General features: G+C 42.1%; 4 protein-coding genes across 9 annotated transcripts; 1 reads left to right on the plus strand and 3 right to left on the minus strand.

Moving 5' to 3' along the window:
• Window positions 1–7406: 7406 nt before the first annotated feature.
• Window positions 7407–39150, plus strand: CPM (carboxypeptidase M; the record flags this gene model as incomplete). The annotated part of the gene is given in 12 exon segments (XM_084306099.1): window positions 7407–7424; window positions 8841–9017; window positions 9019–9063; window positions 9069–9119; window positions 9222–9376; window positions 27478–27571; window positions 33958–34130; window positions 35330–35514; window positions 35782–35952; window positions 36816–36968; window positions 37942–38090; window positions 38917–39150. Coding segments are annotated over 12 exon segments (1605 nt in total).
• A 1673-nt stretch (window positions 39151–40823) lies between these two features.
• On the minus strand, window positions 40824–57571 carry MDM2 (MDM2 proto-oncogene). Of its 6 annotated transcripts, XR_014619001.1 has the most exons (12): window positions 57462–57571; window positions 56870–56942; window positions 55071–55145; window positions 54608–54741; window positions 53608–53657; window positions 52331–52398; window positions 52099–52192; window positions 49395–49555; window positions 48919–49074; window positions 47726–47803; window positions 45515–46143; window positions 40824–42746 (listed from the first exon to the last, which is right to left on the minus strand). XR_014619001.1 is itself a non-coding variant. In XM_084298772.1 (11 exons), exons 2-11 carry the CDS (start codon window positions 56936–56938, stop codon window positions 45574–45576), a joined length of 1452 nt encoding a protein of 483 aa, XP_084154898.1. In that variant the 5' UTR covers window positions 56939–56942; window positions 57462–57571; the 3' UTR covers window positions 40824–45573. The 6 variants fall into 6 exon arrangements, 5 of the variants coding, with proteins under 5 accessions (XP_084154898.1, XP_084154895.1, XP_084154897.1 ...); XM_084298772.1 differs by having other exon boundaries at window positions 40824–46143; window positions 49395–49552; XM_084298769.1 differs by having other exon boundaries at window positions 40824–46143.
• Window positions 57572–71980: 14409 nt separating this feature from the next.
• On the minus strand, window positions 71981–77785 carry SLC35E3 (solute carrier family 35 member E3). The gene is made up of 5 exons (XM_084306369.1): window positions 77281–77785; window positions 77080–77190; window positions 75787–75945; window positions 74730–74812; window positions 71981–74259 (listed from the first exon to the last, which is right to left on the minus strand). Exons 1-5 carry the CDS (start codon window positions 77668–77670, stop codon window positions 74073–74075), a joined length of 930 nt encoding a protein of 309 aa, XP_084162495.1. The 5' UTR covers window positions 77671–77785; the 3' UTR covers window positions 71981–74072.
• Window positions 77786–78395: 610 nt separating this feature from the next.
• On the minus strand, window positions 78396–107164 carry NUP107 (nucleoporin 107). Its single transcript, XM_084306343.1, has 28 exons — window positions 107112–107164; window positions 106935–107020; window positions 105065–105154; window positions 101994–102109; window positions 99954–100080; window positions 99345–99448; window positions 98385–98512; window positions 98013–98061; window positions 96727–96798; window positions 96150–96238; window positions 95135–95213; window positions 93854–93967; window positions 91734–91824; window positions 90652–90728; window positions 90060–90119; window positions 88236–88381; window positions 88075–88123; window positions 86754–86823; window positions 86194–86312; window positions 83848–83886; window positions 83365–83515; window positions 82724–82830; window positions 81624–81726; window positions 81220–81380; window positions 80842–80967; window positions 80001–80114; window positions 79537–79704; window positions 78396–78732 (listed from the first exon to the last, which is right to left on the minus strand). The coding sequence occupies exons 1-28, from the start codon at window positions 107117–107119 to the stop codon at window positions 78625–78627; spliced, it is 2751 nt and encodes a 916-aa protein (XP_084162469.1). The 5' UTR covers window positions 107120–107164; the 3' UTR covers window positions 78396–78624.
• Window positions 107165–111916: the final 4752 nt, after the last annotated feature.

The raw sequence follows: 111916 nt of genomic DNA on the forward strand, positions 1-111916 counted from the left end.
AGGCTGCCGTTTTAAAGGGAACACCCTGAAGATGCATTGACTGATCTCTTGGCATGAAAGCAGGCAACCCTCTGGAAAATGAATATGAAACAAAATATTAAATTGCTGCTCATTAAGTGGTACTACTCATTGTTTACTCTGACCAAAATAAGGGTTCTGGGTACTGAAAACAAAATTGAGTTCATATAATATACATGTATATCATAATACAGCTATAAATTATGAAAGTAACCGTTACAGCAGCAATCTTTATTCTGTCATTCCTTAATTATTTTTTTCCCCTCTCTACTAATGTTTTTTCAATTCTATGCGTACATCAAGATAACAGGAAGACGATCACTACATAAACTGAGATCAACACAGTACACATTGTCCTCAGAGACCTCAATCCCGTATAGAGTAAGAGATACTACATAAACCTTTATGAACTCATAGAGAGAAGATAATTCAAAGGGAGAAACTAAACTACTGAATTCAAAACCACTCCCTAGTACTTCTAACTGTATTAAAAGAAGAATTATTGATGAGATTTGCAAAACAGGGTGGAGAATATAATTAGAACTCTTCCATTAGAATTAGTTAAATTCCAGTTGGTCACAGTATTTTAGCCACAGATTCTACCTCATTAAAGAAAAACAACAACAAAAACGGAATGGAGGTATATCCATTTTCATAACACTTTCCCTTGGACATTTCTTGTGGTCATTTCTGACCAGAGAAGGAAAGAAGGAAAGAAGGAAAGAAGGAAAGAAGGAAAGAAGGAAAGAAGGAAAGAAGGAAAGAAGGAAGGAAGGAAGGAAGGAAGGAAGGAAGGAAGGAAGGAAGGAAGGAAGGAAGGAAGGAAGGAAGGAAGGAAGGAAGGAAGGAAGGAAGGAAGGAAGGAAGGAAGGAAGGAAGGAAGGAAGGAAGGAAGGAAAAGATGCGTACATCTTTGAACAAGAGTGAGCAAAAATATCATCATATTTTAACCAGATAAAATGCTCTAAAGGACAGGGGAAGTTCATGAAATCCCTATTGGCCTAGCAACTTGCTACAATTTTGTTTCAGAATAGGACAGAAGGAATTAATGATGACCAAAATTCTGATCCCAAATCACTAAATGCCCATTGACCAACTTTAATTTTATGTAAAGCAGTGTAAACTCCAGAGTAAATAGTGAACAAACATTTCTAGAACAGTAAAATTCCCATCTAGGAAAGCTCCCAAGCCTATGTCCTCTCCTACAAAGTAGTACACATGTAATCTTAATCATAGGCTTAACAGTGATTGAAGTCAAGGGAACTTTTGCATGGATGTAAAGTTGTTGGAATATATGGCTGCGTGATTTACTAGTTCACATTCTCTGTTTGCAGCTGGGTATGGCTGGACAACAGAGATAAAGATTATATTTTATTTTATTTTTATTTTTGTAATTCTAGATCTAAACAAAAGTACCAGAAATGCAGAGATTAATTAGGACAACACTGGCTAGAGAGGAAGAAATAAATTTAGGTCGCTTTACAAGTAATAGTGTCCCAGACATAAACTTACACAAGGAATAATTAATTCAATATATTTTGTCTTCTTTTCTCACAGGCAGGGAAAAGAAATGATAATTTGTTTTAAGACAAAGAAATTAGCCTTTTAAGATGATCTAGTATAGGGACCACCCTACTGAAACTTCAGTAGGAGGTTTCAGAGCAGTTTTCTGAGTACATTTAGACTAGAAGGACCACATTTAGATCTCATGAAATCTCATGAAATATGTATTTAAGGAAAGTAAGTCAGAAGTCTAAGCTTATGTTAATGTAGCTTACACCATAGGATCAGAAGAAGGTACAAGTTCTGCCAGCTTAGACTCTCCTTTAGGTTTGGTCCATTAATTGCAATGAAATAAATTAAATACAAGAATTTCTTCCAGTTCCCATAAGAACTGTTCCACTCCTATAAAACATCTACCATTTACATGGCAATATTTGAATGATCAAGTCAGATTATCCACATTCATGGCAATCTTGAAGCAACTTTTACAATATATAGTGCAATGTAGAGTATTAGCCCACAGCAAGATCATTGTAAGGGACAAATAATTCTTTGAATAGTCCAATCTTTTATCAGAGTTCTTCATGGAACTAGACTTGCATAGGAGCACTCATGGTAAAGCCTCAAAAAAGTCACTGAGTATGTAATGAAAAGGGCAGATTGAGGATTCATAATCATCCATTAAAACTGCCCAGAATGAAAAATAATTAAAACTACACAAAAAACAATGGACTACAGAAGTGCTTTTGGTATGCAGTACATCCAGCTTTGCAATGTATGCAACATTCAGCCTTGCTATCTGTTGTGGAAATTTAAACAGATGTCTTGGTATGAGGGCATCTTTTAAGTTAACTTAATTTAGTGATCTCCTTACTACAGGCTTTCTGAGGAATTAATGGTGTGGGGTTTTTCTTTCTTTCTTTCTTTCTTTCTTTCTTTCTTTCTTTCTTTCTTTCTTTCTTTCTTTCTTTCTTTCCTTCTTTCTTTCTTTCTTTCTTTCTTTCTTTCTTTCTTTTCTTTCTTTCTTTCTTTCTTTCTTTCTTTCTTTCTTTCTTTCTTTCTTTCTTTCTTTCTTTCTTTCTTTCTTTCTTTCTTTCTTTCTTTCTTTTTTCTTGTGTATTTTCAGGTTTCCTGTGTGGGAGACTGCCAAAAGGTATTACTAATACAAATGAGATGAAGATGCTCTTTCTTAAGAACTTGAAAACCTCATTCCCAATGCAGAATTTTGTATTATATTTACACAGTCATATATTAATAAACTAAAAATGAAAATGCTTGACCCACAAGATTTGTTTCCTTCTGAAGCTGGGACAAAAAATTGCTCTACTCTGGGTCTTGCTCAGATACCAGTTTGATGCCTGAGAACCATGCTTAAGGCTGCTATAATGTATGGTTTTTAGAAGCATACATTCCAAGGACACGCCAAGAATGCAAGGTTGTCCCTCGTCCTGCACATCTTCCCTAAGCACGGATTTGATTCTACAGGAAACCCTGCTGAATGGTTACCCTTAGGGAAGGATAGCAAAATGATTATTCTTACATAACTTAGTTTAATTACAAAGCATTCTGAAGTGAGAAATCGCTTAAAAGTCTCTGTAAGTAATATTAGAAGAAGCTTAATCATATAAAAATTCAATGAACAAAGGGAAAATTAAAACTTGCCTGACCTTTCTTGCAGCATATCAAAGCTTTCTAAGTTGTCTAGTCATTTCATAAAACAAGAACTAGGAAAAAAAGAAATAAAGTTCTCTGGTGTTAGCAACAATTTTTATTTTCACTTTGATTTTCTGAGGAGGTTATACATGATCTCTAATAAACTGTCCTCAAAGCCAGAGGACTGAAAGATTCTTTTTTGCAGATTGTTTCTTGTTAAAGGCTGCTCTTTAGCCAGCCTCCATATCCATCTTGGGAGCAGCTTTTCTCCATGGACTTGCAAATATTTGTGACGAAAAGTTATTATTTCTAGTGCTCATTTGTGCAGACTATTGATTTTTTCAGCCACAAATAGTATTAAGAAAACCTTAGTAAGCTTTCTGTCATGAGAGTTTGCCTTGGAAGACTTTGTCTAAAGAAACTATTCAACAGTTACCACTATACAGAATAAGCAATAGTGCAAGACCAGCAAGGGTTTCTATATTTGTAATAGCAGTGTCTTTCTTTATTTTTTTTTAATTAATTGGCTCGACAAACACTAATCTAAAGTTAAAGTTGGTATTATTATGCCTGTATTGTTAGTGGGGAAGAAGATTTACAGGATTTCATGGCCAGCCTATCTCTAAGGAATGAGCCATTACCAGAACTGAGGTGAGAGTCAAGAGACAAGAGCCTCTCTCTTCTGAGCAGAGCTCACGGTTTGGAAAGAAGCTCTCTGCTGACCTGTGATGTCACGTACCTACCTACATCTTGCCAGCAATTCATTTGAAATATCTAAACTGCAGATGCATGATCGCTGCTGGCTGAGCCACAGTGGGTCTTTCCCAAGAAGCACATTCTCATCCTTCTCTGGCCATCTAGTGCTTCTGCTCCCTCAGCCAAGGCCAATGTTATATGGCCAGGTGAAAATGAGGAGACCTTTTTGGACTTTGTGTGTCTGCTGGGATACCTTCCAGACGAACCAGTTCCCTGATCCACATGCTGTCCACACGGCTGCTTGAGTGCCTGCACTGGATAATGGGAGGCAGCAGGGCTGGGTGCAGGGATGGCTCTCTCAGCGACGACTCTCTCAGGGACAGCTCAGTTTTAGGTTGGTTTAAGCTGGACATGAAACAACACCCTTATCTCTGAGAACCGGAGCTTCACAGAACCATATGGTTTAATGAACAACAATCTAACCAGTACACAACAAGTACAGATTAATCCAAGAAAAGACTTGCCAGGTGCTTTCAAATAGGTTGAGCAAGTTGCATGTTTGTTTACTGCATCACTGAACATCTATTCTTAAACTGCTGATTGGCAGTTTTTTTATATCTAGAAAGATACCTTTTCATTTCTCCCCCCAGAATAAAAATTTAGTTGAAAACACCGCAATGTGTACTTTTCACTGACAGGAGATTGCAGTGCACGTTGTTTATTTGTTTGCCTGTGTAGAGAGCCATTTTGCATAAATCAGTGCAGAGAAGTAGAGGATCTTTTTATTACACAACTAAGTTTTCCAAAAACGTCTCAATTTCTTGTTCAGGAAATGGTACCATTGTTTACTTGAAACAGATACGTTGATTAAGTGGCCTGGAGGAATTTTGTTTAAAGATACAGGCTAGCTATCATTGTGAGTAACAGTGTTGCATTGTTCATGACAACAGCAATTAGGAAGATGTTTTGATCTAAGATAATTAGCAAAAATGGCAAAATGCTATTCCAAAAATTGACAACTTTTGCAAATGTTGAAAGATGAAATTGGTCCAGCTGACGGGACAAATTTCAGATTTCTCAAAAATGTTGCTTAATACCAACAAGAAATTAACTATGAAGAATCTGTAATTTCCATGGTATTAACTGAAATGCATTTCATATGCCAATTAGGAGGCCTGACAGAGTGCTATGTCAACATCTTAAATCCCTCACATTTGGTTATCCTGTAGTCAGATTACTGGGATATTGATGACCAGAAAGACTACTCTCAGTCCCTTTTCCCATGAAATGCCCCACCGAATCCTGCCCATTGCTTTTTCCCAACAACAGTATCCATAACATTTCTACCTTCCATCCCATCTCCCCAGCCTCCACTCTTCCCACCTCCTCAAAACCTCTATGGACATTCCTTCCCTTCCTTTTTCCCACTTAGTTCCCTGAAACCCGTCATTCCCCAACCCACTGGACTTCCCACCAAACCCTCCTGGCTCTCCCTGTTGTGTCTTGTGCTCCTACTTACCCAGGGACCCATTATGCTCCATTGGCAAAATTAAATTCTGCTGTTCCAGAAATAATCTATTTTCAAATTAGATCTAATTTTGTGTGTATTACTGAAAGGGCAAGTAGAAGCCAATTTAAGAGGAGAAAGACAAAACATTTTACAATTGTATTACAATACCCAGCACACAACACCCAAGACATTTGTCTTGAGCGGGGTCACATTCCCATGCTTTCCATATCTAAATAAACAAATACTTTCACCCACCGTGGAGCAGAACTGACCTGTTCCACCATAGCACATGCCGATGTATCATCAGACAGCAGCTCAAAATCTCTGCTCTATGCAGATTTTGCTGTTTGCAAGATAGGATGAGCGAGAGGCTTGTCAAGCAGCTAGTTGTGGTTCCAGATTCTCCAGCTAATTCAGTGCTTGTCTGGACAGCTCTAAACGATACCAGCTGCTAATAGTCCCCCTCGGGATCATTTTCTAATTGCAGATTACCAGACACAGCAGGGTATCCCTTTCTTCTCCGGGGGTAATCCTTGTGCTGGGGTGGAGGGAAGGAGATTTATGAACCAAATATGCAAGCCTCAGCTGAGAACTGCTTGAATGGTAGACACAACAAATAAGCTGGTGACTGCTTGAACAACTCATTGTGCTTTTGTGCTCTTTCATGCAGGGAATCCAACTTTCACCATGCTAAGAAGCAGCCTGTTAATTCAGTACTGTGGGTGTTACACACCAGGATGGCTTCACTGCAGTTTATTCTGGTGATTGGTATCTGGGCTTACGCTAATTCAGGACTGTGAAGTTGTATCAAGTTCATGTTTCTGTGTTGTCACTTGTACTGAACTTACTTATCTGGTCCATCTCGCTTAAGGAAGACTATCTCATGTTTTTTTCCCACACCACAAATCTGATCGTCAGGTCCTTGGTGTGTTATAGAGATGCAAAGAACCTGAAGCTCCGGTCTGTAAGTCTTCGACATTATTTCAAATGAGGAAGTTTTAAAAGCAGTGGCAATCCTTGAAAAATGTAATCCTTGCTAGTGACCTCTTTTTATTTCTCACCAAAAATATTTTGCGTATTATAACGTGGGACACTATTTTTTCTTACTAATCTTTGTGAAGTGCAGAAATCCTGCAGACTGATGACGAAACGCAGAGTAAGATTTCAAAACCCAAGATCAGCTGTGTGACTTGGCTCTTCAAAGTCACAAAACCTTCCAGAAAATCTTTTTACCGTTGAGACCCATCTCAACTGTATCTCTATAAAGTATTATCAGTCTTAGACTGCTACCTAACTCTCGTGTGAAGAATTTTTCACACCTGTTGCTTGTGACAGGATTTTCTTAACCTGTCACTAGGTGGCAACACAGCTACTCGCATCGCTGCGCTGCTTCGACCTACTCCTACCTGCGGAACTCCGCTGAGATCCACAGCTGAGAATTTCACATCAAAAATGTCTTTTCTTCCTACAAAACCCGTGCTCCGGTGCTAGCTTTAATAGTCACTTGTTGAATAGATTTGAATGGACGATTCTGAATGTCACTGCGAGGGGAGCAGCTGATGCTGTTTGCAGCAATGTGGCTTTGTTTGTCTCCCTTGGCTAGAGGGGTCATTGTGCACTGGAGAGCTGAGTGTGGTACTGCAATCAGTCTCAGTCCTAACACAGACAGTCCCTGATTTTGAACCACTGATGCCAAGGGGAGGTTTGTCACAGTTTTGTACAGGATTTGGTCTTTAGTACTGACTTTTAACAACAGCTGTGTATACCAGAATATTATTTGCCCAGGTTGGATTAAACTGACTTTCTGAAAAGTGGCTCAAGAGCAACAGGTATCCTCAAGTTTTGTTCTCTCAGGTACAATGCAGGCTGAAAACAATCAATCAAACAAAAAATGGATTCAGTAACATGTAACTCATATAATGCCAAAAAAAGCTGACTTGTCTTAACTTGCAGGCAATCTTCAAAACAATCTATCATTTCAAAGTGGTTTTGAGATTCCTAAAAACTGCAATGATCTCATGTAACCATGACTCTGTTAGCTACAGTAAAGGGTGGCATAATTTCAAGAGGCGATAATGCTGTGACTACCTAGTATCAAAGGTGTTTTTCCTCATTTCACTGAGATTAATTTTTTACAGCCCCCCTGTCATTTCACAATGCTGCCAACACCCTGCTCTTCTTAGAGTCATAGTCCGCTGCTTTCATGTGATTCCGATGGGGCCGTTTCCAAGCATGTATATACCGGATTACCAGCTGAACATATTTTCTTCCCTGCTTACTCAAATGGTGTCACCAGATTGTCTTTCAAGGAGCCTATAAATATAAATATATGTATATATTTTCAAGTCTCACCAACTGAAATGTGAAGCTCATATACTTGACTTCTCCCTCCTGCTTCTCTGGAGACATTCACCCTGCAGCCCCGCAGCTTCTCTCCCACTGCATGTAGCAAATGCAAGTAACTGCGACCAACTGTTTTCTTTAAGTAAAGAAGGTAAATGACATCCATATTTAGGTCTTGCTAGAAATTTCTTTGACAACAGGTGAGAAGGTCTTGTCAAGTTATGGGAGTTAGAACACGGGGGAGCTGAAACATGGGAGAAGGGCTATGGGGCTGTTGCCTCCCCCTTAATGCCGTGCTCGAAGGAGCAGTATTCAACAGAAGTACATTGGGATATTACAGATTGTGTTAAAATATACTTTGATTATTTTTTTTCCTAAAGCTTCTGGGTTAAAAAATAAATAAATCTTCTTTTAATAACTTTTTTTATTTATTCTAGTCTTCTAACCAGAGTTCAGGACTTGTTATTTCAGATTAGCCCACACATTCATTTGCTTCAGTATCATTATTTTTTTTTTTAACATTGACCACGAGGAGAAACTTCAGAAAGCGGCAGAGGAAATCCTGTCCTTACAGACATTTGTATTCCAATATCATATTTTAAAAGAAATGTTGATGCTCTCCTGTCTTTTGCTGCTGGAGCCCAGCCTCACTTTTTTTTTTTTTTTTTTCCTCTCCTCTGAGCCTTTCTCAATCCAAAAGAAGACAACAAAAGGTGATGAAAAAGTCTTTGTGGTGAATCCCAAGAATAGGATATCCCCCAGGCAATGTGGTTAGCGCAAAACCAAGAAAAAGCGTTTAATTCTGGAGATATAATCCAGCCCTTTCAACAAGTGAATCCTATTAAAAACTCATCTTTAAAATAAAAAACGATTGTTAAACGGGGATACTGCTAGACTTGGACACCAAATCCTGTCAGGATTTGTCCATGGGCATGGCAGCCCTCGCCCCCCTGCACCACACGAGGTTTGTTTCCTCAGGGCTCCCCCACCTCATGTTCTCTCCCCTCGACCTCCAGTGAAAGAGAAGAGGAAGAAGAGGAGGAAGAAGAAGAGGAGGAGGAGGAGGAGGAAGGTGGCGGTCCCCCCCCGAGGAGCCCTCTGAGGGCCTCGCTGCCAGGCGCCGCCCGGCGCTCAGGTGCTCGCTGTCGGGGCGGGCGTGACGGGAGGGGAGGGGAGGGCAGGGAGATGGCGGGGAGGGGTCCCCATCGCTTCGCCTCCTCCCTCCGTGCCCCTGGGCGGGCCGGGGGGAGCTGAGTGGAGGAAGCCGGCGTCAGTCAGGGGCAGGGCGAGGCCGGGCGGCGGGGGATGGCGGCCCCCGCCCGGAGCCGGGGCTCCAGTCGTGGAGAGCGGCGGCACCATGCGGGCGGCCGCCGGGGTAGGAGCGGAGTGGGGTGGGGTGGGGATGGAGGGGAAGGCACCTGCTGCGGGCGGGGGGCTGCCCCCTCAGGGCTTCTCTGAGCGAGGGGTGGGGGTCTCTGGTTCCTCTGCTTCTTCCTAGGAGGTGGCGGCCGTCCTCTGCCTGCTGGCCCTGGCGGCGGCGCTGGATTTCGGGTACCACCACGCCGAGGAGCTGGAGGCGTACCTGCGGGAGGTGCACGCCGCCCACCCGGCCCTCACCCACCTGCACAGCATCGGCCGCTCGGTGGAAGGTAGGTGCGGGCGGCACCGGCTCTTTTGGGGTCGTGAAGCCCCCCGCAGGGTCCCCGCAGCTTGGTGCCGTGGCCTCGGGTGGCGGCGGGGCTGCTAAGTGCCGGGTGCCTCTGCTTCAGCCTCTCCTCAGTTTCCTCTTCCTCTTGCTTGGACGTGAGTAGCAAACCCCGGTGGCACCCACGGCTCGGGTGGGAGCTCTCCCCACACCTAACTCCTGCTCTTCGGGACCGAAACCTCGGCGGAGTGGCAATTTCAGAAGCAGGGAGGCTGCTGAGCTTGGGGTGTCGCTGCCCCGCTGCTGGGCACCCGCTCGAGGTGCGGCTATGGTGGCAGCCTGTGGTCTCCAACTTGTCCCTAACTGCGTTAAAGAAAGGATCATCCCATCCCGCTTCAGCTGTTTGGCTAAAGCTGGGCTGACTAGGTAGAAAAAGGATTTCAAATTCCATACCGGAATCCAGTTTTAGTTAAAAAAACTGGGATTTCAGTCTCAAACCCTATAAGAAAACAGCTCAAGCCTTTCTAGTCTCATATAGGTGTTTTGACTTAACTATAAACTTCCTTACAGTAATTTTATGGAGGAAAAAAAAAGCTTTTTCTCTCCCTTGAAGAGATTAGAAAGGTTAGTAACTGTTAGCATTTATTTATTACACTTTAATCTTCTTTTTTTTTTTAGTTTTAAGTGGAAAAAAAGTTATGTAGAATTCAAAAAAATGCTTTTATGTGATGTGTAAAACTAGATCACTCTTTAGAAACACCATTTGTTCCTCTAATCCTACTTCATAGGCACTACAATAAGGCCAGATGAAACTTGTTTTACTTTTTTTGTTATTTATTTATTTATTTATTTTTAAATCTATGCTCTTCTAGGTAGATAAACATGAAGAGCACTAGTAGCTTCTATCTTTTCGCACATCCTTCCTCGTGTTATTGTGTCTTCAATGTCTTCTTTAAATATGCACTCCTACTTGTCTGAGACATAACTTTTCTTTGGAAAGGGTCTGGTCGGTTTCAGTGAGGTGTCAAACTGCTGTCTTGGTGCTGTGGAGGTGGAACCTCCTCTCTGCACATCCACACTTCTTTCTAAGAAAGTCTCATTATGGGAAGACTCAAACTAGACAAGGAATCTCAAAGTTAGTTAAGTCGTGTTCCTCTTGCTTTCATCAAAGGCAGAATCCTATTGAAATATGTTATTCACCCACACAAGAGAAGGCTACTCCCTTTGTGTACGGTTCCCTCAAGTACAAACTACTAATTATCAACATCTCCATGTTCCTACCTTGAGGGGACTTAGCTAACTTTTTTTAACCATAGGGCTAGATTTTGATTTCTCTGGTGTAAATTCTGTAGAGTTCTGTGAAATATGTTAAAGGATGGAACTGAGTTAGGGTCTTATTTTCTTTGCTCATATTGAAAAAAAAAAACCCAAAAAACTCTTAACAATGGTGGCTATGTAATTTTGGTAAAAATTAAACTTCAATTTTGGCCAACATGCTGAAGTTCTAGTTCTTTTCTTAGTTAAGCTGTTGAATGTGCATATGCATGTACATAAACTAGTATGGATTTACTAGTGCATCCCACTAAGTTGTCCAACCAATTAGCTAAACCCTGATAGCAAGATTATGGAGAAGAAACAGAAAATAATATTTAAATATTATAAAGCCGAGAATGTCATGTAGTAAGTCTTCTTTTCAACCCTTGATACATCTGATATGGAGATTATAGATGATAAATACAAAATCTTATGAACTGGCGTGGTGTCTGTAAGGACACCAGACGTGACTTTGCTGTTACTGTGAATGACCATTGTTTTCATTTTATTTTTTTCTTTAGTCTAGGTTTCATTCTAATTTATTTTTTTTTAACAACCTAGCATTATATACTGTCATCTAGGTTTGGATTATGAAGAAAGTGAACTGAAAGCTTGATTTTATTTATTTCTGGCTTGTGTAGACCTGGAGCTCTGGAAGGCTATAGGGTCCACCCTAGAAGCCTCAATATGGAGGGGTAACAGGGATCTCTGTACCACCACTTCAGGAGGTGGTTGCTTGTAGTTCTTTATCAGGAATATCTAAACGTTCTTCATGACGGAAGTCTCACATGTTCCATGCAGATTATGGAATAATTGAGCTCTGGAGGCTGTCTAACTTGAGGTCCTGTTCAAAGCAGGGCTAGCTTTAGAACTAAATTACGATGCTCGGAGCATTCTCCTCTTGAATTCTGACTGTCTGCAAGCATGGAGGTCCTGTAGGATCTCTGGTACCTGATGCAGCGCTTATCTACCTTTGCTATGAGAATATATTTTCTTGCATCTGATTAGAATTTGCTTTGCTGTGCCTTTTTGATGTGCACCTCTAAGAAGGGCCTGGGTCTGTCTTCTCTAGAATCATCCTTTAGGTAGTGGGAGGGTGTAGCTGTGTGGTTCTCCTGGTTAAACAAACCAACTTTCTCCAGCCTCTCCTCAGGTCTAGTGTGCTTCAGCCTTGGAATCATCTCAGCAGCTTTCTGCTGGACTTCCACCAGTGTGGTGTTGTTCCTCTTGCACCGGGGAACCCATAGCTGGGCATGGTACTCCAGTTGTAACTTTACTAGTGCTGACTGGGGTAGAATAATTATTTCCCTTTAGCTGCTGGTTTATGTTTTTGATGATGCAGCCCAGCATAGAGGTTCCTTTTCTGCTGCAGGAGCGCACTGCTGGCTCGTGTTCATCCTACTGTCCCCATGGACACCCCTTCAACTCCTAGCTTGCAGATCTGCAACCTGCCTCGTCAGTCTGCAGCCTGTGCAAGCATGGGGTTAGTTTCTTGGGTTGATAATCACAGTGTGAGGCACTTCTGTCCCAGGAGGAGGACTTTGCATTTTCCCTTGTCAAACTTCAGGAGTCTTCTGTTGAGAAATTCCTTCAGCTTGTCGAGGCCCCTCTGAATGGCAGCCTCAGTACTGACTCCTGAGGAACAGTGCTGATAACTTGCTGTCACCTGACCCCCCAACTGACCACTGATTGATTGCTCAGTCTAACAGCCAGTTTCTGACATCCTTGTAGTCTACTGATCTAATCCATGTGTTCCTCACTTGTGTGCAAAGATACTTGGAGGGATGGTGCTGAAAGCCTTGCTAAGGTCAAGGTTAAAGAAATCTAGTACTCACATCCCTCCCACTGAGCTTTCATTTTTCATGCAAAGCTAAGCCATCAAGTACAATTTGCTGTGGATAAATGTGAGGTGAGATTTAGAAGGCAGATTTATTTGATGTACATAAACAGCGAGGTACAAAACAAAGCCAGTACCAAGAGCTTCACTGGAAACCAAGGTAGCCCAATCTGTTTTGTGATTTACATCACCACATGGAAATTCACAGCTTCTCTGTCGGATTTCTGGGAAGATTTCTAGACTAGCAATGACCTGTTCATTCTTCAGGTGCTTTGGAAGTTATCTCCCAAACTATTATAGGGAAATATGAGATAAATAATGAAATACAGGTAGAGAGGAATCTTAAAGAAGATGTAACGCATTGGCTGACTAAACTGAGAGTTAACTGTTAACAAAAAGATAACAACTAATTTGGTAGGTCTTACAAGTAGGCGGGCAGTCTGATTTCCTGATATTCCTGCAAAAGGAGCATTAGTTGCTTCAGTTGCTTCTGACGCGGTGTCTAAACACAGTGGAAAAAACTTCAGCAAAGGTATCAAAGGTAGTAAATCCTCCATACCTGGCAAGGATATCTGGCTCATGCGGGCTGAACATCAGGCGCTGTGTTCTGGGCTGCTTCCATGTATGACTAATGGTGGCTTTTTCTTTACAAGTTGGAAGGAAAAAAAGCTCCTGAAACCTGGTATTGACAGAGCTGGCTATTCACAGGCTAGTCAATAGCAGCTGACAGTTCTCATAAAGGCTGTGTGAAGAATCCACTTATTATGCAATTAAGTTCTAGAAAATACTGGTTCCTCCCTTCGCAGAGACCCGTCCATACAGCTACGAGAGGCTTGTGTCTGCCAGGAGGAACTCTGCTTCCCTCACAGGGTTACTTCAGGCCAAACAATGGAAACGTGGGATGGCTCAGGGTAATATCCCAGTTCTTTGTCTCTGATGCCTTGTTAAATAAGCTAGTAAAAGGTCTTTGGCAGGAGCTGCCGTCTCTAATCTGCGCACTGTTCAACCTCAGCACAGTATGTGTGCTGTATGATGGTAGGGGTGGCTGCAGAGCTGCGTCAGCCTGGAGGATGGGACCTGGTGTAGTCATAATTCACCTGGCCTGCCTAATACCAGCCTCATCAAAAACAGGCTGACTACAGCAAGCAGAGCTTACAATGCACATTATTAAAAAGAAGATACTTCAATGTGGGTGGGGTCTGTGGTGCTTCATTGAACACACTTTTTTTCTTTTTTTTTTTTTTTTTTTTGAAAAGAAGAGGGTGAGTAGAGGGGAGGAGTGGGAAAGCAGACCTAAGGATTCTAAAAGGTGGAACTGATGACCTCATTAAGAGAGCAAAAGACAAGCAATATAGAAACAGCTGAGTGGCTTTTGTAGTAGATGCCCGTTTTCAAAACTCTTTTCAGATATGCTCTGGATTCAGATGAAGTGATAGCATGGTGACTGCAGCTTGTTTTAGATCTGTCTTTTCTGGAGGCCAGTCTGCATTTTTAGAATTCCAGTCCCACTGGAACAGTTGTAAACATCTTCCTGAAGCTCGTTCCTCCTCACCGAGCAAAGAAAGTTGTATATGCCTGAAGTATAAAGCACCTCTGTCTCCGCACAGTGAAGCGCTGGCTTAGTAGGCTAACCTTTATTTGTTGGGTTCTGTCATTGGAGCAATGAAAAGCAAAACAAACCAAACCGACCACATTTTATTATGGTTCCACTACAAATTTTTGGAAATAGCTACTTACAACAGGGCTATTGAAAAGTTGGTAGTTTTTTTTCTTTTTTTCAGATGAGAACTACATGGTTTAACCATCCTATTCTGCTGCTTGCTGTTCAGTGGCTCTGTTTGTTGCTTTTAAATCGAAGCGTTCCAGCCATTGATCTTAAACACATCACCAGCTTTCACCAGACCACCAAAAAAAAGCTCATTTATTAGCATTCTGCTATCCCTGCTCTACAAGCAGAGGCTGAAGCATGCAGGCTGGTTTTGGTTGGGTTGCTGTGAGCGTGTGTGTGTGTTTCCTTGTGGAAACCCTTGTGGGTTTCCCTTCTCGGGCAGCAGAAGGGAGCTCCGGGTGCTCGGGGCTCCGGGCCATGAGCGGCAGTGACACAGCCCAAGGGCACACTGGAGATGAGGACCAGGTAGCGGGGTGGGAGGTGCCTGCCTGGTGCTGTAGCCAGCAGAGAACCCAGGCACCTGTCCCAGACACCATTCTGCACAGACATCAGTGGAAGTCGTGCCCGAGGTATGCCAGGAATTGATGTTAATCTGCTACCTGCTGTTACGGCGGGATCGACACCTGTAGGTATTTAGGGAAGGCTCTTCTGCGGGGGAGCGTGGCCTTCAGGGTCATTGCACTCCAGTTAAAGGATCTTAATAAAAGATCAGCTACTGTGTTTGTCTAGTCTAACTGCTGGCAGGCTGTGTATTTAGCTGACAAATGGGGAAAAATAGGAATTTCTTTTCAGGTGTTTCTTGTGATATGACATGGAAGGTGCCTGGGTTGCTCCCATCAGTAGGACAATGCACTGCAAGCTTTATTGCACTTACATCAGGAACAAATTAGATTCTGGATGCTTTTAAGTACTGGAAAACAAGTTTTACTGTCGGAGGAAACAAAACTGAAAAGTGTATCTATGAAATGTTTGTGCTTCACTGGAGGTGCTCTTACCTGGCTAGATTCTGGGGTCCTGGCACTGCGCTGCTGGAGAACGAGGCTGTACCTAGCCCAGCGTGCTCCGAGGTAAGCTTCTCACTGCTACTCACTAATAAAGGCTCGCACAAACCCAGTGTGAGTACCCATGTTTCAAAAAAGGGAAAACCCATGAAGGTGGTAAAGGCGACTGAAAATTTTCAAGACAAAGAGAAACTGTATAGAGGAAAATCGATGGGAACGTGATGCCTTTAAAGCGAATATTGAGATAACTTTTTCTGTGTACACATAGTGAGAGAGGTGTTTGTGTACGGGAGCATTACCCTCTGTTTGTTCCGTTTGAGTGACTGCTGCAGATGGCTTTCCTCCTGTCTCCGGTCCTTGATAACGTCTCCTGTTCCCTTCCCCCTTCCTTGTCTCCCACCCCACAAATTTCCCTGGTCCCGTGAATCGCAGGCTCACCATGCAGGCATGGCGTGTGTAGATAATATAAGCATTGAGATTTTCAGTGTTCATTTTTAGAAACAGGAATGAATGGGATGTTTCCCACTCCGAGGGCCCCACGTGAAGCACACTAAAGTCATTTGGCTCAAGTCCGAAGTTCCCTTCTTTTATTTATTTATTTTTAAAAAGGGCACTCTAGAACTTACTGTGTTACTTTACCCGTTCTTGCCTGCTTCTTTGCTGATCCCCTCCTTACATGCCACTTTGTCTCTTTGGTCTCTTTCTTCCTAATCATCTTTGTCCTAGTTTTTGTCAGTACTTGTGGCATGAAAATGTATGTTAACAAGATGCTAGATAGATTTACATGTTCATTTTATTATTGAAAGTGTTTGGATTCATGGATGTTAACAGCCTTGTAAACTCCGTTTGCAGGGTATTATGTGAGTCACTGTGATGGGAAGGGAAAAAAACAGAAGAGGAGGAGAAGGACTGGGTCCTTCAGGGCTTATCTGTTCGAGTTAAGTCATGACTTTAAAAATAAATCATGACTTGAAAAGCAAGAAAGTATTAGGTTGCATTTCAAAAGCTCTTTAGCTTCCAATTGAGCTTTACTGTAAATCATGTGCTTATTTTGAGCTTACCTTTACTGCATCAGCTTTCAAGTCTGTTTCTACTAGTGGAAGTTAAAAAGTCTTTAAATGTTGAAAAATAGTTTTTTTCAGTGGATTTCCTCTGAACGTGTCTTCTAATGTTTTAGTTACCAGAATTAGTTTAACTGAACATTGTGCATGTCACTCTGGAGGAGGAAAGCCACAGCACTTCAGCCTTCCGCACCAGTAGTTTGACTGCTGTAGTGTAGTTTGACACGGGTAGCTTTGTGTGCAATTTGTCTTCCAATAGCTGAGTACTACAAATTTTGGCTGATAACATGACTTCACACTGCTTTCCTGGCAGTAATGCCCTGGCAGAATGCCTACGCTTTCTACACGATTTATAAAGAGTCCATGGCTTGGTCGTTGTCAGCTGTTTGCCTTGGAAGACAGCTAAGCCATTGAAGAAGTTAATCTTTGAGGTGTAGTGACTGTAAGCATGTTCCTGTTCTCTTGCAGTAAAGGTAAAGTAACCTGCTGAAATCAAAAAGTAATAGTGAAAGTGTGTGTACATATGTGCAGGTTTTTTGCATGCATACGTGCACACAAATGAAACTCCAACACAATTCTTGCAGAAAATCTTGTGGGAAGTTTTTTTTTTCAGTGAAATTTGCCAGATCAGAGATTCCTCCTAGGAGGGGAGGGAAGATTTTCAAACAAATGTTTGAAGGAAGCCTTTCCTAGCAACATAGTCCAAACACTTCTTGTATAAAGACTTATCTTGTACTGGGATCTTTGTTGTAACTTTGAAATGGAAATGCGATCTGTTTAGAAATAGTCCCCTCGCTGTTCCTGTGAGCAGTTTACCTGAAACCAGTGCTGTGGGAAAAGCTGCATCTCTCCTGCCTCTTCTATGAAGCCAATTGCTTTCTAGGTGTCTAGAAGCAGAATATATGTCAAGATTTTCTTCGTGTCTTTAGAGCTGTGAAGGTCTTAAACACACAGCTGTTCTGCTTTTTCTCGGTAAGACTGCAGATTTCCGTGTTTGATTAGAAGCAAACAGAAGTGGCAACTGCGTATCATAAGTAGTGCTCATAAACTTCCCAATGCCAGGGACCTTGTGTAACTTAAAATCAGCAAGTGTGGCTGGTGGGTACACTCTGGTTCATATCCATCTCCACGTCCTTTAACTGGTGTTGGGAAAGTGAAGATGTAGAAAGAAACGCAACCCCCACAAGAAACAAACAAACAGAAAATAGAGCTCAATATGCTAGGAAACTTCAGGTGCACAGTAGACAAGTTACTTGTTTTCTTCCCTTGCTTTTTGGAGACTTCTGCTTTTTGGAAGGAGCGCTGTATATAAATTTGTAGCCATGCAAATAAGAAGGGTGGTCTTTATACCTAGGATCGCAATCCTTGTTTCGTTTATTACTGTACTGATAATTCAACTTGAATTTGCTCCTTGCTGATTGCAAGGAACAAATTGAAAGTCTACTTATACTTCAGGTTAGTTTTTATATGTAACTTAGTGTCAGTTTAAGCTGATCCTGAACATTCACGTCCTCAGATTGCTATGGAATATCACAAGAAGCGAATAAGATGCTCCAATAAAGAGAAAAACAGAAAACATCCATAATTGAAGAGATGGTCTTCTACCACCAGAGTGGGTCTCTCCGTTATCCTGTCACAGGTTACATTTGCTGCTCTTTGGGCCATGCTACAAGATCCCTGTTTCTCTAGGAACAGGGAAAATCAGGTGGATGCTGATGTTAGTGGTCAGTAATGGGACGTGATTGCAACTTGCAGTGCAATATTATTAATTTTTTAACAAGTTCTGGTCAGAATTCCTTAGAAGGAAAGAAAAAAAAATGCAGTTTTACCCGCAGTTGATCTCCCTGTCTGCATTTTCCTCTTATTTATAAGGAGAGCATGGTAACACGTCCTTTCTTCCTCACTCTGGGGGATGCAGCTTTTTAGTAGAAAAGTATTTCCAGCAGCTTCCCATCCTCTTCGCACAGAAGCAGAGCAGCACGCCTTGCATCCTTCCTGGGTGGCCTTTCTGCCCGTGCCTTCTGGCTGTGCACCCCTGGGGCTAGCAGTGTTGCTGATTCTCAGGGTTCCCTAATTAAAGCTTTGCTGTACGTAACCGTGGTGTGGCAGATTGTGCTCAGCTAGCTCAGGGAGTACAAACATGAGCCTAGTGAATAGATGTACAGAGGGAAGATGCGACTTCTAACCCTGAAGCATTTGTTCCTTGGGAGGTTTTATGCTTGGTCGTGCACAGAAGAGATCTAGATTTATTTTTTTTGTAAGGCTGGCTTTTCTCTTGTGAATGAAAGCTGAATGAGCACGATGGCTATTCCAGCTTTTTGAATATTTTTTATGAATTAGGTAGTTGTTGGAGCTGGCAGGTGGGGGGAAATGCATAGGACTGGGTGCAGCTCTCCTTCCCCTCCCTGCCAAGAGACTGCCCTGTCTGTAAATGGCTCCGCTTCTGACTCAGTAACTCTTACAATCTCTGCAGTGGTTGAGATGTGGCAGATGATGCTTCTGAGCAGATCGTGCTGCTGTTTGGTGTATAAGGCTTGCTTACTCATTTTTTGTTGTTATGGGAAAGGTCAGCCTGTGGTAGCTGAAGTTACTTAATTGAATGATTGTAGCTGCTGTGTTAACTTGCTGAGGTCACCGTGGATTTAGGACAGCTGAGCTGTATTTCCTGTTTGTCCCTAGCAAGTTTCCACATCCAAGGGTCGGCAGCTACCTGGGACACTTAAGCAGGGAGAACTTGTGCAGATCTGAAAAAGTAATAATTGTCTTAAAGTTAAAATAAAGCAAACTCTCCTTTCAGGAAGAAATGCAGCCCAACTGTGTTGGTTCAGAAGTCCAGTTTGGTCTCCTTTTTTTTTCTTTTTTTTTTTTCCCAAGAACAGCTAGAGAAAATAGCTAGAAAAATATCCAGGAATAGGCTAAGCACAGAACGATACTTCCTCAGTACGCACTGCTGGCAATGTGCAAATCAGGTCTCTGACAAAGCACGTTTCCTAGTTGTGGTAAGTTAAAATACAAAGCTTGCTTTGCACAGCTGCATCAGGCTGATCTCAAAATCCAAGAGGAAATGGGCACAACATGTGACTACCAAAATCCAAGAGGAAACAGAGGCCACCACCACATGTGACAACCTTTGTCTCTTCAAGAAACACCGCCTGGATTTTATGTTCTTGTAATGTTTGTTAAAACAGGTTGTGTTTCCTAAAAGACAGTCATTAATATTTCTACAGAGACACTTCGTTACCCATTTTGAGAGAGAATCTAGAAGTGGCTGGTGAAACTAGGCTAACTTACTAACTAAATCAGGAACGCAGATGATGATACGGATTGAATTATTTAAAATAAGTTAATTGAGCTTGCATTTTTTCCCCTCCAGGCAGTTTAATTAAGAAGAAAAAGCCGCTCTCTGTGTCAGATTCTAGGACCCTGCTTGCCAGCGTTGAGATGTGTATCTCTGGAGGCTTCCTGTTCTTGTGGCAAGTGTAATGCATGCGGTATGCCAAGGATGCTTGTGGGGTGTGCATAGCGAGCCTCTTGACGAGGCACCTCAGTGCGCTGTGACCCACAAAGTACACCAGTGACTTTGGAGCCATCTAGGAGCAACAGCCTGTAGTTTTCTCTTAGTTTCCTACTCCTTCTGCCTTTGAGTGGCAGGAAGAGTTTTGGCCTCCTCTGCCTTTGGTGGCAAAAGGGTAGGCCGAATAAAACCAGTTAATCTGGATAAATTGCACTTAAAAACAAGCCATCCCCTTCCTCGTGCCTGGCTTGCATTATAGGCAGTGACTTCGCTTGGGCTGATCCAGTGGTGTTACCGTGAATGGGTAATGTTTCTTTTATAAATACAATTGCTTTTCTGAAAATTACCGGGTGTGTACCAGTTTCACAGCTCTCTCAGAAAATAACGTAAGACACATTTAGAATTAGGTTAAAAAAAAATCCTGTGCTAATAGAAGCAAGAGTTGGTGAAGAAGGAAAAAGCCTGTTTGGTTTCTGGGAGTGAATATAAACCAGGTAGTGTAAATAACAGGGAATGCCCGTTCGGGCTGATTCTGTGTCTGTGGCGTTTTCCTCTCAGCGACCAGCACTGAATAAGGTTATTGTATATGAATTTAAAAATGGTGTTCCCTTCTGGGTGGTTTTTATTTGGATCTTTTTATTTCCTTTTATTTCTTGTGTTGAAAGACAAGGTGCTGTTGTAGAAACCATGCTCTGCGTTGGCGGTTCTTAATGTTTTGATGTATAAGGAGTGTGCTCAGCTTGGTTATGAGAACTGGAAGTGGTGCTGCACAAACTCACACACATGTAAGAAATAAAGGGTTGTCATCATCGTAACATACAAGTCCCATAAAAGTGCTTAGGCAGCCGTGGATGTTGCAATCAACCCAAGACTTGTAAACCTTTAGGCAGATAAGCCAGCGCGTGAACTCTGAACTGTTCTGAACCCTTCAATTCTCAAATGCTTTGGTTACAAATAAACAGCACCTGGCTTTCCAAGGGTCATTCCTCCAGTCCTGCGTATCAGGTACTGACTGCAAATCGGATTGGCTGGTATAGTCGGTGGAAATACGTGCTTATTGAATAGTGGAGAGTTATTTTTATTTATTTGAGTGAGGGGTGGCCTTAAGCCTGTAAGAAGGGATACGTGAGAAGCAAGCAGAAGGATTAAGGAGTGGGCTCAGCACAGTAACTGCATCAGTGATGGTGCATCTCTTGCTGAAATGTTCTGGTCCCTTGTATCTCAAAAATACTGCAAACTTTCTGAGGTGGAACAGCCTGTACTAGCCCTCAGAAGGCTGATAAGTGGAAATACAGAGCATGGGATAGTCCTAAGACCATGAAATAAAAATTAAGTGCTGCACAGGTAGTGCAGGTAGTTCCCTAATCTCTCTCTTACTGTTACTATCCTCAAACAGGTGTTTGCTTCCGTATTGATGGTTTTCACTCCTGCCAATAACCTATTAGGTACAGTGGTTCTTGTGATGTATGTTCTCTTTTCAAAGTTCTCCATTAAGCAGGAAGAAAATAGCAAGACATTTACACTCTCCCCGAATACGAAATGCTCTTGATTTGGGGGTTTGGTTGGCCGTGGTAGACCTGTAATCTAATTACCTTGGGCTCTTTTGGGTTTGTTTTGCTGACTTATGCACCATGCTGAATATTGTCAGATACACACGGTTAATGTATGTGACTGACCTGTTTTTTCTTAATACTTCAAAATAGCTTGAAGTCTTGCTTATATTTTAAATGCTCTAGCTCCTCTTGGGATACCAATTGTTGTTCATTACTAATGGAAATCCAGTCCAAGTCTTAGATAATCTTTTTTGTTGCAGTAGACCATGAGAGCATGGTATACTGACAGCAACGATAAACTCTCACAGAGAAATCTGTCCTATGGTTGTTCATGCATCCATCTGACTCCAGTTTCAGGTATGTAGGTTATTCAGAGTATAAACTATACATCTAGATTGTCTGTTTTCTGAGCAGACACAGCTGCCTTTTTTGGTTGATAATTCACAAAGTTTATGTCCCTGGCACTTTTATTACTTTCTGTAATCTGAAAGGTACTTTACACAACAGTCTGACTGGATTAAACTCACATATTTGTTTGTGTCTGTAAGGCTACTGCTGCAGTACTATCATATCAGTCATACTGATTAAAGGTTTTGGGTTGTATAAATAATGTGCTGGTAACTCAACTTTTCTTAGAGCGTGAGTTAAGTCATCTGTGCTGTTGGCAGTCCTCTTGCAGAAGACAAGTTCCAAAATAGCTTTAGATTTTCCAGCTTGCAGTGGTGATGGCAAATCAGAGTAACACAAGGCAAGGGTACTGCTGGCACTTGTTTAGCAAAAGGGAGCTTTCTCCTGAAGTCTCTTAGTAGCTGTGGTAGTGTTTTTGCTGGAAGATGATACATTTTCCTTCACTCGGTATGGAGAAACTAATGTTTTGCTTTCTTCATGAAGCTTACAAGCTCAATCCTGAGCAACACAGCTATTTAATGTCTTTAAATTTCTCTATTCTTGCCATTTGAGAAATACCTCAAGGGTGTGCATGTGCATGGGGGGCAGCTGTACTACTGTGTTCAACACTGGCCTTGCTGAGCCTTGCAGTAAATGCAAGTACAGATCACAAAAGCCAAAGGAAGGTTTATGTTGTCACAGTCACAGGTTACTGTGACACAAAAGTTTGAAGTGACAAATCAGTATTGATTTCTTGATCTCTCCTCCTGCAAAATAAGAAATTTTGTGTAATAGTAAGCATGGGTCGACTTGAATCCTCAGAAAAGAGGTGTCAGGTGCAGTTTGGTTTTCTTTTATCATAGAGGAATGTCACAGTATGTTCCAAAGATCCCTTAATGCCTTGCACGGTACCAATTAACCTCGATTTACCAGTGTGTAACACGAGTGTAAGGATGGAGTATCCTGAGACTTAGCCAAGCATTGCCAGATACAATTAGGGAAGTGTTTCCAATATCAATCTGTATTGTGTAAGTAGATTAAAGAGTGAGGTGTGTGGGAACGGTGGTGTATCTGCAGAAGGACTTACCAAGGAGCGCCTCTCATGCCACCCTGTCTCCCCACAGTGTTTTGTATAAGTAATTCAGGTGCTGGTTATTTGCATCGTTTCTCTTTCTTCCGTCAAACCATAATTACAGCAGTGGTTGCTTTTGCAGTGGAAGCTGTTATATCAGCTGATATGGTTATTTTACTACTGTTACTCGGTGTTCTCAGCACACAACCTAGGCTGAAGCCGTTCTGCTTATACAGGAATTGAGCATGATTGATACAAGCTCTGCCTAGGGCATAGCCGCCACCCTGTTACGTTCCCATCGATCAGAACCTTGCCTGTCTGGTCCCCCTTCTTATTTTGCACTGCTTTGATTTCATGTTTTCGGGGGACAGAAATGTATTTAAGCAGTTTGTGTGGTACATGGTGGAATGAAGCCCCGACAGGGTAAGTTGTCAGGACTGCTTGTTGTCAGAACAAATTTCTATGACCTGAGATCGGTGCTGTGCTATTCAAATAGGCATTCAGTCACACCTGGAGCCAGAGTGAACTGTTTGTGGACCTTATATTCCAACGATCATTGGGCTTTCTTCCTCTTTGCCCCATCTTGGGCTTTTCTAGGTAGGGACGACTTCAACTTGCACCAGCATCGCTGCAGTTCCTGTCCATGAGATCGCTGCAGCACGTGGCCAGCCCGGAGGAACTGCAGTCAGCATGTTGCCTTCTCTTGAGTTATTAGGACCTCCATCTGAGCTTTTAAATCAGTAGTCCTAGTCTGAAAACAGGTTCTTTTTCATAAATGGGACTGCAAAGAACAAAGTGAAGAAGACGAGCGTGTTCCAGAACGATCCAAGGGCTGTGATCCAGACTGCAGTCCCTGCAGATAAATCAGTTTCTTTCCCACTGGATCTGGAGATCAAGATCAGTTCTCCCATCTCAATTCCCAGCTTCTGTAGAGCTGTTTAGAATATCGATACCATGCCATGAATATTGCCGAGGCAAAGCTAGAGAACTTCAAAATAAGTATGTGAAAAGACTGCTCCCTCTACTAGAAGCTGTGTAATCTGGCTCTGGTCCAACACTAACTTTGAAGTCTCTTTACTTGTCCTGAGACACAGTTACAAATGCAAGTTTGTCTTGATTACTTGAAATATCCTTTGCTGATTAGCTGAGATCACTTCTGGTTTGGCAGTGAGAAACGGCTTCTTGGTGTACGTTCAGCTGATGCAAAGCACGTGGGAGGTGGCTTAGCTGTTAACTTCAGGTATGAAAACAGAGTTATCAGGGGTTGTACTGATTAAAGGAAACTTTTATCAATCTGGTGAATCTCTTCACATGCAGTAAATGACTGGTACATGGAAAGAAACCTGACATCATCCCTCACAGGTTCACTATCCAGTACTGCAGGCTGGACAGACCCAGGAGTTCATTTTAATTGTTAATGGTAGGCGTAATGCTGCTCACAAGCTGGAAGTGCCAGAAAATAATTGACGCCTCGGTTCATGAGAGCGTTTATCATTTAGATGGCCCTCACACAAACCATAAACAGCCTAAATGCTAATGCTGGAAAGGCCAATTTGGATCAGTAACTACTGCTAGCCTATACTTAGGTCTTCCTTGTGTTTCCCATGAGTGCAACTGCAGCGATAACAGCAGGAACGAGTGCTGCTGGTGCAAATTATTTGACACTGTCCAACATCCTTCTCTTCAAATGGGAGAGATGTGGATCAGAGGGATGGACCGCTCTGAGGATAAATTGGCTGCGTGGTCGCACCGAGCTGTGGTCAGAGCTGAATCTGTAGTGACAGGACAAGGGGAATGGTTTTAAACTAAAAAAGGGTAGGTTTAGATTTAATACAAGGAGGAAATTCCTCAGTCAGGGTGGTGAGGCCCTGGCACAGGCTGCCCAGAGCAGCTGTGGGTGTCCAATCCCTGGAGGTGCTCAAGGCCAGGCTGGATGGGGCTTTGGGCAACCTGGGCTGGGAGGAGGTGTCCCTGCCCATGGCAGGGGGGCTGGAACGAGGAAAGGACCTTAAAGACCACCAACCCAAACCATTCTGTCATTCTAAAGCACTGGATTTTTTTTATCTGAAGTCAGTATACAATATTATTTGCAGAAAGTCTCAAGTGTCACAGAAATAGATGATACCTTTTTAGGTGTTCTTGGGCTCTTGTTGCTGTAGAGCTGTGGCACTCAATGTAGTGCTGCTGCTGCTGTAGGGAAGTGGCTAAAGCATGGTGCTGCTCTGCGTGAGCTCGTGAGATGCTCTGAAAGGTCCGTGTGTGATGGGTGTGGGTGTTATCGCTGCTGTTGGTCGGGTGTGAGATCGCCCCGGTGATCTGCTTCCATGCACGCAAAACCAGCGGCTGATCCCCGTGTCTGGTCGTTGGAGAGAGAACACGCTGCATCTTCTGGGGGCTTGTCTGCTGTGATTAGTTAGGTATTTTATATACTATCTAATTAGATGCAGGGCTGTAATATCAACACGGTCAGCGTATCGGTTGGCTTAACGCCCTGTCCTGCTCTGAGCTATCTCGCCTTTCATGTCGCTGCTCTGTGTTTGGGTGGCAGGCGATAGAGGATTTGTGGAAGCTATAATGCTTTTAGCTGGCGCTTATTTCTCTTGCTCTGAGAGGGCTTTTGACATGTAATTCACTTAACCTGTTGGTTTCAAGGTATTTTGAAGATTTGCCTGTGTGCTTGGTACTCCCTCTGACAGCAGGCAGCCATGGAGCCGGGTGAATCTGTAGCCTTATAGAAAGCCCCGTGTCTTACAGGGTTAGCTCTATCCCCCTCCCTATAGGAGAGGGGGCTGGGGCACCATTGCATCCCCTATATGGGTCCTTTGCTACCTTTTAACTTTGAGAAGTTAGTACCAAGGAGGGATGTCTGAATTATTTTCTGATAGACTGAAGGAGAGACAGAACGGCTCAGGGGGCGCGAGGACAAAGGCTCATGAGGAGCACTCCTGAAGGGCTTCCACTGTAGGATACCTCTGGATACAGCCAGGGGGAGAACAACATGTTGGAAATTAGATTGAGACTGTTATGCATGCTGGATTATAAATAAGAGTAATGTTTTTTTGTTGGTTTTAGCACTAGGGTTTCTTTTCCTATATCCAAATGTACTGCTGCAGGAAGGCTTGTGCTCTGTTCCCACAGAGTTGCAGAAAGGCTGAGGCTGGAAGGGACCCCTGGGGTTCTGGAGGGGAGAAGGGCTAGGGTGCTGGGAGCTGGTGGTTCCTTTCCTTTTTGAAGGATGTGCTTAAAACCTAGCATCTCTGGTTTCTCCAATCTGTTCCTTGTCTAGACTTACAAAGGACAAGCTGTTTGATTTTTTTTTTTATTTTTTTTTTTTTAATGAAACAGCAACTCTGCATGCAACAAAGCTGAATAACTAGCTTCCTCACCAAAGCACTTAATGCAGGCTTATTTTAAAAGGTATGGACTGCTTGCTGACATCATCCTCTGCAATGAATGTCAGTGGTGGCATCTCAGCCTTGTGGGTAACATCTGGCTGTAAGGACATCTTCCAGAGTGACCAGGCATAACCAGGGGATGCCGAGACCACTTGCTGAATTAGTTTGCTGTCACTGCTGCCTCGGTGCTTCTTGGCCCTAATTAGGCTCTGATCCAACCCGTGAAGCGAGAACCTAGCTTGGCAACCTCAGGCTTCGGCTCACCTCTCTTGCAGTTGTTTCAGCGCATCTTGTAGCATTTCCTCTGTTCTCTTCAACATTTTTCTCCTGTTTGTCAAGGTGCTGCGGTTATTTCCCTTTCCAGCTATGAGGCTGCTTATTTCTTGGCAGCCCTCAGCCAGCAGGGTGAGAGAGCTGGGGGCAGGCAGTGTGCATACGAGGTCTGGCTGTTAGCAGCCTTTGGGCTGTGGCTGCTGTGACCCCAGAACTGGTCCAGTTTCTTTGCTGCCGTCTGCTGAAACCAGAGCTGTCCACCTGCTTTGAGAGCAGCCTAGTGGGATCTGCTGAGAGATCTGAAATGCCACAACATCGCTACCCATAATATGCCCTCCCTCGTTTTAAATTAGGATTTCCAATATATTTATTTTATTAAAAGTTCAGCTTTCTGTGCAACTGCAGTGATCTTGACTAATGCTCTTTCTGTAGCTATTAATTCTTATTTTGCTAATTCTTGGGGTATGTCTCTGATACAGCTGTGCCTGTCATCTCCCTTTTTTTTCCTGAGCAGTAATTCATTAATGTGTTGAGCTTTTCTACTTTGTCTTTAATACAAATATGTTCTTTCTCTGTTAATGGAAAATTCTGTATGTGCTTCAGAAAAAAAAATGATTTAATGCTTTTGGAGGAAGTGTCTTTTATTTTAAATATTACATAGTCGCTTGGTGACTTTGCTTGACAAAATCTTGCCTGCAGAACTGGATTTGAAAAATGTTTTCTTTAAAAAAAAAAAAAAAAAAAAAGCCCCAATTTATTTTCTATCACTGCTTAAATGTTTTTGAAATTGCAGGGTTCGCTACACGCTTTTAGTTGGAACACAGCACATTTGTTCCTATAACCAATTTAACAAGCACTTCTATAAATAAGTCTACTTTAAAACACTCTATTATAAGATTGGGCAGCAGTGAAATATAAGAACCTGTATGGTCGTCTTGATGACCAAGTCTTTTACTTTTTTGTTTCTTTAAGGTTTGTATAATTTTATACTTTGTTTAAAAATTGTCTTTTCCCCTTCCCCTCTTAAAGGTAGAGACCTGTGGGTTCTTGTTCTGGGAAGGTTTCCAACCCAACATAAGATTGGCATTCCAGAGTTCAAGTATGTTGCTAATATGCATGGGGATGAGGTAGGTTTCAACTTTTGCAATGTCATTTATACCAAATATACTTGCCAGAGGTTTAGGGTGAACTCCTCTCAGGTGTGTGCTGTTTATTATTCAAGTGTATCCTCACAGAAGAACTGACGTGTGTGTTTCTTGAGGAATTTCAAGGAAAAGTTCCCTTGTGGCAGAAGGGTTTTAAGAGACCTTCCATCAAAGTAAAGAATCCTACTCCTAAGACCTCTCAAGTAGAGAGAGATTTGTCTTCTCCACAAGAATAAACCCAGAGGCTTTAATTTTACTGGCAATGAATCAGTTGTAATGGTTTGCTTGTAAGTTGTTATTACCTAGGAATGAAATATGAGTGATAAAACGCTTCAAACCCATCCAAAGAGTGAATAATAATTCTTGTGAACTACCAAATGTGGTTTTTAAGAAGGCAATTTCTCCTAGGAACCTTAAGCTAGGAATACACAGATTCACCTAAGGTAACACTGAGTACAAAAGAAAAAGCAATTTCAGGCCTAATTTGCTGTGGAAAGAATGCCCATTTGTTAATGATAGAGGAGGTAATGGTGATTATGAGCTTTGCTGGTGCAGTACATGAACCTGAAATAGAAATATTCAAAGCTTCACACTTCCTTCTCATCTTCTCACACTTCCCTCTCATCTTCTCTTGCTTCCTATTTCCCGTATTCATTAGCTCTGCCTGCTTTTATTAGGCACGTTCAGGATAAATTTAAACTACACAGTATGTTTCTATGCAGCCTCTAAGTACAAAGGGTAAATAATTCAACAGAGAAGTGGCAAAATATATAGACGCCAGACTGTGAATTCCCCAAATTAATGAAACCAGGCAGAATAGTAAGTGTATGCTGTGTAAAGCACAACTTATCACCAGCTCTCCCTAGTACCGATACTGTCTGAGTACTTGCACGCCTCCAGGCACTTGCGACACGGTGTGCCAAGAATTTTCCCCAAGTTAGACCAGTTTCACCTTGTTTGACAGTGGCTGTGCTGCTGGGAGCCTGGCTGCTCTGGAATTTAACTCTGTGTGGGAGGGAGCTGACTCACGGCCCCACGTGGCCCACGCTCCTGGGTGCTGTGTGTGGTGTGGGGTGCCTACAGGAGCCGCGGCTGCACGTGTTGGTCCCTGCTGACTGCTGAAGAAAGCTTCAAGACTGTGGCTACAGATGACCCAAATTTGGTGAGGTTGGAGGGGAGAACACCATCTCATCCAGCGTGGCCTGGCCTTCCAATCCAGCAGTCCTGGACTGCAGAAGGGCAGGTTCCTGCTGCCGCTCCTCCTGGCAGAACATCCACGATGAAGCGCTCCTGCTGCTGTCACCACCCAGCTGGATGTGCACAAGGAGCTTTGAGCACGGGGGAACGCAGTGTTCGCATGTTTCTGGGGTTAGACAACCTGGATCACTGCCTAGGATCAAAACTTCTGCATCGACTACGACAAACGAAGCGAGATTAGGTACTGGCATTGTCACCGGTTTGTCTGAGAGGGGTTGTTCCCTGAGCTAGCGGTGCCGTAGCACTAGGTGCTGTGCTACGTGTCCCTCCAGTGAACCATGTTCTAGCCTCTTCATCAGACCAAGCACACACCTAGGGAAGATTCTGGAATTAAGGCTATTCCTTTTCAGATTAAGGCTATTCCTTTTCAGGCCCTCGTGTTCATCTATGCCTTTTATATATTTATGCATATGGATATAACACGGTTTTACTTTTTCCTATCTGACCATAAAAGCATTTCGCATGGCAGAAACTGAATTCCTCATATAGATGAGCATTGGAGAACTTAATAAATATTTATTCCCCATAATCTAAAAGACTGCTGGACCAGTCACTGGGGAAAGACTCAGCTTCCCCTTGTAATAGATTAAGCAGATAGGCTCTGCACGAACTGGATGACAAGCTTCGACTTGTGTTCTGCAGTCTCCTGTAGCCTGAGATTGTAGGATTATAGCTTCACTGAGCTATGCATGTCTTCTGTGCTCCAGTGGTGCTTCCCATGGAAGTGAGACCTTCTCCACGTGGTGAGCAGCTCTCTGGTACCACCGGAGACACTGCCCTTCTGATGTGCTGTGATCATGTATATGGCACTTTTCCTCGCTTCAGCCAGCAGGCTGCTCCTAAAACCGGAAAACGGAGAAGCCTGAATTGCATATGTGCAGGCTGCTCACACGTGCTGCTGGAAGAAAACCCAGGTTATTTGGAGGGTTGCCCAGCAGGGCAGTTCTATTAAGATAACAGGAGTACACAACACACCAGGAAGAGAGTTTTTTTTCTAATCAGAACTGGAAAGACTGTTTTCAGAGTAGATTAATTACTTTATAGCATAAAACATGACCAGCCAAGGCTAAATGATTTTGTTCTGTGACAGCCATTGGTAAATAGTGAACTTCTGCCCCAGGTCCACAGATGCATCGCTAGACTTCCCTCCTTGCTTTTGTGGCTGAACGAGGCTGGTCACCATTGCCAGCAGTTCTGCTTGTAATCCACACTCTGCCTGATAATCAGAGGTAGCGCGGTTGCTTTCAGCTCTGTGGCACTTTAACCAAAACAGCACTAACAGACTGCACGAAATGCAAAGCCCTGTGACACGGCGGTAACATTTGCACTAAAGAAGATGAGGAAGAGGAACCTGCCGCTCTAGGGCCTGCTCGTTAGCGCTGCAGTCCCGGTGTTTGAATCAGTGCTTTAGTGGAGGCAGCTCAAAGCAAATTTAAGGGTTTGGTTATTTTTTAGTCTGCTCTCTGAGGGGAGTAGTGATGTGAATTTTCCTGTTTTTATTTTAGCTCCAGCTCATTCTGATTTAGGGAGCAGCCTGCTCTTATCCCAGGCTTGTGGTCTCACTGACAGAGCTCTTCTTCTATGTCCATATTCACACATCACTCTCTGGGGGAAAAACTCATTCAATTTCTTGCTGACCAAACCCAGATCCCCAAGCACCCTTAGGCTGTACATGGAGCAGACCGGTCAGCTTTTGTCTAGCAGTGCCACTGACTGGAGTCCAGTCTGTACAACCGAGCTAGGGCATTTCATTAGACTGCTCCTAAACCACGTAGATTGTAGCAGGAGAGCTCTAAGGGAAAGCTTGTCTATAGTGTAACCTTCCTGTGCCTTTCTGATCGTTCCCTTGGGTGCCTTACAGCTAGTGTGAGAGCAATCAGAAGATCAATCCCTTTTCCAGGATGATATTACTGATGCCACCCTTATCCTAAATCCTCCCCTTTTCATAACTTCTGCTTTTTTTTTGGTGCAACAGTATTTGCCTCTCTCTCTCTCTCCCCGAAGCTGAGCGAGTGGTGATGGGCCTGAACTAGCCCACGTGAACGGCTGTGCTTATCTTGCTGGCTTATCTCAGGAGTGAGGTGAACGCAGCTGTACCCTGTTTTGCACCTCATCACAGATGCGATCAACTCCACAGAAGGGTGTCCAGAGATACGGTGACTTAGTAGGGCTTGGGTGGTTGAGGACTGGGGTAGTTTTATTTGTGATTGATACAGTTGGGGCTTTTTTTTTTAAATAAAAAAAAAAGTGTAGAGGTGTGGCAGGGCTACAAATGCGTACCCTAGAAAAGAGAACAGGGGAAGAACTGCGTGTGTATTTCCTGCATAGGGAACTATTTTCTACCTGGTTTCAATATCAGCTGGCAGGATGTAGAGAAGGTCAGAGGCACCAGAAACTTCACAGTTCCCAGCAACCCGGCCTATTTGCTGAAATATTTTGTCATGCCTGAAGAAGCTTTGAGATTCCTCTCAGCATAAGCCGGGCTGCCGCTTTGGAAGATGCTGGGTGCATGCCAGGTGGTGCTGACACAAGCAGTGGCTTTAAGGCTGCCCTTCGTAGCTGATATCCCCCAGACTTGATGGGGTGTGCTTCAGGTGCCCCTAATTCGAGGTGTTACAGCCGGCAGGATTTTGGGGCTCCCCCTGCACCTCAGGTGGTGCCTGCGCTGCCCCAGCTCTGTGCCAAAGCCGGCAAGGCCGGGCTGCTCTGACACAGGCCCTGCCTGATGATTTGGGTCTTCTTTCGACATAGTTCAGCTGCAAAAATAAACAAAACCAGGCCACGTTTAAGGAAAGAATTTTAATCTTCTAAAGAAATGGGCAGAGCCTCTCCGCCCGTCACCCCCTGGCACTAGGCCTCTACCACGTGGCAGTGAGAGCCTGCCCAACGCAGGGGCGCGGGAGGGGAGCGTCCCGGTGTGGGCACGGTGGCAGCTGACCTTAATCTTTTAATCTGTGAAAGGGCTGCGATTAAAACCAAATACTCATCGTGTTCCCTCAAAGACACGAGGTCTTCCCTCTGCTCTCCCCGTGTGTTAGGTGTAGGCGGGGTGAAGCCTGCTGGGCAGGAGGTGCCTTCTGAGGGCTTGGTCAAAACTTGAGCTTCGCTGTCTCAGAAACGAAACCCTTCCCTTAACCACCTCCAGAAATGCTTTCTCAAGAAATCTGGGGTCATCTGGACCCATCAGCAGCCCCCTGTTGCTCTACCAAAACCGAGTGGTAACACACACGCTTCTTTAAATGATGAGAGCACCAGCCCTCTGTGACAGACCTTAGCTGAGTGCTTCAGTGGGCTGAGTGCTTGGATGCAGCAAGAGCTATGCAAGGAAACCCATATAATAGGGTTCTTTTTTTCTATTGTTTTGTAGTTGTTTTTAGTGCTGCATAGGTAAATAAGTCTGGGCTTAACTCTGGAGTGCAAAGAATGTGATCTGTGAAGCACTGGTCAGCTGCTGTTTATGAACGCTATCCTTTTCCAACCACCTTTTCTTCCTTTTCCAGCTCCTCTACTCCTTTTTCCCTGCAGTTGCTCCCCCTGCCCCAGACACCGAAGAACACCAGGACAGGAGCAGATCCCCTTTCCCATTCCCTCCTGAGAGCAGCCCAGTCTTGCCTGCAGTCTCTCTCTGTGGTAGGGCTGTTCTCGTTTCTTCTGAGCCTGCTGGCTTTCTCTCTCCTGCCCAGGGCCATGATTTGGCTGACTTCTCCCTGTTCCCTTCTTCCCCCTGCTGCATCCTGCCCAAGCTGTCTATTACCTGAGCTGCCCGTACAAGACAGGTTCAGGTTCTTACATTTCACAGAGTAAGTTTAAGCCTGACGCTGGTGTGATCTGCAGCTCCTTGGGGCTGTGCTTGGCGCTGCCGCCCTCCCCTCCTCCTGCTGGGACAAGCATCAGTTGCTGCCAGCTGACGGGACGTGCTTTGCTCCCAGCCTGTGCACCCGTGTTGTACCAGCCACCTTCTGCCAGCTGAGCTCCATGTTCCTGTTTGCCTCCACGTCCAGAGCGGGATTTGCTGCTTAAATTGCACTGATGTGAAAATTTCACAAGCTGTCAGTGCAGCAAATAGTGGCGGAGGAATATTCCCTTCCCTCTGTCTGATTTCACCTGCTTTTTACCTTGCCCTGTCCCAGCCTGCAAGCAAGAGGTTGTTGATCTGTGATGCCAGTTTCACCCTGTAATGTCACTCATGTTTCTCAGTTTAGGAGTGGGGGAGAATCCTCTGCAGTTTTTCCACCTTAGTGGTGCAAGACTCATTGTAAAAGTTACTGAGGCTCTGTAGCTCTGAATTGGAGTCTGCAGTGATTTACCAAGCTGTGTTCTTGGAGAAAAAGTAGAGAGAAACCATGTGCAGAGCACATCCAGTTGCCAGTCTTGGTTTGTTTCCATCCCAGCCAGAGTTTAGCACCCCACAGTGCCCTTGATGGTGCTGTGAGAGTGCTCCTGGAAAGCCTGGTCCAGCGAGCATGCCGTGCTGGTGGTTTCTGGGGCAGGACAGGATTGTTCTCAGCTCACTGGAGCTGGAAGTTGTTGCTGTTTCGGCTAAGATCTGACCTAGCAGGCCAAAGGGAGGTGTCCTGCCAGCTCTCACGACTTACACAAATTTCCTTTCTTCCAGCCCTCGCCAGCCCTGCCAAGCACGGGCGCTTATGTGCAGAGCCTGGAGTCCCTGGGGCATCAGCCCCGAGCTGACTCTGCAGCAGTACCGAGATGGTGCAGGGCTGCGCTTCCAGCCCACGTGGCCTGCAGCAGGCAGCCCTCGCAGCTTGGGTTTTTGATAAGGCCCTGCCTTATCCACACAGGGATTAAGCAGCGTAGCTGACACAGTTGGTTTCCCATCACACAAGTAGTTCTGGTTGATCTGGGTTTGAAACTCTTGTGAAAACTTTCCAGTGACTCCTTTAATCTCGTAAATTGCTTTAAATGTAATTAGAGGGAGAGCATGAAACGAAACAGTATTGACCAGAATGTTCTTGTATGCCTTGTGTGTCTGCATAACCCAGTCAAAACAAAACCCTCTAAGCATAAAGCAGTGGGTTTGGGCTATTTTTGTTAGTTTTTTGTTGTTTTTCTTCCATAGCAGGCTTAAAATAAAATCTGTGCTTCTTTTACAGACCGTAGGGCGAGAGATCCTGCTCCATTTGATAGACTACCTGGTGACCAGCTACGGACGTGACCCAAATATTACCAAGTTACTCAATAATACCCGGATTCACATCATGCCAACGATGAATCCTGATGGATTTGAAGCTACAAAAGTGCCTCACTGTTATTACTCACGAGGAAGGTAAGGCTGATTTAGGAGGGTGGGAGTGGGTAAAGGAAATGGGTGGGGAATAATAATCGGAGATAGCCAAGGGGCTGAATCATACTTGGTGGAGAAAATAGCGTAGTGGGTGCGTGAGGGATAATTTTGGTCTGTGCTGTTCTAAGAGGCACTGTTACAGCACAGGGTTTTGGAAGAGTGAGTCAGCCTGGTGTTTATTTGTGGTGTGGTGAGAGAAAATTGGTCAGAATGATATAATGAGCTAACCTACCAGGCAGGAGACCCAAACTGAGAGTAGAAGGACAATGGCCTGTTCAGACCTCTAGGGTGCCACAAAGAAAGGTGAAATAAAAAGTCCACCCCCAGGGATCTTCTTCAACTGAAGAACTATGTAACCCTTCTTACTGAGAACAAGGTGTGTCTGAGCTCCTTGAATGGACTTCCACAAACGTGTCTCTTCTTTGGCCATGGCAACATCAGGAGCAAGTGAAGAAGTAGGTTAGGTAGAGAAAGCTTAATTCTCTGGGTGACTGGAATAGGCCCTTCTTTTTATCAGGAAAGAAAAGTATTCCTCAGCAAATAGATGGGACTCCTATGGAGGGCAGGAATTTTTATCCCCTGGCTGTCAAATAGAATTTAACTAACCGAGTTTAGACAAATTAACGCAGCTGACACTAAAATACTCTCTTGCACTCTCTGTGCTGACATCTCTGAGTGAAAAAGGAAGAAAGCGTTTGCCCAGGCTGGACCTTCACGTACAGGTGGAACAGAATCACAGAATTCACAGAATCCATCCTGTGTCTTACTTTGCTGTCTGTCCAGAGTGACAGGAATACAAGGGACATCGCCATCCAGCAGTTACCTTGAACTTCCTAGACAAGTGGAAAAAAACCACAGAAGTACAATATCCTTATCTGACTTAGATTTTTAAGTTCATGTATGTGTAGGTGTGGGTATGTCCTATATGAATATTAAATATCCTCTGTTTCCACCTGGAATACAACAGAAGAGCTGTTTTATGGTGTCCTATGGAAAGCCTGGTGCTGACAGAGCGCATACTGAAGTCCATTTGCTGAATGCTTGAGAAGATAACCTTGCAGTGGTCATCTTGCCCGTTCCCTAAAGGCACTGGTGTGCCATGGACCTCAGGCACCGTGGGGCTGGTGGTGTGGAAGTGTCTACAGGCAAATAGTAACAGCCATGCCTTCTCTCTTTCTAAGGTACAACAAGAATGGAGAGGATCTGAACAGGAATTTTCCTGATGCCTTTGAGAACAACAACGTCACCATTCAGCCAGAGACTCGAGCAGTGATGAACTGGATAAAAAATGAAACATTTGTTCTCTCAGCGAACTTGCACGGGGGTGCCCTGGTTGCCAGCTACACGTTCGATAACGGTAACTCAGGTAAGCTGGTAACAGACCTTTGTCCCCAAAGCTGATTTGTTTTAGGAATCGTAGCTGTACCAAAGCAACATCTGTAAGGTTTTCTGCAAGGGTTTTTTCAGCTTTTGAGCTGGGATGGGCAGACTTTGGTAAACATCAAAGATGAAATGAGGCATCGAAATTCACTGCCTGCTCTGGCTATTGGGCAGATTCTTATCCCGTACGTAAGATAGCGCTGCCTGTTTCACCAGGAATGAGAATTGCATGATGGCTGTCTTTGTTCTGCAGTTACTGGCTCGTCAAAAGGCTACAGCAGGTCTCCGGATGATGATGTCTTTATTCACCTGGCAAAGACCTATTCTTTCAACCACGCCAGCATGTACAAAGGGACCGGCTGTGACAGCAGGCAGACCTTTCCAGACGGCATCACCAATGGCTATTCCTGGTACCAGCTGGAGGGTAAGAATGGCAGGGCTATTATTTCAGCCGCTTCAGATACGATATTCTCACTTGCTTCTGCCACCTGTGGTGATGAAAGGGCTGTCATTTTGCCCAGAGTAGAGGGTTGATACAAGCAGCTAGCGAGCTGTGTAAGCCAACACACTCGCAGAGATTGTTGGAGCAGGACACGGACGTTTTCAGGCTCTGCTGATCAGCAGCTACACGAATGGATGAGGCAGTTGCTGCAGTTCTGACTTCTTCTGTCCTTTCTGAAGGGAAAGAGCTTTCATATATGTTTAGGTACATCAGTCTGCAATAAGGTCAAAAACCTCTCTCTCCTTTCAGAAAGGAAGCAAATGTTCTGTTCATGTATCATCCTTTTAAAAATAAACAAAAAAACTTTGCTGAATTATTTTTTTAAATTTCTGTTTACATGCAGCCAAACACAATATGGGTCCTGTGTACTCTGGTACATACCGTGTGTTGCTTTCCCAGTCTGAATTCAAAGCCTTAAAAGGCTCTTAGGACAGCTCCAAGACTAGTGAACCCCATGCCAACCCCTGGATTTATGTCTCTGTTTAGTGGGGAGCGCTTGAAAAGCCTTCTGAGTTCTTAAGGCAAAGACCCACCCTTCCTCAACCACAATAATCATCATTTCCAAAACATCGCTGTGCTTTAAAAAACAGCACCCTACAAGTATACAGGGAGTTATTAAGCTGCTTTTCCACAGGAAGCAGTGAATATAAGTGTGGCATTGAGGAATAATTTGTCTAATTTACTTTTCTTACAGGTGCCAACATTTTTAACTTCCATTTTTCTTACAGCTTGAGCTTGGTGCTTCTCTGCAGCTGAACACTGGCTTGTTTTATTTTACTTTTAAGGTGGAATGCAAGATTACAACTACGTCTGGGGACAATGTTTTGAAATCACATTGGAGCTGTCGTGCTGTAAATATCCTCCGGCAGACCAGTTGGAGAAATTCTGGACGGACAACAAAGTTGCTCTGGTTGAATACATAAAACAAGTACACCTAGGTGGGTGTGCAGCCGGGGAAGGAAGGGAGCTAAAGCTGAGACTGGGCTGGTGGGCAAAGCGGGCAGGCTGCAGCAGCCTGGGTCTGTGTGGGGAGCTACAGCATGAATTTGGGAGCTGAAGTGCTCCAGGAATGACTTCAAAGGCAAGTGCTACAAGGCTAGGGATGGGTGAGAGAAGAACTTAGAAGTGGGATTGTCAGGTGTGGGGCAGGAGCAAGGAACAGGCCCTGGGGCATCTCACCTTCCCTGGCCTCCAGGGAGCCTGCTCTCCTGAGCAGCCCTGGGGCAGTCACTTTATCTCCGAGGTCTCTAAATGTGTGTGTATGTGGGCACGGTGCCTGGCTCTTTGCTGCTTGGATTTTGTATTTTTAAGACCTAAGCGTGGTCTGGACTTCACAGCTGGAAGAGAGAAGTGCTTAGTGAATCGGTGGTGTTTTGCAGAGGGTTCAAGGGTTCGCAGGGATCTGTTGCTTATCTGGCATTACATTGCCTTGAATGTCTGATGGCTGTTTTGCTTAATGACAGCGCTGCCTTTAAGGTGGTTTGTGAGAATTCAGGGGAACTGCTCCAGAAGCAGACACTGTTATTCTGCCATTTGGAAGCGCTAGATAAGAGGCTGGGCTATTTAACAAACAAACAAACACAAAGAACACACACACACGCTACTGAAAATGTGAGCCCTTCAGCAAGACACGTACAGTAAGCAGGTATGATGCTTTCAGCAAGTGAAACTCAGAAGCAGAGATTAGAATGGTGCTTTCTAAGCTAACATGAGGGGAAGCTGCTAACAACAAAAAGGATTTTCTGTTTTGCTTCTCTTCGGTTAGCTGTAAATACTAGTGATATTATTAAATGTACTTGAAATAATTGAAATAGCTGTTGAATTTCAGAAACAAATAGTCCAACTCAGCCAGTCGAGGAGGCTCGTCACAAGCATGCACTGTGATCTTTCTCTCCTCTTCCTTTTTTACAGGAGTCAAAGGCCAGGTTACTGATAGGAATGGAAATCCTATTCCCAATGCGATTGTGGAAGCCCAAGGGAGGTCTCACGTCTGCCCGTACAGGACAAACGCACACGGAGAGTACTTCCTTCTCCTTCTGCCTGGGAAGTACGTGATCAATGTAAGTGTGCTGCCTTACTCAGTTATCATTTCTGATTACATCGAGTTCTTGAGCACAGTGAGACCGAATCCTTATAGCCGAGTAAGGTGGACTTGCTTGAGTCAAATACAGGAGCTGTAAAGACTCATGAACAGATTAAAAAATCAATGTATTAATTGTAATACCTCTTTGGACATGAGCAGCCAGCGAGGGCCTCCTGCTGGTGCTCAGCCCCCTGTCCCCGCCACCCTCATGCTGCAGCGGGCTGAAGGAGTAAGGCAGCAGGCCAAGGTTTGCTCCCTAGAGGCGAGCAACCTCGATCCGTGGCAGCACCTTACAAGAGGCAAGGAGAAACCACGCCTGAGAGAAATTCCCTTACTGTGGCAGAGAATGCCCCGTGACACCTAGCACTTAATTCTGCTGCTAGCCTTGGGCTCGTACAACCCGTAGTTCCTTGGTCCCGTTCGCACCAAGCAGACCTCACTCAGGGCTGTGCTGCTGCCCGGCACGGTGAGCTACCCACCAGGTCGCATCCTCCGGGCGGTGTGGCTCTTGGTGCTAAGCGATTTACTCAGTTCAGCCACTGCAAGGTAATGACCCAAATAAAGCAAAATGAGCTAAGGGCCTCGTGAACTGGGGGAGGGGGGAAGCATATGTTCTGTTACCCTTTCCGTCTCAGCTTTGTTTAGTCTTACTGCTGTAATGTGAAAAACTTTTCTCTTGCTGTAGCTCAGTTTATATTTAGAATGCTTTTCCTACACATTCAAAGTATAAATAAAGTGCCCAGACAATGATTGTTTCACAGCCGAACTCGGTGCTTAAAGAAATCTTTCACGCTTGTTCCTAGGCTACTGTACCTGGATTTAAGTCGATGCTGAAGACAGTGGAAATACCTGATAACACTGCTAACTTCAACGCTTTGAAGCAAGACTTCTCTTTCTCAGAAGTCTCCATCAGGACAAGACCTGCTTCATGTCCTAAAGTGCCCTTGTACCAAGAGCTTGAACGTTCTTCAGCGGCAGTAAAACCAACTCTACATCTCTTGGTTTTAATGGCCACCGTGATTCTGCTGTTCAGATAAAGTCAGGGATGATGTGACAGGGCAAAGTCTTCCTGCACAAAGGTGGCTTTTGAAACAAGAAATTGTGTATGTAAAAGAATGTATGTTTTTATGAACCCAATTCTCAGTTTTTTAATCATTTATTGTATTTTGTAAATTACTGGCTCGACAATCTGATGTTTTACTTGACTTGTAATAGCCTATCCTATTTTTCTACATGGAGTAAATATTTTACTCTAAAGAAATGCTGTACAGTCTATGGAGGTAATTGTAGAATTCTGATGCAGGTGGTTACACAGCTTTTGAAGAACTTGCCAGAGTTCAAAAAAAAAGTCTAGGCTTGTTCTGCCACTGTTTTGAACTGTTTCAGTGTTGAACTAACAGTTCATGTGCCCACACAACTGTAAGCAAGTAGCTCAATCCTAATTTCTTGTAATAAAGCCACTGCTGTAAATGAAGAATGACATTTTAACGTGTGCTCTTTCTTGTCCAGACAAATGAGACGGATTGATGCTGAAATAAGATTGGTAACACATGGGGGAAGAGAAGAAGCTGGAAATAAATAACCGGAAATAAACTGGAAATAAAGGGCCATGCTGCTGGAGCTCGATGATAGCCTGTGCCATCAGGCAAAAGGCAGTAACACAGGTCTCTGAGTAACTGTTCAAAATAGAACTATCAAAAGCAATGCAGAGACAGCCCCCTACAGCTTTACACAATTGCCTTTTTTTTTTTTTTTTTTTTAACTGGATTTGTTACAGAGTGGAACTGTAATTCACCATCTTTCAATCTAAATAACTTCAGCTATTTGTTGTTTTTTAAGCATGTTTCACAGCCCTCTTACCTCCCTCTTTGGATTATGCCTGGCCTGCATGCAGCAGAAGCTGGAAGCAGGAGCAAACCTTGCTAACAGTGCTCTATCAGGTGCAGCTTTAGCTGATTCCTTTTACCTGGTCAGTTGCAACCCATTTTCAAGGCATCTTCAGGCTGTCCAGCAAACTAGACTTTACCAAGGGAAGTCAGTACCAGCTCCTGTGTTTATTTTGAAACTTCAGCTGCTACTTGTTTTCTTAAACAGTTTTATAAGCAGCCAGAGGAGATGGTCTTTGGAAACATCTACCTTTTCCTGCACACCATAAATCAAGAATGCAGGAACAGTTGATGTTTTGACACAAGTACAGTTTTCTGACTGTACCACTGGTACTGCAGAGGTGCTCCTGTGTTTCACATCAAGACACACCAGCTCTGCCATTGGGCTCAGGCTAAGTGTGAATACACTTCTGGTACTGAAACACCAGTGCAGCTTCAGAATGGCATCTCATTACATACAGAATGTACGTCAGATAGCGTTTTGTCATTGTCTTTGTTTGTTAGATCTCATCCATTTCAATTTTCTACCTTTTTTCCCCCCTTTTAAACGCTGTGGACTGTTTACCAGTCAGAGCAGTAACCAATTATCCACCACTCCCTCCAGGGAGGCTTGGTTCCGATACCATCACCTATAGCAGGAAGAGACAGAGAGCCCTGAAGTTCAAAATATTCCAAAAGCAGGAACGTGAGAGGTGACTCCATGCTACCAGCCTCATGAGGGGAGAAGGAAGCTGCACTGCTGTTTTACGAATTAAGAGGCTGGCTGAAAATGAAGTAGGAGAACTTAAAAGAAAAAAAATCAACAAGAAAAAAAAAACACTAAGGAGCATATAAACACATCTTTATTTAAAGCTCTTAGACATCATAGTTAGTTTTCTCAGAAAAACTGAAAATCAAAACACAAATGAAGTACACATGAAAATTCTTCTCATAAAGGTAACGGCGCTGTGCAACGTGAGTGGGCAGCTGCACGGGAATGGTTACTGGACGCAGCAGGACGTGCCGTGGTTAGCCACAAGGGACACACAAGTCACCAGAAGTGTGTTCAGCAACCTACACGTGGTGGCAAAATTGCATAGTTAATGAACTTCACTGTTAAACTCTCTATCGAATAGCAATTCCAACTCCGCACAGTCAGACAACAAAGTAAGACTCTGCTTTTGGAAAAGCCATCTGTTACTTTAGATGTTACGTAATCTTCACGCTGACTGACTCAATTTAACAAAAAAAAAAAAAAAAAAAAAAAAAAAAAAAAAAAAAAAGGAAAACCTGCCCCTTGAAAGTCAGGCTGGTAACTTAAAGCAACATCTACTAAAAGGGGAGAGAACGCCTGAATGTAACCCACAACTTCTACATGTACAACAGGCCTGACAGCGATGCATTCAAATGTTCAGTGTGGCTGTGGTAAATAGAAGCACGTACACATTAGTTGAAAGCAACAATTTTCCCTTTTAAACAGGTTCAGTCTATTGTTAAAAAAAAAATACCTTAAGCCCACACTTGGGGGTTGGTTGGATTTTTTTTATTTATTTTTTTTTAAATCTTTTGCTTGCTCAAACTTTAAACTAAGTAACCCAAAAAATAAAGATACACTGCTCTCTCTCCTGTAAGAGCATGGTTTTCTGAAAATTATTCTTGCTGATGCTTTCTGCAATGAGGAACTGTTTTTTTCCCCTTGTTTCACTGGAAAAAAATGTGCCCGAAGTCTTCCCTGTGTTTTCATACCCATACAGAAATTTCACACAGTGACATTTAAACAAAATAACAGAAAATGGAACACGGTGATACAACTGTACTAGGCTGCTAGAAATAAATAGAACACCCCCTCCATTCAGTTTTGTAGTGTGTTTACCCGTTCCTGAATCAGACGCCTCGCTGAAGGGGCACCAGAGCTTCTTGTGCAATGCAGCACGGCGCGGACGTCCTCCAGACGCAACGCGGGGTGGGTGCGCTCCGCCGACAGTCCTTGCAGAGTGGGTATGCAGCACAAGCAGCAGCCCCGCGGCCGGCTTCACCCCGACAAGGCTTTTTTAAAAGATGAAGGCAACAGGCTTGTAATGTAATAAATTTTACGTGAGCTTTCTCAATTGTTTTAACACTCAACAGTCCTAGCATTTTGGGGAAGTGTCAGATGCTGAAACATAGCGGTTGTGGCACCTCTCGTGGGATCTCCACTTTGCACTTGGCCTTCTTGGGTGAAGTGATGAAGCCGAATTTTAGCCAAAAGTGATTTTCTTGTACAAATGCGAGTCCTTGAAGTATTTGCACCTAAACACCATCGACCTGAAGTGCGCAAAGAAATAGACTATGGCAATGACAGACTTTGTATACTTCCAAATTTTCCAAGCATCCGGCCATTCCTTCAGCCTCCTGACCAAAGGAGAGAGAAGTTTCCACCCAGGGTAGATGTTGACTGGGACACCTCTCGTCGCGTCGCATCGTCCATACGGTGACCCCCAGCGGTGACACCACACGGGAGCAGTATTTGGGGAGGGCGAAGCATTCCAACAGAAAGCACCACCAATGGGTTTCCACCGTGCTATTGCAGCATCAGCTTCCACCTCTAATACCTGCCGTACAGTTTCAACACACGAGTTGTATTAAGGGAAGGAGAGAAGACGACGACGTAAGTCTTCCTGTGTTGCTCTTAGCCTGAACACAGCTCGGCCGACCTTTGTTTTTAATGCTACCATGTCTTGAACTGTCTCCTCGTAACCGCGCTTCACTCAGCACGCATGTGGGTTTATCTGCACATGTACCAGAAGGCTAATTCAATAAATTAAAGCTCAAAACACTAACTACAAGCACAAGAATATTTACAAACTGCAATAAATTAAAACGCATACAATATTAAATACACCTCACCACGTAAGAATTAAGGTCAACCTTCGCACCGCTACCCAAGGACGGGCCAAAAAGAACAGGGCAGCAAGCAAAGGCTGCTCACCATCATCCCCTTCTTGGTGTCACAGCCTGCATTCAGGGCGGCTGCACAGAGGCGAGCCCCAGGATTTCAGCATTTTGGATAAAACCCCTGTTCTCAGCCCGGGTCTTGGTCCGCAGCACAAGGCAAAAGTCACAAATTTCTTGTACACAAAAAACAAAGCTCAAGAACAAACAAACTTACTGGGTGTTAAAAGTAATACTAGGCCAGAAAACAATTTTAAAACACATGGCTCTGACACAGTAGATTGGCCAAGGAAGCAGGCACCAAATGCACCTGTTTCCTTGGCATTGCATGGAGTAGAGGGCATTTCCAGGGCTACCCTGCCCTACAGAAGACGCACTGAGGATGTAAATTTTTTTAGCATACAAGGAGAAAATTGTTGTGTTGAATGCTTTCATTTTACTTTATGCCAAAGCAGAAAGCTTCAGTGGGATTGGTTCTGAAGGCAAATTCCAAAGCTGAGCGCTTGCAAACAGCAAGATCACTGCTGGGACCATACAAGCGTCTTTGAGAGCTGAAGCATCTCATTTATTTTTTTGAACATATGGAGAGCACTTAAAGGGGTGGTAAGACCAGGACGACACCATTGGTCCCAGCAGGAACTGGGCGCTCCCCACAACTGCAGTGACACAGCCCTTACAGTGACTGCAGGGAAGGATCAAACAAACAAACAAACAAAGACTCAGACATACCAGACAATGGAAGGGAGGAAGATTTTAAGCACACTCCCCAGTTTATCCGTGCTCCCCCTGAATGTACAGGTTTGTAACTCTGTGAACTGCACGCTCCGGACCCATCTGACCACCGCTCAGTTCTGACCTGCAGGTGCAACGGCACAGCCTCTGCAAGCAGTACTGCACTTCAGTTTATCAAATAACAATACAGAAAATAAATAGAAAGCAATGTCAATTAAGGCAGGTAATTATGTATTAAGAGCACTGCTACCCGAAAATGTTCACTATCTGCTGAAACGACTCTTCCACCTCAGGCTGAAAGACTGCCAAAACCCAGCTGAAAGGCTCCTGCTGACTGAAGCCTGTAACAGCTTCAGCAGCTTCCACTTCACAACTTGCAAGAACAAGACATCTGCGTGTGGACAACTCTTCCTTTGAAGAAACACAGGACGTCTTAGGGTTTTTGTTTAGTTACAATGAACTACAAAAAAAAAAAAGCTTCAGAGATATCAGTATCTTTTAGTAGCAGCTTTCAAATATTAGCTCAACTAGGTGAGCAAACAACAAGCTGCTGAGAACACGCAAGCTCTCTGGTAATGTAGCTCTCGGAAGAAATAAATACAACCCGCTGCTACAGAAAGTCTCCATCCGAAGAACAGCTCAGATGAGTAAGCTAGCAACATCTTTAGAACCCGACCATACAAAAATATGCACATTACCCCCTCTGAATGCACCACAGAACTATGTTACTGGACTTCTTAATAAGGAACTGGTAAATTCCACACAGGTTTTGGCAAAGTACAGGGAGGAGACGAGCTAAAAGCAGTAAGAACAGATCCAACTCAGACAAACATTGATTCAACCAAACACCTTGCAAGAGATTTTCAAAATGCTTATGGTACAGATAGAAACAGCCCAAGTCAGAAAGACTGCTTCAACTTAAAAACAAACGAACAAAACCAAACGAACAGTGTGAAACAGAACTACACAGCTCATTTGTTTCTGCAGATGGAGGTGGGTTTTTTATATTTTTTTTCCCCCACTGTTTTTATTCAGGCGAACAGAGCGATCAAGCTGTGTGCCACGCTACTGAAGTCAAAAACAAGTGCAGAGAAAATTCAAACATTGCCCAATGTCACCTATTTGCCTGCCTTTTAATGTAAGCTCTCCTTCATTTACCTTGCCTGTTCGCACCTCTCACGCTCAGCTAAAGAAACCAGGATGGTACAGACCGCCAGACCACGGAACATTTTAGAGGTCTGTTTCTCCGAATATTTAAGAGTTAATTGTAAGCCTAACTGGTCAATGACTTCTTCTCAGGACATATCCTAAACAAAAGACACAGTACCCTTCCCTGCTTGCAATTTTTTAGGTGTTATTTTCTATCACAACTGCCCCCATTTCCCGATATGTATACAAAAAATCTCCCTTTTGGAGAATCTCAATTTTTGGGAACGTGGGAGCCAAGGCTCTATCTTGTTATTTTATTGACTTATTCTGAGGGCTCTTATTCCGCCTGGTGTCTTCGCCAGGCAACAGGTAGTGGAATGTAGAGAATCTCCTTTCTTTGTAACAGGAGGAACCGACTTGAAACGAATTCTTCAAAACGTCTTTCCTCTGTTAATCACTGAGCTTGGATTTTAATGTGTGATCAATCCAGTAATACAAATCTTGCTAACTTCTGTGTGCGGTAAAACACTTGGGAAGGCAAACAGTACCTGGTACAAATTGGTAACTTCTATTGAGAGGGACTTACAATATCCGAGTGGACTAATGAGCATTAGGTTAAACTTAACAATTCCAGTGCATTTATTTCAATAACGATTTTTCTTACCAAAGACAAAGACACCCAAAATATCAATCTGCCAATAAGTATATAAAAATAGTTTCTTACTCTCTTAATTATGGTACCAGTTTATAAGGTTCCTTCTGCCGCTTTTCACTCAACGTGGTTTAACCAAAATAAGTCAGTACGATCATCTGGATAGGCTGCCTGCACACCGGGCACGGCTTGTTCCTCTTCTTCAGCTTCCTTGCACACGTGAAGCACGACATGAGGTGTCCCGTTTTGCCATGTACTATGCACCCATTTTTCGGTCTACTCTGGCATATGACGCAGGGCTCTATGCTGCTAACAGGCAGACTGGACTCCACGCCTTCCTCTTTGCCTGGCATTTCTCTCTTCTCGGGTTCCTTGTAGTCCTCCTGACTGCTGCAAAACATGCTGCTAGACGTAGACGGCTGAGAATAATCTTCACTTTCCTGGGACTCGGATATTTGTACTGCTTTCTCTTCATTCTCCTCCACGGCTGGTTCTTTGTCTTCAGCCATTTTCACTTTCTTACAGTCAGGTACGTCAAAACCTTCTTCAGATTCTAGGTGGAAAGAACTTTCCAATTTGCTCGTTGCCAGTTTCTCATTCTTTTCATCAGGAAGCCAGTCCTCTCGAAGGGCCCAGCATCTGTGGCAATGTCGTGGAAGCGGAGGATTCATTTCGCTGCATTCAGGACACTTCCAATAATCCTTGAGTAAATTAAAGGTTGAAACAGCTTAAGCTACTTGGAATGCTTACAACTGAAGTACACAGAGATTATAAAGAATTTATTACTGCCAAAATACCAGTGATCTTGAACTATCAGCGTGCTTATTGTTTAAAACTTCCACTGGGTGTCTGACCATTTTACTGTCCTGGATTAAAATAGCCTCATTTTTGTTAAGACTCTCTGATTTTATTCCTTCTTGCAGTAGATTTGTAAAAAGAAAATAGAAGTGGAATAATAACGGTTTATTAGTTTTAGACAAAACTGAATAAACTAAAGTCTTCACAGAGAATTTCTTTCTGATAAAATGGAAACGGTTCCCATCAGTTTCAATGATAAACTTCTGAACTAGAAACTAGTCAAGACTTTAACCTGGGGAAAGCCGAACTGCTGGTCTGCAAAACGGCCTGGTGAGGGCACTCTGACACAGCAGAATGGGAATTACAGAGCACAGAAAACAACCAGCCATTTAGGAAGAGTTGCATCACTGTGTCAGAGCTTACTCCATACACTATACTAGACACCACCTCATTAAAAACACACTTCATTTTTAAGTACCCTCCTTAGAAATAAATTATGTGGCAGGGGTGGGGTGGCAGAACAAACCCAAACACTACGTAGTTAGAATGCCTGAAACGCTTTTTGGTTCAAGTTCCAAATAGCATCAGAGACATCAGAAGTTTGAGCCTAACTTTAATTCCTAAACATTTTTTTTTCCATATTTTTCCATCCATAAGCAGCACTATGTATGTACGGCTAGCCCCGTGTTTCACACCTAGAGTCAAGTCCCTCAAGTCCTACAGACCACCAAAGGACAAACATTTCAGGTGGCTTTGTAAAACAGCTGTACTCAAGCTTCTACGATGAAAAGCAACTATAAATATTTTATTAAAAAAAAATAAACTAAAAAAATGTATAAGTATTTAACTAATTTAAAGATTTTAAACTATGAACCTTTTATTAAAACCACCAGCTTTTAGCATATTTTTAGCATGTCTTTTTTTCATGTCTTTATCTATTGCTCCAATACCCTGAATTTCTTCTCTATGCTACAGATTTGTTTATTCAGACTGGACAGTAAAACCAGATATTATGAACTATGAGAAGTCTATATAAGAAGATAAGAAGAAAATAGACTTTTTTTTTTTAAATATATGTGAACTTACTAGGTTTTCTTTTTTTTTTTTTGTTCTCTTGTTTTGTTTGTTGTTTTTTTCCCCCCATTTTGTGTAAGAAGGCAAAGCCTTTCTTAAGGCTTTTTTAAGGCTTTAAAATTTGATTTAAGCTTCAAATAGCTTCCTCCCACTAAGTGGGTGAAACTGTAAATTAGTATCATTTTTAATGGCTCAGGAAACTCACTAAAAACATTTTTTAAAATACCCGTGTTCATTAGTGGTCACATGTTCAGTAATTAAGCTACTGGCTTGGCATCCTCATTCATGTGAGAAATAAAAGGCAACTGTATTTTTTAAAAGTCACAGGTAACGACTGAATTCTTCTATATTCCTCGACCTACTGTCAGTTCGCCCAACTTATGATGTTTTGCCAGTCAAGGCTTTACTCACAGCTAGAGAAATCTCTGGATCTTCATTGAATGAATCGGCATCACTATCTTCATCCTGATAAATGGTCAGCTGATACACCTGATTTAAATTTAAAAAGAAAAAAAGTATTGATGTAACTGGTTTTGAATTCAATTAAAAATCTGTTTTCTGATAGATCATTTTTAATTAAATTAAATTAAAAGTACTGCTCTGTTTATGTTAAAAAGCTAGAAGCTAGCAAGCAACTCCATGAAATCTGATGGTTAGCTGATAGGGGGTGGCATGGGGAATGTGTTCCCACTTGGAACGTGTGGTTTGCCAAAAAGACTATACAGACAGAAGGAACTGCCTGCTAGAGTAGAGGGGTTCCTTCCCTTCTGCTCACCAGGGGTGGGGCCACACCTGAATAAAGTGTCCAGTTCTGGGCTCCTCTGCTGCTGGGGGCAGAGGCACACCCTCAATCCTTTCTTCCTCCAACCACTATCTTACCTCTCTGAAGCACTCCAACCCACTGTAAATCAGTACAGACAGTCCCACTCCTCCCCTGTCATGAATTACGATCATGTATATCCCTGTCTGATTTTGCCTTTGGTACTTACCTGATCTTTTCAGGAGCTAATTTAGCTCTTAAGTATCAGAAAACTAACAGAAACAAAAATCTGCTTCCCTCCTGACATTCCACACGGCTCGATCTCTCAAAAAAGATGGCAGTAACTATTTTAAAACTGTCTTTTTGCCTCCTATGAAAATTCTTAAGATTATATTTCAGCGTATTTCTACAAAACATCTGTATTAATGGAAGCAAATGACTTAGAAATATCACTTTGCAAAGATTTACTGGGAAAGTTTCATTATCAATGAAAACTGTTGTCAAAAGCTCAACACATGTCCAAGTAACATTTCTGTAATTACATAAGAACAGACTCAGGTACACGGAATGCCATCAATAGCTCGTGAGCAAAGTTTACCAGACAGACTTTTACCACCAGCCTGTGTGAGAGCCTGTGGAATGCCTCGGCACTGTTCTGCTGTCTGGACTGATGGCTATATATAGTGATGACCCAACTGCAAAGAACGGAACTTGTTTTTATCAATGACTGAATGCAATTTGTTATGGAGCACTCCTGAAGAATTACAGCTGCTTCTTGTTGGAATTTCAACATAATTTTCTTTAATTTTCCTTAGCCGTCACCCCCTGGTCAAAGAAAAAGTACCTCATCATCTTCATCTGTGAGCTCCTGTCCTTCTTCATTATGGCTATAATCTTCTGAATAAATAGATTCAACTTCAAACTCTACACTGAACTGGTCTGAAACAGAACTATGGTCAAACCAATCGGAGTTTTCGCTTAGTGAACTGGCATCGAGATCCTGAATGAAAAAGAAAGGAAACAGAGGGTCAACCTCGCTAGTCCATACCCATAACCATTACTGTTAAGACAGCGTCTCCTTAAAAAAAGTATCTCCTTAAGAAAGTGTTAAAGAGACAGATATCTCCTAGAATTATATTTAAAAAAAAAAAAAAAACAAAAAACTATCCAGTTTAATTAGCTATGGTAGAAATAAGAATAGCCACTGTTAGATGGAATAGCACTTATGAGACAAACTGATTACAGCTTGGTAAACTTAAAAATCTTAAATCTTAAAAAATTGGTAAATGCAAAAAAAAAAAAAAATACGTTTTGACTTACAGGAATGGAAAGAGAATCTGTTGAATCACTGCTATTGCTTCTTTCACGGCACAGCCCACTGACTACACACCATGAGAGACTTTCATCAAATGTCAACGAAATGCTGTCTGACTTGTGTCGTTTTCTTCTGTCAGCATGCGGATCATCTGAAGGATTTTCTTCTGGGCACATTCAAGAATTTTTATTACTCCAAAAATATCTATACAATGTGCAGTTTTGAATGTTCTTAACAGCAGCTTAAAATACAATATATTTATGTAGCAATTGAAGAAGAATAAAGCTATCCAGTATTATTTTATAGAAAAAGGCACCAAAAACAAATGAAAGGAAAAGACAGTCACAGTGAGAAACATTCCTGAAAACAACAATTCAGAGGCTGCCTTTCCCCACTTCTCCCACCTGCACAGCTTGTAAATGGCAGTCTCCGCATGCAGGAAATAAAGTAATTGCAAATTCTGAAGCATTTTTACCCCAATTCACACATGACACACATTAAATCCCTCCTAACTTTGAGGAATACAGTTAAGATTTTAATTGTAGGAGCTCCCCCTACAGTCGTATGACAGAAAGACACTTTCAGGGGGCTTGCTAGCCCATCCCAGAATTTGGACAGAGATCCCAAGTCAAATGTGTAAGAAGGACCTCGAGCTAGGCAAGGCACGTTCAGGTTCAAGTTTCAGATACCCCAGCAAATCCATCAATTAATAGCTGCACTATATGCGATTGTATTTACTTGTTTTGTTTCAAAAATTACAACATTATGTGAACGATTTTGACAACATGAGCAAGAAAATCTTCAAGGCTAACACACAGTGTAAAAATTGAACCATGAAAACATTGCTTTAAGCTGTGCTTGTTATGTATGCCTAGTTTGAAGGCCAAAAAGCAATGCTTTTTGAATGTATCATGCTTTGATACAACAATCTAGGGCAGCATAAGCAGTAGGGGGACAGCATTTTAGGGGTAGGTAAGTCAAAATTCACCTCCACTGCCTTTTGGTGTGTTTGATATCAAACAATTTTCTTAAAAAGGCATTGCAAAGTCGGTATGTATGTGCAGTGGAGTGAAAGTTCCCCAAGAGGACTGACAACGTGGTTCAACAGACCTCAGTAAGGGCCTGCTGCCCCCTACAGGCGCCCTCTGCGTACACCCTTCATTGCCCAGCTTTGCCGTGGCCTTGCAAAACACACGGACAATCCACCAGTCTCCAAGCCTTGAAATCTTTTTCATCGTAAAAGAAAAGAGAACAAAACACTTGTACATACTTTGAGACTTCTCTTACTTTCCCTTGGTGCTTCTTGGCTCAGCCCCTCTCTTTTCTTTTTCCGCCCTGAGAGCCCCACCACATTTGGTGCCCCCAAGGCCCAAGGGTTGCTCCTGTCCATCGTTGTCCTCATTTAGTTGCCATGGCTCCATGCTGTACTGATACTGTACCACCACAAGGTTTCTATACACTATATAAGCGGCTCCAACAGGAGCCGCTACCATCATAATTTAACAAGAATAGTGGCTTAAAAGGAAGATTTCCTATAAATTAGAAAAAAAGTGTATATAAAAACACTATATTAAAAGAACTTTTAAGGTTGTAACAGACTAATAAATGGATGCAAAGACACGAGTTAATAATCAAACCTACAATAAGTAAGCACAACACAGGACCTTACGTGCTCTGGGTCATGCCTAAATATTACAGGTTATGATGCTTAACTGCAGCTTTCCATCCCTTCACCAGTTTTTGTTACAACATTAAATGTTCTTTTAATTTAGTGCAAACTGCTCAGCAAAACAGCACAGTTTTCCGACTGGCTAATAAAAACAGTGGCCTATGATGAACATAGAAAAAAAAAAAAAAACAACTACATAAATGCTGAGGAACTTTAAAATGTTCCCAAGCAACTGAAAAAAAAATAAAGAAAAAAAAAAGTATCTATGCAATGACAGAAGGTTATCACTGCCCAGGTAAGTACAGGTGTCAAGTCACAAGGTAATAAAAGTGAGCAAAGAAACAAACTACCATAAGGAATCTGAAATAGTGTTCAAGTTGAACTGCACAGAGAACGCATCCATTGAGCAACTGAATGTTACACAGGTTTATGCTGACCAACTTATTTGCCAATTCTCAGAAGAAACAGTTCATACTTTGAAAACGTATTTGCCAGTGATTTCTTAATAACCACAATAAGGAGGAACTGGGGACAAACAAAATGCTTAAGTGGCCAGACTTTTTTTTTTACAAAGTGCTTGAAAAACATCCAAAATCATCCAGTGTTAGTATTGGACCTTTCACATCTGTATCACCAACTGAAATCCAGTGAAAACTGCTTTCAGAGTGCAAACAAAAGTAAAATGTTGCGGCTATCTACAGAGGGACTGGAAATGCCTTTGACTACATCAGTACAAGAAGTGTTCTCATCATGAAGACAGCACAACAGATTATGTCCTGCTAATGTGAAGATGTTGAACAGATCCCTGGAACAAATTATTCTACCATCTTGCTAACAGTTCCAGAAATCCGAACCGTAAAATGACACTGGAGCAGTGCAAGCAATCCCATACTTCTTCCAGATTGAACATTTTGGTTTAGATATGCAGAGGAACACAGATAGTGTTTGTTAGCATCTTTCCAAGTCAGTGAGGTAACAGAATGTATTTTTTCCTAAGTGTCCGTGACATGGAAAGCTCCGCATCGTAGATCTGCACGTACCGGATTCGCTGTGAGTTCTCCTCCTAGATGATGATGTTGGTCGGGAAGTCACGTTTGATGAAGTCTGCTTCTCTTCTAACTCTTGCATGGATTCCTGATTAACAGAAGTAATGAAAAAGCCCAAATATGAATTTGGTACAAGGCTAAAATTACTCTAACTGCATCCAAGCCATGGACACTATAGAAATGAAACTGAATTTACATCTCAGAACGTAAAAAAATTAAAGATTACCTTTAAAACATTTTCTTTCTCAAGCTGAAATCTGGCGTCAACCTCAGGTGTGTCAGCAAGTGTGCAGTCTGAAAACAAAACAAAACCACGCTTTAGAAAAGCGGAAAAAGTCAACTTCAAGCTCAAAAATATTACAGCAGAAGTAACAGAAGTCAACTGCACACAGCATTTACAAAGTTCTGAACAGAACTTACAAACCAGACGTTCTTTGACAACTGAAAACGCAACACTGCTCCCTTGCTTTGCAACTATGTGCAGCACTTCTGCTGTAATATTATGAAAGTGGGAACACAGGGAAAAGGAAGGAATCTCAATAGCCAAGTATGTCTGAATTCTATTATAAATGCCTCCAAATGAAAGTTGTGCATTAGCTGCGATTGTGCAGATATGAAATAATATACATGGAAAATATTTTTATACTTCTATAGAGTATATTTTACTAATTATCATCTCATGGGAACATTAAATTCAAGAGACATTCCATAGAAGCAAAATTGAGTGTTGTTAATCATATCTCCTGACAACCAGATGGATGCTGAATTAATCAATTATCTTCCAAGAAAAAAAAAAATAATAAGTAAGTTTAAGATTGCTAGCATAACAATAAGGGGTAATGAAGACAGCCCTCCCAAAGACACATACCTTCAGAAAGAATCAAGACCAAAGGGTATCTCAGTATGGATTCAGAAACTAACTTACAAAACAGCAACCATTATTTAACTTCTGGTTTACTCCTTACGTCAGTCAAAAATTACAGCTATATTGAGTATTTTATACTAGAGCAAAGTTAACATTTCTTTAAAAGTATGTAGACCTCTTAAAGAGGACTCAGTGTTGCCAGTGTATCTGAATGTGACCAGTTTTAAACATGTCAGATTCAGTTTTTCAAAAAACAGAAAGAGAAAGCATTTGAACTTATTTCCTTGTTGGCACAAGTTCAAGCAGGTCATTTTTGGTATTAAAGCCTTCAACAACAAAAGAAGCTTTATCTGTAAGAAACACAAGCAATTTTTCAATTGAGTCTTGTTTATGTTCAGTTTTGATTATGTTTGTTCCGTACAAGTCCCACAAAATTACCCAAATGCTGTTCAGAATCAATTTTGTTTCCAGAAGAAACACAGCATTGTGCTTTAATTCACCACTATTTGCAACCACTCCAGACGCTGTGTGAAGTCTAACAGCTAATTATCGAGAGACAGATGTGTTCTGGTCGCTACATGCAAGATGCATTAACATCCGTTGTATTTTCCCCACTCCTATCTCCCAAACTGGCTTACCTTGTTGATTGATTGCTACCAGGTTTCTGCAAATCATCGAGTACACCCTCCTTCGATGGGGATAAAGAAAAGAGATGTTGGAAGTTAGGTTGCAGAATTCATACCTATGTTGCACGTTTAGCTGGAGAGCTGTTGGTGTTAGCATTAACTTTTAGTGTGGTAACTGGAGACTGCACAAAAGCGAGACAGTTTCTATGACAAATGTGGAAAACAGTTATTCTGACTTGAAGTTTTTTTTCAGCATTGTTGTTTTGCTCCTCAAAGCAAGCAGATCCCTACTTCCTTTCTGAAGAAAGGGAAGAGATTTTACCCATCTGAATAGAGTTGAAAGAGTATTATTTTTTTCAATTCACTCAGAGTCAGAAAATTCTGGGCGTCATAATCCTTTTCACAACGAGCTCTTAACAAATCAGCATCTATTTCTACCTCTAACAATGATTCAAAATTACTCTTTCTGGAACTTCTGACAATTTGTCTTGCAAAGCAACCAAACCTACAGTATAACTGTGATTTATGTTAGGATTCAGAAAACTCTACATACAGACTCTGCAGCAGAACAATTTATTCAAAAGAAATGTTAGAATACCGAAGCTTTGTGTGGAAGTAATTTATGATTTCTGAATAGAAGAACATATTGTGACTACATACTACAGTTTTCCACTCTTAACTTGTATACCTGCATTGCCTGCAAGTCAAAAGTCTTGTCTCAACTGTTATTGCAATCCCTTTGTAGCTGTTACTCAACAGCTGAGAATTTTCCCATTTCACCTTGGGATGGTTTGAGGCTATTGTAACCCCTTCAAGTTTGTGGAACTTTTTGAGATTTCTTGGTTATAGACACAGACATTAGTTCACAGAAGAAGACTAGATCAGGTGAGAAGTAATCATAAGAAAGAGCTTACCATCTTTCAAGATATAAAGAAACAATAAAAGGCCATAGGAATTATGTTCTCCATTATTTATTTCACAATCAGACCCTCAGAAAAGAATTCAATTTTACCTGTGTTCTTTTACTGAAAAGCTTGTTACTCCAAATAAATCCCCAAGGAGATCATTTGCACAGTGCACAATGTGTTGCTCTTTTTCATCATATAATTGTTTAGACATAATATATTGTCCAAGATAGAATATTACCTGCAAAAGAAATCACATACACAGACATTAGCACACACACAGGTTTTGCTGTTTCAAGTTCAAATACAAGAGGAAACACTAAATTACCTGAGATTTATTCCTCCCACACTAATTGATTAAAACTCCCTTTGAGTTTTTTTATTATTATTATTATTCCCCCAGTACTACGTTATTCTAAGGACAGACAAAAGTCTTTGTTTAGTAAGAAACTTGCAAAAAATATCCTGTCTCATCACCTTTTGTGAACCTCACTGCTTCCCATTCATCCAGAACAGAAGAATCTCCCTGTATTTACTGTCATCTACCTTCATTGAATAAAAAGTTCTCACCTCCTTCATAGTAAAAGTGTCTTTTTCCGCACCAGCTAGCTTCAACAGCTTCAACAACAGTGGCTTTGGTTTCACCTGTGTGGAGATGAAGAAAGAAAAACAGTTTGCAGCAACTGTTCACCAAACAAAGCATTATTTATACAGATTAGCTTCCTCTGTCCGTGTTAACCTCATGTAAGAAAAGACACAACTAAGTGATAATCCGTCCACTCCCAACTTTTTGGCTTTGCAAAGTTAAGCTTAAGACCTTTATCGCTGTCAGGTCCAGAGTGCAAGAGACAAAGCAGAACTCTGGCTCCTGTGACAGTTTATGGGGCTACCTATGGCTTCACACTGGCCAGCTGGCTCTACCCTTTAGTCTTTTCTTAGCTGGGATAAGCAGACCCTGTCCTTCCCATTGTATTTCAATCGATCCTACTTCTACACTGCCCTCTGCCCTCCCGCCCACATGCTGTGCCAGCAGCTATTTCTGCAGCCAGTCTATGAACACCCAGCGGTCTGAGGCAGAGGGAGGAAATGTTCCTATCCCTCCTCTGCCTTTTTTTTTTTTTTTTTGCATTGTTCCACGAACAGCTGTGCCAGTACAATGCAGGAGATGAGAACAAGCTGCAGGGGATGTCACAACTGCAAATAAAATGCTTGTGTAACCACTGTCTGATGGTTGCGGGTACAGCATTACTTCCACCCCTAGAACAATAGCACAACCATTCTAAGAACTGACTAATACTTAGCTATAATAAGATGTTTTTATAATTTATTTCTTACAGGAAAACATGAGAAAGATACAAGGCAAGGAACAGATGCTTAAGGAAGTAGGGGAAACTTTCCTATACTCCATTTCAAATATGCGTTACAACTAACAGTACGTTTAAGTGCATTAGTAAGAGATAAGTTGCAAGAATCATACTTAAAAACAAATATAGGCAACATTTCATTGCTATTCACTCCCTTCCTAGATGCTACAGCCATTTACAGCATGAAGGATATACTGCAGTTTCATAAAGGAAGCAAACACTAACTTATCAGACTAGGAAATACAGCTCAGGATAGGAATGCCGTGCAGTTCCAGACCTCTGAATCCACAACTCGATCCGCGAGCTGAGATGACGTTAGCAAAGCCCTCCCTCCCTCCCCAGCACCTGCAGGGCTCTGCTCCTGTGCAGGTCTGACAGCACACTGGGTAGCATCCTACTGTGACTTTAAAAAAAGAAGAAGAAAAAAAAATATATATATACACAGATAAACAAAAACCCCTGTGAACACCCTGTTTTGTTATTTGGATGTGTTTTTTTTTTTTTAAGTTCTGCTATCAGTGTATGTTTTTAGGCTTTAACCTTGTACAAAAACGAAGTGAATTAGGCTGTCACCATCCAGACAGCGATGTTTAACAAACCCGTGAGCTGCTTGCACCCTCATGAAAGCACACGGCCAGGGCTGGCTGTCACCGTGCTGTGACAACGCCCGAACACGCGAGGCCACGAACGCAAACTAAGGCTCCTGCTAAAGCTTCCTGATGAAGCCCGGTACAACAGAAAGCGAAAATGCCCAATTCAAAAGAAAACAACCAACAACTGTACGGAGAGCACTGCCCTCACACTGCACGTCCCGGGCTATGCGAGGTAGAAAAGCGAGCAGCCTGAACGCCACGGGTGTGCAGGGAACAGCGCCTGGACCTGAAGCACCACCTTCAGCTCTGCTTTCACGGCTCCGAGGCGGAGGGGCGCCCACCTCCACCGCGTTTCCTGACAGAAAGCCCCAGCCCCTCCCCGCCCCTCACGCGTCCCCCCCGGGGTACCGACCAGGGCCTCCTGCTCCGAGGCGGTGACAGCGGCGCCATCCGTGAGGGCGGACATCTTGGTGTTGCACATCTGCCTGCAGCGAGGGGAGGCACAGCCCCGACACGTTTAATCGCGGCGCTGCGGCCCCGCTCCCCCTCACACCCCCTCCACCACCACACCGCCACCAAATGGCGGCCGGGCTGCGCGCCCCGCTCCGCTCCGCTCCGCTGCCCCTCTCACCTCACCGCCCTCGGCTGAGCCGTAGCGGGCCGAGCCGTGCGGTTCCGAGCCGTGCCGGGCTTTAAATAGCGCCGCCGAGCGCAGGCAAGCCGGGGCTTAGCTCCGCCGCCCGCCGCCGCCCGACATGCCTGAGCATGACCGAGGCGCGGCGGGGGGCGGGCGCCGCTGACTCACGGCGGGCGGGAGGCGGCCCCGGGACGCGGCGGCGGCGGCTCCGCAACCCCCTCGCCGCCATCCCCGCCGCCCTCCTCCCCCCCTCTTCCCCGTGGAGCTCGCCTCACCCCCTCCCCTTCTTCTCTTCTCTTCTTTTCGTTTCCGAGCCCCGAGCGGCCCCACGGCCCCCCCAGCCGCCGCCCCGGCCCCCCCCACGCACCGCCAGCCGCGCCCGCTCCGCTCACGGCCCGCGGCGGGCGGGGAACCGGCGGCGCTACGGGACCCGGCCGCGCCCGCTGCCCCGCGCCGCCATTTTGGCCGCCCTGCCCTGCCCGCGTCTACCAGCGCCCTCTAATGGCCGCGGGGCAACGGCCGCGCCGCCGCAGGAGCCCGCGGGGGACGCCTGCGGCTGAGGGGAGGAAAGAGGCAGAGCCCGGGCCTTTTTTTTGTCGTCCCTCGTAACCCCTCGCGACAGTGGCCAGGGTGACGGCCGCTCCCTGAAGCCGTGGGGTTGCGGTAAACAAAGCGTGTTGTGGCACTGAAGCACCCAGGAGACGGAGCTGCTTGCTAATAGCAAGCCCCAAAGAGTCTGAATTTCCCCCCGCAGAGCCTCACCTCCACTAAAAATCGCGGAAAGTTGCAGGCAGGTGGTGGTTATGCTCGCCAGCCTCGCCTCAGACACCACCAGCAGCTCTGCGGTGCCCACCGGTTCTGAAGCATCGCATTTTGTCTTGTTTTGTTTTGGTTTACACCAAAAGCCTTGAGACCTCTGATTTAACCTTGTGCTTTTGTAAACCCAGCTGCAGCATGTGCGTATGAGAAAAGGCCTCATTATGTCAACTTCTCTCCAGCTTAATAAAGGTGGAAACTTCCTTACAGACCACATAAATTCAGTGGCAAAAACGCGAAGTGTTGCTCACCTGGCTAATAGGCTGACACCTTTGGATACCAGTTCGATTTGCAGTGCTCACTTGTGCCTTTTGTTGTTGTTTTCACCGATATTTAGGAAAGCGGCAAAAAGCTTTACATCCAAAGAGAAATGGACAACGTGAACTATATTCTTGTCATCTCCCAACTCTGTAATTTCACATTTCTGCTAAATATAGGGTAGTTAGGAGAATGTTATTTTGACAGGTACTCATTCGTTGCTACACTTCAACTATAAAATGGTTAGTTTTCAGCCTGACTCCCTTTTCTAATTCTCAGGTTTATTCTTTGCTCATGATGACATTTCAAACTTATATTTGAATGGTGAAAAGATTTGTTAAGGAACAGGAGTGCTGCAAATAGCGTGTGAAGATAAGCTATAGCAGAGAGAGCACTGCCACAACTCAATAATGCTAATTTTCCATGACAACTAACTTGCCCAAACAAGCAGTGGATAGCTGCCTGGACTTGTCCTTTGGCCAAAGCCAGATTTCCAGCAAGAATGTCACCTTGTAAAAATTCCAGTAACAGTTTAAATTGAGATACTTGTGTGATGATGGATTTTCAAGATGAGCTTGTTATCCCTGTTGAGAGTAAAGCTCAAGGTCTACTGATGGGCAGCAGAGAAGCTGCACCAATTCCACAGAGCATGCTTACCTTCTGTTAGCACCAGAGGTTCAAGACAAACAGACATCTGCGTTAAGTGGAATGTGTTGCCATTAGCAAAGTCAGGTATCTACCAATTTCCATCCAGCACACAAATTGCAGAGATCCTTAGCTAGCTTGATCTTTAGCAGACAATTACTGCTACACAAAAATGCGAGAGGTTTGAACTTAATGGCTGTGGTCAGTAGATCTAACACTGAACAGTAACCTTATCAGTGCTCAAACTTCTGATGTCGTACTACACAAACTGTATTCCTATACAAAATGCATCTTACTGAACTGAAGTAAAACAAGTAGAGCATTCGTCTAGTTCTGAAAATATATCATGTTGTTGAACATTTTGTCTTAAAGATGGTATTATTTTACTCAGGCAGTGTGGATATAAAGGTGCGTTTTAAATTATCACTAAGTTTTCTACATTAATATAGTCCAATACTAAACTGGCTGCTATTACTTTATTTTTTCCACTTCTCAGCCAACAAGCATCTTGTGACCAATGAATTTGTGATTAGATTGTGATTCTTTAAAGAATAACTTCCCTTGCGATTTCACTAACTGCTAAGATAAAAAAAAAAAAAAAAAAAAAAAAAAAAGAACAGATTCTGTCTGGAATTTTTCTCTCTCCTCAAGGACAATCTTATCTCTTTTCTCAGCCAGACTAATCTTAAGTAAGAGGAGGCAGCTAATAGGTAAAATATGCTCTCTGTGCTTTGCTAAAGATAGGGGGATGTTTTCTGACATGAAATACTGCACCACCTTTGTCCCATTTCTCACTAAGACAGCATGTGGTATTTCATCAACATGCACAATTTAAGCTTGATAATTCTGGACAAGTATAATTAAAGGTTTTACTTGAAGGGTAATAAGCGTCTGTAGTTACAAGAGATGACTTCCTCACTGCTTCAAGTTCCTAAAAAGAAAAGGAGACATCACTATACCTTAGTAGGTTTTCAACCTCTGTGCATTTATTTCTAATGTTAGGGAAAATATCTGGAGCAGATCTAGCCCATCTACCTTCACTGGAGATACCCACCTTACACTATTGTTAACTTACATAGTATATGAGATCCATATTAATATAAAATCAGGTTCTAACTGTAGACATTTTGTTGTTTAATGCTTTTGATTTAAATTATTTCTCTGGGCTGGATCTGTCGTACCTATAGGCACATAGGCCAGAAGAAAGATGGGTTGCTGTGCCGCAGGGATGCCCGACTCAGGTGAAAAGATGGGTCATAAAAAGCTTCAGTTTCAGATTTTTGTCACCACCATTTTTTATTTTTTTTTTTCCTGATGTGTCCCTCTTACTCTTTCCTAGTGTGTGTGAAATGGTCCGAAGTTCCCATAAGATGATCAAAGGCATAGGTGGCCAGGGTTTTCTGTTCTGATTTCCAGTCTCTCTCGTGATGCTTGGCTGTCAGGCGGGTTAACCTCACGTGCTGTCTATCCACTGCTCCCAGGCCAAAACCAAAACAGCCTCTGGGGCCATAGGCTGTGCTTGTGGACCCTTCCTAAGCCTCAGGCTGTATCTCTATCAGTGTGACAAAGCTGTGATCAGCCTGGTTACAGACTGTCGGGCACAGCGAGATAACAGGATAGAGGGAAAAGCAGGCTGAGGTGCAGCTGGGGCCTGTGTGGCTTAATGAGGCCTGCGGCCAGGCCCATCTGCTCCAGCCACCACCCCACATGCCCTGCACTGGGTCGGCACACTTCTGTGTAAGGAGCAGGGAGAGAGTTTTATTTTCTTTCTCCACCTTCCTCTTCTCTTCTGTAGGAAAGAACACATTGATAGAGAGTCTGCTTCAGAGAACTTGCCCGAATACTTCATAAGCTAAGACCCATCCCAACAGAGAGGTCTGGCAGTGGCACCAGAAACCTCATACTGTAAACCGAATTCTATTAAACAAAAAGGGGATGAAGCCTTCCTTGGGGCAATTTCGATCAAACTAATGCCAAGTGGAAATAAAGAGCAGGGCTCGGCAGTGGTGAGAACCCAAAGGCCGCATTCAGCACTCCTGCAGCTGCTTAACAGGGAACAGCGGGCTCTACTTTGCTGTTAAACTTCTGTGTGCTGCTGTGCCACATGCAACCTTCTTTATGTTGAAAAATGCAGGTGGGCTGCCAAAGATGGTCTCAAACAAAATGTTTTTCTAACAGCTGTTCAACCTGCTAGCTCAGGTAAACTCTTCTGAAGTGTTAAGGGCGAGCAGCTTCAAAAGCACCTGGAGCTGGACCAATCCCACATCAGAAGACACATTTTTTTTTCCTTCTTCTTCTTTTGTTTACTAGACAAGCACATTCCTTCATGCATCTGGGAGGCACTAGTGTCTGTCTGTCTGCCCAAATCTGATTCCTATTTGGTAGCAGCTCAGTCAGCCAGAAGCAAAATTAAATGAAACAATAGTAGCAAAAATGCAAGGCTATTATCTAGAATTTCTGCTTAGAAGTGCTCAAAATCTAACATAGAATCAAAGTGATTTTTTTTTCCCCTCTATATTTTAGTTTAGTCCTCGCTTTTGACTGAAGCTTGTGGAGTGATTGTAAAGAACAGAAAAGGATAAAACCTCAGAAAAAAGTTCTTCTGATTCCTGGAAGCCTTGGTGACAAATATCACTGAGTGAAGAAACTCAGTTTTTCTCCTGCTGCTGTTAAGCAGGGGTGAAGTATGTGGCTAGGTTGCGACCATTTCCTGCTCTACTAATCTGTAGCTGTGAGGATTGAACAATCCTGTGATCTCTCCAGCTGGAGGAGGACTTGATGGCATGTAATTAGATCAAAGAGAGCCTCGGCTTAACAATGGTTATCTGCCTCGTTTAAGCAAATGAGGATGACACCAGTTCGGTTTAGAACTGTTTCTTTAATTCAGTGTTAAATTGTCATTCAAATCTACCACCGGGTTTAGCACGAAACACATTTCTCTTCAAGGGAGTCGCCCAGAAGGCTGTGTGGCATGCACATGGGACTCAAGTGAAAGACAGATCTCCTCCAGAAGCTCCTGAGGAGAGCCAGAAGTGGATTCACAGTCTGAAATGTGTCCAGGGAGAAGCTAGCTCTATTAGAGGCAGCGAGCAAGCAGCCCAAGCGCTGCCTGCTCGGGATGCCTTATACGGACAGACGGACAGAGAGGGACAGAACTGCAGCGGGTGCTGAGGTCAGGCCTGCTGCAGGCAGGCTGCACTTTGGGTTAGGGGAGGGGAGATTAAAAACGGATTCCAGCTGCCTGGCTGTGATTTGCGCTGTTTGTTACCCACACCCAGCAGGGTGTTACATCGCACAAACAGCTTCCTAACTCAGACGCCTTCTGTGTCTGGTCATGTAGCTCCTAGAATTGTGCCAGCCTTGCCAACCCAATTCTCCACACCTCTCCTGCATGCTCCCATCCTTGCTTTCTAACTGCCTGTTATATAAGAAATTATATATATATATCTATATTTTACCAAAAAGTTACTATAAATGCCTTCCCTTGCAGACTTTATGACTTTATTGTGGTCAGCCCCACAGTTTAACGTTTGCTTGATGCAGCTTTATTGACTGGTGTATGCTTTTACTTTACACAGAAAGAACTGCCTATTCCTGAAAAAGCCTCAGCATTTTCCTTTTGCCGACATGATCGATGCAGCTTATAAATTCCAAAGTCACCCTTCTACTGGTATCAAATCGATCTCTGCTTTTAAAAGCATAGCTTTGCCAATGCAGCTTTTAACAGAGAGTAAAACAACAATCCTAGTAGTTAGGCAAGTAGTTTGGAGTGCTCACTAGAGGCTTTACCAGTATCTGGGGTAGCCTCAGCTTGAAATCTTGAAGGTTATTTGAGTAATTTCACACCAAGAGTCCCTTGCCATCACAAACAGGCTACATTAGGAACCTTGAATGTGTATCCCAAAGCCCACTTTGGAAATGGGTTTGTTGAGAGGATGAGTTTCCTCAGTGTAGCCTCGAGATTAGGTCTCCTCCAATCCAGGCATGGATGCACACAGCTCCTGAAATACACATCTGTACCTGGCTAAGTCTTCCTTCTGAGGAGCTGCACTGCTTCCCTGGCTATCCGATCTGCATTTTTCTCTATCTGTATGCCCTCCCTTGATTCAGGTGGATCTTGATAAAATGTCACCTCACCATCTAGTTGCTGGCATGCAACTAACAACTTGCTGCCAAGCAAGACAAGAAGTTTTTAATAGTGTCCAGTTGTCTGCCATGAAATTACCACTTGCTTTACCACAAACATGAAACAACCACATCTAAGTAAGGAACACGTCCACACCACAGGAACCTAGAGGTTCTCTCTGGACTGGAGTACATCAGCATAATGTATGAGAGAGAAGTGGTGCAGTTTTGGTAGGAGGGGAGCTATATCTGTGCTAGTTCTATCACCTTTCAGTGACTATAGTGTTATGGACTTCACTAAGTGATATTTTGTCCACCTGATGAAATTAGGAAACTGACTTTCACAGATGTCCTCAAGCACCCTGATCACAGTCAGAAAATCAACCTGAGCTCCAGCTGAGACCCAAACCAAGAAGATGTCAATCCGTGGACTTCTGATAGTGAGTTTGCACATACAGCACTGCTCTTTGACACCATGCAAGCATAAATGACTGTGCAATTCTTTTTTCCAGACAGTGATTGCTCCATGCTCTTGCCCTTTTCACTTCAAAATGGTGGCTGAATCTGGTCCGTTTGAGAAGCCATCTTATAGGAAAAACATAGAAGAAATAGGCAGGCTTTCTAGATCAAGGGCCAGTGTGTATAAATACAAGAATGACAAGCTGGGAGAGTACAAAATAAATTCACTGGTGAATCCCAGACAGCTACCTAGCTGGCAAAATAGCCCGTGAGACAGTGCTTGGTACCTCAAGCATATTGAGCTTTACACAGAAAACAGGGAATACTGGAGAGGTAGTCTTCCTGAAGTCTTCTGATCTTTCAGTTTGCATAGCATACTGAATATGCAGTAAAGTTTTGTTTATTTATTTATGATGTTTCCAGTGGTGTATTACTGTTCTGATTAAAAGAGAGATCTGAAGGGGAGTTACACGTGATTTAAACAGAGAATCTTCTTCAACCAGCCTAGCATTCACTTTACCATACAGCTGAAGTGGGCCACACATTGTAATTCCATCCTGAGCGACCCTTTCCCAGATTTCTTGTTCTAGCAAAGAAGATTTATATTTTTGAAATCTCTTTGAACTTCATTTTTGTTTATGGGTGATCATGTGGTTTATCTCCTGCAGCCACATGCATGGCTTTTCTGTACTTAGGTGTCCACAAAGGATGTAACTAGTCATCTTGCTCTCCGCTGGCCAGGATTGTCTAAGTACCTTATCGCTATGGCATATTCATATCAGTGAATGTTAAGGATGTGATGAAAAATGTTTATTCACCGATGTTCTTAATGTCCCTGGTTGGGACCACTTCCTTCCGCTGGTCCTGACAGTTTGTTCCTTGTTCTCACCAAGGTTACTGGCCTAAAACAAAACAAAACAAAACAAAACAAACCAAACCAAACCAAAACAAAACAAAACAGAACACAGGAGGCTCCTATTTAGCCTCCAGCATTTAGGCTCCACCCGTGTATCAGCTGTATCAATTTCCCATTCTACGGCTACTCAGAGTACATCTCACAGATCCTTTTTCCTATTCAAATGCCTGGTAAAAAAAAAAAGGGTTGTGAAGTAGAGACTAAACCTCAGCTCCCCAAATTAACAGACCGTGACTGTAAAGGGAGAACAAAGTAGACACTTCTATGCTTTAACAGAACAGGCAAATGTCTCTAAAGATCTTGGGGTTTTCTGCAAAAAATATTTCTCCTTCTATTACGAGTAACCACAGAGACAAAAACAAAACAGAACAACAACAAAAACCCCCCACTTTTTCTGTGGCAGACTTGTAAGGCCAGGTGCAAGGAGCTAAGCACAGGTGCTTGAGCTGGCTGAGAAGATAGCTGGGTGTCCCTGGGAGGGATTTTGTGACCCAAAGGGATGTAGCAGGCACTTCTGCATCAGTTACAACAGCCTTGATGATTAATCTGCTTGTGCCAGCTTGGGTGACAAAGCCCTGGAACATGACAGTCACAGACTTCTCCTGAATCATGGGGAAAGCTCTTACATACATTTGCCACTCTCAAAGCTGCAGTGAGAAGCTAACGAAGTGGAGTTTGGCATTCTGGAGTTCCTGTGCTCTTTTACATATCCCTCTTGATTTCTCCACTTGCTTCCTTTGGTGTCTTTCTTCTCATACCTGTGTGTTCTTTGTCTCCTTCTCCCCTCCTTGTCATTGCTGCTTTTCAGATTTTGTTCGTATTTCCAAAGTCTATTTAAAAAATACAGTCTCTAAACATATGAAAAAAGTTTAATATAAAGATCTTGTAAAGCGTTCTGCAAATACTCTGATGTGTCTTAATTTTTCTATAGTTATGTTTAAAAAAGTCTTCCAGAACTGGATCAATACAGAAGCAGATAGCTGGAAGGTTTACTTCTTTGCTAGCATTTTAATATCCATATATTTGACACCCTGCCTCTCTTGCTTTACTGTAGAGCTTTAGTTTTTCACAGCTCCCATCTGAAAGTCACCTGGTACTGGTTTCCAGCGTGTTTTAGCTGGAGGACGGCTCTAATGGGTCCAGCTGCACTACAGAAACTTGAACAAAATCAAGATACGTGGCTCTCTTTCTGGTGACTCGTTTTTGTTCCAGAATAAAATGAAGGGGAATCCCTTACCCCTGCTGCCCTACAAACCGAAACCTCTTTCTAATTAACAGTGGGCAATACAGAGGAGGATAACATCAACCATCCTTATCAGCAAGGCGAGGTTTGCAGAGAAGAGGTTGTAGAGTTGCCAGTGCGACTGGTATATACATTTTTGAAGGCTGCGTAGGTCACTGCGTTGGTTTTGTGCCACCTCTCTTGGCTACATTAGTTGGTGTGACAGACATTACTCGGCTTACAGACCTTGCCTCGCTCAGCCTGAGACTGTGCTGGCTGTGTAAGGTTCGTCAGTGATGGTTTTGTCAGTGATTCTGCCATCTGCTGGAGAAAAGGTGGATTTTTTTTTTTTTTTTTTTTTTTTTTCCTCTCAAATACATGTATGCAAAGAAAGTCTCTTTTTGAAATAAACGAAGAAAAATTTCACAAACCCATTGATGCCACTGGAAAAGCAGGACACAAACTCTGATTGCAGATGAAAAAGTCATGCCATGTGTTTCCTTTGTGCTCTGCTTTGTTCCATTTAAGATTTAATATCTCAGTTATCTCTTGCCCCCAGAGAAGGCAAGTCCATGGGCTTTGCGGCATCCTTTCATTCAGCTGGTTTCACAGCATCCATGGTAACACCCAAGTAGATCACCCACATCATTCTTTTAGCTGTGGTAGCAGAGTGTGTACTACCCCTGAGAATTGCTTCAGCTGGCCCTATCCAGCTGCTCCTGTGCTGCAAGGGAGCCGAAAGCTCTCTTTGCAAGATACCTTGGGTTGATTGTGTCCACAAAGGCACTTCTGATGGTAATTTGCAGACTGTTCTGTTTTACAGCTCATTTACTCTGTACTTCAGGATGAACCTGTTCTCTTTGGTGGGAACTTCTTTGGAAATGCACATCTTGACACCCAGAGAGCACCTCTCAGGTGTGGATTTTGCATTCCACTTGCACAGCGGATTAAGGGAATTCTCCCTTGTCATGCAGCTATCTTTGCAACGCTCCTGGAGCTTTCTCCCCATGCAATTCCAAAACCACGACCTTGATATTTCTTTGCCTAGTAGCAGGCACGATTTGCTGTTGTTATTGCAGCTTTGAGCAAGCAGAGCTAGCAAATAAAGTCGCTCAGGTCCAAGCCATCACTTCCCTCTGCTGACGACTGCACTTTCTTAGCCAAAGTCACTGCCCCTGCAACACACAGAGCAGGGGGATCACTGCCACATCCCAGTGGGTTTGATTCACAATTTGTATGAAGCTGTAGCTCAAAGGGTTGCACAGCACAGGCACACATTCCTCTTTGCTGACACGGGTGGGAAAGGAAAATAGTCTCTGGAAGAGAAGCCACAAGTAGCTGGGGAGCGCTGGTGTCTCTCATCACTGTCCTCCTGGTCCACGCAGCGACGCAGTTACTTTATGCAAGACCAAAAAGGTAACTGCAGTAAAACTCAGAACACAGCATGGTTTTATCTACACTCTGTACGTGTATCAGCCCTCCATTTTCACTTGTTTTTCATCCCAGTTTTCAATGCAAACAGTGCTTCTTCCTCTGATACGACCCAATCCTGGCAAACTGCTTTTGCAGATGTTTCCAGAGGTTTAATTTCATTCATTCATAGCCCCAACATGTTAAATGCTCCTACTAAGTAAGGATGTCACATCCTAAAACAATTTCTTTACACATCTTTGTTCATATTGACCTACACGTATTTTTAAAAGGAAGCTCCTGAGAGCAGGGGACTGCTCATCTCACCTTTACACAGTTCCAAAACCACCGAGAATATTTAGCTACAAGAAATTTAAATTCTGGCTCGCTGAGGGACACGTGACAGCGATTAGGAAGTTAACCAGCCTTTAGAAGTAATATCTCAATGATTTCCAGCTTGTGTGACACACTGTGAATTATTACAGGCTCTCAGATGAGTAAAGCTGTCTTCAGGGAAGCAGCAGCAGCTGATGCAGCACAAACTCGTTCAGCTCAATGGAGCAGGCTGAAAAGCGGGACCGACACACAAACTTCCCAAAGACCTTTGGGCAGGGAGAACAGAGATCTGCCAGTCCATTTGCTGCTTCATTTACGTGTGAATTTCTCCCTTCAGCATCCCAGATGAGGTTTGAACCACAACTAAAGGCAGCCGGTTCTGTAGCCTCACACCCAGGTCTACAAAAACAGCGTTGGGTGGGCGCTGAGCAGCCCCTGCTCAACATCAGCCTCCCGTGTGCCCGTCCCCTGCACCACCTCAGGGGCAGCAAAGCACTGGGAGATTTTTTATCCTGATCAGCAGAGTCATATTGCCCTTGGAAAAGCGAGATCATGCGTTTTCAGAAACCTGTCGCAATTTCCTAAAGAACGTGTGACCCCTGCTGTTGGTTTCTCCTTTCAGCTGGACTAAGAAATAGGAAACCAGCCTTTGAGTAACCACCACGAGAAACATATTTAACGAGCAAACCAGCCTGGATCCCAGAACACCTTCATATTGCCTTTCCACTCCCTGGGGAGGAGCGTTTTATTCTACAACAGTTGATGTTTTATAGCATGAGGGGTTTTTCCACTCCGCTCAGAGACGGAAACCTGAATGGATTCAACACGCACACTTGTAAATAAATCACAAGATCTCAATAAAAGTTTTTACTGTGCAACTCCAGCGTATTGTAAAACAAAACCTTTTTTAGTCACTGCATGTAGTTGCACAACAGGAAAAAAATATATATATATAAAAAAAAAAGGAAAGGAATGCAAATGTTCTGTAAGAAAGATAAAAACATTACAGGCAGGGTAAGGCAGCAGAACAAGGACTCTGGCTCTCTGTTAAGCAGCATACTTCATTTATTCGGAGACCAAAAAAATGTCAAGCTTGTCAGCTATGCAGCTCCGTTTCTGGAAATGCTGAGCACATGCCATTCTCCAGAAAGTACAACCGAAAGGGAACGAGTTCACACTGACAAATCCAGCCCTGCTATTGGGATGCCTAATTGTGGAGTTAAGGATCTAAACTTAGACCCTATATTCAAAAACCTGCCTAGATGTGTATGTGCTGAGAACTCCTCCCAGTTTTCTCTTAATCCAGTCTCTCTTTTTTATTTCAAATACACAGCCCCCCTGTGCTGGAGGCCAGGACTGCTCCACGTGCTTCCCTCGGCCAGAAGAGAGCTCCTTTAAACAAGTTTGCTGCTCGGCCTGCGCTTCACAAGGAGGTAAATACACACACACACAAAAAGGTCATGAAAAATTACACTCCCCTGCTGTGCTTCGAGCAGAGATCTCCTCCTCCCCGTACTTCCTGGATGTGACACAGCCATACCCAGGTCTAAAAATAATCCTGGGCTTTTCTGACAGGCTGCACGTGAGGTCAGTGCATTTACGCGGGCGGTGAATACGATTCCTGTCTCGACTGCCAAATTCCCTAAAACTTTGCATCTTCACACTTGATACAGAAAGGGCAGAGTGAAACAGGAAAGGGAGCTGTCTTACGGACCTCCTACAGGGAAGTAATGAAGACTAAATTTTGAAGAGATGAGTAATTGTTTTCAGCCAAAGCAGCTAGAAGGGCTGGCCTTTCCCCTTTCATCAGTTCCTGTTGTAGCACAGGCTGCTTCGGGCTGGGTTGGATCCCCTGCAGCAGGGCTGCCCGGGCACTGCAGCACAAGCTGACGGCGTTTGTGTTACTTTTTACTGCTGCTCAGGGAGAGGAGAGGGGTTTCCACTCCAGCAGCTGATAGGGCTGAACACACAGGGCAGCTTTCGGGCATCGCCGAGTGAACGGGAGGAGGAACAGCAGCTCCCTTCTTTCAGGGAGGTTACCCATCGCTGTGGGATGGGGCTGGCAAAGATCTTTTACTGCCTGAATCCAGCTATTCATTTTTTTTTTTGCATGGCATTTATGTCTGAGTATTACTAAAGAATGCTTGAAACTAAATTTGTCAGCTACCGCAGCGCAGCAAGAACTCACCCAATTCAACTCCTTCACTTTGTCACAACATTTGTCCAGAGAGAAACCCACACCTCTCCCCAGGGGTCTTTTTGGTAAGATGTCTGTGTTTTCGAACAAATTTCTCGTTACTCAAGATTGTATCAGCTCATGGTAATGGTTTTTCATGTCATGTTCTTAACCTTCAGCAGCTGACATCCTAATGTCATCCTGATCATCTCTGCAGCAACTGAGCTGTCAAATGGGAGGCTGAGCAGCTATCAGAGAGCACCAGCAGGAAGAGGATTTGTATGCAACAGATCGTGGTGCTTCTGGGCATCTACATGACAATGCTCGGGGAACAAAACGAAAGGGATGCATCTCCACGGTTAGGAGAGTGATGTTCTGTGAAACAAAGCACGTCTTCACCACCCATCCAGTCTACCTTTCATGTATGCAGCATTCCTCACGTTTGTTTCTCATCGATCAGGGAAGCTGGGTTATGAATGGCTACGATAAAATTTTAGGAGAAAAACCAAACCAAACCAAACCAAAAAAAAACATAAAACACAACCTAAACAAACACTGCAGGTCTGTAACCCGAAATGTGCTTCTTTAAAAGCTAGGTAAGATACCAGCTGTGTAACTGGGAGCAGAACAAACTTCTTGGGAGAAAAATCTTAATATGAAAGGTAAATTGAGGGACAGTCAGGCTTGCTCTCTGAATTCCCTTAAAGCCTCTTGGTTGCTGTCAAAAGCCAAGAAGATGAAAAGCTCTCTCACCTATCAATGAGCCTTCTCCCTCTGAACTGCAGCAATATGCCGCTGGATGTTTCTAAATCGCTGCTCTGTACACTAACAGCATGCCAGTGTTTAGTAGCACAGCACTGTCTCTTCTCAACAGCCCACCTGGACGAATACACACAGCCAGTTAAGAAATCCATCATTGCCTTTTGATAGATATTGAAGATGTGACAAAGCAGACATGGGTCAGACCTTAGCTGTACTCCCAAATGTTATGAAATGCTCTTCTGAAGTTCCTACTATGTAGGACACTATCAAAATGAACGTTTACCTTAATACTTAACCTGCATTGAGTGGATAATACTTCCAAAAAAGTTTAAGGAAATCCAGGGGCAGCCCACACTAGGCTTAAAGATTGCTTCAGCTGCTGCTGGGCGTTCATTTCCTGACGGGAGACAGAGGAGGATATACTGCTGCTGAATTGATGCTCTGTCCTGAAGGTAGGCTTCCCGGAGGACAAGCCCCCTTTTCATACGCTGAGCAGAAGCACAGCTTTCTCCTCCGACCTCACGCCCGAGAGTGCAGCTCCTCGCCCATCAACAGGAAAACTCCTCTGGTGTGCTGCCTCCAAGAGCTTACACAAAACCAGACACAAAATCCGTCAAAAAAATGCTGAGTTACCAAAGGTGGGGGTGACACAGAGCTCTGAGCTGAGAGTCTGTGTGTGAGCAAAGGCTGCTTCCCGTCCTCTGGGGAAAATGAGAAAACCTGGTGGATGCGTTACAGAGTACTTGCAGGGACGGGGTTAGCTAGGATAACTCTGCCATCAGTGACTCATGTTTTTCACAGAACCATCTGGATCTGCTCTGATTTTTAAATGCCACCCTCGTATCTGTGCTAGCTTTTATCCTGCAACTACAGCAATGGGAACTTTGTAAAGTAAAAAACAAGCTAACACAGGCAGCAAAGCACTTGAGAGCAGAAAAGGACCAAAGTCCAACTTGTTACTACAGCTCAGTCATACATAAAATATGAAGTCAAAACAGAAGCAGACAGTAAATACCATGGTTTGTACACTTTGTTAAAGATGTTGAGACTCTGATTTCTCTTCCATGGAAGCCCAAACGGAACCGAATACATAAAAATGGCATGAACACATATTAAAGTGATGCATCTAAAAGCAGAGCAAGCGACTCTGCCCCTGGGTAAGCATCAGTGATTTTCCTAAAACTCTGCTCTTACCTCAGGATTCGAAAGTTGGGCTAAGTATGTTATCACAGCACTTACAGTACAATGGTTCAACCTCAAAGTCCCTTTCACCCTTTCCTTCCTTTTTACTGTTTTACAGCCTACCCCAGGATTCATTCCCACAAACTCCCCATAAGCTGGTCTGTAAGGGAAGGGGTTGGCTGGTGCCTAAGTTTTGGGGGAGGTTGAGCAGGGGGTGAATAAAGGCAGCCAGGCAGCTTCTGAGCGTGCAGGCACGTGCGCACCTCCAGGTGGGTCTGTGTGTCAGGGAGGGCAGGCACGCAGCCTCCTGCATTCCTCACAAGATCAGCCCTAAAATGTGCCAGCTCCAAAAATTAGACAGAAACCCGAGTGGCACCACTTTGCCTTACATATACCTATATCCTTCAGGTGCAGGCGATTCAAGCAGGAGATGAAAAGAGACAAGATCTGTTCTCCCCCTCAACAAGCAGCTGTCAGGCCAGAGGTTAAACCTTTATTCCCACCCCACGTACGGTATCCAAAGAACCAACACACATAAAGAGCCTCCCGAATTCAACACTTTGAACCACACGACAAAGAAAAAGTTCAAGATACTTTATTTGTTAGGTACAACAGGTGAATCTCAAAGGAGAGCTCTTGAACATATGCAAAAAAAAAAATCACGTCACCTAAGTGACCTTCGAGACTTGGACGTTCCAGAAACGGGCTGTATTTACAGCGTTTTGCTTCACACCGTGCTATTGCCTTTCTCCTGCAGATCTGCTCCCCTCCCTGCAGCGCCTTTTGTATTTTCAGGCATCTGTTTTGTTCATTTTGCCACACTCCAGTCCCATCCCAAATACTGTCGTCATCGAGGCTTCAAACTCACTGTTCGCTACCCGTCAGAGTCTCTGTGGTCTGTATTTTAGGAGAACTTGTGCACAGCACAAATTAATGCAAATGGCTTTCGTAGTGTACCTGCTGAAGGATGTGCATCCAGAGCCTGTCCTGTCTGAACACATCCTTCAGCAGTCCAGGCTGGATTTTTAAACTAATTATAGAATTACAAAAATGCATTAAAAACTACCCTTGGACCAGTACAACGGCTAGGACACAGTCGGTAAAGATGTCAAGTTACTGGGGTATTTCTGACTCTGCAATGTTATGGAGTATTACAGCCTAAGCTGAGGTTGCACAGAGAAGTTACTGTTTCTTAAGCCACGAATGCTGTAACAGAATAAATAACTTATGAGCGTCAGGTCTGCGTTGTTTCTTACATGAAGACTTAGCTCAGAGGAATTAAATATTTCTCTTGATGGCTGCAAAACTCGAACACCTGTTTCTGTTCACGTAATTCCCCTCCTTAAATCTGCTAGAGGTAGATGAAGGCAAAATAAACTCCAGAGCGTAAGGAGCAAGATGCCGCAGATCGATTCGAACCTCGCGAATCTAGCGAGCATATGCTTCCACCAGACTCACCGAGAGCTTTTATTTCTCCTTCCCTTTTTAAAATAGAACAGTGCTCAACTTCTCCTTCCTCCCATGCTGTCAAAAATCAGTGCTCGCTACCGGCATGAAGTAATTTTCAAAGCGCTCCCGAATTAGAGCAGAAGTGGGTCCCACCTCGCGCTCCTCAGTCCCTTGGACACGTTTTTGGGGCCTCTCTGGTGGGTGAGCGCTGCCTTGCTGGTGCTGCCCGGGCACCTGGCAGTGATCCCCAAAACCAGAGACATGCACGGATGCTGCCCAAGGCTCCTGGGGCAGCAGGGAACCGCGCAGCCCTCACTCCCGCTGCAGGCTGGGACCTTCCCAAAGATTCCTCCGGGAATGTTTTTAGCACGGGCTGCAAAATATTTGGCGATTATTAGCGTAAAATCAGAGCTTTGATTAGGCTCGCGAGTACGGACAAGATCTCGTGTCCAGCCTGGGTTTTGGCACAGGGAAAATCACGAAGCAGCAACACGTTTTCTGAAATCCCCGATGAATTTGTTAACGTCCTGACAGAGCAGAAGCAAAATTTAAGATGGACAGTTCAGAACCGTTTTCCTGCTTTTCTACAGCTTGGCCCAAGGCTTCACCGTCTTCCAATGTCTCCCTCCTCCAGTAATTTTCTCTCATTTCTTTAGCCGAAACTCGTCAGCATGTTCAAGTCAAGCACACGGAAGAAAGGATGTAAGAAACAGGAATGAGTTTGGCAGCCCTGCCTAAAACAACAAAACAAGGTGCTTGCCCTCGTCATCATCCACCAGACAAAAGGGAGGAAGCGTCATTACACACCAGCACGTCTGCATTAAAGCGCCTCCGAGTTTCCTCACAACCATAAATACTGGCATGGTCACAAAGGCAAGAGGACTTCTCTCCTTCTCTCTCAGTCCAGTAGCCATCGCGATTTCGTTTGGTATGCAAAAAACATAATTACTTTCGTAAAATTTCCACAGCAATTTGAAGTGTGCCACATTCTTTTTTTTAGGTGACCATTTAAATTAAAAGTGACAGGCCAGACCGCGCTGGGCAAACCCTGGCACGTCACATAATTCAATCAGTTTGTCTTGGTTACAGAGCGACCATCCCGGCAGTAAAACTAAAACCATGGCTCAAAACGGATGAGGCGATTTCGTGCATTCTGGAACCAATGCGTACTGAAATATTTGTTCTCCTTCCCAATACTCCCAGTCTCCAGAACACCAAAGCTTCACGGGCGCTGAGCCAATTTACTCTTATTGCTTTCCTGCTCGCTCAGCTTGAAGTGCGTGTAGGCTAAAATGCCCAGCAGCGTGCACAGGATCCCGAGGCCTTGGTTAACAGACAGCGGGTCCTTAAACAAGAGGCAGCCTCCCAGGAGGGTGATGCAGAACTTGAAATGGCCGAACATGTTATATCTAGGCGGCTGTTAAGGATTGCAACAAAATAATATTGATATTTGCTGTTAACAGAAACTCTCGGGAATGTCAGTGATTACATCCAAGGCACGTAAAGGTGCATCGCATTGACTTCATCTCGCACAACTCCCTAGCATCTCTGCAGCCATGGGAAGAGTCAACCTCCATGTACAGCTTTCCACCCGTCCTACCAAACGCGTTGACACACCAGTTCCTCCTCGAGGTAGCCAAACTCAGGTTAAATAATCCTTGTAGGCATGAAGGTCACGTCAGGGAGTTAACGGTGGTGATCTCTACAAACCATGACCAAAGAAATAAAAGGCACTAAAACATGAACGTGCTTTCCCAGCTCCATCATGTAAAAAAAATCAGGCAGGTTACAAAGCAGGTTCCCACAGCAGACCCAGCCAAATAAACGCTGACATAATTTATCTGGGAACAGGAGAAACACTGAAGGTTACAAAGGATACGTGACAGGTGACGTATTTCCAATGATCCAGTAGATGGACAAGTTGACCATGAAGGCTATTACACCCGACAGCAGGACCATTATCTGTGGATTAACGGACACAGTCAGCACCCCAGCACACTTCTGACCAGCCACAGACATTCCAGGTTATTTAGTTAGGCTCCTTGACTTGCAAATGCAAAATATCAGGCAGGAAAGACATATTGAGAACAAAAATAGAAACAATCTCAAGTCAGTGCAGGCACCGGTGGTGCGTATGAGTAGCTCAGGGTATGATGCCCATAAATACACACTGAGAGCACCGCACGCCTTTTCTCCTTTACTCTCAACAAACAGCTATGAGTGATTTGGAAAACCTGGCTACTCATACGCACAGAAGTTACGTTCATCACCTTTGAGAGACGGTCAACAAAGAAAAAAAAAAGGAAAATTATCCAATTTTACTATTCTGAATACTTGCTATTCCGTTCACAAACTCCAGCACTACTTCCACCCGTCATGGAGTGGTGTGATCAGCGGTGGTGAGAAAACACCACTGGCTTTCTTCTGGTGACACCAAGGACATCAGAAGGCTCAAGAGAAGTTGCAGCCTTCTTGCTGAAAGCAAATTGGCCTTTCTAGAGAGCAACCAACGCTGGCAACCTTCCACAGAAGAGGAGTTGAGAGTGGCAGAAGTGAGCATGCTTATCTCTTTTCTGAGTGGACAGTAAGAGCTGGAACCAGGGCACTTACATATTTCTAATTTAATACCCTAGGGGAAGCTTCTGGATTTTGTCAGATTTTCCTGTGGTTCAGGTGCCTTCTAAACAGAAACAAGAATAAGGAGGTAAATCAACTGACAGACAAACTCCTCTAAGAGGAAGTGGGGCAGACACAAGTTTTGTTTTGTTTTTTTTTTTTCCCTCTTTCCACATGCCCCTCTCATCTCATCATAGTTAACGACTGTACAAAAATCTGTTTGTTTCACAAAGAAACAGATCTTAGCAACAAATATCAAATTTAAATACGTCAGCAACAATGGCTTATTTAAGGAAAAAAAGAGTCAACGAAAGTCTTACCACAGCAGAAAGTGTCCAGGGCCCAAATATCCCCCCTTCTCCAAAGACTGGCTCGAAGAAGGGTATGATGAACAACAACATAGCCGAGGACATTGGTGCCTGATAGTACAGCAGCTGCATAGAGTTTACCTGCAACTCATGCTGCTTCGCTCCTACCCACTAAAACCAAGAGAGAAAGCTGTTAAACAGGAGGAAAGCAACCCCAAACCATGTACTAATACGCAGGGCGTGCCATGCAGACAATATTAGGGTAACACTGAACTGGTGAGCATTGCTGCCTACTGTTCCCTATCCAGAGGGCCAGGTGTTGGCTTTTGTTAGCACACAAGCACCGGAACGCAGCCACGGGAGGAGGAAGGAGAAAACAGTGAAACCCCCCTCAGTTAAATGCCTAGCACCTAAACCTTCCTTTTCCTTCCTTCCTGCCTGGCAGCGAGGTATTATACTCGAGGAGGAACAAAAAAAAACGCCAGCTCCCTTCTAGTCAAGGCAAATTCAAGACCCTCTCTAGGATGGAGCTGAGCACCTCCGCCAAAACAGCAAGCAGCTGCAGGGAGCACCTCTCACCCCCCTTCTTTATATGCTGTGCTTCTGATGTTGTGTACATCGCTTGCTAATCCTCACTGATTGCAGTGCAGCTTATGCTGCTTTTCAAAGCCGTCCATTTACTTCCACAGACAAAAATTCTGCAGTTTATTGTTGGGAATATTTCCAGAGCTATATTAAAAAATAAAACTGACTACCAAATGTAGCGACTTTTGCTCCTTCCATGCCATGTTCACTGCTAACACGGATTCCAGTGCATATAATATAACTTGGCTATTTTTTTTTTTTTTTAAATTACAGAATAATTTCACTCAGGTGCTGTCATTTTTCCAGTGCACAGCCACCTGAGGTTAGTACGCCCCGTCTCTCCCTTCTGCCCCCAAACAGGACAGAAGACCATTATCTCTCATCTTGCGTGCTACAGGTTGCAGAGCCTTGCTCCTTTTGGAGGCACAGAGCATCTGCCATGCACAAATTAGAGTTCAACGTGACGATGGCTTTTGTATCAACGTGACAGGGGACTCTAATGTGGGAATCTTTTAGGGTCACGGCAGACAAGGTGCTGATCATGGGATTTTAGCCCAGCACTACAGCAGAAAGGGCTAAGGCAACCCTCAGACACACCAATTTTTCTCCCCATAATAAATCTTGCCCATCTGGGAAGGGCCCAGATGCGAGGTCCTCAGAACACCAAGCGCGTTTTGGTGACCACCTTCACCCCCTGTCCCCACCCCAAGCTGTACCCACCACTTGGTAGAGCGAGGTGACCAGGACGCCCAGCGTGGCGAACACCATGCCGAGGGCGTTGAACTTGACGTCGTAGTAGGAGTTGAGGAAGACGCCCAGCGTGATGGGCACCTGCGGGCGAGAGGCACCTGGTGACGGAGCCGCCCCCGAAGCCCCCCGAAACCTCCCCAAACCCCCCCAAATCCACTCACAGCCCCTCACCAGCGTGAGCTTGATGCGCAGCGGGAAGGTCTTGCCGTAGGCCAGGCTCTGGATGGCCACGATGACCGGCGTGGTCATGGCCTTGGCCAGCTGGTAGGTGCCGATGGTGTTGCTCTGCAGGGAGAGGTTGGTGAAGACGACGAAGCCGCAGAAGCTGAGGGCCAGGGGCAGCACCTGGGCGGGCCGCAGGCTCTTGGGGGCGAAGGCGCCGAGCGCCTGGCAGAGGTAGAGGCCGAGCCAGGTGATGGCGAAGTGCACCAGGGTGAGGCTGAGGTTGGGGAAGCCCAGGCGCACGTACAGCCACTTGTTCAGGAACACGATGCAGATGGAGGCGGACAGGTTCACCAGCAGCCCCGCCGCCAGGCGGCCCTGCGCCGGCACCCAGCCCATGGCGCTCGGCGGGGCCGCCACCGCCACCGGGACCCGCACCGGGACCGGCACCGGGGGCACCGGCAGCGGGGGCACCGCGAGCGGCAGCGGCAGCGGCAGCAGCGCCCCCGCCCCGCCCCGCCCCGCCCCGCCGCTGCCGTGCCCGCCCCCGCGCCACGTGGCCCCGCGCCTTCCGGCGGCGCCGCCCGCACCGGGGGACGGGGACGGGGCCCGGCGGCCGCCGCCCGGCTCCCGGCGCCTTCCCCCGCAGTAAAAGCCCGGTGAGGAGCGGCTGGGGGAGCTGGGGGAGGAGAGGGGGGTCAGGGGGGGCCTCGTTGCTCGCAGGGAAATAGGGATGGGAACAGAGGGGGTGGCCTCAAGGTGCCCCGGGGGAGGCTCAGGGTGGGAATGAGGAGACATTCCTGCTCAGGAAGAGTAATTAGGCACGGGGACGGGCTGCCCAGGGAGGTGGTGGAGTCACCGTCCCTGGGGGTGCTCAAGGACAGGCTGGACGTGGTGCTTGGGGACACGGTTCAGTGGTGACAGTGGTATTAGGGTGATGGTTGGACCAGGTGATCCTGGAGGGCTTTTCCAACCCTAATAACTCTATGCCTCCTCATCGCTTTTTCACCAACCCTTGGCACATTCTCCTACTGCTGAATAATGCTTCTGCTCTAGAGGGAGTGCTTCAGTGCACTGAAGTGGAGGTTCACGCTCTCCCCATACACAGACAGTTTAGAGTAGAATGAACACCGTGTTTGAAAACCACTTTTATTAGAAAAAAATACAAAAGAGGGCATGTAACAAATATCCTCTCACGTTGGTCAGGCTTTGTCACGTTCATAACTTAAAGCTGAGCTGTTGTTTTTCTTTAAGCAAAGATCAGAACAGCTTCACTGAGGTGTGGTTTTGTTCTTGTAATCGATGTGTCTAAACTTCATGTTCAGAAGTCTTTGCAAGTATCTACACAAAAATCTATGACTGAATTTCATATCCCAGTGGATCGAGGTCCTGGTCCAGAAGCATCAGAGAAGATTCCCTCAGTTTCTGTAAAAGTTTTTTGAGTTCTTCTTTTGAAAACACCTAAAAATAAAAAATACTCAATTGAGTTATATTTCTGTACGACGAATTGCACTGATATCAAAATAAATGGTGGTTGACTGAGTTACACAATGTTTTCATTTATTTTTCATTTAGGACAGTGTCCAAAACAGACATTTCAGAATGGCATTTATTAAAGGAATGGAAGCTAGTGGCAGTATTCAAAACCTGCAAGTAACATCAAGACAATTCTGTCTTATGACTACTACAAAAATTATTGGGAAGCAGCCTAGTTTAGTGTTCCTGTTATTGCTGCACACTGTATTAAGCCAATCCATGTAAATACATCACAGTATTTTTCTTAGTGTTGATAGTTCTCATCAGGTTTCTTTTTTGGGGGGGGAGGGAGCACAGGACAGTGTGCCTTTTTTGGTGATATATTTTGGAGGGATTGTTTTTCAGGGTCTTGGAGGGAGAGGTTAGGTAAACCACATACTCCAAAATGAAAAGTGCTTATAAAATGTTCTGAAATGTAATAGAAAAAAATCAGTTACAGTTTTACAGCTCAACTTATTTCAATAGCCCTCATCCAAAAATTAGTAACTGCACTACTCAGAAAAACTGAGTTATCATCTTCAGTGATGATGAATTTCAAATTTAATTCCTAGATTGCTTTCAGTCAGCACACAAAGAAGGCCTTTACTACTGCAGCGAATGGGAAGAGATGAAGAAACTGAGGATGTTCAGTACCATATGGTATCTTCCTTTCTGAATAGAAGCTTTTCCCACAGTCAACCCACAGAAGTTTTAATTGGAAGCCAAGCTGTCTAGAGCTCAGTAACTCACCGTATAAAGCTTGTGTCGCTCAGAAGCGACCATGTCAGCCAATCTCAGGCACTCCTGATACTGTCCAGTACTGTGTAACACCGTGTGCAGTAAAAAGCACATCATTGGCAGACACAGCTTGCGCAGCAAAATCATCTGATGTGTTCGTTCAGGGTCGTCCTCAGCATCCTTTGCATAGCAAAACATGAATGAGTATTATGAATATTTACCTTTAAAAGGCAACTCCACACAATCATGCAATTAGCAGTGTCAGAGGCAAAAAACTGGGCTAACCAGCCTAGACTGGCTTGCCAGATCTGATCTATAAAGTGAGTGAAGGGGAAGCAATCTGAAACCGGTCACAGCAAGGCCGGAGAGAATTATTGCTGAGTAAACACAAGGACGTCAAGCTAAAGATGACAAAGGTACAGCTGGGTACGATCCAGCGTTTGTGGTTTATGCCATGATATAAAAGTTCATTTTACCTCTCTAACATCAACCATCCATCCTCCATCAACAAACAGCAACACGTTGTACATTTTCTCTTTCACATCAGCTGTAAGAGCATCCAAGAGACCTTTCCAAATACCATAGTCCACCTGGCAAAGAAAAAAAAAATAATCTGCTGCGAGACAGGAGAATTTCCGAGGCTATTTTAACACAGAACCTTCACCTTGCATATAGCAGCTAGCACAGCTCTAATTCAAATTACAATCTTCAGCCAATGGCTAAAACTTAGCCTGCTGCTAACTGCCATCACCACTTCATTCCCTGTACAGAGCATCAAAAAGTTGTTCAGGAACAGTCAAAGCCACTAGAAGAAGCTAGCTTTAAATAATTTATTCCGTCATGCTTATAAAAACAATACTTGAATGAACTGAATATAGCATACTCATACTGGACAGATATCCAAAAAGAACTTCTGAAAAAAAGAAAGAAAAAAAACACACCAAAACACAGCAGCATCTTTCAGAAATGAAAATGTGACAAATAAAACACAAAACAGCCTTCATCCTCCACTTCTAGGGAACGGTTAATAGCAAAATCAAGTAGTCAGACGTATTTATAACGCTGACACATATAATGAATATTTACCATATGGTATTATAAGTACAGCTGTCACATAAGAAAGAAGCCTGAGAATTTATTGTGCAGCTGCCTTACTATTCTTCTGTTTTATACTTCCCTTTTCAGCACAGAAACAAGGTGTTTTATAATAGAGTTCTTATGCAAGATGAGTTAGCAGACTTCTGTTTGGTTAAACTAAGACTGCCTCCTATGCAAGAATATAAATATTTATAGTAAATAACTGGAAATTTTACCTACCTCATACTTTTTCTCTTTATGTTCATGGGCCACTTTTTCAGTAAAACTTGCTTGCGGCACCAAAGAAGGCTTCTGCGGAGCTGAGTTCATGTGTTTAAACCATTCATTGAAGGTTTCATGGGCTTCCTGGATTGCATTGGGAACAATGGACATTTTTCACTCATTTTTAAGAATGTCATTAAATGCACCAAAAGCCAAAATTTACTTTGTAACAAGTATAGAAAGGACCTCACTATTTTGTAAACTTTCAGCTACAGTGCATCCAGGAATCAGAAATCAAATCAAATGGACAAAGTTTAAAATCTCACCACCGAGGCAAAGCCACCCTTATTTTTAAGTAATAACTTGAGTACGGTTGGAACTATATTTGAAACTCACCAAATATGCCCGAATACACAAATGTTCTCTTATGGCATTGTCATCTTCAGCTGGAAGTGAAGTCTCCATTCCCTGTTCTTCCCATTGGTTATATATTTCTGCTATAGAGTCTTGGGGAATCTTCACAAACACATCTTTTGCAGCTTCATGTTTCTTGGATGCTACAAGAATGCAAACTGAGTGTCAACAATGTTGTACTTACCATACTTTATTTGTATAAAAAGACAAACTGTACCACAATTGTTCATTAAAAGTAAAAAAGATGGATCAGACTGTGCTCTCTCTACTATATTGCCCATGCTTTTTAGCAGGCTAGATTCAAAGTTACATAAAACGTAATCCCAATAGTCAATGAGAACAAAAACAACATTTAAAAAGCCTATAGTATTTGTGAAGTTTATTACCCAAGAACTTCCTCATGATTGCATTGCTTTGCTTAAGTGCTTCTGCCCTCTGTGCAGGATCAAATACGAGCCAGTCAATTACATCTATTTTCAGCCGATCCACCTGTAAAAGCCATGTTAGTTAGATTCACCAACATTTCAAGCATACAGATGGTGTTAAATACAATAAATCAGGTCAACAAAACGCAGGTTTCTAGAGATCTTTGGACAGCATTTTAACATACTAGTAAGAATCACTTTATTCATATGTTTTATATGAAAAGCTTACAAAACAAGCTCTGCAGTCGAGATTCAGCCAAAATCCATTTCCAAGTATTGCCAAGACTTTCAGACCAACGGATGAGCAACAACTCTCAAGAGTTTTTATGGATTACCTTGCACCTTCCTCACACTTTATATGAACGCTCTGCATAAACATGGTTTATGGAACCCTTGCTATAAACTTGAGGGGTTCAATCAGCCTGCAACCGGAGTTTTCCAGCTGTTGCCTTAGGTAAGCTTCCTATTTTAGCTCAGACAGGATGCAAGAGTAAACTTTTTACTAAAGGGCAAAACATTGCTACAAGTTTGCAAAGTATCGCTTGCTTTCTAAAGGATACTCTGCAGAAAGAATGCTAGCTATTAACTGCCTCCTGGGCACTAAAGCACTGGACTGGATCCAGCTGAATCAGTAATGACAAAAAACCTGTCAGTAAGGCTATGTGTGTAGTAGCTAGAATATATTACTGGAACATGTAATGAGGTGCACCTGAGCTCCAAAGTGTCAAGCCTCATAATTCTCAGAAGCTAGGATAATACCCCTGCTCTCAGCTACAACATATTTTGTCCCAGTTATTTCACTGGCTTTATCTTCAATTACTGCTCTCATACAAGCTCGCTGCTGAATGACACACATCACAGCCCAGATCAAAGAGATGTAGAAACAAAGTTAAGAATTCATCCAATTCACCTCCTCACTTGACCATATGGAAAGCTTGTTTTCCTCACAGCCTTTTTCGAAACAATTTCCACCATTGTTTAAAGAGAAATTTAGATTATATATGGTAAAGGACTCTGTACTTTTCTGGAAACCGGAGTATCTGCCCAAAAAAGTTACTCACCTCTGTTGTGCCTGTGTCTAACATATGATCATGGTGACTGAATTCACCAGCATCCTTCTTGCGGATGTTTTCAACAACAGTTTTTGTTATCGCTGCAACATCCAGACCTAGGTTAAAAGTATTGTGCAACAGTGATCAGAAATTCAAACTTGCCACTGAATGAATCTCAGACGCTGTCTGTAGATCTTACTTCTTACTCCTAGTAATCAGTCTAGTTATACTCACATTGCCACCCTAAATTACAGGCTTTTGATATAGATAATTTATTGTAGGTTTATCTGAGATAACAGAAAACCCCAAACATCAGTCTGTCCTGGACTGCATATAGATCATTTGTCAAACTTCAGAGCATGTATTTGAGACAGAAAGTGGGCACACAGTTCCTGTTGTGTTTGGATGCGATCTGCAAGCAGAAGTGCTATTTAGTTTACTTTATAAAAAGAACTGCAATTCCAGGTTCCAGTTAGAAGACCTAATTTAAATACTTGAAGAAGTGATCGGTAAGCTGATTTTATTTAGTTGAAAAATGAAGAGAGACAGGAAGAAAACATCATCTTCATAGCCAGGTTTGCATTAAGATCTGCTGAAAGACAGCATAACCCATTATATAAAACTGTAATTAGAATATCAGCATATCTCACCTGCTTCTCTTGCTAATTCAAGACAGTGGTGGCGTTGATCACTTTCAGTAACATCTTCTAGGAACAGAGCATACTGAGAAACAGATAGCTCTGGGGGCAAGTAGCTAACATAAAATGCTATTAAATCCGTGTGCTTCTCAGATATCAGCCGCTGCAGAATAAAAAGTATGCATTAAAAAAAAGTTATATTCCTCTGTGTGACCACCTAAGTAATGCACATTAATTGATGTGTAACGCAGATGGCTGATTGTTTATTTTCACTGGAAAATTCCATTTCTTTCTCAGCTTCTAAGCAAAGGTCAACAAGCTACCTCTTATTCAAGTGTTGCTGACAGAAACACTGCATACTCAGCAAGCTTCTTGTATGTATTCAGAGAGTACGAACTGCCTCATAGCTGCTTCCATCCTGTAACCTTTAGTCCTTTTTCTTCCTTTTTGTCTAAACTGTCAGAGAAAACGAAATATATATTCTTGAAAGCTTACCTGAATGTAGGTCTTCAGGACTTCAACAGACACTTCCTCCTTATTGCAAACAAATATAAATTCAATTTGTATTAAATCGAATGAGATAATGTTGCCAAAAAAAAAAAAAGAAAAAAAGAGAAGATACTTTCCAGACAACTACTGTAACACAAACACAAGGTTATTTACTTATCCATGCTTCAGCAACTTACACTTTCCTACAAGCTCAGCTGGAAGAACTGTTTCTCTTACAGTGTGATTAAAAATAGCTAATGTATCTACTGATTCAAAGATTTAGCTTCAAGGAATTTATTTTTCAGCAACTAGTTAATACACTTCTGGGTCTAACTGGAAAGTTACTTTTTTTTTTTCTTCTAATCTTCCCAATTTACTCTATTGCTTTTTATTATTACTTAATAAATCCAGTATCATGAAAAGAGGTGACTATTGGAATGTGCTATATGCTCTGCTCTATGACAGAAAATTCTGATGTTCCTATACATGGGGGTGATGGAGGGAGACTACTTATCACCTGGCTCATTTATTATAGTCTGTACTAAATAATTCCAAATACAGCCTGAACAACTGAGACTGTTTTAGCTAAGAATCAAGTGTTCGTTACTGAAGAGCTATTATTTTAGTTTGAGTTGGTTATCTTGTGTCTATGCAGACTTGTGTACACAGGAAAAAGCAGTTAGTGATACCCCTTGTCAAAGGTTTTAAAAATTAAAAGAAACATCTGCTGAAGTGTGTTTGGAATTCCTGTTCAGCCCACACGATCTGTATCTCTTTTACAGAAACCAGTCAACTGAAAAATCTAAAGTCATTGGATTGTCAGATGCCACAATATAGAAGTTGTAATTGTTCAAATAAAGCAAAGTGCCAGCCCATCTTAAGATGTTTAATTAGTATGTATCTTACTATTGCTGACTCCAGTGCTATTAGTTCATAAATCACTTTCATATTCCTTAAAGACATTACTGGCAGTGACATCTTCTGTAATTAGCCATATTCGGTCCATGAGCTGGGAAATGCTGAAAGCACGCAAACTGCTTTTTGTCAAATTCACATTATCATCTCTAAGTAATAAAAAGCACTGCAACACTTGATAAAAACAAGCTTGCTTTATTTTTTTGTCTCTGCACTTTGATACGAACAGTACTTGAGGAGATTTCGCTAAGTTTTTCTCTACCAGCAAGAAAACTAAAAGTACATAAGCACATACCTATATAAATTGTACTCAAAACACCCATTAAGGAATATCATAAAAGCCTGCACAACCTTCTCTTATTTCTGAGGTCTACTGAGTTGAATGAGTACCTTTCCTCTAAAATTTTGGAGAAGGTGAATTTACGGGGAGTAACTGACAACTGGTCATCATCCCACAGTGGAATTCACATAGGAAATTGCATCTATTTTGTTCTCTCTATTAAACATGCTAAGAATTAGTTCTACTGCATTGTAGCTTAAAGACCTAGTTTATCAAATTTTGATTCTGGCTAATATATATATATATATATATATATAAAAATATATTCATTTATATGTATACATGTATATATGCCTTTTTTTTTTTTTGTAAAGACACACACGTTCTCCTAAATGATAAGTAACTTCAAAATCAACTTCAACAGGGGAATGAAGCAATGATTACAAACATGAAAAAAAAAACTCAAAGCTGGGTTTAAATCAGCTAAGGAAAACACACATTTATATTTTGCTGAAATAGGTTATATTCAGAAACTTACACAAGCACTTCTAAATTTTAAAGTAGTAGAAAAGGAGAACTTCTAATTATTTACGATTGTCTCAGAAAAAAGTAATTGGATCACATAGCTGCATCTGCATTTTTAGCATAAAGTGATTAGATACTTAGTAAGTTATACTCACTATGTATTTATAGAAAATACAGAACTGTTTTGGCTAGAAGCAAAAGGAGCCAATTACCTCAAGCAAAACAGCATTTACAAGCTCCCAGCAAAATATACAATTCCAAGATCAGTGCTTAAAATCGGGTTATATTCAGAGCATCTTGGCTGTTATTAGCCTAACCTTGAATTTTGAGTCCGGCCCTTCTCAACAAAAGGCTTATAAAGAGAACCCACCGTCCTCAGAAATATTTTCAAGCTGAATTGCAGGGGAAGAGGGCTCTTTTTAAATTTTATTCTTTTAAAATTTTGATCGTTTTGATAGTCTTTTTAAATTTTGATTGTTGTGCTTTAGTTCCAAGATTAACAAATACACTACAAGCATGCAGCTCCTCCTCAGCCTGGTCGTAGTTTACCATTGTTGCACTAAGTTTATGTATTAACATACACACATTTTTAATTCAAAGAGTAGATACTGCTACGAGAACAAATCACTCACCTTAGTCTGCAGGCCCAAAGTGCGGAAAAACAGAATAAGATGTGTCATGAAACGAAGGAGGTGCCCTGGCAGCACACTTCTCTCTTTAGAAAGCCATTTGTTGAATTCTTCCATTAAACCTGTAGCCACCCAGGAAATGTCTGTTATTAGTCATATCCTGGGAAAACGCCTAAGAAATATTTCAAAAGCTCTGCATCTACTCAACAAACGTAATTTAGCCTTAGAAGTGCAACAAAACAGAACAGCAACAGTTTGGTAAATATTCAGCTGTTTGGCTTAAATATCTGCTTGCACTTTGTCATTTCTCAGAAAAAGTTGCAGCACTAATTCGCACATACATTCTGACACATTTACATGATTTCATGACTTCTTTGAAAACTATTTTGTGTGTCAAACTGCAGAAAGTCCCTATAGTTCTTGATTAAAGAAGCAGCTTAGCTTTTAGGTGGAGTTTGCCTACTGTGTGTTTCTACATTCCATTCGCATATAAAGATTCTGGAAAGGTCACTAGAAATAATGTAGTCAGTTGACATTTAAAAATCACTTAGAGAAAAGCTCACCATCCACATCTCCCAGTATAATGAATTTCTGAATCACATGGTAGTGTTCTTGGTTCTCCTCTATAACCCTCTAGGGAAGAAAAAGGAAAGTTCAAACTGTGAATAAAATCTTATAGCACAATATATAAAGAAAGCAAAGTTATAAATAAAGCAAGGGTTCCTTAGGGAAAAAAGCTATTCTATTTCAAAGGGTATTCTGCATAAAAAGCAAAAGAAAATATACCTGCTATCTCTATGTCAAATTACAAGAATATTGACAAACGGAAAGATACAGAACCAGAATATAGATCTGTGAAGTTCATACTTTCATGTAATGGAAGAAATTCAAGACCAAGGGCTTTTTGCTTTGAAGAGGTGAATAAATAGCAATGTTACAGAGAGTAGATTCTACAAAGCCATAGAACAAGCAACATTTTGTATAAAGCTGTAAAGAAAAGGCCTGTGAAACTTATTTAAGGAAAAGATTTTTTTTTCTGTAGAGGAACTAATACGTGACATACAATTCAACTGCACCTGTGAAATTGCTGCGTGGTGAGAATAGCACTAACAGGCTATGGCAGCTGGGTGTATCTGGCTAACCCAATCAACCTGTAAGCTGTCCTTCAGCATGTCTTTGTCTTAGCAATATGCTGAATACTATGTCTGTTCTACCAATGGAACGGATTTGATTCCCTTGAATTGATTTCATCAAATCTACTTTCAATTTAATATTTACAAAATTAACAGGTAAGTTATATATTCTATCTCAAATTAATCCCTGGAAGTCTTTAAAAGACGTTTAGATGTAGAGCTTAGGGATATGGTTTAGTGGGGACTGTTAGTGTTAGGTCAGAGGTTGGACTCGATGATCTTGAGGTCTCTTCCAACCTAGAAATTCTGTGATTCTGTGAAGAAACAGTCTGCTTACGCAAATACGCTTCTTAATTTTCAATGACCTGTTCTGAAATATGCACTCAAGCCTCCTACAAAGAAAACTGCATGAAATCAATCCTTGCACATTCTGTCGAAGTGTAAAAAAGGTAATTTACTTTCTCTGCTTTGCATGCCTTACAGCACTTGATAGTCCCCTGTTTCTTTAGCAAATCTAGTTAGCTTAGCAGATACAGGACAAGACAAAACCTGCATCTTTTTCATCATTAAAAGGTGGCAAAAAAACCCAACACTATCTGAATTGAAAAAGCACGCATTACAAAGATACAAACCTATAACAAACCAGCCACTGTACATATCTGAACATTTCATTAAATAGTGGAGTGTAAGTACAACCTAGTGAATAATTAAAAATAGTAAACAATGAGCAGAAACTGTAATTAATACGTACCTTTTTGTCTGTTGCTTGAAGTTCTTCAAAAACTTTTTCTGAAGTCCAACTTCAAAGTAGGAGAAAAAAGGCAAAAAAAAAAACATTAGATTGCGTATTGCAAAAGGATCGCACAGGATCTTTTGTTGAGTGTACAAACGTATTTGTTACTTAGAACTTACTTGGTTTCTAAATACTCTCTAGGGAGCTCTTCCGTCTCCTCTGTAGTTACTACTGACGTTCGGATTTCTTGCTCCACAAGAGTATCTACCATGACCCTGAAATATGCCCAGACAGTATCTTCCCAGGTATCACAAACTGGAAGAAGCTATGCATATACACAAAACAAAAGAGCAAAAGTTATGAGAGATTGAGAACCATCAGAATCCAAACATAGCGACTGTAATTTAGGGTCAGAATTTGTTCTGTCAAAGCAGACTGAAGACCATCTCGAGCAGCAACCGTTCCTTCATTAGTGCAGGATACAGTAATGAAGGACAATTTACAATAAAAAAAATCCTTTCACTAAGTAATGCTCTACTTCCTTGACTATTTTAAATCAAAGGTTGTCAAAATAAATACTCCTATTTCCTCCTTTCACAGGTGACACCGCTCTGACACCATTCCGTCTCTTGTGCAACAGCTCAGATAACCAGTACAGATGAAAACTGAACTCCACTTCTCTACCGGGTCATTTGTCAACAGGATCACTTTGCCGTACTGGTTTATGTTATGGTTGCAGAAGTCACCGTGGAATAATGAAAAGTGAAGGGCAGGAGGAAGGTCTTTGCATCAGTGACACCTTGGAAGTCTTTGAACTGTGTTACTTTATTCAGAAACTAAGAGGATACAGATACACACAGAAATTATATATACATAATAATGTATATAAATAACACACACACACAAATATAAATATATTAATTCTCACTACACCTCTAAAATTGGTAACAGGACATTTGATAAATCTCAGTTTGAGATAGAACTGAGCAGGGCAGCCCAGATAATACTATTATAGATAGACTAATAACTGCCTTTGGAGAATAACTTTATATTCAGTTCTTCTCTGAATCTTACTAGGCTCTTTCAGCAGAGAAACCCTGGGACAAGTTCCAGAGACAACAACACACTTCATGAAGCATTTCTCTCTTACAGAGATTTTAAAATTACTGAAATTATTGAAAACAATTAATTTCATTAAGTGTGTCTTTCCTCTGCCACAAGAAGGTGAACACTTCTTGCTCCATACGTCTGTACAGTTTTATGATGCCTTCTTCTGCCAAAGAACCAATTTTTAAACTTCAATGACTAAAATCAGAAAACATTCACCGTCACCCCTCCCTTTGTTTTGATTTTTTTTTCCCTAATACATCATTCTAAGATGGGGGAGGGGGTGTCAATCTCCTCAAGTAGGGGATTATCACTGGTTAATGTAACAGCAAGTAAACCTTTATGATATTGACTGCTACTTTCCTCATTGTTCTTTAAAAGAAAAATCTCTACTTAGGAGAGCACAACAGTACCTGGAGAATTAAAAGTAATAAAAGGGAGAATTACATAAAGATAAAAAAAAAGTATCATACAGAAAAATAAAAACTACTGATTGTGAAATTTGGTTACAAAATAACCTGTGGATATGCCAACTTGTCTAATGCTTGCAGCTTAAAGCACTGACAAATCACAATACTGTGCATGAGCAGAAAAATGACTATATAAGCTCTTAAGTAATACTAAAATGAAAAAGAAATAATACAATGGAATTAGAACGGATTGTACTGCTAGCTAGCATGAATGATACTAACAGAAGTCTATCAAGTGTATTAGCTAAGGCATGAAAATCCTAGAGATCACATTGACTAAAGCAGAACTGTTTGCCATTCTCATATTAACTAGATTTTTGAAAGCACATTAAGCAGTAATTTCAGCATGTCTGATGATGTTATTGTCACATATAAGAAAGAAAATGCACAACTATCGAACACCATTCACTAGGAGGCTTGACATACCTGTTTGAGGTTTCCACTGAGTGCTGCATAGATTGCTCTCTCATATCTATTAAACTGCTCCTAAAATAAGCAGTTGAAAACATAACTGAGTTAAAAAGCATGTATGTTTCCTGATCACTTTAAATTTTATTAGTGATTAATCCATTACAAAATGTTCCACTTGCTTCCAAAAAAACAACAAACAAAAAGAAATTGGAAAATCCCAGGACATATCAGGAGCCGAAATAAAAATAGCAAGTGACTTCCCCTTCCGTAGCAAAACACTGTAACTTATCTGAAAAATTTGCATGTATCTGGAAAGACAGCAATGTTTTTTCCTTTCCCAATCAACCGAGTCAAGATGAAAATCAAAGTCAGTGTGAGCATTTTCACTTTCAACCAAATAAAAAAAGACACTTCCTAAGCCTTAAAAATTGGTGACAATTATGTAGATTTTTCACTGTAAGACATAACTATATTATTTCAGGAGTCCTCTTAGAAAAGTTACCTGCAAATCCTAGAAGCAGCAAACACAGGGTAGGTTTACTTAAAATCATGTTATCGAGTTTGAAGAAATTCATCTTTAATATCAAGCAAATTAACATCAACTTACCTCTTCAGCCATACGCCAACAACTTATTTTCCAAATGCACCTGTATGGATTCCCTTCAACGGGCTCCAGCTCTCTTCCTATATGCAAAGGATAATTAAACAAACATACTATTAAAAAAATAAAGAGAAAACAGTGACAAGGTAAAACCTATTTTCCGTTATTAACCCTACCCCAATCCCTTTGAAACTCTTCCCAAAGCTTCTCAATGCTTTTGACTGGGCTGCGGGGTAGCTTTTCTGGGAAGCCTGGTAAATGCACAACTAAAAATTACAGTATTTTAAGCATTTACCTGCTATTTAGCCTTGCAAAAAAATGTTGTTTTGACTGCAGCATATCTATTTACATTTAGAAAACACAGAGTTACGGAGCAAGTATTTTTTAGGATATAAGCATCTAATAAATGCTGCTATTCTGCAGGCCTCTGCATGAGCGTACATCATGGAAAAAAAAAAAACAATACATGACTGCAGACTAGGTGGATAACACTCAAAACAAGGCTAGGACACCAGTGAGTTGTGCAGATAAAAATAGTGGAATATCAGGATTCAGAAAGTAGGAAAACAGTATGCCTCCCAGTCCCAGCTGTGCCTAGCATATAAGACATGTTCTTAAATCCTTTGGTGTCCAAATATTATAAAAGCATATTTTTTTCCTTCATTTACATTCGCTGAACTCAAGTCCTACTGTATCTTTCTGAAGCTATTTTTTTTTTTCAATCTGTAAGCAATGACACCTTTGCTAGAAGGCAGAAGTCAGATGTTGAGAAAATACATAATGAAACATTATATGGTAGTGGAAAAGATTTGTATGGAATTCCTAGACATCTGTTTCCTATCCATTATGCTTTCTTTTCAAAAAAGAAAATGACTTTAGCGTGTTAAGTGGATTCAGTGTGCTCAAACCTTCAACTAAAATGATTGCATATTAGTTTTTATGTAGGTTCAACAGACATGGTAAAAACATTTTAGATATAAGAAAGGCCCTGAAGATGTAAAGAAAAAACAATTTCTTTTTGCTAGAGACAGACATTAAGAAAGCCCTCTTCCGTGTTTTTATACATCTCAGGTGCAGGAAGCAGATACCTCCATTTCTGTTAGGATCGTGATACAATTTCCATCCTTCCAAAGTTGCCGCTCTCCAGGCCTGACCACATCGTTTGCATAAGCGCTGTGCCTGAAAAACAATGCATTTTCTCAGCAATGGACTTCAAGGTAGGAAACCCACCAGTTTCTCCATTAAAAGTGTACACATTATTAAAATACTTAACTTGCATCGAGATTATAATACAAACAAACAAACAAAAACTACACAAAGAACCTTAAACTCAAAAGAACTGAGAGTTGAAAGTCAATAAAAGCTCATCAGCTTGTTTTTTCACTATACGTTTCAGTTTTTCTGCCAGTACTTAGAGCAATATAAGAAATATGTTACAGTCCCACCCTGCTAGCTTAGACAGCTGTTACACATCCCTCTGATAAGCTCACTTTAAGGTATCATCTTGTTGCTTAGATGGTCTAATCAATCTCTTCACCTACTTCTCTAATCAACTGAGCTTTCCAAACCCCTCAAGCACTTCTAAAACCAGCAATCCTAATTTTCCCATGATATTCAACAGTCTGCTCACTAGCACAAAAAGGTTTAATTCAAAGCTATTTTGAATAGCGTGGAATGTAAAACAAACTCTGTGAGGAAAAAAAAAAAAGCAACAAAGCTTGCTTAGAATTCTAATCCTACACCTCTGAAAAAAAGAAAAAATCAGCTACAGATTATCTGATTAGTCTGACTGGTATCATTCCAACACTAACAAAACACCGAACAGCAAGAGAAACTGCAATACATGGCCTTGGTTTGTTTAGCCAACCTCCATTTGCCTCATGCTGAAAAGGCTGCAGACATCCAACCATTTTGGGAGCGGTAACAAACAAAAGCACAGACAAACAAGCCAACACGTTGGTCTAGCTTAGGAGCTGTGCATTACATGTGGTAATGTAAATTAACCAAGATTCACTGTTAGTTCAGATTAAACTCTAAATAAACTTATTATTTCAGTAGTGAATAAGCTGCTTCGTGCTTATCAAACAGTAGCAACGTCTAGCAGCTACTGAAGAACAAGTGAAATTGCAGATTTATATTCACACTCTGCAGCAACATAGTCTTGTGCCCATACTATCAGAAAATGAACGGGTATGTACCACAGGGGAACAAAACGCTAGCAAGTAACCATTTCCCTAAGTCTAAGGTTTTGGATACAAGACTCCCATGTTCCTTTTCCTTCCCATTAACCAAATATCATTCCATGTATGTAGAGCCTGGTATAAGGGACTGTGTTTCCAACTGAGGCCTTTGACAACACAACTATTTATGTGATAAAATCACAAAAGTTGCTTCACAACTGGGAATCTTTATTGAGAACTGCTTTAGGACTGCCTGGATGTTACTCAGATAAGGAATAATGCAAAGTATATGCAACATATATATTTAGTATATTCAGTAAGACAGGGCAACAAGCACAATTGTAGTAAAAGAGTTAATGGAGGAGAATTACAGGCTTTCTAGAATATTCGGATAAAGTCTTTCATAGCTTTTGCTGCTGAAGACCCTGCCAAACAATAAATGTAACAAAACAAAAAGTAGAATGCTAGCCATGACTATCCCTCAATTCCATTCAGATCATATAGTCAAGGGGACATCAGAGGAGCAGAGCAAGTAAAAGTTGCTTAATTTAATGCTTTTTTTTTTTTTTTTTTTTTTTTTAAGGAAAGCATACATCAAATCTTTCTCTAGTTAAAATCAAAAGCATGTTCACACATTTAAAAGGAAGTCTGTATGATAATCCACTGATTATTAGACACGTGATTAGGAAGTTCTTTAAAAAATCCGATGTTTGTCTGGCAATATTTAGTATCAAGCCACTACAGAAAAAAAAAAATAAAAAAATTACGCTGTCAAACAGCCAAAATATAAAGTTGCAACTTTTCTCCATAGCATCTATTCCACACCTGAAATTACTTAACTAAACGCAAGACTTAACTACAATTTCAGCAATTTCACTTTCTTATTGATAATGAATTGAAACTTAAATCCCTACAAGCCAGAATTAAACAGGCATTTTAGTACACAGCTTGTCATTAGCTTTAATAGTAAGATTTTAAATAAGTTTGACTAGTTAACCAAGAAGATTCTTCCACTTTCTGTGGCTTACCTCATCTGTCATTCCTGCTCTGATGAGAGTGAAGAGATACTTCAATAACCTTGCATCATCTTCTCGATCCAAATCGTCAAGTGGCAGCTTCTGTCTTATAGGAGCATCTGGATCCTGCAAGGAAAAAGGCACCACCCATTCACACAATGCACATCTGCCTCTTCCAATGATTTCCTGTCCTGTTTTATAATTTTGAGTCACATTTTCACGTTGGCACAATGTGCTATACAGCCAACATATCTAGCATGATACTTTCCTGTCTTTCCCCTCTTATTTATTTTATTCCTACTCCGTTACTATTCCTATCAGAGGGAGCCACTGCAGTCACTTTATTTACTCCACCACCTTTTCTTTGCCTTGGATTTTTCACCTTCAAGTTCTTTTCATCCTTAAACATCCTTTCCCCTTCTGCCTCTCCACATACCAGACAGTCTGTCCTTCTCCACCTTCTCAGAAGCCCTTTCTATAGCTGTATTTGCTTCTACTTAATCAAACAGATTTTCTCAAGCCGCTTTTCAATCAATGCATTGATCACTCCCCAGTCACGTTCATCTTTCACGACTGCCTTGCTGTCAGAGACACTTCATTCTCTCCTTCGACTGGACAGTCTTCTTCCCTTGACTTTCCTCCTGTCAGCTTTTACTACAGTAACTCTCAAAAAATCCCCTCATTTATGGAATTTAGTTTCATTGCACTAGTTTCTGTATAACAACAGCATGCCCTTACTTATAAGGGCTTCCACTAACTTCTGTAAACTTTCCTGCTTATGAACATGAGTTTGTTTCAGACAAAATTTACTAATAAAGACATTTATTTCACTACATCGACCACAGGTACTTGTGCTAGAAAAAGTTATGGCTGAAAGAAAACAGATGTCTACACATCTCAAAGGAACTCCAGAAATATCCTGGCTCATTGAGTCTCTTCCACTGCTAATTCCTTTACAACATGTTCAAACTTCCAATTAAAATCAGTGAAGTTTATTTCATCATCATAAAAAGCTTTTCTAGAATCTCATTCATCTGACAGATCTAATGATGTAATTGTTTTCTTAATTATTCTACAACATTCAACTTCAACACTAACATCATCTCCTAAGCTAGTTCCTTACTGCTTCACAACTTCTGTACTGATTTTCACCTTTTCCAGCTTAGCGTTCTGCAATTTGTAGATATCAGAACTTTCTAAAAATTGGTGGAATTCTGTGAAAATAGCATATATGCTCTCTAATTCAATTTATATCCATTTTGAAACCAAGTCTTATATTTAAATAAAACTTACCAATTCTGTTACGAGAGCTCGAGAGCTTCCTGTGTATGTACATAACTGTCGCTGCTTCAGGACATGTAGCGTATTCTCCCTGAAAGCAATGAAATGCTCTTCAGAAAAAAAGGTTTTAGAGCAACCACATTTTAATAAAACACAAATATTAAAAAACACTTAATACTTGTGAGTAAGTGGAACTGGATTACAGAAAAGACATACCTGGTTTGGTTTGTGTATCAATGGACTGTGTTAGTGAAAATGTAAAATTTCACTATAAGTACAATAATAGAATCAATTCACATAGCTTTGATTTCTTTCAAAAGCACCCATTATTCTAATCATTCATGTATTTAAACTGTGAACTGATTTCTCCATGAGCAAAATTTCTCATTAGCATTCGCTGTAGTCAGTCTAGGACAGAAATTCAAATCATGTTGACCACGATTCCAAAAGCCTGTATTCACCCATCCACTGAAACCAAGTTTACCCTAGGCAACTAGAATCACAAGCAGGCTTTGGTCTTTTCTGCCATAAAATCCACCATCGATAAAAAAGATTACAAATAATGACTTCTGAGGATTAATAACACAAAGTGATGACAAGAACTTGAACAGGCAAGAGGTAAAGACAAAGAACGGAACACCTGAGAAACAAATAAGAAAGGTTTTATCTAGCATAAATAACAGGTTGAACAGCAGGTGACCATCTCTTACTGTTCCCTATTATGAAAAAATGAAATCATCTTGTTAAAGAGTAAATTAAATTGTTTTGATGGCTTTCCTTTCATCTTCTCCTCCCAAAAGCAGTACTTGACATTTGAGAAGACATCTTTTAAATTGGGGAGGAAGCTCAATTTTACATCTAAGAATTGAAGGAAAAGAAGTAAACGAACTGATCAACTTAAAAAAAAAAACAACAAAACAAACAAAACAGTTCTTCTTCAGAGTGATTTTGGACCAGTTCTGTGTCTAGGTATGTGAATCTTACACTCAAATGAAGAATGTACACAAAACACAAAGTCTGAACTCACCAATATACAGATTTTGCATAAAACTCAATATTATCAGAGAAGTCCCCAATTTCATCCTTGGCAATGCTCTCTAGCCAGTCTACCACCATCTGGAATGATAGGAATTTGCATTTTTAAGACAAACGTTTAACAAGTAATATTTTAACTGTCTTCCTCCCATCTCTAAATCTACTTGTTATCTAGAGAGTAATCAAAAGACTACACCACTGTACATACCCAGTTGGAAGGTTGTTTTGGCCCTTAATCTATTTCTTACTAGATACTGCAGTTACTACAGTGCTACTAGTTTATTAATCATTATCAACAGTAACAGATGCTCCAAATAAGAATAGCTCTCAGCCCTCCATCCTCTCCAACCTAGCCTGAAAAATGTTTCTGACCTTTAGAAACTAAAGAACGATATTTCTACACATACAAATAATAACATGCCTAAATGAATAAAAAGAAATAAGTATTAGAAACAGCTTAATTAAGTGCACATAACTCATATTTTCTGAAGCTTATGCAATACTAGTGTTACAAACATTTAAATGTCTATTGGTCTGTTTGCATTCTTACCATAAAAATGTTGTCATACCTGGCTTTGTCGAACAAATGAATCTTTCTGAAACAAGTTTTCTATATGCGCCTTCTCACTAGCATTTAAAGGCTATTTAAGAAAAAGTTGATTAGTACTTCCTCGAAAAGAAAACTTGACACAAAAACACGAATACCAAACCGAACACGTTAACTTACAGATTTTCAACAAGTTCAGCATGCTACCTCTCCTCTGTCCCTTTGCAAACAGACAACAATACACATTTGTTTTATTGGGATCATCATCTACATCCCGTTATACTAAAATCTGTAAAACTAAAACCGAATATAGTTCAAATGTATGACCACAGAAAGATTCTACATAGCAGATCCATCAGTTCCACTGGCTGCATTTGTATCATCACAAATTTTGCTTATTACTGTGTATGTCAAAAAGTGGACATTTTTCTAGATCATATAAACTGTAAACATGAGCAAGTAGAAAAAAGGAAACAAAACAAAACCTAGCCAAAACACACAAAAAATACACCCCAAACTCCTGATATTTCTTCCTGCTCTCCTGCATTAATTTAGCTTTCTTGCAACAAAAGGAGAACAAAATATGAATTTTCCTAATAAACAGAGATAGGAAGAGACTTATTTTTGCACAGCCGTGTTTAATTTAGAAGTACTGACAACTTTGCAGTGGGAATCATAGATGAAGCTATTTCATGACTGAGAAAAAAACAGCAACAATCATAAATTTTACAAAGGCAGAGTCACTTTGCTTATTGTTTTGTCTTCCTAAGCATATTCTGGCAGCAAAGGCTGGAAACACTGTATTGACATAGACAAGACGACTACAGCTGAAATAAGAATGATACAAAAGTTTGGATTTCTTTTGAGATAAATTAGAATCAGGATTGCAAAGTACTACACAGCTTGAGACCACATGTACTTCTAGGCAAAGCAAAATTATCTCTGCCCCAGGGGAAACATCATCACTACCGATACAACTTTTAAAAATAAGTATGTAGTTGCTTCCAGTGGATTTTCCAAGTATGTGGGGAATACTTAATGAAACAAAACCAAGTATAGTTAATACAAATTCTTACAACAGTATTTTCCATTTAGAACTGAGTATTTAAATTCACATTTTCCAACATGTGGAATAATTTAATATTTATCTTGCTAGAGTTCAAATTGGCCTCATCTTTGTTTATATTCTTTTATCTCTGAATTTTGAGGTGGCTGTAGCATTGGGATTGTAAAAACTAAAACGTAAGCGTTTAGCTTTAAGACACATCCCTTACAAACAGTAGTAATAATTTTCCCCCTCAAGCTTACCGTGAGTTCAAATGCAGTTTCATCTTCTAGTGCTGACTGTATTCTGTCTCTAGAAATAAAAGTGCAAAGCCTTAACGATTAAAATAAAGATGAGAAAATTCAGCAGAATATGTAATATAAGTCAAAGTGTTTAAAACTACCTTTACAAAAAAGTGTTCTTTTACAAAAATACATTTAAAAAGTAATAATAGGACTGTTAACTTTCAATTTCATACACGCAAAGGAAATAGGCATTATTATCAGCAGCTAGTTCCATAAACAGATAATAAGTAGCTACTTAATTACCTTATTCCATATAAATAATATTATGTATAATGTATCTAAGAAAGTCATCTCACTGCAAAGAAGTAACACGCTTTTCAAGTAAATTACCTATAAAGTGCGGACAAGAGTCTCCATGTTACCATCTCCTGCTTGAGAAGCCACAAGACACTGGCAGTTTTTGAGAACTTTTGCTGTCCAGGAGTTGCTCTGTAAACTATTTTGCCTAGTATGTTCACCTAAGGTAAATAAAAGCATACATAGTTAATAATGCCCATCACTGGATGTTTTTCTAAGCTGTTATGATAATCTTTTAATTATCCCGAATACTCCCTCAAAAAACAAATTTATTTACCATCTCTTTTAAATAGGTAGATGGTACTCCACACTGTAAGTTCCCACAAGAATGTTTAAAAAATGTTTTATGGTCTCTAGGCCATGTAACAAGAATGCAGCTCTGTTTTGTAAGGTGCTCTACAAACTGCCCTCTTCTCACTTTTGTGATCAACACTGTTATTGCTCGAAGCCTCATAACTTCTTCCTTTCAATTGGCCAATCCCTGCTGGTCATAAAGTGTCAATCAACAATCAATTCAAAAACTGTGTCTAAAAGCAGACCTCTTGAATTTTATGTTGAGAACTCTACTGCCAGTTTATTAGGAATGCACTAGAAAGCTCTTAGTACCATCATAGTAAAATGATTTTATTTATTTATACCTGAGACAAATAAGTATTTGTTAATCCAGCTCACCATCACTAACAAAAAAACTATTTATCTGCTCATGTTTATTGTCACTTGACACATGCAGGGGAATGGCAGCTGGACGATGTATTTAGCAAGTATTTAGCAAGCTACACAATGGGCATTCCTGTGGCAAAGTAAAGTGGTATGCTTGTGTTCAGTGACTGGAGACTGCAACCAGATAGAAGACTTAAAAGCATCTAGGTTAAGCACTGTGAGTTCTCAGCTTAAAGAAAAGGAACAACAGAACTTAAGGAAGGGACTGCAAATTAAAATAAATATTAAAATAATAATAATAATAATAATAAAAAACCACAGCAAACTATTTACCTGACTGTTACATATACTTTCATATTCATCTACCAGATCAAAAATGGTAGTTGATGTATGCTTCAGGAAGGAATGTAGAAAATCTGAGTACATGCTCATAGTAGCTAGAATACATATAAGAAGAGACAGTCATATTAGACACAATGTGGTTAAAAAAATCCAACGCTACAAAAAAAATCCTGATGACAAGGCATCTTGTCATTAATAAAGCTAAGCAAAGGCAGAAATGATACGAACTATTTATACCCCATAAAGTCAGAAGAATTTACCAGCTAAGACAGTAAGATATGCAGAAGCTACGATGTAAGTCAAATAATTATAAAACTTTTGCTGTAAATCTGTCATCTGAGAGAGTTTTAAAGACAAACTTGTTTGTCTGTCTCCACAAAGCTAATCCAGTTTGTGTTTTGCATCACCACAGTGTCCCATTTGTGTCATCAATTTCCACAGAAAACACAAAATGGCAAAACTGCAATGACTGGAAAAGTTAACTTTCTGAACTTTTAAGACTAGATATTTCTATGCCAAGAACAGTCTAAACAAAACGATACAGAAAACCGAGAACATATATGTGTGGTCAGTTACGATGAAAACTTCAGATTATCTCACCAGCTTCTCCGGGATCATCCTCACGCAACAGCACAGCGCTCATAGTGACATCTTCTGTCATGTCCACATTTGTAAACAGTCCTGTCTGCTGAGGTGAGAGCACTGTTGTCCAGTTACTTTCATCCAACTAAAAGCATAACAGAAAATAAACAGCAATCTCAGACTACTGCAAGCCTAGCTTCAAAGTTTTTTTTTTCATGCTATCTGAATGGTGCAGAGCAATTCTAAAAATTAAAAATGAAATATCTGCCTTTAGATAAAGCGCAATGACTTTAACAAACAGCTCTGAAAAGATAAATTTTAATCTGGAAAAAGGAAATTCTTCATGTTTATTTTCTTTTTCCCCCCACTGGGAAATTAAAAAAAATGTATAATGTAATCAGACCTTGCATTTTACATCACTGTGTATCACTTTTCCCCTTAAAATAAATGCATCAGTCCATCCTTTTGTATTCTGATAAACATTTACTAAGTATTTTGTTGACTAGGTTGTAAAGCAGCTGTGAAAAGTTAAACAAAGTGGTTAAAATTTGATCAGAACCATTTACTTCTGTCTTCCAACCTTCTTGGAGAATTGCTCAAAACCCCTGATCGAATGAAGCAATACATCTTTAAGGAGAAAATATAAAGAGTATTAAAGTGGGAAATAGAGACACAGCTATACTTTCTTGGGAGTATTTCAGGGGAGGCATTTGATAACATATCAGAGATAAGGCAGCAAAATGGCCAAACCAGGAGACAGACCGTACATGCACTGCACTGACAGGACAGCTTCCCGTAGCTGTTTCCATGACAGCAATTGCTTTCTCAGCAGCAATTAATGCCATATGAAGATCCCGTGATATGACAATGGTTGATTTTTTTTCCTGACTGTTAAAATGGTCACACCCAAACCAGACGACACTGTCATAAGTCTCTTAAGTGTATCCAAAAACTGTGGACGTAACTGTTGTTCTTCCTTTTATGCCCCAGTTTCTACATGCTGTACTTCTCTTGCCTGGTTTCTCTCGGCCATTATTGCCCTCTAGGCAGCCAGAACAGAAAGCTATTGCACTCAGCAACATCCAGACAACTGAGTAAAAATAACAAGAAGCTCACTTCTACTAAAATATTATCAGGTCTCTGTGGGGAATACAAAAAGGTCTGATGAGTGTTCTAATCTACCAGCATGTAAATTTCCACAAGACATAATTTTAAGTCCTTTTTCCATCACCCTCCTGTGAAAGCTTTGGTTTAGTCCCAAGATTTCCCTTGCTAATCTAAACTGGATTTGAGTCAGAGCACTAAATGCTTTGCATTTTGTGAGTGAAGTTCATTTTAGCTATTTACAGAACATCAAGAGGCTCTGAATCAGGACAACAGCGCTACTGCTAAGAGCTTTATCAATGCTGATCAAGAGCCTGTAGGCTCCAGAACCTTACAATTTAAAGAAACAAGCCGGCCATTACAAACTATAGAAACAAGCAAAAGGAAGAATGACTTCAAATGCACACACAGAAACACATCTTTCGAGTCAATTTAAAAATAAATGGAGAAAAATTATTTTAGATGTCCCTACTTACGACTTTTCTAATCATTGTTTTTCCAAAGATGTTATAGTAGAAGATAATTAATGTCATCTGAAAAGCAATCAGAACAACTTGCTCTTTGAAGTCCAAACATTAAGATCCAAAGGAAGCCTAATACTGTGCTAAAATAAGAAAAACTCTGAAGGTTTAATTTGCTGACAGAACAATCATCTTTGAAGCATCTGTAAACAAGCAAAGTCAAGTTTTCTGTAGTCGCAAGCAGATGTTATAAGGAACAGATTAACATAGTGTAGTTAAGAAATCCATAAAACGCTCTTCATTCCTTACTGCACCATCTCAAACACCACATTACTAAATAACACGAGTAGCAAGCAGCAACAGAAGCAGTAGTAAGAGCAAGCTTGTCCCACCTGCAGTTCGTCCTTGGTGCAAACATGGAAACACTGAAAAATGGTAGCTTACTGTAAGTTTCACAGGAGCTAAACAGAAAAATGTGCTCAAACCATCTCACCATTGACATATTGCCGAGCAGTCCAGAAGTCTGGAGGATCAGAGGAGATCTCCCTCCTGTTCCCAGGATGGTAGACATATCCGTCTGCTTCATGGCGCTTCGAGACAGTGAGGTAACTGAAAGACAGAGAGCCTTTTCTGAAAACAAAAGCTGGTCAAGACCACTGTGCTCTACCAAAGAAAGTAACCTTGCAGTGCTGACTGAAGTATTTATGAAATCCTGCTTGGTCACAGAAGAAACAACACACAAACCAACCTGATGGAAAAGTGACTTGCTCCTGCCCATTGCTATTGCTATTTTCACTCCATTTCATTCCAGGCTTGTACGAAACCCACAAATACCAATTAGAAATGTCTTAGGCCTGAGAACACTTGGCAGTAAGGATGTTAATTATCAATAAAGGAACTTAATAATCTAACTCTCTAGTTATGCTAGGCTTACACAAGCAGCATTAGCCAAGTCTGAAGCATTCTCAAGCACTAATCTTCAGTTTGGAAGCAGAAGATCCAATGCCCGTAGCTTTTTTTAAGTGTCTCAGATAAACAGAACTTTCTTAGAATGTCCCAAGTCCTGAAGATTGCCAAAAACACGTCTGGTCACTTCTTCTGACACCCTTGAATTATAAGGGGACAAAGCCATTGGAAACAGGCAGACAGAGGCTAAAAGGCTTCACACCAAGAGGTGTTTGGTTCTCCACGCATCAGTTTTGTACAGACCTAGTCAGCTGAAGAACCAAAGGTTTCTGTCTTTGTGTAAGCATGTACCTTGAATCACCACAAATAAATTTTCTGTAAACTCTTGAGATGTGAAAGTCAGGAAGATCGAAGAGACAAATCAATTCCCAATTTTCAGAACTAGAATTACAGCTACTAACATTACCAGTCTGACTCTGAAGTTGTAGGTCAAAGCACTCAAGCTGTCAGCGGGTCATCATTCTCCTCTCCTTCATGGTACCAGAAAATATCTGCTAAAATCTCCCCTGCCCATACGACACAATACGCTCAAGGCTCAGGAATTTACAGGGTGGCAGAAAAAAAACTACACTGAATAATTCTCAAATGCAGTTTCCAATAGCCCCAAATGCACAACTGTGAGCAACTGACATCAAAGGAAACAAAAAAAAAGGCTTGTTCCCAGGAGAGGAGGTAATGAATGCAGTTCACAAGAACACTTCAAATGTTCCATTGTAGGAATAAGACTGTACAACAGCAACAGAAACAGGAGTAAAAATGCCAGTGTTTGCTTTGCTGCAGGATCTTCAGACTGCTTGAAAAAGAAGCAGCTCTAGCCTTCTCCTCTCCAGGCTGAACAACCCCAACACCTCAGCCTGTCCCCACAGGAGAGGTGCTCCAGCCTTTCCATCATTTTTGTGGCCTCCTCTGGACTCTTCCTAACAGGTCCAAGTCCTTCTTGTGCTGGGGGCCCCAGAGCTGAACGCAGGACTCCAGTTGGGGTCTCACAAAAGCAGAGCAGAGGCCATCAAATACTTGCCATCAAGTGCTTGTATTCTGGGGGCCGACTGCTGCACAAGCAAACCATACGCTGCCTTTTATTGAAATTCTTTATTGCTAAACTTTCTGAAAACGAGCAAAACAGAAATTTCACAGTGACAGAATCCAGGCAAGTTGTTACATCAACACGTTAGGTGAAATCAAGATCTTCAGTGAAATCAAACAATGCTCAAGATGGTATTCATAACTTCTATTTTATTTTAAAGAGAAAAAAAGTTGAAAGAGAGCCACCTGACTAAAACGTCACAGCATGACATATAACGCTTATCTCTTAAGGGAGAATTAACACATGACTTGTGTCCAAGCAGTCCTGGAAGGATGTGGAGCAGCAGCAGGTGCTGCTCCAGCAGGAAGAAAGCAAGCCTCTCCTCAGAGATTGCTGGAAAACACTGGCTAGATGACAATAAAATTAGAAACCCCTTATATGAGCACTTGAATGATGACAAAATAAAGCCTATGGGAAGAGACCAACAATAAAAAGTTAAGGTAAGCCCTGGTGATGACATGGGAATGGGAGGAATGGGCATTTCTTCATTTCAGCGAGAACTAGCGAGGGAGGCTCTAAGAGGATTACAGATCTTTTCACAGTGTGTTTAGTGTCAAGGCAATGCTAAGAACAACTTGCAGCTTCATTGTGAGAGCTGTCAATGCTGACACACAAGTAGCTTGAGAAGAAGGCTGATGCTAAGAGCATGTATCTTTGGTGCTGGCTCAGATTTTATATCTTAGCCACTAGATATTGCACTGAATAAAACCAAACAGGGGCCACACAGAACTTGACAGGAAACCTGAAAAATCACAAAGAATCAGTCTCTCTCTGGAACCTGCGATCTTGCACCAGTGCCAGTTTGGGAACAACTTCCAACACACTCCCAGTATGTGCAAACTGATGCAGAACACGGGGCTGAGACTGGGAGATGTCAGAGCAACCTGACCCCAGCCACCACCAGCAGTCACAGCCCTTCCTGTGCAGTGTGCTCTCTCATCTCTTCTCCAGTGGAGAAGGAAAGCACTCACAGATGCAACCAACACATACACCTGTTACAAAGGTCAGCAACAGAACTAGCCTGCCACTTGGGGATGAAAAAACGCCTGAAGAGACACTACAAGACAATATACCTTGAAGAACTGAAGCTGCTGCAAAAACAAAAGTTTGTGAAGAGGAGGGGAACAAAACAAACTAGATAACTGACTAGCAAGGCAAAAATCATTCAGTTTCAATGTGATACTTGAGTATTTCAGTCTGTGCCTACTGCCTCTTGTCTTTTTACTGGGCACCACCAAGAAGAGTACAACTGTCTTTTTACTCCTCTTTTCTCACTCCCATCAGCTGGTTATATGGCGTTGTCAAGATCCCCGCTTCTTGCCTCCAGGCTAAACCATCTCAGCTCCTTTCACTCTCTCCTCATCTATCAGATGCCTCAATCTCCTGATCAACCTCTTGGCCCTTCACTGGACCCCCTACAGTGCGTCCATGTCTTTATCATCAGGAATTCTTATTAATTATCAAGTCCCAGCATATTATTCCTTTTAACTATATACTAAAGAAAAAAGTCTTACGTGGCTGGCGAAGCAACGAACAGGGAGTTCTGGAAATCAGATGGCTTCTGGGCGTCATGTTTCCAATGCTGTCATCCAGGGATGTAAAAACTAATTAACAAATAAGTTAAGAAACACTCTTCCACACAAACTTTCAGGTTTATGCAACAACAACGACAGTTCTATTGTGAAAGCTTGGAAATGAAGAACATTTTGGTGAGACTGAAATCTAATAAAGATTACACATTCTGTCTTTCAGACTAAAGCAGAAAGTCCTATTCATAATCCCGAATTAGGTCATAAAATGTTTCACCAAAAACTGGAAAGCTAGAAGGGACACTCTAAAATAAAATTCAGAAACATAAGCATAACAGGTGTGGGATGTCTTGGTCCTTGTAACTGCTTGGATTAAAGAGAATACTTCTTCCCCATGAGGAGCTGCTATATCCTGCATAAACCACAACAAGAAAATCCAAGCCTGAATGCTTTAAGTAAGTTTTCTATCCTTCCATTCCATGATGCTGATGACTTTAACAAAAAGGCCTCTGTTGCTCTACTTTGCCTCCTCCTGTCAGCAACCAACTTCGATGCTCTAGGCATGGTTTATTAAAAAGTGGTGTGAAAGTTTCAGCAGCCTCTCTCACGTCAGTCTCCAGAAACATTAATTCTAAACAACAACATAAACAAGGCCAATATCTCACTAGCTTTATAAAGCTTACAAAACAAAAACAAACAACAACTAACAGCAGAAGGATGGGCACAGGTACTGCATTCCTTTGCTGACACAAACAAAACAAAAAAAACAAACACCTTTATATTAGCTGCTGAATTAAGTATTTCTTCTTACTGTAAATAAGTGAGGAGGAAAAAAAGTTTTGTGAAAATTCAGATCTATGTATGTGCACATCTCTTGTTATTGCTGTGGATGGGAAGCTACGACATATTGAATGAAAACAATACCATTAGAACAAAAAATATATGCAAAAGAACATAAACCCACAAAATTAAGATGTAACAGACTGAAGAAAACTCAGGTATGGAGCCAGCTACGGATCACATAGTCTCCAGGCTGACAATAACCTGAGTTTGTAAGCCCACAAAACCCTGTAAAAACACCCTGCTACAGAAAGGAGGGAGGTAATAAGACGTCCTGGCAATCATATTGGCCTAGAATCAAAATAATCAGTCTAAATACAGTCAAGAGTTGACTATACGAGCACCTCGACAGCCTTGTACTTCCCTGAAGTCTAGCAAACACAAGACATCACTACAGAAGCTTTGACACAGGTTGAGATTTATGAAAACAGCAGGGAGGATAAAGGAAGGGAGAGAGAATTTCCACTCAGAAGAAACACCACTCAGAGAGAAGGGAAACACTGCATCCTTTGGCTTATGCCTAACTTAAGGGTCAAGTAACGTGTTGTGTTGCTGAGAACACGACGTTTTTCTGAACAAAACTCACCCAGATTTCCTAGTCACAACTTCTGCCAGCCGTTAACATCCCTCCCTTTTAGCTTTCAGATATTATGTTTCAGATATATTTCAGATATTGCAATTGTAGTTTTGTTTATGAACTTTTCTCCTTCTTATGGAATAAAAGTACCACATAGAAAAGGAAACAGGCTACTGGAGAAGAATAAAAGGAACTGCTCAATAGCAAAATTCACTGCAGGGTACCTCACGAAGCAGTTGATTTCAAAGTATTTTTAAATATTATTCAATTTGGATAGGTATAAGGCATGGAGTAATTTTTATCATAACCTTAAACAGCAGGGAAGCTGCTCTCTATTTGAAAACCCTTCCCGAGATGCTCGAAGCGACAGAGGCGGCATGGAGGCCGGCACACGGCAGCGGTTAAACGGCTGGGACAGGCGCCACAGCAAAAGGATACCGGGCACCCGCTTCTGGGAGCCCTGCCTCCGGCCAGGCCTGGCCACCTCCGCGTCGCGGGGCGACAGCAGCTCCCCGAAACCGCTCCTGCAAAACAGCGACACGGGCACGGAGTCAGCAAAGGGGGGCGGCGACGCCTGAGGCGTCCCCGTGCCCGTCCCTTGTCCCCGTCCCGCACCTCTCCATGGCCCCGCTCCCGCCCGGCTCCTTCCCCTTCCCCTTCCCGCCCGGGCGCTGGGCACGGAAGCCGCGGCCGCCCTTCCGCCGGGCTCGGGGCCGCCCCGCGCCTGCGTGATGCGGGCATGGCGGTGGGGGGGGGTGTTGGGCGTCCTCCTGTGGCGGAGTGCTGGGTCGGGGGTTAAAAATAAAGAGTACCCAGACACATAAACACACACAGACACGTATACATATACACACACGTTTCTGATGCTGGGAGCTGGGGGCGGTCGGCCTGCAGAAGAGGTGGCTGTGGGGAGGCACCCTGCGGCTTTTCAGGACGAGGGGGAGTGGTTTTAAACTAAAAGAGGGGAGATTTAGAGTGGAGGCTAGGAGGAAATTCTTGCCTCAGAGGGTGGTGAGGCCCTGGCACAGGCTGCCCAGAGCAGCTGTGGGTGTCCCATCCCTGGAGGTGCTCAAGGCCAGGCTGGATGGGGCTTTGGGCAACCTGGGCTGGGGGGAGGTGTCCCTGCTCATGGTCTTTAAGGTCCCTTCCAGCCCAAGCCATTCTGTGACTCTGCAATCCTATGAACATGATTAATCTGTCACACAAAATGTCTTGTTCCTCAGCTAGAACCAGCCAGCACCTGCTCCTTCCCAAACTGGGACAAGACTGTGGCCAGCAGCTTGCAGACGAGTGTCTGCCTCACTGCCTTCCCCCAGAGCTACTCAGGCTCCTGCCATCCCTGTTAAGAGAGAAGCAGCAGCTGTGCAGGGTCACTGAGTCCTCAGGGCAAGCTGACAAAGGTACGAAGCTGCCTCTCCCCTTCCTCGTCAAGAAAAGGTTTTGCACACTCATTAACTACAGGAAAATAATAGAGCCAGGCGCTACCAACAGCCCATTTACTTGTGCTTTAGTACAGGGAAAACCGTCCGCGTGGCATTGTTAGTATGGACAGGAAAATAATACATCTAAAAAAACAGCTGCAAGAAGCAGAATTGCAAGACATCATCACAAGTGCCATAGCTTGATTAAGACACTAATGAAAAGCAGTGGCACCAACCCACAGTGCCTCAGTGGAGCTGTTGGAGAGCCTAACCTAGGAGGGCCTCACACAAAGAGGGACACTGAGAATGCTGATGGAGCACAGCTGTGCAGGCACACAGACAATCAAGACCCTTAGAGGGGTGATGCTTCACCCAGGAATTGAAGTTCTGATGGAAAAATGTAAGCCTGAAGTTGCCCTTCTATCATGAAAGTGTCAGGCAACAACCTTCATTACAGCAGGAAAGCAAATACTAATACCAAGGAACTATTATAAACTGATGCAATACTACATACTCAGTGCATTTTACTTCTTAACACATCCTCACAACACACATTATTACTGTCCGTACTGTAGTGAGGAGTTCAGTGTAATGCACAAATTAATATCTGTTTCAGTTCTTTGCTGCCAGCTCAAACTCTTGGGCTAGTCCCACCTTAGGGCAGAAAACTGGAGGCAAGTGAGAGGTGTAGTAAGAGAGAAAATGCTTCCTTTATATACTCCTCAAGTTTATTCAAAGCAGCAACATGAAAACAAGGAAAAGAAACAAGGCTGAAGAGAAAGTAAGAGAGCAGCATGCAGCACACGTTTTTTCAAAAATAAGTAAGTAAAAACAAAACACCATCACATTAAAAGAAAATGGAAGATTCAGGAACCTTAAGAGAAGTTTTCTGAGTCTATACAACCTCTTTAAATGCAGGCTGGGAAAGCACCTTACAGTCATCAAGCTGGCTTCAGGTAAGGGGTGTGCACAGGGGAGAACGGGACAAACATCTTGAGGTGTTTCAGGAAGTATTTTTTTTGACTACCGTCTCATTTCATTTATCCAACAAAAAGAAAAAAGGAGAAAAAAGCTAAAAAAAGTCTAACGCAAGCACCTTACGCTTTCAAGTAGCAAAAGGGAATGCAAATAAATCTTTAGCATGATATAAAGGACTTTGAATTTAAACTATGATTACAATTTATAAATCTCAAGTTTCACATTTGCACCAGCACTGATCCTAAGTGTAACCATGTTGTCAGAATCTCGAGTTTATCCGAGGATAGCAGTGCTCCAACAAGATCTCATCAGCTAGCACTACTAACCCACACACTGCAGGTTTGTCACTAATGCCTGATGTTCCTCAATTCCATTCTAACTTTCTTTAAAGTTCACAGGGCTTTACAGGATATACTAGATTAAGGTTCAGGATTACTTGTGTAACTTTCATCTAGTATAACTAACTCAAAACTTTCATTATGCTTTACAAAATGTTTTAACATAGTTGATAAAAAATTACCCTAATGCATTGCTAAGCTGCAAACATGACATCTGCATATACAAAACTGTAGTCTTAATTTAGAACCATGAAAAGCAGTAGCATGAGAAAGTTCTTGTATGAAGCTGACAGCAGCATAACTCCATTAGCTGAGATTTCAGTGCAAAGAAAACCATGGAACCTACACCATACCTCAACTCTTTTTATGAGAAGGAAAAGTAGTCATAGAATTGTTGAATGGTTTGGGCTGGAAGGGCCCTTAAAGCCCACCCAGCACCAACCCCTGCCATGGCAGGGACACCTCCCACCAGCCCAGGTTGCCCAAAGCCCCATCCAGCCTGGCCTTGAGCACCTCCAGGGATGGGGCAGCCACAGCTGCTCTGGGAAGCCTGTGCCAGGGCCTCACCACCCTTTGAGTGAAGAATTTCCTCCTTATATCTAATCTAAATCTCCCTTCTAGTTTAAAGCCAAAAGAGTTTCATGGTTTAATTAATTTTTCTTCTTAGACAGAATGCATCCTTGGACGTGTATAATTTTTCATCTTTGTAAAACTTGAATGCAAGCAGTCTTTTTTTCTTTAAGTTAATCTCAAGAATGACATGAAGTATTAATGCGCTTGCTTAGTATTAAAATACCTATGATGACTCTCAAATTAATTTTTTTGGGGGGTGTAGGGTCTCACCCCAAACTGATGTTGATTCCTGGGCCTACTCGTATGAGGAAGCTGAACTAAATATTTTTATTACAAAGAAAATGCTAACAATTTCATAACTGTCATTTTATGTCTGAAAAACAAGACATTAGTGCCAAAGGCCTGTGTTATATTGGCCCTGTTATAAGCAGCGAACCCAGTTTATGAAAGCTGGGATTTCACATTTAGAATTGTGTCCTGTGTGACAGTGAAGTTACTGAATCCTCCCTGGTAAACTTAAGATGGTAAAGATGCCACATAGGTGGCATGAAAAGGTAACGTATACTGACCAAAGAAATAACGATAACTTCTACTAGAATTTCACTCCGTATCCAAGATTGCTGAAGCACTTCCCCCATCCCCCTCCAAGATATAGTATCCAAAAAAATTGTATGAATTAATTCAAAATCACACTTTTTCAAATGAAAGCGTTCATACCAAATGCAGTCTTGAAGAAAACAAATCCTGGTGGCCATAAACTTTCTTAAAACAATGAAACTTGGGTTTGTTACGCAGAACTAGTATTTCTTGAGGCTGAAGTGAGTGCAGTGGAACGATGAAGACATTCATTTCTCTCCCTAAAGAATATCTCATTGAAAACAGGAAGCCACCCTCTGTCCGATGATTCAAACATTCTGAAAATAAATGGTTCTGGAGGGTATTGAAAGAGACACAAACTCTGCATCTATCTGCTGTTTGAAGCTCAGATACTATAACACTGAGAACAGAAGAGAACAGCTTTGCTTGTACTTCAAAACAGAATATAAGGTTTGCTACAAGCATCATTCCAGAATTTTACTTTACAGAACAGAGAAATTAAATTAGGTTTTAAGAATCTTCAAGTTCATAAACCCTTCGAAGTGGAAGGTGCTTGAGACTCAGAAATGAGAATGTAAGAGCTCTGCTTTTCTAATGCTACCTCTGAGAACTACATACAACTGCATTTTGTTACGTGTTTGAGCAACTTACTTGCTTTCATTATCCTCCTCATGCACAGATAAGAAACAATAGCTATAAATTGAAGTATAGCTTAACGCTGCTGGGATAGCAGTTTAACTTTGGATTAAAAGCTCTATTTCTTCACTGATGTTTGGCTACATCTTCATATTACAATTCAAACAGAGCTTCAGAGAGTTGTATACAGACTAACGTCTTCAACAATTCAAGTCTAAAACTAAATTTCTATTGTTATTAAGTCTACGCTGAAGCCTATCTAGAACTAGTTCGCTATTGTGGGAGAGTTTCCCCCCCTCAAGCTATCCCCCAAATTGGCAAAGACTAGAAAGTTTTGGAAGCTCGACTAATCACTAATATTTTTTTTCCTTAAAGAGAAGAAAATCCTCATCTTTAGCATTTACCCATGAGGAAACAGCAATTCTAATTACAACATTACAGGAGAAAGACACACAGCTTTAATCAAAATTGCATCAATATTCTTCTCTCACCTTCCCTTTCTATCATTGCAGTATCAGCACATATTATGAAATGCACTTAACATCTAACTCTACAACACTTTTCCAGAAGTTGAGTTTCCTTATGCAGAAGAACAGCAGTAGTTTGAGTTTACAGTGCATTCATTTGGGCATCTGAAAACATCTTGCAGTCTCAAAATATTCCCTTAAATTAGGCAAGTACACATTCATTTCACAGAATAATTTGAGAATGAAGAAGGGCATTAGTAACAAGTTAGAAGAAATAAATTTATGCTGAAAAGTTGTAATCGGAAGAGTGCAATTCCATTAAAATACTTTTATATTTCAGGAGATAAACATTACTTTTTCCATAGAAAGCTCAGACACTTAAATACTGACATAAACCAATTTCAGATTAG

Source organism: Netta rufina (genome assembly GCF_964035555.1).
Source record: "Netta rufina genome assembly, chromosome: 1".
In the NCBI taxonomy this organism is placed as follows: Eukaryota; Metazoa; Chordata; class Aves; order Anseriformes; family Anatidae; genus Netta; species Netta rufina.

What these genes read in the sequence shown, in the direction of transcription:
- SLC35E3 (XM_084306369.1), bottom strand. Translation starts at nt 77,670, where the DNA reads ATGGGCTGGGTGCCGGCGCAGGGCCGCCTGGCGGCGGGGCTGCTGGTG. An exon ending in CCTGGACACTTTCTGCTGTG is followed by an intron (nt 74,813 to 75,786) that starts GTAAGACTTTCG and finishes GTTAATCCACAG; the next exon opens with ATAATGGTCCTGCTGTCGGG. An exon ending in GGAAATACGTCACCTGTCAC is followed by an intron (nt 74,260 to 74,729) that starts GTATCCTTTGTA and finishes ACAGCCGCCTAG; the next exon opens with ATATAACATGTTCGGCCATT.
- NUP107 (XM_084306343.1), bottom strand. An exon ending in AAAGTATATGTAACAGTCAG is followed by an intron (nt 98,513 to 99,344) that starts GTAAATAGTTTG and finishes TATTTACCTTAG; the next exon opens with GTGAACATACTAGGCAAAAT. An exon ending in TGTGTATTCGGGCATATTTG is followed by an intron (nt 80,968 to 81,219) that starts GTGAGTTTCAAA and finishes AATGCAATCCAG; the next exon opens with GAAGCCCATGAAACCTTCAA.
- MDM2 (XM_084298769.1), bottom strand. Translation starts at nt 56,938, where the DNA reads ATGTGCAACACCAAGATGTCCGCCCTCACGGATGGCGCCGCTGTCACC. An exon ending in ACACTTTTACTATGAAGGAG is followed by an intron (nt 54,742 to 55,070) that starts GTGAGAACTTTT and finishes TTTCTTTTGCAG; the next exon opens with GTAATATTCTATCTTGGACA. An exon ending in ATCCAGAGATTTCTCTAGCT is followed by an intron (nt 46,144 to 47,725) that starts GTGAGTAAAGCC and finishes AATTTACTCAAG; the next exon opens with GATTATTGGAAGTGTCCTGA.